The 144,179-nt window shown below is 34.6% G+C and overlaps 1 long non-coding RNA gene and 2 pseudogenes across 1 annotated transcript; all 3 read right to left on the bottom strand.

Moving 5' to 3' along the window:
* Positions 1-52,385: 52,385 nt before the first annotated feature.
* LOC143680574 (exportin-T pseudogene) lies at positions 52,386-53,561 on the bottom strand (annotated as a pseudogene).
* A 14-nt stretch (positions 53,562-53,575) lies between these two features.
* Positions 53,576-54,703, bottom strand: LOC143680573 (exportin-T pseudogene; annotated as a pseudogene).
* Positions 54,704-73,142: 18,439 nt separating this feature from the next.
* LOC143679533 (uncharacterized) lies at positions 73,143-135,532 on the bottom strand. Its single transcript, XR_013173816.1, has 3 exons — positions 135,384-135,532; positions 75,588-75,723; positions 73,143-73,282 (listed from the first exon to the last, which is right to left on the bottom strand). It is a non-coding gene; the product is annotated as an uncharacterized LOC143679533 (long non-coding RNA).
* Positions 135,533-144,179: the final 8,647 nt, after the last annotated feature.

Raw genomic sequence — 144,179 nt, 5'->3', positions numbered from 1 at the left:
GTATTTCAGTGTCTTAAAATTTTTCTACACTATCCCCTAAAGCTATAGTAAAGAAAGGCCTATTATCCAAGTCCAAAGATACAACAGGCATCATTTTATCTATCATTTATTAGACAGGATTTACTATTTACCTTTCTCAGCTTTCATGTCTTGCCAGTTTTAACTTCAGACAGGATTATTCTATACGCACAGAAAATTCCTATAGGGAATAAAATCACCCCAAAGAAACTTAAATGGTTCAACTTTAACCATTTCTGGACTAATCAGCTTTCTTGGAAACAGGGGTCACTTCAGTACCCTGATACTCATGCCCAAAGTGGGCAAGGTGGAGCTGTGGAGAGAACACCAGTCCTCAGAATTATGCAGTGTGAGAAACAATAATTCTCCAAGGGGAGGGAATGGAACATCAAAATTAGATACCCAATTCAGAAGCTTAACTTCAACTCAAGAAATATTAAATATTTCATAATTGAAGATGTTATAAATAATAAGCATTCATTAAAAGCATACAATTTACCTGCTATTGTTGTTTTGATATAATATTTAATGTTCATAATAAAAATAAATATTGATGAATGCATTAAAAATTTATTTCAAAGTTAATGTTCTTAAAACTCTTTGTTTAGAAGCTTTTTTATGGCAAACATAGTCAGGAAAACAGCCCCAGAAAGAAAAACTAAGACTATCCCTTTGCAAAATGTCTTATTTCACTTTTCTATTCACCTCAAAAGCTGAAATTATACTAATTAAAGTTGTTAGTATATATTAATTCAGTATTCAATTACCAGTAGAATCTTGTATAAATGACAATCATATTACCTGAAGGTAAAAAGAGTTACATTTTCTCATATTTTAACTGATCATATGATTCTACTTTTTATTATAGGAACCCACACAAATTTAAAGATCAGGTCTGAAGAGTACTTTAGGCACTGACCTAGAAACTTAAGCCTGGAATATAGCTAGGGCCAAGAGAATTAAAGAAATGGAGCAGTGGGCTGCCATGTGCTGAGTGTTTGGGATATGCACCACGTGTTACTGAAATGAAAAATTTTCTTCTTTTTTCAGCATAGTCATTGGCCGACTCTGGTAAGAACTGTGCAATGCCCCATGAGCATACTGACCAGTGAAGCTCAACAAGCATTTTGCTCTGATTTTAGAGAATGCTTTAGTGAATAGAGATTAGTGAGCCTAATAACAGATTTCCCTGGCAAATAGAAGCTATTTTTTAAATGTTTGGAAATAAAAAATCTTCAATTATATACCAAGACCATTCACTCTTCTAATGTTTAAACCCACATGTATTAGAAGATGAAATTAATGCATCATTTCTGATTCATTTAATCTTATCTCATCATAATATTATAATAATGGTGGTATTTTAGAGTCTAAATTGCTGTTGAGCTTTTAAATGAAGCATTTAGAAAACGCAAAAATAACATTTTAACCAGGTGTAATAACAACTTGAAACTTAAATGGTCTAAACTAGCTGAAAACATGAATTCCATCAAATTCACATTGGAATCATACCACACACTCCTCCATAGCAAGAGGATATAATCTCGCCAATCAACACCAGGAATCATTCTCAGAGTCTCACATTTATGACTTATATAATGTCTATGTACATTAAAACCTCATTCTTACCAAATTTGGCTGTCTTAAATTGCAAATATTTACCCAAATTTCCCCCTCCGATAAATTGCTGTCTGGGCTGCTAGGCTCTTTGGGACATCCATAAAATATTTCAGTGATTTAGAGTACATTTAGCAAAATAATCCACTCCAAGATACACAATTACTCTGGAAAATAACAAGTGTTGCTAACTGACAATCAGTACCATGTATACTAGCAGGCATAGACAGCTATTCTAACTTTCAACAAAAGTCCACAGTTAAATTGCAAAAATTTCCGATTCCTCTCTAACCTCTCAATGAGAAGCAAGGAAACTAGGGCAGTTATGAATGCCAATAAAGTATATATTAATGTGGGGCAAAAAAAAGTAAATTTGTAGTGGTCTCATATGATGCTATTATCAATGTATATAGATTAAAAGATCTTGCTGGGATTTACATAGGTGCAAGGAAAGACCTCTGTAAGTAGTGAGAATTGTTCCAAATGTATTCATTCATTATCCATGCATCATTCATACAACATTGAGCAGTCTACAAACAGGTAGTGATCACCTTACAAGGTATTTGTTAATGAAATTCCAAAATTCACTGCATATATATGTGTATATTTCCATATACAAATATGGAAATATTAGTGTGCAAGTGACATAAATAGAGCAAAATAGTATTATTGATTTTACATTTGTTAAAATTATTTTCATATTATGCTTTGATTTCTGTCATGAAAGCAAGTACACGAAAAAAATCTAGTGTTGAACAATGTATTGACCAAATAGTGAAACACAAGGTATATGGTATGATTCAAAATAATTGCTGCTTTTTTTTTTTAATATTTTAATACCCAAAAGAGATCCTGGTATAGGGTAGGTAATGAAGAAATGTATTTTAGTGAATGAATGCCTGCATGACTGAAATAATTCTGAAATTCTTAGAAAATCTAAATACATATTCTGATACATGTATTTCTAAAGTATGAATTAGTAGCAAAATATTATTTGTTTTCCCCAAAATTTAAGCATAACTTCACCTTCCATTTCACCCATGTCAGATTGGTTGCTGGTCTAATTTGATAGGGTCTATCTAGCAATGATATATGCATATATAGACAGAGTTTAGATAGTGATGGATGGATAGCTAGAGAAAAGTAATACATATAGAAAAAAATACAAATAGAAAAAAGAAATACAGATAGAGCTCTATATATTTGAGACCTGATACATGTATACACCCATGCATACTCACACACGTGGTTTGAGTAGCCAGTTTCTTTCTTTTTCTTTTAATTTGTTAGATGCTCTAAAATTTTATCTCCCTTGACTATCATTTTCTGATATTTTCTAAGCTCTTCCACGTCCCTACCCAATTCCAGGCTGACCTAGATTTAGTTCTCACAGTTGCTTTGAATTGGTGCATTATTTCTTTAGATATGTTAATATATTTAATCCTTTAAAGTTAAATCCTGCTGACCCAGCAGGCATTCAGTCTCTTCAAATTGAATTGTTTTTTACCAATGATTTTACTTTTTTTAAAAAAAATTCCCTCTTGTATTGGTGCTTGAGGTCCTCCTCTTTGTCCAACTCTTGTACCAATTAAAGTATAGTAGCCAAAAAAGAAATAAAGCATTGCATGTTTGAGCGATAGTGAGTGGCCTCCTGAAATTTGAAACCAGGAGCACTGAGGGCACAGGGGTGGGAGTGGAGCTGGAGGAGATGGGACTGGAACCCAGAACTGTTAGTCAAGTACTTTTGTTCAACAGCTAAGTGTCATGAAAACTTGACATTAGCACATATTGGACGTGGATGGAACACAGTTCTCTGTGGTGAACCACATAAGGGCAGTTTGCTTTTATTAATGCTTAATTCTAACACATCCAGAGTTGCCCCACACTTGCATATAGAAACAGCCATAAAGATGTGCAACATTTGTTATTCTTATGGAGATGAAGTTCAAGGTTGCTGCTTTTATTATATGGTATAAGTTTTTTTAGAGATACAGCATTTTAAATGTGTTCTCTTCATACTCCCTCTTTGGTTTTTAAGCATTAGCAGAATTCACAATTATACAAGGACAGGGACTTCAAGATAATACTTAATGGGATAGAAAGAACTTGCTAATCAGATAAATAAGAATTGGCTTCATGTTGATTTCAAACTGTAGCTCAAGTTCTGGCTCAATATTTACTGAAAAAAATTCAAAACAAGTAAGTTGCTAAAGGGAGTTCAAAAGATGTGATGAGAGGGTGCACAGGTGGTTCAGTGGTAGAATGCTCACCTTTCGTGCCGGAGTCCTGGGTTCAATTCCCGGACCATGCACCCCAACACCACCACACACACAAAATGTGATGGGGAGAGCTTCCTAGAAAGCACTGAGGATCTAAACTTTCCTCAAAATAGGCTTTGATATTTTATGGCATCCAATAACATGAATATTAGTTTTTTGGTTCTTTTTTTCAGTTTTTTTTTTTGGTAAGTGTTGTCTATAGAATAGACATTGGAAGGATAAAAGGGCAGGTATTAAAAGTTGTTCTGAACTTTACAAACTAAGTATTTACATGTAAATAAAGAGATTGCTTAGGGTATTAGAATTGACTCAATAAATCCATTGACACTTACAATGGATGGAATTAAAAATACAGTTCAGCACATTTTACTGAAATGTTCAACCTGCCTTCCAAAGAACTGTGAAAAATCTACAAATAGCTGACATAGTTTTACCGAATTTTACTTTAAAAAGTATTTGATGGATGGATGCAGACCACATAAATCTACTATCTTGAAAAATGAAGTGCTCAGAGTTGCAACAATATGTGCCGTTGATATTCTAGAGTCATGCCAATGAAAGAACTAAAGAAAACGTCCTGAGATACATAAAGAATATCGGTATGAAGGGGAAAAAGTTATTTCTCCAAGCTCAAATAGAGTCAGGAAATACTTCAGTGATAATGTGTGTAGGGATCTGTATTTATTCTTTCTCAAGGATTTTTAAAGTAATGTATTACATATATATAAGAAAAGATTATTTCAATAACTGCCAGTACTAAACACTCAGTCTGAGACCTTAAAGCATCAAGCTGTTCTTTCTGCTTTTCACATGGGGACTAATGATAACGCTTCTTAAGAATTACTTCATTGACAATTTAGTTCATGATGTGCAGGGAAGGATGGAATTCAATTCATTCTTCCATAACTATATTGACTCTTTAGTTCTAGCTGCAGCAAAAACAACTTGTTCTTGTGTAGAGCAAACAGATTTATGACACAAAATAACACCAATAACAGATATGTTGAGAGCAAAAGTGTCAATTTTGTATAGTTTTCTTTTCTTCATAAAACTGCACTTATAATCCATCTGATACATTTTATTTCTCAGTGACATGAAGTAAAAATGTAAGATTCAATAGAGTATGATTGAGCCCTAGCAGGATGAAGATAAAAATAAAACCTCCATAAAAATTATATGGTTTGAAACTAATTTTCTGTATGTTTAAGTTGCTTCCTAGATTTAAGTCTGGCAACTCAAAAAGAACAAAAAGAAAAGAAGGAAAAAGCAATTTGGGGTGTGGGACAGCAGGGATAGAGACAGCTTTTTCTTTTTTGATAATATCATGGAGTTTTATTTTACAATGTATTTAAAGATTTAGAGCAAAATTAAGATCTGTTTTGTTTTATAAATATGCATAGATTATAAAAATCGTAACACTGTAATAATGAGGATGGAGTTACACTCTCTCCCTAGAAGAACATTTTGCTATAGTTTTTCTGCAAAAATAATTGCCTTGTATTTTCCAAAAGCCTTAAAATATTCATGTATTATGACCAGATTGTTTATTTCTAGAGAGCTATCCTAATTGAAATAGAAATGCACACCAGTAATTGTTGGATATGTCTCATCAGAGTATTACATGTAAAGGGAAAAATGTGTAATGTAAGTTTTCAGCTTGTAGGGGACTCAGAAATTCAGCTATCATTCATCCAGATAGTTCCTGGATTTTTTTTTTTCAATTTCCCATTCATTTTCTTACTTAGTTAACCATCCTTGTATTATTATTATTAGATGAGAATACAATCACAGTTTCTCTATTGGTACATTACATAGATGTCATCCAGTACTGCCTTTCATTGTCATCCCTAGAAGTCTCACCACCTACCTTGGGTTGAAGGCCCTGTTCCCTGTTCCACAGTATTTTTCCTCCCTTGTTTACCTCTTTATTTTTCAGAAGAACAATTACTGGTAGCTTCCTAAGAAAGAAATACATCCAAAATGTTGTGCTGGTTTGAAAGGATTATGTACCCTAGAAAATTCATGGTTTAATCCTGATCCATCTTGTAAAAGCAGCTGTTTCTTTTAATCCCTATTCAGTTCTTTAGGTTGGAAACTTGATTAGTTTATCTCCACAGAGATATTAACCTTTTTGTGGTTATTAACCTTTGATTAGAGGAATTTGAGTCCACCCATTCCAGGTGGGTCTTGATTAGTTTACTGGAATCTGTTAAAAGAGGAAGCATTTTGGATAGAGTGACAGAGCAGCGAGAGACCCACGAGAACCATGAGAGCCCAGGAAGCCAGAGACCTTTGGAGATGAAGCAGGAAAACACCCCTGGGGTAGCTTCATGGAACATGAAACCTGGAGAGAAAGCTAGCAGATGTCGCCATGTTCACCATGTACCTTTCCAGTTGAGAGGAAAACCCTGAACTTCATTGGCCTTCTGGAACCAAGGTATTTTTCCCTGAACATCTCAGATGGGACATTTCTATAGCTTTGCTTTAACTGGGACATTTTCAAGGCTTTAGAACTGTAAACTTGCAACTTATTAAATTTCGCTTTTTAAAAAGCTGTTTTTTTTTCCCCCCCTGGTATATCACATTCCAGCAGCTAGCAAACTAGAACAGAGTTATATATCTGAAAACATCTTTCTTCCACTTCTCATACTTGTATGGTAATTTGACTTGGCATAAAACTCTAAGTTTAAAACTCTTTTTACTCAGAATTTTTAAAGCATTGATCCAATATTTTCTGGTTTCCAGTATTGCAGTTTAGGAGGCTGATTCCGGTTTTGCTTTTTTGTTCTGTTTTTATTTTTTGTCTGAAATTGTCAGTAGTTTTTAATATGTTTTCTATATCTGGGATGTTCTGCTATTTCACAATTAAATTTTTAAGGACACAGTTATCCCTCTGGGCAAAAGACTTGTGTGTGCCCTTGGGCTGTAAAAATTCTTCTTCTACTATTACAGGAAAACATTTCTTTCCTACCTTTTCTTTTTTTCACTTTCTAAAATGAATCTTTCAAAACTGCAGATATCTATATCATATATATAGAATATTCTTATATATATTTATATATATATATATAATATTCTTCTATAATCTAATCTTTTTGCATTACTTTCAGGGAAAGTGCCTCAATTTTATCCTTCACTACTTCTATTGTTTTTTTTATCAATCATATTTTCACTTAAAATAACTTTTACTTGTTATTTGATTATTTTGAATAGAATTAATTTATTGATTATGAAGGTAAAATCATTCCACATTTCTAAGGATATTAATTGGAGTTTCAGCCTACCTTTTCAAGTTTCTGTTTCCTTTAGATTCCTAATTTAATTTCTTTGGAATTTTAACTTAACTTTCTTCAAAAATATGATGGTTGCTTGTTCATATTTTAAAAATAAAAATATGCAGATTTTAATTTGATTTTTGTCACTCCTACTCTTCTCCATACATGTCAGCCTAGTACACTACAGTGAACCTTTCTTTCAGTCCAGGGTCTCTTGTTTTTTCTCTCAGAGTATAAGCTTTAGTATCCCAAATATAAGGAAAGTGCCAAAGAATGTTGTCTTTTGACAGTCTTTGGTTTAGTTTAGTTTTTTTGTTTGTTTGTTTTATTTATTTATTTATTTATTTTAATGCTGTCTGGTGGGGTCCCCCACATTTCTTTCTTTTTTCCATGTAAATATTCCATTATTACAGCACAATTTTGTTGAATTTTTGTTCGATTGGTTGTTGCTTGTTTGTTTATTTTGTTTGTTTGTTTGTTTTTTGGGGAAGTGCATGGGCCGGGAATCGAACCCGGGTCTCCTGCATGGCAGGCGAGAATTCTACCACTGAACTACCCTTGCATCCCCTGGGTTAAGTTTTAACCAGAAGTATTTGGACTTTCTATTTTATCCTGCCATTTCACTGCATTACTTCCTCACTGAGTCCTGTGCCACATACTTCATCAGCCCTGGAGTTGTTTTCTATCATCCAGTTCATTTCTAGTCAGTATCATATTATATAGGCATTTCAGTTGTAGCATCTTTGGCTCTGTCTACCACTTCTCCATTCTGCCATATTTGATCAGAAGCCTTATCAATTTAATACCAAAATATAAAGCCTGTGAGAAAGGAGGGGCATTCTACATTGATGACATACTATTTTCCTTAGACTCTCATTCCCTAAATTTCAACAGATGATTTTACCCCAAATTTCATGAAGAAAAGTTCATTGGGATTGAATCACATATTCCATTTACTCAGCTATAGATTCAGACTTTCTTCTTATGGTTAACATATGAAATGTTTCCCTCCTTTTTTCCCAGTCTAATGTATCCACCTGTAGATATTTATTACCCACCTACTTCCTCTGGTACTGTTTCATCATCTACTTTCTCCCTTTTGTCAGTCAATCTCTCCCTCTTATTCAGTTAGCTTCTCAACAGCTACCCTGAAATAAAATAAAATGGCAAGTCTGCAAGAGGCTTGTAGGTATGTGATTCTTAACCTTCTATCTAGTCTTTTTAACATACTCACAAGTAGAATGATCTCTTCCCATTTAGCTTTTGGCTTTGTTTCTGGCGATTTTTTCATAGAGGTATTTAAGTGTTTATATAATCAATATTTCCCCTTGGAGTTTCTGCCTTTGATGTGATATTTATAAGTTTTGTCCTTCAAAGAATATAAAAATATACCTCCTTTTGTATTCTATTATTTTAAATTTCACATGTACATCTATTTCATGTAAAATTTATTTTGATGTAAGGTATGCCTTGGGATTCTAAATATGCTATTTTCAAATGATTAATAGTTGAGTCCATCATCTTTTATTTAATAATATTTCTCTTCTGATCTACTGATCTCACCTAAATCATATTTTACATTCTTAATTATAATTTAGACAGCTTCTGGCCCCTTTTTTCTGTACCAGTGACTAACTTTAGTGATGTTCAATCTTACCAGACCCAAATTGCTTTTTTGTAATGACCCCTTTACAGTCCTGAAAGGAAACTCATATTTAATATAACCTATTTCAAACATTATTTTAAAAAATCAATACAATTATATAAATGTAATGTAGATGAAAAAAGGAAAGTAATTTATATTAAAATAATATACGTTTCTATATTCTAATGCTTAGACATGACAACCCTAATGGCCATAACAAAGTAGTCAGATTTTTACTCCTCAAAATGAATGTGCTGGATGAAAGAAGTAAGGGAAGTAAAACAATGTTCAAACAATATTGCCAACATTTTCTTTAAATATATACACATACACGCACATACAGATATTATAGCATGCATACACTCATATGTAAATTCCCCATGTAAATGGCATCTAAAATACAAATGGAGGCAAATACATTCTCTTGGTGACTTGATGACCATGAGTGGCATTGCCATAGGTAATGTGACTTTCAATAATGGTGAATAAGTCTTGGTTAAGTTCCAAACAAAATAATGTGTGATTTTCCTCTGATTGGCGTGTAGTTGCATTTTTTGAAATTTCAGTTTGCTTTTAGCATGCAAAAACATTTTTTCTTTACTTCTGTGCTAGTTATCTATTGTAACCATAATGCTGCAGAGAAGCCATCACAAAATTCAGAGACTTCGACAATAAGCATTTAGTTAGCTCATGATTCCATGAATCAACAATTTAGGCTGGGTTGGTTAGGCTGGTATTCTGGTCTTGATAGGGCTCACTCATTTGACTTTGGGTCATCTGATATAGGATGAACTAAAATAACAGAGGCAACTTGACTTCTTCTAGTTATATCCTTCAGCGAGTTTGCTCAGGCATGTTCTCATGAGGAAAGTGCAGGGACAAGTTTGAACAAGCTCAATTATAAAACACTTTTGAAGCCTTGGCTTATTTCACATTTATACCCACTGGACAAAGTATGTCACAGTGAAATGGTATTACAGTGTGACTTGGTGAGGGTCATGAATACAGAATTTTGAGGGGGGGCCCATCTAATTAAAGGAAAATAAATTAATATTATTTCTGACTTAGGGTTTTTGGGAGTCTGGATCACCATGCTAGCATCCTACTACGAATGACCACAGAAACACTGGTGAGTGCTTCTGATTTGTCAAATGATAGGTTTTCTGCAGAATTTTGAACTTTGGAAATTTTGAAGTACTTTGTGTTCTAGTAAGTACATGACTGCACGTATGCAGGGAATATTAAGTAGCAACACACCCCACGTAAGCCAATGGGTAAATGTTGAAGTTGGCATTTAAACACAGACTAATCATAAGTCCAGTCTCTTAACAACAACACTGTACTGCTTCCCAAAATGCATCAGGCATCTTCTGATGATTGATATCTTGGAGGCTTTTATTAAGTTTTGCTCCTATTGTTAATTCTTTTTCAATCACCTTGCAATGAACATCTATATACATATACACATCATTATATTTGAGATCATTTGATTAATTTTCAGAAATAAAATCAGGGGTCAAAAGAAGTAAACAATTTTAAGATGTTTCAAAAGTTAATCTAGGTGATTTCTAGACATCAACATGTTAATTGCTATTTCCATCAGCAGTATATGGGATCTCAGGGTTGAGAACTACAAATGTTTTCTGGTTTTGCTAATTTAATAAGTACACAATAGTGAATCAATTGTTTTCATGGTTTACATTTTCTCACCATAATTTTGTATGTTTTGCACAAATCTATTTACTTATTTTATTTCCACTTTGGTGAAATGTCTGTATATGTATATCATATATAGGAAACATTTTTCAGTAAATATCCTAATACGTGATCTCTGTAAATTAGAACAATTCTTTTGTCATTTTGTTTATCCATGCAAATATCACTAAAAGGAGAATTTATAAGATCAATTTCTGCAGAAAGAAAGCACTTATGATGTTTAAGTTTGTTTTAACAATGAGTTAAGGGAAAATAGAGCAAAGTTTAGTCAACAGACTTAGGAGCAAAAAAAACAGGTGAAAGTTTTGAAGAAATTATTTTAGGTAAAGATACAATAAAAATAAGAAGTTGTAGAGGAGAAAGATTATAGACAAATAAGACTGATGAAGTTAAATTTTGCTTTAACTCTTTTGAATTATAGAGAATTATTCTCTGGCAACAAACAAATGAGTATTCAAATAGATGAATAAATTATTTTCTATATGGAAAATTGTTAAATTATCAATACATAGTTTAGTCTTCAGAAATGTGTCACACATCATGGATCATTCAAAATAAAAATTATATTCAGATACTGTTCAGAAAATTAATAGACAATACCATTTAATATTGATGCATTTGGATAATTTAATACAATATATGGTAGATTGATACTTTTTTTTGTAGTGGAAGGATTAATATATTTAAAGCCATTAGATGACAGGCATTTAAAGTTTACATGGTTTGCAGAGGATTCAAAAGAGGATTTTGTTGATAGTTAATGAGTCTATGAAAATCCAGCAGTATTGAAACTGGCAAGGTTTGCTGTAACATATGATAAGATCTTTACAGGCAGGTGGAAACATTTCATTATAGTCCTTTCCCTATTTCAAGCCACAGAGTACAAAGCCCGTCAGGTATGCTCATTGAGCCAACCAAATGAAATCAATCAAAAGATACATATGGCATCAACAAACATCAGAGATACAAATAAAGTGCAAGTAAATGCGTCTCAAGGGTTCTGTTTGTATAGTTCTGCCCTCTTCAAGATCTAACTATGTTCAGTGCAGCAGCTGAAGAGGCTTTGCTTAATGCACTGCCTAATAGCTTGGCTTTTCAAAGGTGACATGCTCCATTATGGCTCAGTCATTTTGTTGCCTGTGTACAGACTACAAGACAGAATTGAAGCCACAGTTATATTTCAAACCCAAACGAACTTAAAAAGGAATGCAAGGAAGCACAGAACTGTATTCTCAACCTCCGTAAGCTATTAACTGTGCAAAATTAAAGGAATATCAAAGGCACAGTGAAGAAGTATTATGGGAAGTAAAAAGGAAAAGGGATAAACCCTTTCGGAGTTGAGTACTTTAATGGAAGGAACAATTTCCATCCAAAAGTGCATTCACAGCAAGTTATAGGAACCACAGGTGTTTTAACGTATGCCCTCAGTCACTCATTCAATCCCTTCAAGTTGATCTTTACAAATTGGAAGGCAATTCTCTAGTCAAAGTAAAGTATAAACAGGGGCGCACAACACAACCCCTGATTTCAACGTACTTGGAAGCTTGAAGGGAAGCAAGACATATGTTCAATATTAATAATACAAGGCAAAGATCTAAAATATCTAAGGATATTTTAGAACAGAAGAAATGGGCTGTTTGAATTTAGAGATTAAAAAAAAGAAAAAAACCCTGAATAACAAACCTCAAATTATTTTTCTACTGATGTGATAATACCCTATTACAGTATTTGTAATTTAGCGGAACTCCCTGTGTTAGTTTTCAAGCTGTCAGTATGCAATATACCAGAAATGGAGTGGCTTTTACAAAGGGAATTTATTAAGTTGCAAGTTTACAATTCTAAGGCCATGAAAATGTTCAAATTAAGGAATCCAGAAAAAAATACTGTATCTCCAAAGAAAGTGCCGATGAAGTTCAAAGTTTCTCTCTCAGCAGGCACAGCCCATGGAACTGTCTGCTAGCCTTCCCTCTTCATTTCATAAGAATTCCCTGGGGGTCATTTTCCCTCTGCTCCAAAGGTCTCTGGCTGTGTGGGCTCTTTTGGTTCTATTGACACTAAAGCTTTTCCAAAATACTTCCCTCTTAAAGGGCTCCAGTAAGCAACACCACCTTGAATCAGTGGAGACACATCTCCATGGAAATCATCTAATCAAGGGTTACCACCCACAACTGGGAGGGTCACATCTTCATGGACACAATAAAAAAGATCCCTCCCAGCAATATTGAATGAGGATTAAAGGACATGGCTTTTCTGGGGTACATAATAGCTCTAAACTGGAACACCTCCCAACACAGAGGAATTATTCATACACCATATATTATAGAGTAAATCATAAATGTAGTTGAGACCTGGAAATGTAAATATTTCAAACAATTATTATGCTCGTCCCTTATAAAACACACATTTAAGCCAGCATTTCTATTATATGGTAGTGAAATAAAGCACTAACAATTACATAGAAATGCTTGTCATGCTTCTACCATTGTCTCCTTTTTAAATGAAGGAATGACCATAAAGATGAAAAATGGAGGGTATAAGACAATATTGTGCTGCCAAGGGAGAAGATTACATGGCTTTCAAATGTAATCAATTGATTCCTTTCCATTGTTCACAAATGAGTAAATATCCAATCATGTGATGTTGTTCAATTCATGTGAATTAGGCAAATTCCTAGTGTTAGCAAGAATCAAGTTGAAATATTTTGCTGGTTACTCCTTGAGCAAGTTCTAAAGGTAAAATATATGATTAACAAGAGTCTCAAAATAAGCATTTTTAATGGCCCAGTTTCAGTATGGACCCAGGATATTTGGATACATCAAAACTGTAGTCTCAAATCTGCTTACCTTTTTGTCCTTAAAATAATCAGATAGATATTGTTGCAGAATAAGATGCAGAAAATGTGTGTTAAAGGAAATTTAGGATATGTTATTCCCCTAATGTGTGTTTAAGTTTAAATGCATGAATTTCTTAATATTAAGTTCACTTTCCTCTTCAACAATAGAAGCCTTCATAAGCAAAGTCGGTGGAAATCTTAATATGGTGCTTAAACATTGTGATGCTTATTATTACTTACAAGAATATATATTTGAATTAATTTGACATTCTTGCTTCACAATTTATATTTCTGTGGTTATTTTAACTTGAGAGGAAGGAGGGAGTTGTAAAAATACTCATTAAATTCAGCTATTGTAGGTTGGCTAAAGATCAGGAAACAGGTAACTCTCAGGACAAAAGGCAGATTTCCCACATTATCATATGTAATTAGCCTAAGATTAACAGAATCTTTTGTTTCTATCCCATAAATAATGTGTGATGTCTTAATGATGGATGCTTAAACTGTAGGACAATATAAACATGCAGGGAAACAAACTCGTTGAAACAATTTCAGTGGAATAGATTTTCAGTGGCATTAAGCAAGAGACATAATTATTTAGGACTGTAAAGTCCTGTAGACTTCCTTGCTACCTGGTCTTTTTGGATTAGGTCAGTTAAAATACTGTTTATTGTCTAATTATGGATTTCCAAACAGCATCATAAGTGTTTTAATGAATTATCTTTTAAGTCTATAACATAGGTATCATTAATCATATTTCACAAAATAAGAAACTGAGTATATTAGTTGGTTCTCTAGAGAAACAGAATCAATAGGGAACACTTGCAAATATAAAATTTATAAAAGTGTCTCATGTGACCGCAGGAATGCAGAGTCCAAAACCTGCAGGGCAGGCTGTGAAGCCCACGATTCCAATCTGGGGATCTGAACTAACTCCACAGGAGAGGCTCACCAGTGGAAACAGGAATAGAGCCTGTCTCTTCTGAATCCTCCTTAAAAGGCTTCCAGTGATTAGATTAAGCATCACTCATTGCAGAAGACAATTACAAATGGCTGATTACAAATGGAATCAGCTGTGGATGCAGCCAATGTGATCACAATTCAATTCTATGAAATGTCCTCATTGCAAGAGACAGGCCAGCACTTGCCCAACCAGACAAACAGGTACCACCACTTGGCCAAGTTGACACATGAGCCTGACCATGACATTGATGTTTATGGAAATTAACTAAAAGATTCATGCAAGAGAGATTTAGAGCTGAGGAATTTATGATTCCAAAGCCTGTCAGTCTCTTTACACAAACCAAACTGATGTTGTTATTAGGATAATAAAAGTGAATTGTGGAGAAGAGAAGGGCAGAGAACACATAACCGAGAGGATTATATAAAAAGTTGAAGAACCTACGAAAGAGAGGCCAGAATTTGGAAAAGGGTTAAAAAGGAAGTGTGGAATTTCTCAGAAATGCCCAGACAAGGAGACATAGGTACTGCTTAGAGAGAGATGTGTGTTTAAAATGGTGATGACCCTCTAAGCAAGGCCCATGACCAAGTCTGATATTGCGAATACAGAAAGCATTTATTATTTATTTATAAGGGAGATCTTTCTTAGCTAGAATAAACAGGAAAATGGAGTCAATCCTCTGATAACTTCCTTAATTAGGAATACATTCAGAAATGAGAAATATAATTAGTCTCATGACTTGGAACTGATGGTTTGGAGCATTAGTGGAAAGGTATTGTGAGGCACTGTAGACCTAAATAAGTTCCCATTTTACCTTCAAAATCTTTAATAACAGACTACAGAGCAAACAAATTGATGATGATGATGACGCAATTCCATTTATGCATTTGGAGTAGATTGAGTTATATACCCCAAGAAAGAACATGTTATTAATGTGCTCCTTTGGGTGTTAACCCACTTATAAGGACCTTTTGAAGATGCTACGTTTTTGTATGCTGTACGGTGGAGGTCAAATTTCATTCTTTTTTCCATGTGACTGTCCCATTATTGCCCACTATTTGTTGAAAAAAAATATATTTGGCCAGGAGGAAAGTGCACAGGCCGGTAAATAAATCTGAGTCTCCAGCATGGCAGGGGAGAATTCTACCCCTGCACCCCCAAAGATGCTATTGTTAGTGAAGGTGTCCCAGTTGAATGAGGGTCATTCTTAATCCTTTTTATGGGAGACCTTATAAACAGAAGAAAACAGAAGTCAAAAGTCAGAGAAGGCCATACAGGAAGAAGCTGAAGTCTGTGGAAACGGGAAGAGCTAATGAAAGGAGAGGACATTGTCATAAGACAGAAGGCAGAAATACAAGCCAAAGAACCCCAAGGAGCCTGGCAACCAGCAACAGAACACTACATTCTCCAGGAGAAAGGAAGCTTATGGATATCTTGATTTGGGACTTCTTCCAGCATCAAAATGTTGAGCCAATAAGTTCCTGTTGTTAAGCCCAAAATTGTTTGTGGTATTTGTGACAGCAGCTCTGGTAAACTAAGACAGCATTTGACACTTTGAATATAGAAAATGTTTGTGTTTTTTGAAGTTACTGCTCTTAAACTTTAGTGTACATGTGTATCACAATATCTGGTTAGAAGTTTAGATTTCTGAGTCACAATTCCTACTGATTCAGTAAGCCATGAACCAGTGGGGCTCATGATATGTCATTTTTACAAAGGGAGTAGGTGATTCTATTGCAGGCATCAATTAATAGAGTAAAATACAGAAGTATGTTATAGTACTTTCCCTTCTAAATACGATACTAAGAAAAATAAGCAGCCATTGGTTGACCCCTGCTGTCCTCCAGTTATTGCCACATATGTGTCTAGCTTGGTTTTTCCACTCTCCTGCATTCCATTTGCTGATCAATTAATTCTAATTTGATTTCTGACTTTAATATTCTTGAAACATTATAGTCAAGATCACCAGTGACCATTTATTAAATATCTTGAACTGATGTGACATCATCTTATGCAGTCTCTTTCAAGGTATTTCATAGATTTGAGCAGTTCCTTTTTCCAGAAACACTGTTCTTTGCTTGCTCTTGAGAAACCATGTTCTGTGGGCCCCTTTATCTCCCCATAAGGCTACTCCTCATCTTATTTTCCAGGTTCACTTCCTTTCCTTATCTACACATGCTCATGTTCTTTGGTTCCCTACAATTTTTGTAAATGAATCATCTTCCCCACTACAATGAAAAGGCAAAAACATATTCTTATATTTTATATCCATCATAGAACCCAGAAATGGATATGATAAATAGTTTCTTAATAAACATAGTAATGAAGAACATGCACGTATTTTAAATAGTTGCATAAATATCCCATGTGGTACTGAAGAGTTTCATATTTATTATAGTTCTTTCTTTAAAGGAGGACTAGTGTCCAGTAGAGATAATACCCAGATTTTCTGCCTTTTTTAAAGACTTCTTTAGTACAAATTGCTTGACGTATTTTGGCTCTCTGAAAGTTCTAGAAGTCAGAGCTCTGCATGAGATCCTTCAAAGAATAAATGTACTATTGTGGAACAAGTCGGGCTTTATAGTCAGAAAGACCTGAGTTTTAATCCTAACTCAAATTCCTTGATACAAAAATCTGTACAAGTTATTTAGCCTCATTTGATTCTCATTATCAGTGTCTGAGAGATGGAGAACACACAGTAACTACCAAGGGTACTGTGGAGAATGGAATAATGTATGCATGTGAAGTGTCTAGCACTTGAAGTATTCAAAGAACAATCTCTATTATTATAATCCAATCAAGGTGTGTAATAAGTAATAGACTAAGTGGGTGTAAGCTAAATCACGTAGTGGCAGGAATAAAAGGAGACGCTGACGTGAGTCCTTTCAGTGACCTTTTAAATATACCACAAGTCTGTGTCACTCCCAATCTGTTGTGAGGCATTAATATATCATTGGGCTTTGGTTATAAAGCAACACTTTAGTTTTGAGTGACTATTTAATCTCTGTGTCCCCACTAACTTGCTATGTGGCCTTAGTCAAGGTAATAAACATTTCTGCATCTCAGGTTTTCACATATACAAAATTATAGTTAACAGTAGTTTTATAATGATGACGAACTCATCAAATACATGTGAAGCAATTAAAAGTGTGTCTGGGAAATAATTTGTCATTAATAAGCATTAGAAGTCATTATAATCTTCATTCTTATTATAATTTTGTGTCAGGCCTGAAGTCATGTGTCTTACATTTGTTTTCATTTGTTCTCACAGATCTCCTGTGGGAATGGTATTTTCCCAATTTTCAGGATAAGAAAATTGAGGCATAAAGAAGTTAAAAGTTGACTCGAGGACTGAAAGCATATAATTGACAAAATTGGAAGCTGAATCCAAGTTTTATTTTCATGCCTGCCCTAATAAAGTATCTAGGTAACTTGTCACTGATATCAACTTCTCTATTCATAGCCATTGAAAACAATGTTGTTGGTTTGTTTTGTTTTTTAACTTTTGCAATCATGCGTCCTTTTTTGTATATAAAACTATACATGCCTTTTCTTGAGGTTTAAGTGATATGTCCTTAATTGCAGGCGCTAACTCATTTTCTCTTCACAGATACATGCATACAACCTCATGAGCTTGATATTGTGGTCCCATTTTACAGATGAGGAAATGAAGCTTCAACACATTAATGACTTTACTAAAGTCAAATAGTAGTAGTTGTTATGAAACTACTGATAAAGCCATTGTTTAGTTTCTTACTCTCAAGCTCTTCTCTGAGCACTGTATCTTATGATGTATTTCTAATAAACTTGCCAAAGGATTATTCACATGTGACAGGAGAAGAAACAATTGATAGAATACTCTATACCTTGCTCAAAATAACAAAAACTGCTATGTAGCAGAATCAAGAAAAATCCAGTTTTATCTAATTTCATTGCCTCTCCTTTTACAGTTTTGTCATATTGCTTCCTGTATAAATGCATGAGCAAATGAGTTCTATGGCCTGGGCCATAGCTGGGTTGATTCTTGGCAAAATTTTAGGGACAGGATTTAACCTTCAGCTTCTTGATTCATAAAGTAACTTCTGTGTGGTCCTGGTGGAAAGGCTGATTTAGAACACTTCTCCCTGTTAATGGACCTTCCAATAGAAGTCAATTGTCTATAGCCTGCCAAGCGCTTAAATGAATTAACTTTTGGGTAAAGTTATTTTCTAATGTCAGGGTGCCCTGAAGGAGGAAATGAGGTAGAAAAAGAATGCTTAACCCTTGCGTAAAAGCTATCATGGTGACATTAGACTCTAAGTTAGAGCAATGTTTTAAAGATGTGTGTTCAGAGATTGAATAAAATAGTACCACTTACTGTTCTTTCCATGGAAAACAAAGGTGACAGATAAATTTTATGGTTGAGGGGGAGAAATAGCAAAAGGAAGAAAAAAGTAATTTCGCTACAATGTTTAAGTATACCAGGCTGGACCTGGGCAGAAAGACTGGTTACAATCTTGAGACTCTTAGTAATACCATTTATTTATATTTCGTATTTCCTAATTACCTACTCATTCCATCAATCTGATTAGGAACCATAAATTAACAAAAATACTCATGGAGTTTTATGACCAAAAATGCTTGGGCTATGATGGCTATTTTGTAAGTGTTTTCTTTCTGCTTGCACTAAAGTGAAGTGGTTGTTCAGATAAACCTGAAAATGGTAATTTGCAGTCTTTCTCATAGAAACCTTTCCCCTAACTTCTCTGTGTACCCTGCCTCTATTTCCATTAAATCAAGCCCACTTTCTCTAAAGGCAGAGCTTGCTAAAAGCACTCAGGAGAGGATCAACTTTTAAAATGAATGGAACTATTCATTACTTGCAAGTGAAAGTAAGAATAGCATTGGGAAAATGCACTAAATTAGGAGTGAATAGAGTCAACATGCAAGCAGCTAACAGCTCATCTTCACATGAATAAAAGGACCTTTACATTATTTTTTTATTGGTTCCCCTCCCCTTACCCCAACCGGTGAAGTGAAACATGTGCACCCAACTTGACATTAAAATATGTCCAAGCAAGGCAATCTTGAAAAAGCAGTATAAGATATTTTATAAGATCATTTAAATCCTATGTTGAGGTAAGTAAACAAATCAAATGGTAAAAATGTTAAAAAAAAAAAAAACTAAAATGGAAATCAAAACTCATAGAAGTACCTCTTACGAAGCGCATTCACTATACACTTCAAATATATTATATGGAAATTTTCTGTAAAGGGTAATGCTGACCAATTTCTCAGAAAACTGGGGAGGCAAGGTACTTTGTGTGTTATGAGCCCACCGAAGATCCTCCAGTCCTCAAATCCTTAGAGAAAGGAAAGAGAAAATATTCCCTTGTTCTGCCCATTTCCAGTGTTTGTCCTATTTCATATATCCCTGGGCTGTGCAATATACCAAATGGCATGAACCATAGTTGTGATCTTGGCCGTTTACCAGGTTGCAGTCATGACGGATGATGTCATATTCACAACACACCCCAATTGCTCTAGGCTCTCCTACATGCATGATTCTTACACACAAGATATAATGCAACGCTAGTCTTTCCCTTTCAGAAAAATATATCAGAATGAAAATGAATTCATATACATGTAGAGATAATCCTATATTTACAGCAATTACTTAAAAAATTAAAAACATAGTGGTTTATTAGTAGAAACAAATTATATCTGACACACCAAGAGTTAAATATGACTCACTAATGTTGTGGGCCACCAAAGTCGTGAATCAGAGAGCTGATCTAAGGCATTGCCAGGATTAAAGTTATCAATGTCTCCCAAATCCCTTCCATGCCCTGTGGATGAGAAATTTCAGTTTTACACTAATCAGATTTAGTCTGCATGATAAGGAAACCTGGCTTTGAGATTTCTACAGAGAGCAGCATAAATTTCTGTTACAGTTCAGAGAAAGGATGCAAGTTCTCTATAAAATTGGCACAAAGAGCAATGTGTTAATAATAACTTGTGTTCATTTTCATAAAGAAAAACCACTATTCAGAGGGAATAGTAGAGAATTTGAATTTTTAAATATGCATATGTGTTTTCTTAAGCATATTCCTATAGAGGTCAAAATCCCTTGGAGGAAAATATTCTCTTCCCCTAGGATATAATAGCACATTTTTGGTTTTCCTGCTCTAATAAAACCATCTTCCAGGAAGAGTTGCTTCCTCACACCACTCCTTATCATAAAAATATGCTGTGCCATAGTTATCACAGCCAATTCATTAGGAAGATAATGGCATTGAAGATACTGAAAAGTAGAGAACACTTCAAGCAGCAGAAACAACATATTTTTATTCAATTCTGGTGGAAGTTTTAAATTTTAAGATGATTTGTTAAAAAGATAATATGAGTGCTGTTGGGGATAAAATCAGTCCCACCACAAAAAAAGCAGGGTCACATTGTAACTCTAGGTCTTGTAAGTGTGGACCCATTTGTTAATAGGATCTTTGACTGTGTATCTGCCAAGGCAAAACCAAATTGAATGAAGATGGCCCTTAATCCATTATGATCATCATCCTTATAAAGAGACAACTAGGGAGGAAGAAAAGAAACTAGAGGATGAGACAGAGACACATCACCATGGGATGGTGGCAGAAACTGAGCCTCTACCAGAATGCTAGAGACCTTGGAGAAAATCTTCCTGATGATACTTGGATATTGGACTCCTGGCATTTAAAACTCTGAGAAAACAAATTCTTGTTGTTGAAGCCAGTCCATTTTGTTGTATTTGTCATAGCAGCCCTGGCAAACTAAGGTCACGATTCAAGGTCTTAAGTAGAGAAAAGCAATTATTGAATTTCCCAGTGTAATGTTTTAGTATCCCAGATTATTTTTTAAAAAGTTATAGCTTTCTGACATTCAAAATTGATAAAATTTTCATTCACTATTAAATACTTGTTCTAGTTTGCTAGCTGCCAGAATGGAATATACTGGAAATGGAATGACTTTTAAAAAGGGAAATTTAATGAGTTGCTAGTTTACAGTTCTAAGGCTGAGAAAATGTCCATAAAAGTTGATAGAAACATCCAATCAAAGGCATCTGGGGAAAGATACCTTGGTTCAAGAAAGCCAGTGAAGTTCAGGATTTCTCTCTCAAGTGGAAGAGCACATGGTGAACACAGTCAGGTCTTCTCTCTCATCTAGAAAGGTACACGGCGAACATGGCATCATCTGCTAGCTTCTTCTCCTGGCTTCCCTGGAGGCATTTTCCTTCTTCATCTCCAAAGGTTGCTGGTTGGTGGACTCTGCTTCTTGTGGCTATGTCGTTCTGCACTGCTCTCTCTGAATCACCCATTCTCCAAAATGTTTCCTCTTTCATAGGACTTCAAAACCTAATCAAGACCCACCCAAATGGGTGGAGACATGTCGTTACCTAATCCAGCTTAACAGCTACTCTCGATTAAATCACATCTCCAGGGAGATGATCTGATTATATATTATCTGAATAGGGATTAGAAGAAATAGCTGCCTTTACAAAATGGGATTTTGATTAAAGCATGACTTTTCTAGGGCACATACATAATTTCAAACCAGCACAATACTTTTAAAAGTAATTATTCACATAACATAAATGAGGAAGAAAGCATATCACAAATGTAAACAATGTAATCTTTTAAAATGAGAAAAATATAATCATTAGTATGAAAAACACAGGCTTTCAAGTAGTTTGATGCATTTTTAAAAATCATATATTTTATATGACATGATATTTAATCATATGGGTTTTTCAGAAGCATATATTTTTGTGCTCTATTGATGGACAGGAACAAAATTATAGTTAACTATCCACCTGTTTGTTACTTATTCTTGGCTATTTTTCATAACCTTTAATGATTCCAAGTTTAAAGGCTTTTCTCTGATAGTCCACATTATTATAGTAAAGAATTGAAAATTCCTTCTTTTGGTCCACAATTTCCTTCTATCTTGTACCCTTTGGCTATGAATTTTTCAAGTATAGAAAAGATTTATTTCTTTATGAGATAGTGTACCGTTTATGATCTTCCCTTCACTGTTTGAATGTTAAAACACTGATTTTTAACAGATCCAGTTACAGTCTAGTTTTGACAAGGCTGATGTATTAGCTAGGGTTCTCTAGAGAAACAGAATCAGCAGGAAATATATGTAAATGTAAAGTTTATAAAAGTGTCTCACTAACCGTGGGGATGTAGAATCCAAGGACTGAATGGCAGGCTGCAAGCTGGCAGCTCCAATGAAGGGTCTCAAAGAACTCACAGGAGAGGCTTGCTGGCTGAAGCAGGAAGAGTGATTGTCTCTTCTGAATCCCCCTAAAAACCTTCTGGTGGTTAGATTGCAAATTCAATCAGCTGTGGATACAGCCAACATGATCATGATTTAAGTCCATGAAATGTCCTCATAGACACAGACAGGCCAGTGCTTGCCTGACCAGACAATTGGGCACCACCTCCTGGCCAAGGTGACACATGAACCTGATCATGACAGTGGATAAGTATGTTCAGAAAAGAATTTCTGTAAAAATTGAAACAAGCCTATCATTGTGCATCATGTTTTTTTGTGTGTTTGTTTTGTTTTAAATGGGAAGCTTTGAAAGAAAATGTAATCTTTAAGGAAGATGTACAATGATGGTTCAAGATATGTAGATTATTCCTATTGCAAAATTTTAAAATTATCTTCCCACGTGGTTTAGGTTTGTTCAAAAAACTATTACTCTTTTCTGATTTTTTTTTTTTTTTTTGGTGTGTGTGGGTATGTGTGTGTGTATTGGTGAGTTTAAGAACTGATTTATAAGTAAATGTGATACCTGCCTTTCAGTAGTTGATTTCTTTACCAGAAGAAACAACATGCAAGAGACTGAGACTGAGACTAAACATTTCTATTAAGTTATAAATTACATGCAATCACTGCTAAAATTAATGTTTCTAAATTCTTACTATTTTGCATAAGCTCACCTTGCCTGTTCTTACAATTATCACTTAACTTACTAATCTTTAGTTAGACTAAGAAAGATAAGATGTAAATACATAAAATCAGAATTTTATTTATCAATTAACTTACTAATCTTTAGTTAGACTAAGAAAGAAAAGAAATAGAAGATGTAAATACATAAAATCAGAATTTTAAAATGGGGACATTTTGACCAACATTACAGAAATAAACAAAAACATAAAATAAGGCTGTGAAGAATTTCACACTAAGAAATTAGATAATTTAGAAATGGACAAATTATTAGAAACAGACAAAGTATCAAAGTGATTGAAGAAGGAATCACATTTTAACAAATTAATAACAAGTTTAACAAGTTAAAAGATTGAATCAGTAACCAAACTCTCCAGACAAAGAGAAGTCCAGGACTAGATATCCTTATTGGTGAAGTCTAGCAAACGTATAAAGAATAATTAGAACAACCCTCCTCAAACTCTTCCACATGATATAAGATGAGGGAGAGCCTCCTAAATCATACTATGAGGATAGCATTTCCCTGAAACCAAAGCCACAAAAACGTAGCACAATAAAAGAGAATCACAGTCTAACAGCCCTTTTGAATGTAGATAAGAAACTTCTTAACAAAATATCCAGCAAAACAAATTCAATGGCATATTAAAATGATTATAAACATTACCAATTGTTATTTATTCCAGTCATATAAGGATGGCTCAACATAAGAAAATCAATCAATATAATACTTTGTATTGATAGACCAAATGAAGTAACAAACCAAACAATCATGGTTATCTCAATTGATGCAGAAAAAGCATTTGACAAAATGCAACATACTTTCATGACAAAAATAGAAGATAGGAATAGGAGGAATCTCCCTCAATATGATAAAGGGTATTTATAAAACACATCAAAGCTAACATTATACTCAATGGTAAAAGGCAGAGGGCATTCCCTCTAAAATCAGGAGTGAAACAAGGATGCTTGCTTTCATTACTGAATTCCAATATTATACTGGCAGTTCTAGCCAGAGCAATTAAGCAAGAAGAGGAAATAAATAAAAGGGATCCAAAAGGGAGAGGAAGACTGGAGCCTGCCCATGCCAAAAAAAAAGGAGAGGAGGAAAAAAAAGTTATCTGTATTCCCAGATGAAATAATTTTATATATAAAAAATCTCAATAATCCAGGCACAAAAAAGGTGCTAGACCTAATAAATGAATTTAATAAAGTTGTAGGGTCCAAAGTCAACATGCAAAACTCACTTGTGTTTCTATATGGCAGCAATGAATCATCCAAGAAGAAATTAAGGAAATAATTCCATTTAAAATAGCATACCAACTATAAAATAAATTAACCCATGAGTTCAAAGACTGATACAGTGAGAGTTATAAATCATAGCTGAAAGAAATTAAAGAAGAAATAAATGAATGGAGAGATATAAATAAATGGAAAGCCCTCCTGTTTCCTGAATTGGAAGGCTCAATATTGTACTCACAAAGTGATCTATAAATTTAGTGCTAAATCCCTATCAAAATACCAATGACCTTTTTTCCAGAAATGGAAAAGCCTATCATCATACTCGTGTGACTTACAGGAACCCCAAAATAATCAAAATAATCTTGAAAAAAAAAAGAAGAAAGATAAATCATGTTTCCTAATTTGAAAACTTACTACAATGTTACACTAATCAAATCCCATATACCTATGACCCATTGATTTTTTTTTGGGGGGGCGGTGTATGGTCTGGTAGTCAAACCCAGTTCTCCGCATGGAAGGCAGGCATTCTAACCACTGAACTACCTATGCACCCCACACTGAACTTTGGCATGGGTACCAAGACCATCTGATGGGCAAACAATAGTATCTTCAACAAATGATGCTGGGAAAAGTGAATATCCATAGATGATATGCAAAAAAAATGAAGTTTGACCCTTTCCACACATCACGTAAAAAAAATTAACTCAGTGTGGATCAATGACAAATATAAGAGCTAAAGCTATAAAACTCTTAGAAGAAAAAATAAGAGTAATTCTTCATAACCATGGATTCTTAGATATGACACCAAAGACATGAACAATAAAAGAAAAAATAAGTAAATTTCATCAAATATAAAATAAATGCATATTCATTGATTTTATTAAGGAATAAAACAGACAACCTACAGTCCATGAGAAAATATTTACAAATCACATATCTGACGAGGGTTTAATGTCTGAAATGTATTAAGAACTCTCAAAACTTGACAATAAAGAACACTGAGAGATAACCCAGTTAAAAAATGGGTAAACTACTTGAATAGACATTTTTCCAAAGAAGATATCCAAATGGTTGGCAAATGCATGGAAAGATATTCAACATCATTAGGCATTAGGGAAATGCAAATCAAAACCACAAGATACCATATCATAATTAATAATATAGCTAGTATTTAAAATTTAGGGAATTACAAGTATTGGTGAAGTTGTAGAGAAATTGCACATTGCTGGAAGGAATGCAAAATGGTTTAGCCATTAAGAAAAACAGCATTTCTTCAAAAAATTAGACATGAAATTATCAATGATCCCTCAATTCCACCCCTAGCTGTAAGCACAAAGGATTGAAAACAGGTACTCAACCAATTACATGTACATGCATGTCCACAGAAGCACTATTCAAAATATCAAAAAGATGGAAACAACATAAACATCCATCAACAGGTGAATGGTTAAACAAATTATGGTATATGTATACAATGGAATATTATTCATCCATTAAAAGGATTGAGGTACTGATACAGGCTACAGTGTGGATGAACATTTGAAAAGTTCTGCTACTTTAAAGAAACAAGCCACAAAATGTCATATAATGTATGAGTCCATGTACATGAAATATCTAGAATAGACAAATCCACAAAAAGAAAATGCAAATTAATATTTGCCAGTGTCTGGATAGGCAAATGGGCAGAAACTGCAATAATGGAAAAGGGATTTTACTTTGTAGTGATGGAAATGTTTTGGAACTAGATAAAAATGGTGTTATATAACATCGAAAATATGTTAAATGGTATTAAATTGTGCGCTTTAAGTCATTAATTTTATCTTATGTGAAATTTAGCTCAATAAATTATTTTTTTAAATATTAATGAGTACTGATTTTCATACAGAATTTGGGCATCTTTTCAGTATTTTTATCTTCTTTAATGATTATGATAATATCTACTATTATTTTAATTCAGTTTGCTAGGTGCAAATTTTATTTTGTATGGAAAATATTATCTGTATTATCAGCTACAAAATACTGAGTTTATTTCCTTTTACTCTCTCAGTTCAGATGTGTAAATGAGAGTTACTTTCACTTAAATTATTGAGTAGTTAGTGTCAATTATTAGAGAAAGGAAGTTTTATGTTTTTGTTTTTGTTTTTATATGGGCAGGTACCAAGAATCGAACCCGGGTCTCTGGCATGGCAGGCGAGAAAGAAAGGAAGTTTTGGGTTAATAATTTAACTTTCTAGCCTGCCACTTCATATTAAACTTAAGTCCTCAACAATGATTTGTATAAACCAAATGGTATTTTTAAATCTTGAGTATTAATTATAACCAAGACCGTGCAATCATTAGCTTTTGTACCAGTTTATACTCTGGGGTTAAATATTTCAAATTCAATTACATTTTACATTGTTAAAAATCAGGTTCATTTACAATTGGTGATCCAAAGTTCTCTGATTTTTCGATGCTGATTTAAAAAATAAAATTCGTAGGTGAGAACAGCTTGGGTTAAATATCTTTTATAAAATCTGACAGTTGTTTAGTTAAAACAAGTTCTTTCCCTGGCTAAAAGTTAAACTCAGTTTAGATTGTTTAAATAACTAAAATGAAGATATAAATGTATATGATCCCAAACAAACTATTGTATCTTTAAATATATGGGGAAGAAATCCTAGGATTCAATTATTTGCAAAACCCTCTAATAGCAAATATCCTGTTTTGCAGCTGATTCTTTATTTTTTGCAAGAGAAAGAATATTTTACATCAGCATACCTTTATTATTTACAATGACAAATGTGCATTTTTTATTATTTTTTTATTAGAGAAGTTGTAGGTTTACAGAAAAAATCATGCAGAGCGTACAGAGTTCACACATGTCACTCCTCTATTATTAACAATTTGCATTAGTATGGTACGTTTGTTATAACTGATGAAAGAATAAAATAACTGTACTATTAATGCAGTCCAAAGTTTACACTAATGTATATGTTTTTTCTCAAATTCCACCCTATTATTAACACCTTTAATTAATGTGGCACATTTGTTATAATTCATGAAAGAACATTTTCATAATTGTACAATTGACTATAGTTCATCATTTGCAATGTGGTTCACTATATTGTACTATCCGATATTTAGAATTTTAATTTCTGTTACATGAGTCATCTATTACATAATGACCTCTCCATCTGTTTGCCCAAGAATTAAAAAAAAAAAAAACAGCTTTATTCATTCTCTAAGCCCCACAATGTTAAAAGTCATGGCAATTCATATCAGTGAAACTTTAAGGAAAAACAGCACTTCTAAATCCACATGGTTTAATTCTTGTTTTGTGAAACAGCCAAAAATAACAACATTTTACAATATAAGAGAAGGGGAAAGGTACTTTATATTTGAAAACTAATAACAGAATAGTAGGAAGCTCTGTTTTTTCTCACTGTCACTTTGTTAACCTGATGAGGTCTAAGAATTTGTCAAATTTCCTTTGAGAACCCAACCCAAAATATTCTCTCCTCCTTTTAAAGAGTTTTAATGAATGCTGATTTTTTAATTTTGAAAATTTGTAGACAGTATGCCATGTTTATAAATACAAACTTATCTATGAGCTATGACCCTGAGAACTGACTCTAACACTGCCTGTGTATATGAAATTTAATATAACATATACCTCCTTAGCATTTTATAGACTAATATGATTTTGAGAAGGAAACAGTACCCAATGAATTGCCTAATATTTATAGATAAGAAAACTGAAGTCCCAAGATGTTGAGTAACTTGTGTAAGGACTCATGAGTAGCCAGTGGAAGAGTTGGGATAATACAGAGCAGGCCTTTATGAAATAACTATTGAATGAATAAATGAATGAATGAAAGAAATTTAATGTTCCTCATTTACAGACTACCATTCTTGCATATTGGTTTTGCTTTATTTTCAGTATTTCTTGTTGTCTCCCATAGAAACCATCTCAATTTCAACATTCATTCTTCAGCAAAGTTTGATTAAAATAAATATTGACTTAAAATCTACACATTGGTTATAGGCATAAATTAGAGTTCTAATGTCTTATTTATAACTATAACCTGTTATATATTTTCAATATTTATAGCTTCTTGTTAATATGTGTCAGAAAGAATAAATGTCTGTAGTGATTATATTGTTGTTGTTTTTAATCCATATAACCATTTGTGCTGGTTTGAAAGGAAGTATGCCCCCTAGAAAAGCCATGTTTTAATCAAAATCCCATTTCATAAAGATGGAGTAGTCCTTATTCAATACTGTATGTTTGAAACTGCGACTGGATCATCTCCCTAGATGATGTGATTTAGTCAAGAGTGGTTGTTAAACTGGATTATTTGGGTGGGTCTTGATTGGTTTATTGGAGCCCTATAAAAGAGGAAACATTGGAGAATAAGAGATTTGGAGAGAGTGGAGAATGCTGCAGCACCACGAACCACAGTCCACCAACCAGTGGCCTTTGGAGATGAAGAAGGAAAATGCCCCCTGGGGAGCTTCATGAAACAGGAAGCCAGAAGAAGCTAGCAGATGATGCCGTGTCTGCCATGTACCCTTCCAGCTGAGAGAGAAATGTTGAATGTTATCGGCCTTCTTGAACCAAGGTATCTTTCCCCAGATGCCTTAAATTGCACTTTCTATAGACTTATTTTAATTGGGACATTTTCTCGGCCTTAGAACTGTAAACTAGCAACTCATTAAATTCCTCCTTTAAAAGCCATTCCATTTCTCATATATTGCATTCTGGCAGCTAGCAAACTAGAACACCATTCAATTTTTTTTGGGGGGATGGGGTGGGTTGGGTTGCATGATCTGGGACAATGAACCATTCATTTTTAAAACCTTTTTGAAAAAAGTACCTTATTTTTAACCCCTTTTTCCACTATGATATTATACAGTGGGGAAATTTTTAAAAGGTTGCACATTTCTGAAATTGTGTATCATTTATATACATGTTAAATTTGATTTTTGTATTTTGATTTTAAAAGGAAGAAGAGTTGTTATATTTCAGAAGAGGGCAGTGAATAAAGCAAACCTCTCTGAGGAGCTTTCTATCATTGATTCCTTATATCACATTATTATCAATTATTATTTTAAAGGTCTTTGCCTATTAAAATTCAGATAACATTTAGGCAAGTGTAATACTTCCAATGGTATACTGTGAATACTATTATGACTGTTACGACTATTCCTTGTAGTGCTGCAATCATTTACTGAGATCTTATTGTCAGTAGGCACTGTTCAAAGCCCTTTGCATGTGATTGTATGTTTAATCATCACAGAGACACTATGAAGCAAGCCCTATTTTTATCTCCATTCTCCAGATGAAGAAACCTGAGATCCAGAGAGGTTAAATAATTTTTCGGAGTGTCACACGGCTACCACTGAGCAGTCGAGCATTGACATATAAACTCTGGCAGGCTGGAGCAGCTTTCTTATCCACGTGTTGTTTAGAGTCTAAGCAGCAAGTGGAACTATTGTGAGTGACCTAGAATAAAGAATATATCATAATGAATTGACCTGATGTGATTGTGGCAGCTGGCTAAGCTACATAAGGTTGTTACTTTTGCATCTGGTATTAGATCTGAAGCTGGTGGGACCAAAACTCAGGAATAGAGAATGGATGAGAAGTGGAGTGCAAGGGCAAACTGAAACCTGAAAGGACAAGGTAATAGCCACAAGGACAAACTGTACCCATGTCTTTCTCTTATTGTCTTCAGAAGAAGAATGTGGATGCTCTGCAAAAGAAGTAGGTGCCTAAAACATGAACCTGAATACACATGCTGGCCTCAGGAGCCGTGTATTTTAAATAATTTGTCCATTTTAACTCTGATTCCAACCTATTGGCAAAATGTTTTTCATAATATGCTCTTATCTTTTTTAAAGGCTATAGAACCTGTAGTGGCATCTTCTGATTCCTTCCTGATATATGAGATTTGTTCTCTCTCCTTTTTCTTGATTCATATTTCCAAAGATTTATCAAATATATTAATATAAAATGGAACTATCTTGCTAGGGAAGTCACAGGCATGCTTAGTGGCCATCTCCCAATCCTCACCTAACCCCGTCCTTTTCCTTGTGTGCAGGTCTTTCAGCAAGTTTCTATTTCCCACCTCGGGAGAGATGTTAGGTCTAATGGAATGGCCTGACTGAATCTTACACAGGAAACCTGGGAACAACTAGTGATAGCTGCTTATCAGGGTGGGAACTCTGCACAAAGGGTGGTTGGTACATGCTTTTAATTGAGGGCCAGGACCCCCTGTCCCTGAGGTATATAAATACCCCACCTTGCACAGTACTCTAGAAGTCTCTCCTCTCTGACACAAACGGGGGCATGTGGAGCTGCGAAGCAATGACCTAACCAGAAAATGATTTCTCTACCCCTGCTCTTTTGGACACTTTATGCTGTGTATGTAATAAAGCAATCATTTGTTGAAAGTTTCTGTTATACCTGTGCTTTTGCTTCCATGACATATCATATAGCAACTCGCTCCACACAACGCAAGGCCTTAATAATTTTCTTTGTTTTCCTTATTTCTTTGCTATATTTTTATTGTCCTATTATCATCTTAATTATGCCTTTCCACCTGCATTACAATAATATTCCAGTCCAATCTTCTATTCTCAGTCCTCCACGGATCACTGATGCTCCATTCTAGAAACTATAATGATGCATTTAAAATGCAACCTTTCTAAACCATGGGCTTGCTTTTTTTCATACAGACTTACTATGTAAGTCTTACTATGACCTTGAAGGCCTTACATAATATCAATTTAGCCTGTTCTATCTCTCTAACCTCACCTCTTACCACAGATTCCCCTGGCATTCTCCTTCCAGACCACCCTGGCCAATTTAGTACTTCTTGAGTATTCCAAGCAATTCCTGCCTCAAATCCTTTGCTGTAGTGTTCTCTTTGCCAGGAACCTATTTGCAATGGATGTATACAGGAATGTTTCTTGTTTTCATCTGGTTTCCTAACTTACTTTTCCTTTTAGTACTTTTCAGCAACTAGCAGTATTTACCAGCACATTTTTGTAAAAGCTCATCACCCTTTATGTTTAATTGTCTTTCCTCATGAAGAGTAGGTTTTTGTTTTGTTCAATACTGTATTCCTAGTGCCCAGGGCTATTCTTGGAAAATACCACTCACTCCTATAAATATTTGTTTAGTGAATAAATGAATGGAAAAATAAATAAATAAAAATTATGAGTTTCTAAGATTTTCAAATTTACTTTTTCATTTTTTCACATGGGCAGGCACCGGGAATCAAACCCGGCTCTCTGGCATGGCAGGCGAGAATTCTGCCCCTGAGCCACAGTTGCATTGCCCCAAATTATTCTTTAATTGGCTTTCTCAACAATGTAGACAACCGTTTTCTTCAGTTGCATTATAACATGATGCTAGGGAAGATGAGAACATGTAGGTGACTTCATCGCATCAATTTCGCTAAGTTTACACAATGACCTTAAGGGAAGGCAATAGTAAAATTACAGGATGTTACTTAATTATTAAATTGAAGTCTCCCATCTGCTTTGAACAATTTATAAATGATAGATGTTTATGCCTTTTAAATACCCTGTAAATGATAATTAGGATATGGCACAGTCTCTCTTTCTTTCTCTCTCTCTCTCTCTCTCTCTCTCTCTCTCTTTCTTTCTCTCTCCCTCTCTCAACTCAAATTTTGACATAATTCTTGTTCTATTAATGAGCTGACTGCATCTGGATACTTCAGTCGAACCTCCCATTTGCTTGACTGGAATTCAAGGATATTGATTTTGACCTATGTAATAAGTTTCTACTTCCCTTGGAGAGCATTTCTTGCTTTTGGGGGATCCACTCTTGGAGAAAAGAGATCAACAGGTACTCCTGCCAGGGATCCTCAGAGTTGGACTTCTACCATTTTCCTGAAAGGACTTATATATCTAGAACTCATTTCCTCTCCAGTTTTATCAAAGTCTAAGGTTCTTAGCCTTCAGATAATCACTCAATTCCTTTAACTAAGCTTTTCCCTAACTGAAGTAAAAAAGAGTATTTGAATTGGCAACAAATTCTAATAAATATTCATGTTGCTATACTACTGAACATATTCATAGATTTCCATCACAGAGTTCCATTTTATTAAATTTAACAATGATGATGATTTATGATTTCCTTAAAATCTTCTCCAAATGTATTTCCCTTTTCTAAAATTCTATTAAAAAAATCCTGTATAAATTTAATGAAGTAGAATTATGTTATTAAGCATTCAATATTACAAGAACTTGAAAAGGATGTAAATTTTATTCACTTCTTAGTGTAAGAGCCTGATAGGATAATATGTTCTATAAAATAGTAGAATGCTGCCTCCACAACATAGTGTTATTATAATATTTCATTATGTTTAAATATATAGCAGAAACCAAAATTATATTTTTTTCAGCATAAAGAAATATTTTACCATGCATTAGATTTTATTTTAAAAAATTCTCTATCTGATATATAGGGCAAATGGTTTAATTATTAAATGAATGGAATTGGAAGAAAATGGATTATTTGAATTTATGGATTTTATAAATGTAAATGTATTTGAGGTTGTTTTGAATATACAAGTTTATAATTATGGGGAAAATTCTACTTGATTGTGTTTGTACTTAAAAAATTGTTTTGTAAATATTCAAAATAAATCATCATATGATTTACATACTAAGAATGAATGCTGTTGATGAAGTTTTAATTCAATTTATATGATGTAAAAGTATTTTGTTGTTAATGCATTCCCCACATACTTCCTGCTTATAACACAAATGTCAAAAGTGTTATGCTTCTTTTCTGGCTAAGTTCAAAAAAAAAAATCCTGGAATAGTTACTCAGTTAAATGATTCCGTCTATAATACCAATGTACTTTACTGATGCAATGGAATATCATTCAGACTATTGCATTCTCATTTACTAATTATTTTTTCCCTTGATTTTATAATTAGCACAGAAAAAATAGGTGTACTTTTTTATTTAGGGTGAAAATCAAATGAATGATCTTACAAGAAAGTCTTACTAAATCCAGCTTAACTAAAAACTAATAATTTCTTCAGATGTAAAAATAAATGAATAAGCAGGCCTTGAAATACATGTGTTAAGTAAAATAAAATAGCTGCCTGAGGGCAGGCCATGGTGGCTCCGCAGGCAGAGTTCTCGCCTGTCATGTCGGAGACCCGGGTTCAATTCTCGGTGCCTGCCCATGCCAAACAAACAAACAAAAAAACAGCTGCCTCCCTTTGGGTATTATCTGGAGGGTCCCCTTTCTGAAAAAGAACTTTCCAAAAGACAAAAACAATTGACTTGATGGGGCTTTCTGAGAAAATGTTACAGTGAAAGGGACCCAACAGAATTGCAGATAAGCAATCTGGTGAGATAGCTTATTAGAATGGAAAACGCACCACATTAATCAATGTACATCTACTACCTACTTTGAATGACTTTCCCCTATGTAAAATGGAAACTTAACATCAGCCAATCAGATAATTTTCTCAAATACTTTCCCATTTGCCCTGCATAAGCTTCCCTTTTCCATCTCCGCAGTGGAGCTCTTTTCCACATATGGTTTGGATGCTGCCCGATTCATGAATCATAAACTGCTCAAACTCCCATTAAATAATATCTTGTCTAATATATTTTTAACACATGCAATGGCTGCATCTTATTGTCTTTTGCCAGCTCTTGGCAGATAATTTGTGCCCATAATTTGAAAATATCATTTGGGGTATACTCATACCTAATAAATAATGGCAGTGAACAGGGTCCTAGTGGTGTAGATGACTAAATTATATTTACTTAATCAGAAAACTTTTTCCTAAGCTGAATAACTCTTATAACATAATGGCCACCATCAAATTCTCACACTAAGACTCAGTCTGCCGTTTAGATGCCATCTGCAAGGCAGCTGGAAAGTGGCTGAGCCTTCCTTTGTTATTCCTATATGATTTTATGCCTTAGTTAATAACTGAGAATTACGATTAAAAAGAAGGACGAATTCCTCTGATGTCATTCTCTGTATTGTGTCTGAAGATCTGTGCCCCACCACCCTCTAGGCTTTCCCCGACTGACCCGTGTTTACCTTCTGTCAGTGCCACTTCCCACTGAGTTATTGATGTGCTTCTCTACCCAGGAAGCCAACACTTTCAATGCACTTTGTTAAGCCGAGGCTATGGGCACATACAGGCTTTTGTTGTACTGTACATGAAGAAGAATGTTTGCGGAGGGGGACACTGAATATCTCAGTTAAATTCTCTTTAGAGAAGCTGAGAAGAGAGACAAACATCTTATTATACATTCTCCTTATTCAGATGATACCTGAAAGCTTATTTGGTTCCCAGGAAGGCAAAGGTCAGTTCTTCCCTATGATGAAGAAACCCTTTTTGCATAATATGAGGCTGGGTACATAAGATGTCTTCAGAAATCAATAAAACTGCATTTATTAAACAAGTTGTAAATGCATACTTATATTGTTAATCATTGCAAGTTCTGTCATATAATCAGTAGTATTACTCTTAATTTTGTTTAGATTTAATTGGGTAAAATTCAATTTGTCTTAAGTCACTCATGATCGTTTTGTGTTTCTCGTAGAAAAATTCAAACTTAATGGAGATTATCTATTTTAAAAGTTTATACAGGATTACTGACAAGTTGGAAATTGCATGCGTCCAATTTCGAATATGCATTTTTGTCATTTTCACTATTTTATGCTCCATGAAAACATGGATTTAAAGTTTATAACATAAGCATTTCTTCAAAATAAGGCTCCCCCAGATTTTTAAATATTTTATGTAAAAGTCTTAACCAGATTTTTTAAAATTTTATGCAAAAGTCTTTATCTAGTCAAAATATTTGACAAGATATATTACTATTATGCATTGCAAAGCCAATACTAACCAAAAGCAGAAAAAATCCCAATGGGATTTGGAGTTATGTGTAATATAGGAAATTAACACTTCTGTTTATTAAAATCTGATTATGAAACTTGTTTTCTATTCAAATATTGATGTGCTCTTTATCTCCTCAATGTTCAATGTCCTTATTTGTAAAATAATTGGATTTAATTTTATCAATTCTAATGCCCCGTTTAGCTCCAAAATATGCAACAAAGTGCATAAAGAAAGCATCTTATTGGTATGATTTGTATATTGATAGTATATTGGACTATCTTTTTTTTTTTTTTGGACCTTTTAACCATAGGTTTGTTTTTTTTTTATTAATTAAAAAAATTAACTAACACAACATTTAGAAATCATTCCATTCTACATATGCAATCAGTAATTCTTAATATCATCACATTAACCATAGTTTTTTTTTTTTTTTTTTTTTTAAAGGAAAGACAGAGAGAGAAGGAAGGAAGGATAGAAGGAAGGAAGGAAGGAAGAAAGGGAAACATCTTTAAACATTTTCTTGTTTTATTGTATTTTGTTTTTCCGTTTTTTGTTACATGGGCTGGGGCCGGGAATCGAACCGAGGTCCTCCGGCATAGCAGGCAAGCACTTTGCCCGCTGAGCCACCGCGGCCCGCCTAACCATAGTTTTTTAACCATAGTTTTATCGGAAGTTATTCCTTCCCAGTTGAAATTAATGAGGAAAGTAATTTTAATATTGATGTATTTATAAAGAAGATGCTCACAGAAAATTACAGTTAAACTTAAAGTTATTATAAAAAAAGTAGGCAAAGTTGTTCTTTTATCTTGTTATTGATGCTCCAGTTTTTAGAAGTTTTATTCTTTATAAACTATGTTTTTGGGGATCTTCAAGTAAAGTGTTTCAAAAATGCACAGGTAATTTGGCCTGTGTGCATTGCTTTTGTGCTTCATGAAAATACTTTTTAGAATGCTAAAAAAATGCTTAATAGTGTACCTACTGGTATTAATTGTGACACTTGAAGTTTTTATATCAATAATTAATTCAGAGACTGCTTCTACAGATAAAAATTGGAATACTGAAGTTTTCCTCTCTATATGATATTGAATAGTTGTATTAGGCAGAACTCAGACGTGAGACTCTGATTTGGTGACTGTCTTGTTCCCTTATTTCAATTTGGAATTGTATAAGACTTGTTAAATTTGATATTCTTGAAGACTCGGGAGTCTTTGATATGTAACTTCTGTCTAAAACTCTTTTTAAGTATTTGGGTGTTCATAAAGAGGGCCTGATGCTTCTCCATTCAATCCTTTATAGTTAACAATGAAGATGTTTCTAAGCAAGGGGTCAGGAAGGAGGGTTAAAATATTTTATTACAGTTTCCTGTGTAAACAAAGCATTAAGCATGTACCACCACCTATCAGAACCTGCCATGATCCAAGGTCTGGGCACTGCATATATAAATATATTCTGGAAATATTCCCTATTTCTTAGAAAGATACTATCCAGTAAAAAAAAAGGAATTTGGGAGTAAAATAATTTTGTTAAAAGTAATATCTTAATGTGAGCATCTTCTTTATAAATGCATCAATATTAAAATTACTTTTCTCATTAATTTCAACTGGGAAGGAATAACTTCCGATAAAACTATGGTTAAAAAACTATGGTTAAAAGGTCCAAAAATAAAAAAAAAAAGATAGTCCAATATACTTTAGTAAATATGTATAATATATTTTCTAAGGACATAGAATCATTCATAAAATATGAAACTAAATTCCCTATTAAGGGACCAATATTATGGGTGATAGAAAGCAGTAAATTTAAATCATCTTTCAAAAATATGCTTTTATGATATGCTACCATTATTAGATGAAATTTGCAATTTTTCTCTTTTATTTTTATATTATTTGTTATTATGAACCCAACATCTGTTTCTTTAAATGAATATATAACCATACATTTCCACATTATTATAGTTAATCTTTATACATTTTTTTCATAACTTTCATAAAAATTATCTTTACAACTCAGCATTTTCACATCCTAGGGATTAACCTTTCAGTTGGAGTTCATATGTTTTTAAGAAGTTTCACCACCTTGTTAATAATTTGCTGAATTTTAAATCAGAATTTTCTCAGAAAATTGAAGCTTGTAAATGAGGAGAGAAAAAGACATTATCAAGTGATATCCAAGATCTTTTCAAACCAAAGCTATGAGGACAAAATAAAGTGCTTTCACTTTATCATAATTGTTTAATTGAAATAAGTTTTTCTTTGATTTATTTCAGACAGTTCTCTTGCTTCTCCAATTTCTTTCCATGTGCAGAAATAGCCTTCTTCTTAGATGAAAATGCAAGTAATTTTATCATCTTGGTGAATGTTCACGTGTTAGTACTGGTACCACTGTGCAACTGCTTAATCTTACTTTACCATTGATAACATATAACTGCTCTTGAAAATAATTTTTAAGGAAAAATATGCTGTTATCAGTATAGTCAGAACTGTTTATCAGTGTAGTAATCTGTACTTAATTGCGATTGATAACTAGACCTTAGCAATAACTCACTTTTTGTTTATTCAATAAATTACGTCATTTAAACAGATTAGATTAGTTTGAACAAAAAAACTCCCCCAAATAGAGCTTTTCCTCTTTTATCAAGTATGTTTTTCTAGTCAAAGAAAGCAAACTAAACTTACAGTAAAATTAGTAAAAGCTTATAAATGACATGCCCTCAAGAATTTATTATACTAAAACATATTCTTTCAACTAAATATACTTCTTCATTAATAAACAATGGAAATGTGTGCACATATAGACCAAAACCTCATGATTAACCCATCTATCACCATATATATATACACACACACATGAAATTTTATTTAAAGAAATATTCGAGGAAACTAAGCTGTGTAATAGAATTGATAAATACATTTTCTGAAATATAGAAAGTGTCTTTCTAGAAAAGAATTAACTTAAATTTGGGGGGAATAATAAACAGAGTGATTTCCAGATGAAAGTTTGTAAAAAATAAAAGTCCATCTTATTTTCCAGAAGCATAAGATTCATCTGCAAATGAGGTGACATACAGTATCATCTCAGTAAGTTTTAAATACATGTAGTTGTTCATTTTATTATATTTCAACACAAATGACAATCCCAACTATTTAGAACCAAAATGAGAGACTCAAATATACCACAATTTATTAAAACTGAAATATTTAAAATGTGAGCATTATGGAAGATATGACTAATCCAGAAAATTTCCATTTGAAAGAGAAATGACAAATAACCAATTGGCCTGAATCCAAAGTCACAGTGGGGTTCAAAAAGCTGGTAAGTGCCTTCATAAAAATAGAAGCTGTATCAACCAATTTAATTTAATTATATATGAAGGTGATGATGGAGCTAAACTGCCTGTAATTGGAGTCCAATTACTCAGCTGGTCTTCCATAAAATTAATTCATCTGAAAGTTTGCCATTGTCCTATGCTCCAGGCCTGCTGCTGGTTTAATTAGTTAACACTGAGGAATCTTGAAACAATAAATTATTTTGTCTTTATTGCCAATTATTGGTTAAGGAGAATTGTATATAAAATATTAACATCTGCTTCCAGCACAATTAGAACAGGGCAGAATGCAAATATCTTTTTTGTTTTCAACCTAAAAAGGCACCAAAGCAGAAGAAAGTAAATATTCCTGTATATCAGGTTTACTTAACAGAAGTTTGAACTTGCTAGCTAGTGAATATGCTGCCACTGCATATACTGTTCTGTAGTCAGTGCTTTAACAAATATGACACTTGGACTCTCATGATTTACAGATAGGAAAATTCAGTTTAACTCCAAAGAAAATTATAATTTTCATAGGTTAAGAACAGAGTAATATCTTGAAAAAAAATTCCTCTTTAGGGCTCTAACTTATTTTGGATAATCTTTGATAATGCTTTGCCATTGTTTTAACATGATATTGGCTGACTCCTGAGGCTTGATGAAGTAATCTATATAAGGTTTTTCACAGTTATTTGAATTGCATATTAGAGGGCAATCACTGAGCAGTTTAAACCTATCGAAAAAATCAATGTAATGGCCTAAATGCCCATCCCTAATTATTGCTTTTTTCTTTTATATAACACAATGAAATATATTGCTGATTGAATCAAAATTATTGATATTCAAAAGCTGTCTTCTGTTGATATTATATAGCTGTGGTTCATGTATATTTAATTTATGTCATCATATTTTGCTTTAATTTAGAAAGGCTCATTATTCACAAAATCATATTCTTTAATTCCATGTCCAGTATCTAGTTCAAAATGAATAATTGAAGGAATTTTCAATAATATAAACATTCATTTGCAACTTTTTGATTTATCAGTGAGAGACGAATTTGTACAGGCAGACCAAAATTAAAATCATCTCTTTAAAAATCCATACTGAAATAAACATTACAGTCTTCTCCAAATATCCCTATTACTTATATAGGAAAATGAACAATTAGTATGCACAAAGCTTTAAAACATAGGAATATAGACGTCTTTAATGCAAGATATGATTGTGATTAATTATAATACTATCAATTTTAAGATACTTTAAAGTGTTCAACCAGATTTGACCAGCTTTTGTGCAGTCTTATTCAGTAGATGGGTTCTCTTCAGATTTGTAACATTTACAATAAATAATTTCACTTAACTACATCATGCAATAAATGTAAGAATTGTCGTTTCATTTTTCCGTAGTTCTTCCAAAAATAACACTGCAAGAACCAATTACTTTACAAAATCCTTGTATGCAATCCAAAATGTCAAGATAAAGCTACACTTTTACAGAAAAACTGAGATCAAAACTTTTAAAAAGAAATGCATATTGGTTCAAGAGAAGCATGATGATGCAAAATGATCCTGAAAAAAAAAATATTTCCCTTTGCAAGATTTCACTAAAGATTTAAATAGAAAAATGCTTTATTTAATGTGTAGGTAATTTTAAGCCAAGTTAAATTGTTTTATACTCACTCGATAAAATTTTGGCAATATCTTTATTTAGTTAAACTTTTTTCATTTTATTCTACATTACTTCAACCTATAGCTGTATATTTTGATGGAATCCAGATTTGCTAAATACTATTAATATAGTTAAGTACATTCAACAAAATCTATAGCTATTTGCATTTATTTTGGAACAATGCAGCAGAAAGTGCCCTTTTTAAGACAATTTAACAAACAGGCTTCCCAAACTAAGAATAGCAGAAATCATTCCACTTCAGAGATTTTTGCCAAAATATTTGTTTATTTTTAATAAATCTATAGATAAGAAAAAGTTGGAAAGAGTCTTAAATTTTTTCTTTATGCTTAATGATTTTAGGAAGCTCTGCACAATATGTGGTTACTTAGTATTATTAAAATAAAGAAAACAAAATTGAAAGTCCTCCGCATTGAGTGGCAGTGGCAGAATATCGACTCTAAAATGCCACTGCACACTACTGGGAGGAAATGCAACTGCTAATGCAGACTCTTTTGTTAAGGTATTGAGTGCTCTCTATTAAAAGAAGTAAACAGGGCGGGCCGCGGTGGCTCAGCGGGCAAAGTGCTTGCCTGCTATGCCGGAGGACCTCGGTTCGATTCCCGGCCCCAGCCCATGTAACAAAAAACGGAAAAACAAAATACAATAAAACAAGAAAATGTTTAAAGATGTTTCCCTTTCTTCCTTCCTTCCTTCCTTCTCTCTGTCTTTCCTTTAAAAAAAAAAAAAGAAGTAAACACACTCAAAAAGAGTAGATTTTCTCAATTTACACAAATAACACATTTAAGGGGAAATAAGCCATAATGAAAAAAAAAATGTGTCAGTGGTCTTAAATTCTCAGCAGCTTTTCTCAAGGCAGTAGCTTATTCCTATTAAAAAATATATTTAGCTAAAACAAATTGATAAGCTTTCAATTTTTTTCTAACAGAATAATTATGAAAAAAAGTTTTCCCCTATACTTTAAATATTTAAATATAGGTCTTTAAAATATTATCCAAATAATTACACCTCATTTTGAATAGTCAAACTCTAAATAGGTGATTCATTTTCATCTCACTATTTCTCATAGATGTGTTATACTTACCACTAGCTGCACGAGCATGCATGCACGCATGCACACACAGTCTCCTCACCAAGAAAGTAAGTTTGTCTTAGAGAAGAGCATTTTTCCTCAGATAAGGACTAACATCCTCATAGTTTCCCTAATTTCAATTCCTCAAACACCCTATATTCATTAGAAGGATGGACTTCTAAATTGAGACCCAAAGATAAAAGGTTCCTAAGTGGATTAGCTGGAAATCTTGCTGAACAGAGTTGGGCGTTCAATAAACTGCTAATGATTAATGGCATAGAAAAGTCTATTCAGGACCACTTGTGGAATCTGAAATTACTGGGAACAAACTGCATAAGGAGCCCAGTCTTTAACCCCATCAATACCTATCCAGGAATACATCAGAGTGCCCTTGTCACCTTGGATAAAGTCTGCATTCACTTCTTGGAAATACTGGTACCTCCATCATAACACTCTCTCCATAGTTTTGTCTGCTTAAGCTCTCTACATGCCCTCTTTGAGACCTTGAATGGTATAGGTTTGAAGTTATTGGTTGGTCAACTTCAGAATGCACAAATTCCACTTCTCCATAATACTGGTTTTCACATGATAATGGCGTGGGCCAATATGCTCCAGAAGATTATGGCATAAATGAACTGGGAAATGTGCCATCATAATAAAGCTATGAGTGTTCACTATTTATACATATTAGATGAAAGAATTTTCAGTGGGTTGGCAGAGGGCATTAGAAATTATAATCTTGATGAAGAAAACTAAGTAGTAGCAGTGGGGAATCAGCTTAATTTTATTGGAGATCCAAAACTCACTCAAGAATTTTGAGGTCTTTAATTTTTTTCCTCCATGAAAGAAAATAGCTCCCCATTCCAATCCTAATTTCTATTATACACAATATGAAGGAAAAAAATGTTGGTTCTGTTCTGACAGGCCTTTGCTACTGAACAGTGGGATTCTTTTACACATCAAATCCACAGTGGCATAAGAATTGTATACCCTAAGGTAGCAAATCTGCAGAATCTTGACTTGAGAAGTAAGAACTGAAAACAGAGCTGCTGGAGTGGCAATGACTCATTGCTCAGCTCCGGAATTCACTTTTCTGTGTCCTGCAGGAAGAAATCTGCAAAGTAATTTTCTGTATTGGCACAAGGTACAGTACAGTTACCTCATTTGCTGTTTTGCTTTTGAAATTTACAGACCTTTTATTTTTTAATGAAAAAGATAAATTGAGCTAAATAGGGCAAAATTTCATAATGAAGGTTTATAAACTGAAAAAATAGGGAGATTTTAGTGAATCAATCTGCTTTTTTGTGTTATGATTCTAATATCTGTGGACACTTTTCATTGTATTCAGTTGGAAATGTGTATCTATTTACATGATAGTAAAGACAGTTTATTATTTCTAGTGAACTTGAGCTTGTAATTGGAGTAACTAACAAGAGCTAGTGTTGGGTAGCTAGGCTAAATAACTAGGCAGTGGAATTGCATCATCAAAAGGGAATGAGATGTTTCCAAAAATCTACATCATCCATTCATTCATTCATTCATTTTGGCATGCAACAAAAGTTTGTTGAGCGTCCATGAACACCAGCCAAACATTATATTAGACATGCAGCCCTTTAATTATACAGCACTATGAATTCATTATATATCAGTTGACAACATTTAAATTCATACCTTCATCCTAGAAATATTGATTGATGATTTACTGAAGAGGTGCAGTTCGGGAATCTTAGGATATATCAAACAATAGCACAAGACAGGGCGGGCCGCAGTGGCTCACTGGCAGAGTTCTCGACTGCCATGCCAGAGACCTGGGTTCAATTCCCAGTGCCTGCTGATGCCAGCAACAACAACAAAAAAACACATACACACACACACACAAAACACACATCAGAAACAACCTCTACCCTTCTAGTGTTTACATTCTAGTATTGTTTAGAGGAAGATAAACAAACACATAAGATAAACAGCAACCATGATAACTATATTATATAGTATTTTACAAGGTGATGATTGCTAAGAAAAATTAAAAGTAGAGCAGTATATGAGAGAAATGTGGTGCCAGATTTAATTAGGTCCTCCAGTGAAAGACATGTTCTTCATCTTAGTTCACATTCTTGTGAACCCATGTGAAAATAGGATTTTTTGAAAATGTTGTTCTTAGTAAACTTGTGGCCAAATTGAATCAGGGTTGGTCTTACTCCATATGACTGGCGGCCTTATAGAAAGAGGAAATTCTGATGCAGGCAGTCAACAGAAACCAGAAATTGGGAGAAGCCAGAGGTCAAAAAAAAGCCACAGGAAGAGATCAAGAACATCAGTGATGGAAAACTACCAGCATCACAGTGCTGCCAACTCTACAAGAAGGCACCTTGGTTTGGGTACTAACTTCCAAACTGAGCCAACACATTCTTATTTAGGCCGACACACTGTCAACAGCACCCCTGGCAAACTAAGCTATGTGGAGAGCTGCAAACTCTAACCAAAGAATGATCAGAGTAGATCTCATAATACCTTGAAAAGAAAATGTAAATTTCTGTGTTTTTCGGCCAGAAGCACAGACTCTGACTCCCTTCCCTCACCTCCCCACCGGCTCTCTCCTCATAAATATGCAGAAAATGGTAGAAACTCACAAAAAAAACTATGAGTGTGGTCTAGATTCCCAAAAGAAATGCCACTGATTACAAAGCCTAGTAGAATTGGATTGAACATTCATAGTGTTCCATGCCAGTGTCATGCAGGAAACAGAGCAAATTTGTGGGGCTGGTAGAGAGCATGGAAACTGTTCATGTTTTTATAAGTTAGTAACAAAAACTGAAAACAAACTGCAATAACCCTCTCCCCAAAAAAGGTTGAAAATAGGAGAACCAGAGATGGCCAGAATGGCTCAGTGTACCAGGAATTGTAGCCCCTGTAGGCAAAATGCTGAATGGAGGGTTTGAGACAAGACAGCCAGGTAAAAACTCTCCCTGACAACTACAGCCTTGTTAAACTCAAATTTTAAAGTGCAATCTCATTTGTAATCTAAAAAGGTCAAATTATTACAATATATATCACTGTTCACTTCTCTAATTGAGGTTTAATTTTTAAAATGATACCCAATGCTAGTGGAGTTGCATTGAAAAGGTAAATCTAGTGTTTTGAGGGGATATTTAAATTGGCAATATTTCTAGGAAGTAACAGGAGCATTGAAACCCGACTTTAAGCAGCTCTTCACATATACTCATTTTAAGAATATGCTAAGAATCAAACACATTTTTATGCAAGGATTCTCACAAGAGCTACATTTGGAAAAGGTAAAAATTGGAAATAACTTTAAATGTGCAGTAGTGGGAGAATGCATAAATAAATAATGGTACATTCAAGCAATGGACTATTAAATAACCATACAAAATAAGACAATTGTATGTAAAAATTTACAATATCATAACTGAAAAGAGGATACAATATTATTTCCAGTGACTACAGAATATATAGAGATTCATAAGACTAAAGAACCCTAAAATCAATCAATAAAAGGTTCCTTTTATTGGAATAAAGATTTTATGGCTAACTCATTTGTTTTTGTTTTTATTTATTTCTCTTTACTTCGTCAATATTCACTAGTAAATATCATTTTTATGGGCTAAAAAGTTATTGTGTGAAAAATATCACTTAGAGTAAGAATTAATTTTAAAAAGTTACTTCTTCATGATAAATTTATAATTAAAGTATAGTATCCCAAGATAAGTAGATTACAACTGACAGATCATCTATAGTTTTTGTTTAATTTTACATTTTCACATAGCTGAAAATTTTAAAAATAAATAACAAAATCTAAAAAAAAAACCAAACATGATCAAATTAAATTTGGGAGCTTTATGCTTAGGAATGGCAAGTAGAGCAGGGATAGAGAGCAGCTTTTCCATAAACATGCCTTCGACTGACAGCATTTCCCTTCCTGCTGCTTGTAGATTCACCTTCTCCTCTGAATGTTCTTTCACAACCTGAAAACCCACTGTAGCCCTGCCTATCCAAGCAAATCTCCTTCTTATTTTTCTGGGTGTATACTTCACAATCGGTACTATCCATAAATGGGTTTACATGTGTAAATATTTGCTGACATTTATTGAAATATCTGCACTAAAGGATCTCCTCCCTGTCTGTTGCTGATAATTCTTCTTCATTTCATATTTTTTTAAATGGGTTCTTTAGAAGGAAAACAAACAAACACTCAAACTGAGTGAATCATCTTGAATTGAGTGCCAGCTTTTTTTTTTTTTAACATTTGAACTTAACAATTTCAGACTGAAGAATTGTGGTATCTTAACATCTAAATGTTTGGAGTTTGTTGAACTAAAACTATAAAAAGAGAGAATATTATTTTGTTCTATTCTTCCCAAATATCCCATGTGGCAAACAGACCCTAGGGTGATCTACAACTATTCCTGTCCTCTGGTGTCCATACCTTTGTGTAATGCCATGTTGTGGCTTGTGACTTAATTCTAATTAAAAGAACATGGTACCTTCTCCTTCTTTGGAGAACACCTGTGCTTATCCCTTTTAAGCATATACTTAAGCTACACATTAAAGTTTTGGGCTGTACACTGATTAGTCCTTGGAATCCTTGGCTGAACACAGCTGACTACTCCTTGAGTTCTATCCTGTGGTTGAGTCAAGAACCTTCATGACATAAGTCCCTGGTCGAGGTCTTGACTTTTCTAAGAACTCTTGAGCTCTCTGTCATCAGCTTGGCAACCGCAAAGGGACCCGCTACCACCACCTACAGTATGGAGTACTGCTATCCATCTTTGTCTGCCTTCTCTGGCCACAGAAAATTATCTACTTGCTTGACTGCTGCTTCCTTCCCCCTGGAGGGTGGTGGAGGAGTAGCTCCTCACATCATGCAGATTCAAGAGTTAAATGAATAATGTGTAATAGTTGACATCATTCTTAGGGGGCTTGACTAGAGGAGCTCCCCAAGTGTGCAGGAGTTCACTGGCCTATGTGCTATGCTTGATCCTCTTTCTCTTTACCACCTTTGCACTCTATGGTAAATTAGTAGTCCTGGAATTTCCCTAGGGCTGCTAGAGGGCTTCCTTGGTAAAAATGCAAAGACCTTTCCTACCTTTCCTGATAGTCTGGACACAGCTTTAAGTGAAATAGATCTAATAATTGGAAACAATTTTTAAAAGGGCATAGGAACTCTCAAGTCCCATCACCTCATTTAAAACTGTTTAAATCAAAGTTCAACAAACTAGGCCCCATTCATTCTTTTTTCACCTATCCCTACCTTCAGAGACTCTTGCCCAAATATGAATGAACCAGCTAAAGTGGTAAGGTTTGGGTACAGAAAGATTGGGGAGGTTTGGCCTTGGTTTAGAAATTCAGGTCAAAGTAGAAGGGGAATTCTTCTGCCACTTTGCAGGACCCATTGTCCTGCATTGGGGAGGGGCTCTGATGATTGTGATAATCTCAGGACAGAATATTTTTACTCCAAGCATGAATATCACATTTACAAAGCTTAGATGACCTTCTCATAATAGTTGGATGGTTCCTTTAGGCACCTCCTACTTTGCCATCAGGATCCCTAGTCTGGTCAGGGATGCAATTTAAAATTCACGTTCATATGGCATCAGACTTCCACCCCTAACAAGGCACAGTCCCTCCACAGACTTCTGTACTGTCTAGAGAACTACCTAAAAACCTTTAGTCTCCCTTCTGGGACAATTTCCATATAGGTGGCCTGAAGACTAAAAAACATTATACTTCTGCAATATGGCCTGGTCCCAATATAAATTAGTCTATATGACCAATTTAGCACAAAGCAAACAAAAGCTAGAGTGTTTTTCAGAAAATGTGGTCAAATTTGCAAATGAATTTCAGTCACTTTCACTCTCTTGACCTAACATGGGAGGACATCCATTTCATTTTGTCCAACTTATGCACCCTGGAGGAAAATCTCTAAATACTTGCAAAACCCCAAGCCCATGCCAATAATTTAGCAGCAGCTCAGCCAAATCAGTACCCTTGAGAATCTATTGCAATCCCTAATAATGACCCCAACTGCCAACGAAGGCAGGCAGATTTAAGACACTGAGACCGTATGATTGTCTGTCTTGGAGCAGGAATAAAAAAAAAAAAAAGGAAAAAAAGCACCATTAAACCAGTAAAGTATGATAAAATTAGAAGGGTGACCCAGGAGAAAGATGAGAACCCTTCTCTATTCCAGAGATGCTTAACAGAAGTCTTGAAGAATTATACCAAAAAGGACCCAAACTCCCAGGAAGGGCAGATTTTATTAGCCAATCACATCTTAACATTCAGAAGAAACTGCAGAAAATGGTTATGGGACCACAGAACACCCATTAATCAAATGCCAGACACTGCCTTCAGCATCTTCAATAACCAAGATAAAGCTGAAGAGATGGAAAGAGCCTAGAGGGGTTGGCCACAGAACAAAAGGCAGGCGCACTTAATAACAGTCACTATAAATAGCACCCTAAATCTTCAGGTTCACCCTAAAGGTTAGATGGAGCTATTTTAAATGTGGAAAATCAGGACAATAGAGTAGAAAATATCCTGGCCCAGAGTGACTACCAGGACCTTGCTTTTGGTGCAAATGAAGGTCACTGGAAGTTTCTGTCCCCAGCTCTGAAGAGAGAAGGGGAGAGATCTTGCACCAGTGATGACCCTGAACAAAGGATGAGAAAGTCTGAGGTCGTTCATGTGGCTCCAAACTCAGCTGACCATCACTATGGAAGAGCCTCAGCCAACCCTCAATGTGGCAGGTACAACTATTAACTTGTTAATTAACATGGGCACCACTTACTCTCTCCTTAGCCCCTCTTTGGAGTGCTAGCCTAAAAAACTTGCTCTGTGTAGTGGCTGATAGAAATCTGAAAACCCATTCCTTCATGCCACCTTTGAGTTGTGGACTAAGGAATGTTCTTATAAGTCATGAGTTCTTAGCAGTTGTTGGGTGCAAAACCACTCTACCAAGCAAGGATCTCCTACATGCTTTAAGCTTTATATACATCCTCTACCTTCCTTTCACTCATGCAGTCTTCCTTACTTTAGGGTGGTTCAGTGTGCAGTTAATCTCTAATTTTCCTCTTGGTAGATTATGTGTTCCTCATTATGGGCAGCGTGAGGCATGGCCACTGCTTCAAAACTAGACCTCTGCCCATGTATTTAAACTGCAACATTTTAAATCACTAAGGATTCTACCCTTTTCACCAACATGGGCTGGCCACACCATCATCCACCAGAAAGAAGGCACTATCATTTATGACAAGGGGCACATACTGATAGTCACTAAGTTCCCCAAGAAAATTACACTTGAAAAAAAGAAAATGCCAAGCCCAGAGGAGCTACCAAGTTCTCTGAGGGTTAGCTAGGGCACAATGCAAATTCCTTATATTATCTTCAGATTTTGTGTCCAACGTTTGCATCAAATTACATGACCATCTGACAAGAACTCCAGGAATAGTCTGGAATAAAAATATGACATCCTGCTCAACTCTAATGAAATCTCCCTAGGCTCTGTTTTTCAGCGTGGAGTGGAGCATAGATCATCCACAAATGAATTGAACTCCAGGTAGCTGCATCAACAGCCAGTGATGCATCATCCAGACCAGAATGCAACATAATATCCACTGACTCTCTAGACTGCAATCTGGGAGTATTCTGCCTTTCTGGGCATTAAACGTGTCTTACCCCGTCCTGTGGTGGTCATGGCCATGTACCTTAGTATATGTGGCCCCGGTACTCAAGCTAAAAAGTAGATATAAGCCCTTTTCTGCTCCCAACTTCCCAACCTGTCATCTCAACCCAAATAAAAGAACGGTCCCGTTCTTAATCCCATTCCTAGTACCACCAGAATTGGGGAAGCTGCAGAGTGGACCCAACATAATCTCTCTCTTGAACTATCCACTAGCATCATATGAACAGCCTCCACCATAACCTTCTCCAGTCCCAAGAATATTCATTAATGGGTGTCATCCTCCAAAACTAATGAGCCCTAGATGCCTTTACTTTAGTTCATGGAGGAACATGTGCATTCCTGAGAGAGGATTGTTGCTGTTGTTATTTTGTTAATCAGAGCTCAAAGATAATACAAGATATTAACTTTCTTAGGAACCTGGCCATTTGATTTTCTACTCAGTCCCATGATTTCCCATTTGATTTATTTGAGTTTTTGCTACCCAAGATAGGTGCCATTCTTTGCTCCATCCTTTTTTGTTTAATGGGGCTAGCCACCTTATTTCTCCTCAGTTTTGTGGGTTTTCATTTCTCTCTCTCTTTCTCTCTCCCCACCTCCACCCCCATCCCCAAATGCTGCACCTCTACAGTAACATCATGAGTCATGATGCAGATCAGATGCTCTTATAAGATGTCAACAGAAAACCAAGGGGCCCCACCTGAACAAGAAAGATGCAAAAATCCGCATACCCTGAGCAGTGCAACATTGGCTCAGTGGCAGAATTCTCGCCTGCCATGGTGGAGACCCAGATTCAATTTCCAATGCTTGCCCATGCAAAAAAAAAAAAAAATTCCATACCCTCCCAGAAAAATCATTAGATAGGATAGCCAGAGAATGTCACTCACATCGGCAAGGATGATGTCCTCTCTGTCAGCAGGAAGCAATTACAAAAAACTGACCCTCCCTTCAACACTCTTTAAGATTAAGAGGTGGAATTCACTGAGAGGAGAATGAGGTAGCAGGGAAGGAGGGAAGAACCAATAGAGAGTGGAGCTCGTTAGGTCTTGTTTAGTATACTTGGAGGGGAAAGAGCCCCTTCAAGATCTTATAAGGCAGGAATCTCAACCTCAAAAAGGGCTTCTCCTGCTTTGGAGAATGCTTGCATTCACCCATTTTGAGCATGTACTTTCACTCCACATTAAAGTTTTGAGCTGTACACAGTGACTAGTCCTTGAGTTCTTGCCTGCAGCTGAAGCAAGAACCATCATAGTATCAGCCCGTGGGTGAGATTTCAACATCTTTGAGAATTTCCTGGGCTCTCCAGTATTGAGCTTATTAAGCTACTTGGCTGTACACATGTAAAAAAAATTAGAGGATATGGCAAAGGGGTTGGTTTGGCACTCCCTTGATTAGGTTACATTATATGACAAAGATGCCAAGATGCCACTTCCACGATTATATGACATTACGTGAGATTTTGTCTTAGCAGATAGAATGACAGACTTTCTGCTGGCACAAAGAAGCAAGCTGCCATACTGTATGGTATGCCTACAGAAAGGGCCATGTGACAGGAAAATACAGTGGTCTTAAGAACTGAGGATTTCTGCCCACTACCACCTGAGTTTGGAAGAGGATCCCAATGTCCAATGAGAATGTAGCCTGGCTGACACTGACTGCAATTTTCTGAGACCCTGAGCAGAGGACTCAACTGGACAATGCCCAGACTTCTGGCCCACAGAAACCATAAGATAATAAAATATACATTAATTTTTGTTGTTGTTATTGTTATACTGTATGGTGGGGGCCATATTTCCTTCTTTTTCCACGTGAGTATCTCCTTACTGCAGCAGCATTTGTTGAATTTTTGTTTATTTATTTTTTTGTTTATTTGTTTGGGAAGTGCATGGACTGGGAATAGAACCCAGGTCTCCTGCATGGCAGGCGAGAATTCTACCACTGAACTACCTTTGCACCCCCTAAAATATACATGGTTTTAAGCTGCTAAGTTTGTGCTAAATATTTTCATGGTGATAGAAAAGTAATACACCTGATCATTACTGTCTTAATGATTTATTTCACAAAACTTAATTACTTCAGTTTTCATGAGGTCTGAAGTATCTGGATTCTTGTCACCAATGTACTCTTGCCTCTTCTCCCCATTCAGAAGTTCCTTTGCACTTCATGTCCTTTTTTCTACTGGAGATCTGGCAGTTATTGTATCTATTTTCCAACTAACATCTCAAATTTACAGATACGTTAAAAGAGTTTAACCCTATTATAAACCACCAAAACATATTTTAAACCTACAAGGAACTTTATTCCTAATTATGCAGAATAGATTCCCCATACTGATGTGAGCGCTTTTCTTCATAACATCAGTCATCTTCAAATGGTGAAGTTTCCTTATGAATTGTCTGTATCACTCATTGTACTTTAAGGTCCATCAGGACAGGATTTTGTCTGATAGGTTCACACAATTTCCCAGCACTCAACAGGTGCTCCTTGCATAATTTTTGAAATGTTTAATAATAATTTCTGATTAGAAGCCAGTTAAAGTCTCTAAAGTCACAAGAAGAAATCAGGTTAGAAAGTAAATTATCCACTCGACAATTTTACAACTATTTTCACTACATAAAATTTATTAATTTTAATGAAAAACATGTAACACTGACACCTATTTTAAATAGATTAATTTATGAAACGATTCTCTTTTGTAGAATACACATAGGCATTGGAAGAGTTTAAAGAAAATTAATGGCTATCTACACAAAAATTAGTTTTAATTATTGTATTCCCTCCATACTTAATGTGTCTACACACATCAATGAAAGTGAAATTCCTCATACATTTTATGCTTAGCAATTTTATAGTTTTCCACTGCTGTAGTCTTTACAAGGGAGTTGACTTAATGTTTCAAATTAAAAAGAAAAAATTAAGGATCAAGGATAACTTTGCTGCATCTTTGAATAGCAGTTTTATATAGAACAATGAATTGGCATGCACGTAACTTCTTGTCTTGTCACACACCTGTAATTAAAAAAAATTATACCCATTTTACAGAAAAATCTTAGCACACGTACTGAGGCTATATTAAAAAGTTCAGTGTGAATTACATGCAAAAATCACATTTTCATAAATTATTAACTGGAATTCCTGATCATGATGTAGGCATGGGGAGATGTAGGCCTCAAGACTTCGCTCTCTGAAAGAACTCCTTTAAGTAATTTTTAAAAACTGTAGCATTAGGCTGCTGAAGTGCTTGACAAAACTCCTTGAGTTTATTTCTGGAACTACTTGCAAGGAGGCCAGATATTCTTCTTGAAGATACAGAACACATTGTGGGTCCCATTTGAGAGTAACTGTTTTCAATGTCACTGTATATTCAGATGAAGTCAATACTGCTTGTGTATCTACCAAGTCAAAGATTTGCTTTAAAGGTGCTAGGAAATATGTGGGTACAATGTGCTTATAAACAAAATCAGGACATCCCACTGGTCCATCTTTACCTCCTCAGAATTCTATCAGCTTTGAGAGGATGATATAACATGTTTTTTTGTGCAATTGGATCTGGGAACCCAACCGCTTCTTAGATGACAGTAACCAATATCCATTCTATGTTCTCTGCATCTTGATTCACTATCACTTCACTTATTCCACTCTCTGTGATAGTTTGCGGTAAAGCAAAGTAACTCTTCTGTAACACTTGTTCTTCAAAAATAGCAGAGTGGTAATTTTCTTCTGCTGGAAGGAGCAACACTGCAAAATTGAATAAAGGAGGGGTATGATCATTTGTAGTAAAAATGGGGATACCTGCATCTTAAACTTAGCTGTAATCTGGTTGTTAAGAGGAATGAACTGTTTTGCTCCACACTCTATGAGCATATATTCTGAGGCAGATGGGATGTATGGAAGAACTTCTTACTCTAGGCATACAATCATGTGATGAAGGAAAGCATGAATCCACTTCTGAGAATATCCTTTTATAAGGGAAGACTGAGTGCTGGCAAAAAATATCTGTAAACAGTCCAGATAAACTTTAGAACAGCTACATTGTTTTACAGTTTGTTGTTGAAAGCTTTGCTGGTTCCACTGGCAAATCTAGCAGCATGGTTGAGGCAGTCTGCTAGGGATGCCTGCCTTTCTTCATCTTGTGTCAGCATCAATTTTTCCAATAGAATTTTAAATCTCCCTATTAGTAGAGTCAACAGACTCTTCATTAATGCTCACTTCCTTTCCACTGATATTCTCTATTAACAATCAGAACTCCAACTGTCTCATAAATAAATAGCTGTTCATCGCTGCTCAAGAAGGACTAATAACCGTTCTTAGATGGGAAAAGCTCTAGTAAGTCTTCTTCTACAAATAAGACAAAAAGTCTTATTCTACAAACATGGTTTCATCTTCACCCTCATTTTCAAAGTTATATTCTTCATCATAAATCAATTTTTGCCACCACAGTAACTTTTTGCTGATCCAAGAGCACTGTGAGGTGTTTCACAATATGAAGATACTCAGAACAAAACCCAATAATGTCAGAGGAGATGTCATCTTCCTCAACAATTACTAGCTTCAACAGCAGTCCCACCTTTGTTTCAAGAGCTTTTAGTGCCTCTTAAGCATCCTTGATATCTCTGTTCTTAATTAATTTTGTCCAGCTAGCTATCAATAACTGCCCCATTCCATTTTCCAGCTTAGAAATCTTGCCAGAAAGTCAACATTTTCTCCCTGATCAATGCTGAAAAACCCAGGAGACTGTAAAACTTGACACAAAAATTCTACTAGTTCAATTTTAGCAATAGGATCCATTCCTTTATTTATAATTTCAAATAAATAGTAACATTTATTGACATATTACCTTTCAGCATATTTATAAACTTATCATTGGCTATAAGGGATAAACTTATCTAAGAGATATAAGCCTCAGCTTCTTCAACACACTGATAAAACTGATAATTTTGTAAGATTTGGTGCCTTGGCACAAGATTTGGAATGCACTGCTCCCTCATGTTATCTTTTATTAGAGTATTCCTATGAGTCTCTTCTGATGTATGTACCACATCACTGTCCATCAACTCTGAATCAATAGCCATGAGGATTCAGAGGTACAGATCCACATACTTTGGATATGAGAGAATGTAAAAAACAAACATAAAAGCAAAACTTAGGCCATTTAGTGAGATATTCTGTAACAAAACAAAGACTTGGACTGCTTTACTTAGTAAAAATGTCTTCTCTAGTTGGGATTCAGCATCTGAGCTTGAAGCCAAGATATGAGTGTCTCCTTAATTAGCCTGTTGCTAAGTAGTAGTTAGTTGTGAGTATTTGTATTGAACTTGATGTTCTAGTACTTAAAGTAAAAAAAAAATTATGTCTTTTGGCTAGAGCATCTGCACACAACCTGCCAGGCATCTGAGGAAAATTTAACTGCTCAAAATAGGTCAGGGCCTTTTGTCTAATGTCTGAATAAACATTTGGATTTATCCCTAAAAGAACCTGTTCATCCATTCCTGGTGTTATACCTGAAGTTCTTTGGTTACAATAGGCTTGCACTCTGATCCCACAGAAGAATCCACAAAAATAGCAATGGAGATGAGAGTGGCAGGGTGGCCTTAGTGTGGCCCCAGCCCAGGAAGTGAGGCCAGATAGCAGAGGCATCCACATTGTGGTGGACTGGACTCCAGTGGGCGCCATCTTGGAGAGCTTCCAGTGCCACCAACAGTTTTACAATTACTTTATTTTATTCTATTTTTTGCATGGGCATGCACAAGGAAAAGAACAATTTTACAATTTTGATACTAATACATGTAATTTTTACCACTTCGCAGACATGGGGTGATGAAAAGAGTGAGGTAAGTTGGACAAAATGAAAAAGAATTTAAAGTATTTCTGAGTCACCTTAGCTTTGAAGAGCAGACTTTCAATTCAGACCCTAGAGATAATCAGGAGCTTCCCTACTGTGCACCTACTGGAGCAACTCTCCTGCCCACATGGCCTTGGTCCTAGGCCAATACTGAAGAAGCCCTGGCAGCAACACCAGCAAAGAGAGTGAAATTTTTACCAGTGTTACTGGCACAGACACCATGAGAAGCAATAAGAAAGAGAATATTTCTCAATTTCCAGGGTGTAAGATTGGATGCTGTCTCTACAATAAATCCACCATCCATGCTTTTTTAAGGAGAACAACTCAGGCATCTTTTTTTTCCTTATGTTCAAAAGTCTTTTCACATTCGACTTATTGCAAACTTCTAGCTTTGTATTCTCATTCATATTTCTGTGTAAGTGGAAGCCAGGAAATTTCTAGGAATTCGGATGTTAACGTAAAATAGGGGAGATAATCTAATGGAAAAATGATCACATCCTTTGCGTTTTTGGTGCTTTGTTTCCTTGCTCAGTTGAATCTACGGTGTGTGGGCATGAAACTTCTGAAGTCAACGGAGGACTGACATAACCCTTGTGAAGTAATGGGGAAGCTGCCTTTCTCTTCTTTCTGACCCTCAGAAGATGAGAGAGGATATCTGTCCATGATTTTATGTGTGTAAATTGAGGCTACATGTGAATCTTTCTGGAGACGAGATGACCATAATTTTTCTCACATTGTAAATGATTGCATATCATTTGTTTTCTTTAAAATTACATATAATGTAAAACCTTTTAGCTATACAGTCCTCTGTTGGGTGCTCAGGAGAAAAATGCAGCAAGACACATAAATGCAGAGATAATCAAATAGTGAGAATCTGTTTCTTGTCCTCTCATTCAGCAAAGGCATAGTGTTTAGCGCTGTGTGAAACTACCAATTTTCAGTTTCCATGCATTCACTTGAAAACTTGGGTTTTGTAATCATTTGAAAATTTAATTCAAGACATAATATTTCGATCAGCAAAGAGATTAAACTGTGAATATGATTCTGTGCTTTTGTGAGCTCTCACTAATGTTGCTAACACTACACACAGAATAAGCTCCTTAGTATTTGTGTCAAATATTTATTTGAAATGGAATATTTCAAATGCATTGGGATAGACTAACTAAAATACTTCTAGTATTAATTTTAAAGTGAATAAGCTATCCTTCATTTATAAATATTTTCATTAGTCAGGGTTCTCTAGAGAAACAGAACTAACAGAAAATATCTGTAAATATGAAATTTTTATAAAAGTGTCTCATACAACTGTGGGGATGCATGAGTCCAAATTCCATAAGACAGGTAGCCATCTGGCAACTCTGATAAAAGGTCATCCATGAACTTTCCAAGAGAAGCTGGCTGGCTGAAGAATAAATGAAAGTTCTCTTTTCTCCCTTAAAATCCATCAATTGATTGGATTAAATGCAACTGATTAGGTTCTCTTATTGAGGAAGACACTCCTTTAATCGAGCATTGATGTAATCAGCCACAGATGCAATAAATTGACTGATGATTTAATAATGAATTAAATTCCGGTTTACCAGCCATGAAATGTCCTTGCAGTAATAGGCCAGTGCTTGCTTAACCAGACAACTGAGCACCTTCACCTGGCCAAGTTGATAGATGAACCTAACCATCACAGTCTAGCCCTTGTCAACTTGCCAGCTACACACTAACCTTAAATCATGCTTAATCTCTAAATAGAATGCAATGACAGACATATGTTTCTCTTTACAATACCCAACCGCCCTGCATACAACCAGAAACATACTACATCATTTCAGAATAGTAGAATAGGATGCAAGTCCTTAGGTGACATTCACTCAAACTCGATATCCTGTAACTTAAATACAGTAACATGAACAATACAACTTACGTCATATGATAAGAAAACAAAGATGTTTGCTTTATGTACAAATACAAACATAGCCATAGTAAACCAAGGAGGAAATATTCATACCACCACAGTTCTCATTAACTGGTCATATGGTCATAGTGCATATTTATCACTACCTTTTTCTACTACTCATTCCATGTTCCCTTTATCCTTGGCAAGCACATCAACTGGCCATGGTTCCTTTTCCTTAGAGGGTGACCTAAACCTTCATTCCTGATATTTCTGGGTCATTGGTAGTCCTGCCTGGTTTGGGTTATTGCAGTTTTCCATTGATTTTAATCACCGGGCATGGTAGTTTTAAGAGAAGCCCTAAGGGAATTCCTGCATTTCAGGAAATCTCTTCTTTACTTCTATTGTGTAGTTTCAGTCCTATTTCCTATTTCTCCTTGATAGGCAGTGTGCTCATGATGCTGGAATGTAATATACCAGGAACAGATTGACTTTTAGAAAGGGGGTTATTTGGTTACAAATTTACAGTTTTAAAGCGATGAAAATGTTCAAATTAAGGCATCTAGAGAAATATACCTTGACTTTGAAGAAAGGCTACTGACATGTAGAACACCTCTGCCAGCTGGGAAGGCACATGGCTGGTGTCTGCTGGTCCTATCTCCTTCTCCAGGTTCATTGCTTCAGCTTCAATCCCAGGGGCTTTCTCTTTAAGCTTCTGAGGATCCTCATGTAGCTTCTCCAGGGCAAACTGTCATTTCCAAATGTCTGTGTCCTGATTTCATATTTCTGTTCTCTGTGCCAGCTCTGAGCTTTCTCTCTCTCCATTAGCTCTTTCAAAAACACCAGTAAATAATGTATAGGCAGGGTCATATCTCCATGGAAACTATCTAATCAAAAGTTCCCACCCACAGACTTACAAGTTTGGATTAAAGAACATGGTTTTTCTGGGATAGGTAACAGTTTCAAACCAGCACAGGTTTGCATATGTATCTTTTTATATCTATCCATATGTATATCTAGCTATTTGTCTATATATTTATATGTATATCTATAGCTATACATTCCAATATAAGTCCTCTATCTCTCAATCTAATCTCCTTTTCTCCTCTGACTCCCTGTATGCTGGCAAAAAAGGAAAGAGATGCTTTTTTTTGTTAGCCATGTTTACTAATACAATTGCATTTAGATTCATAAGCCTATTATGGTTATGATAATTATTAAGAAATCTCTAAACAGAATCCAGAGAGAATGTCAAGAAACTATATCCTACACAGTTCCCTATGGGTCCTCCTTCACAATAATTTGGTTCCTTATACCCCCTTACCTGTTTTGAATGACATCTTCATTTTAATGAATCACAGTATTGCATAGGGGTGGGGAAGGGAGAGAGCATAGAGAGGACAAAATGTAAAGTGACTTAAGCAATGAGTTATTCAACACAAAAATCTGGAAGAAGGTTCTGTGTCATCCTTATTTATCTGCCACATCTAATAATCTAATATTTAAAGTCAAATTCCAAAATTTATCTTGAACCATCAACTCTTGATCTCTTCTGCTTACACCTTATTGGTCACCATAATATTTTATTTACTTCACTGAACTTCCTAACTGCTCTCCTGATTTCTAATTTGTCCCCTTACAACTCAGCATTTTTTTTGCAATAAGTAGTTATCCTAAAATCTAAATCAATCCATGGAATTATTCCCTCATTAGCCCTGTGGTAGAAATAAGATGGGGCATTCTGAGACAATGCTTGGTAATATGTAATACAAATTTATTTGTTTTCTTTAATCTCAGGGAAAAAAAAATAATGCTTCCTTTCACTGATGCTTCAGGCAAGACTCCCATAGCACATTTAGAATGGGTTTACATTTACTGAAGTCTTCAATATTATCCAAATCATTTTCATCATCCATAATAAAAACAAGAGAAAGTATTTATTTTTCTTGAAAAACTTTCAAAGAACAGCAGTTCAACTGTATGGAGAATATAATATGGTTTTGCAGATTCTCTGTGTGTGTTCAAATATTTGTGATAGTATTAATGCCCTATTAAAGTAAAAGTAAATCAATAGTACCAAAAATAATTACTTTTCTTTTTAAGAAAGACTGATAAACTGTCTCATAAGAATTCTATGATAATTGGGTTTTTGAAGTATGAAAATTGTCTTAGAAAATGATCTCCAGCTGTCGTACTTTAATTTTTCAAAGGATACAGTGCATGTTTATGTTTGTCAGTTGACTTCTCAGTATATGTCTGTGAAAAGGTTCTGATAATATGCTAAACAAGGCACCAATATGTCTCAAAATTTTTGTATTTCTTATACAGCATAAAACATTGCTATAAACAAAGTAGGTCCTCAAATTTCGTGTTGATTGGATGATGAGATTCTCAAATAACTGTCCTGAAACAGTTATTTGGAATTGATGCTATTGTGTATTGTTTGTGAGTGTGCACTGTTTTTATTATGGGCCTGTGATATACATAGTTGGATTCATGCAATCTGCCAGATACCTTTTGTGGCTAGTGCTTATTTATTTATTTTTTCCTATGTAAGGAATCATTGTTTCCATTGCATTTCAAAGATATTCTCTGAGGTTTTCTATTAGAAATTGTATGCTTTGGGGTTTCACGTTGAGATTTAAGATCACAAATTTATTTTTCTGCAGGGTGTGAGGAAGAGGTCAAGTTCATTTTGTTTCCATATTACTATCAGCAGCTATTGCACTATTTATTGCAAAGAAATTTCTTTCGTTCGAAGTTGGTTTGGTTTTTCTATGTCCACTGCATTTTCATGTAAATTTTATAAACAACTTGTGGTTCCAAAAAATAATTTTTATTATTTCAAAAATTGTCCAATATCACAAAACCCTGGCTGAAGACTGTCCTTGTTGCTGTAGTTGTTTACACTGGATCTGTTTGGTGTGGTCTCACTATAGGATACCTCATTACAATCTAATTTTTCACACTTTGAAATTGAGTAGTGGTAAAGTAATAGAGAATCAGATACCAAGTTTTATTGCATATTTCATACGTTTACTAGCATCTTGTGAAGTATGTAATGTTAACAATATTTAAGATGTTTCCATAAAGGTTTCTACTTAAGATTAAGTCCTAGTAAAAATGTTATCAGGAAGAACATAAGTTAATTTACTACCTGGCTATTAGAATAATTAATCGTTTAAATCCAATCTATAAAACTTTGAAAAAGAAATGTTATCTTTATATTGGTACAATAATGCTATAACTTGATGCTTTTATAAACCACACTGTTAGAGACATAGACATGTTAGAAAGAGTTTTTTGGTTGTTTTCTTTTTTTTTAAATCTCATCTCTGTATACAACTGATGTGGTATCAACTTGTAGAAGTGAATATGCCCTATTAGCTAATGAAGTGTTTTTTCCACTCATAATACTAAATACTCCAGGTCTTATTCTGAACTTTTCAACTCACATATACATCTTGATTAAGACTATGTATATATTAGGGACTCCAGAGATATTTGCTATGCTCATAAAATCTGTGGCAGAGAGAGATTCTCAAAGGGAATTGCTTTTCATTTATCGAAACTATAAGTATTTTTACAATGTGATTTATTGAGGAATATCTTAATAAACTTGCATTTATCCTCATCATTTGAACATGTTATTATTATGCAAAATGGTCTCTTAAAATAACTATAATAACAGCATTTATTTCTTTTTCATTTTTGAGAACTTGTAGGACAAATTTTGATTTGAGAAAATACCCAAGGCAGGCAGATTGTTTAAAAAAAAGACCTAAACATATTAACAAAGATGCTTTCATGCACAATGTAAATAATGATTTAGTTAAATAAATATGTGCTCTGGTGTTTGCCATTTGACAAATTTCATATTGCTCTTGACATTGAAAATTTTATGATTAACATGGTCACTATTAAACAAACATTACTGAATGGAGAAAAACTTTTTATATATGATTACTGGCTATGGAATTTACCTGATAGTTTTTTTTTTTCCTAAAACCCAGAGTGTGTTCTAGCCACATTAATTTGTCAGGGTTCAGTATGGAGTAGTGGAAATTTTATTTGACCAGGATTGTTAATACTAAGAGAGTTTAACAAAATGAAAGCAAAGCAAATGTTCATGTAAATGAGTTTCTATTATGACTACTGAATTAAAACTGGATAGAAGAGGGAAATTAGTACATGAGGAAGTGAGGAACATTGATAAAAATGGTGGGTTCCATTAGGTTGAAAATATGTGAGAAGTCTTTATACACTATAAGAAGTCTTTATACAATATTATACATTCTGAACTGCTCCAGAATGGAGGACTTAAAACAGGTTATGGAGGATTTACAACTATTAACAATGACAATATCTAGGATATGACAATTTAAGAGTATTTTTTGTAAGTAATTATAAAATCTTGTGTCCTACTTTTATTGTATAGAAATAAAATTGTTTGTTCTAAGAAACCTAAAGGCTTTGTTTACACCTATTCACTGATCAATTATACCATCCTTTCTTTCCAGACTTTAGGTAGCTTTTCTTCTCCAAGCTCCATGGCCTGGGATTCGAACCTGGGTCTACCGCATAGAAGGCAAGCATTTTATCACTGAACTACCCGTGCACCCCCATATGTTTTTCATATTCTCTATGAGCAATTTTCTTGGTGACACTGGCCATGTGTGACCTCATTTCTCAAGAATTATGTTGCTTCATGTTAATATAAAATTGTGGAAGTTTCAAAGAGATTTTCCATAAATTAATATATGTATTGTTTATCTATAAAATCTTTTTGGTGATATGGATATCAAGTACTTATCATCAAAAGTATATTAATCATTTTATGAAAACAATAAATAAAAAAATGAATAAATGAATGAATACATAAATCAATAGGTCATTTTTTTTCCTCTAAATTTCTCTAGGCACCAGTAAGAGACACAAAACACTGAATTGACGGGATGATTAATCAGATAAATTATGGCATTTATAATAGTATTACTTTTTGGATAATTACTTGATTTAATGTGATAGGCTAAAATAGGACATAGATCTGAGTTAGATACTAAATTCTGTTTAATTTTCAGTAGACACCAAGATGGCCATATAACTCATATGGATACTAAACTTTTCAGTTTTTAAAAAGTGCTTTATTAATCGATGCAATGGCAAAATGAGTACATAATTTAAAACATTCATATATTGGCACTAGCAGCTACTGACTGAGATCTAGAGCAATCTTTCTGAATTTCTCTTTTCTCACGCATTCATATTAGTTATAATAATCAAATAACTATTGAGAAGTGAAATGACATATGTGAAGATTATCTTTAAATTGTAGTATTCTAAATAAATAATATTCTTACAATCTCATTGTATTAATTTTGGATGAATTTGTTCTCTAGTGCTTATTTAAATATTAATGTTTACATTGTTCAAACCCAAAATTCATATATCAAATTAAACCAGATTGAACAAATACTGGGATTTAATACACAACATTTCTAACATGATGCAAACTATAAACATTATGATCCTATGTGCTTCTTAATATCTTGTTTGTTTATATTTGCCAGTTTTAACTTCTTTTTTGTGGTTGTTGTATGAGAAGAAACATTCTTTTATGTCATAGCTTTGCTGGCATTCATTGTATACTCTTCTTTTTTATATCAGTAATGGTTTATTTCATCCCAGTGACAAAAAAGTATATTTATTATTTAATTATAGTCTCCTTTATATCAAATTAAATTGCTATTTTTTACAGGAAAAGCTTTATGAATAAATACTCTGTATGAATAATCTCACCATATCTATATCTCAAATTGGTTATTTGCAGGAAAAAGAACCTATATAATCTGCTCTCAGCGTTGATGGCCTAGAGCCAAAGAATTGAAAATACAGTCCCTGCATTAAAATTAACTAAAAGATCATTGGAAATGCAGCATCTACAGCCCCAAATGGAATTCAGCATTAAAAACAATCTTTTTTTTTAATTAAAGAAGTTGTAGACTTATAGAAAATCACACAGAAGATACAGAGTTTCCATTTTCCCCCTTATTATTTATTTATTTATGCTTTTGCATGGGAAGACACCAGGAAGTGAACCTGGGTCTCTGGCATGGCACGCGAGAACTCTGCCACTGATCCACCATGGCCCACCCTATTGATCCCTTTAGTAACACTTTGCATTAATGTGGCACATTTGCTACAGTTGATGAAACAAAATTATCACAGCTACACCGGGTTTACATTAGTGTTTGCTATTTGTCTTGTGCAGCTCTTCTTTTTTTTTTTTAATTTTTATTCTAGTAACATATATGCAACCTGAAGTTTCTCCTTTTAACCATATTCAAACGTATTATTCAGTACTGTTAATTACATTCACAACGTTGAGCTACCATCAACAACTTCCATTACCAAAACATCAACCCAAATAGAAACTCTGTACAATTAAAGATGAACTCCCCTTTGTCTACTCACATCCCTTCCTACAGTCTATAACGTATATTGTGTGACTATATTCTAGTTTCTGACATTATGAATTTGCTTATTCTAATTATTTCATCAGTGCTTATTAAACTTAAACAAGCATGTTCCAGATATAAAACAGAGTCCTAGTAAATAAATTAACTGGATAAGATGTTCTAAGTCTAATTAGCAGAATATATGTGAAAAAAATTCAATAAAATATTAACTTCATAATACACACATTTTAAAAATGTCTTGAAAACGTGAGCATAAAGGTAATCCTGGAGGAGTTCAGAATAATTGAACATTTGAAAGTAAAATTAACATTTCATTTAGGTCTTGCAGAAAAAGAAGGGTTAAGAGGCCTTCTGCACAATAGCAACAGCACGCACAAATTCAGGAAGCAAGAGTTCTTGGGCTTAGCGAGAGCCTAAGAGATAGGTACTGAGAAAGACTCTTACATAACTGAAATTATCTCAATACTATTGCCATAGGAAGGAAAGTAAGAAAATTATTGGAGTTTGCAACAATATGATCTTGGTATTTGAAGACAGCAATAATAACCTATAAATAAGAACAGATACTAAAAGCTTTAAGTATCACTATATTGTAATAAAATAATCTGATTTCTTTTGCCTGTTTGTTTTACTTTATTGCATTTGGAAATTTATATTTTTTCTCTAAGTAGATGTTCATTCTTTGGAAATGTATATTGTTCTAGCTCAGCACAACCCTGAGATCATAGAACACGCCAGAAAAAATATTACTTACAAGTTTAATTAAGGGCTTACTTAAGAGGAGAAAAGGTTTCCCTGATGGCGACTAGTTAGGAAATGAGTCAGCAATCTGCCCCACAACTGAAAGAGAGAGGGAGGTGGAGAGGCATAAGGCTTATGAAGTTCAAGAGTCCTGTGAGATTTGGTTCAGCAGAGTCTCGGGAGAATTCGAGTGAGCGGGGACTTTGACCTTTCACATCTGTCCCCACCAAGTAGGCTATTGCGTGACTTGCTGTCAAACTGGAGGAGAGGGTGGGGCCTGGGCCCTGTGTCTCCACATATTTTATTTCTGCCTCTTTTAAAAAGCTGTATCAAATGATAACTATATGCTGTGCTAAGAACAGCAGAAGGCATGAAGCATGAAGTAGGGAGACTTGGAACAAGACCTTTATGCGCAATTAATAATAATTTTGAATTGGTAAAATTCTCTAGGCCAAAGGTTTTCCATCAATAAAACAAAGTATGACAAAATGAAGACATCTATCTCTCACCTGCATACAGAGATGTTTTAAGGCAAAATGAGGCAATCAGGAAATCATACAGTATGGTCCTGGTAGGAACATCAAAAGGTTGTGTCAGTTTTACACGCTTCAAGGAAATTTGTCTAGGAAAGTGCTCCTTTTATTTGAGCAAATAAGATGAAGAAATAACTTTGCTGGATAGAAAAATAGCATACTCCCTTTGAAGTCTGCTCTAAAATTAAACTATTATCTTTAAAAATACAGCTTTATATAAGATTCTCATTGATCGTGTATGTTTCATGTCTTATTTTTTCAAAGCACCTTGAGTTCCTTATGTAAGTGCATGTACATACTCTCATATGACAGAAGCTAAAAGAATTTGAAGATAATCACAAAAAAGAATTTACAAAATATAGCAAATTAGATCTACATACATAAAAAGGGAAATGAAACATTACCGATTTGGGCTTATCCCAGGAATACATTGTAGATTTAACGTTTGAAACTCAATGAATCATTAGTAGATTTAAAAAATATTTATTATCATTTTGATAAATGCAGAGAAAATCATTTAAGAAAGTTTAGCATACATTGATGATAAAAGCTCGAAACAAATAAGCTATAGCAGGAAACTCAATATGATAAATAGCATCTACAGCTCACACACTATCTAACAATGGAATTATTGAACACATTTTCCTCCCAAATGATAATAGAGCAAATATTTCCACTGCTACCAATTCTAATCAATATGGTACCATAGGTCTTACCCATTGTAATCTGGCTAGAAATAAATGAACGGATGATTAGATAAATAAATATAGAAGTAAGTAAATTTGGGGAATGACAAACTAAAACTATCTCTAGTCATAAATGTTATGATTTCTTATGTAAAAATCCTAAAGATTCTACAAAAAAAATCTAAAATAATTAAGTTAATTTAACAGGGTTGCCCAATCCTATGTCTATAGAGAAAAACTAATGGTATTTCTAAATACTAAAAGCAAACAATTGGCCATTAAAATTTTTTTAATTGTACAAAAGCATAAAAAAGCAAAATTCCTAGGGAAAAATTATAATAGCCACATTAAGACTTTTATGCTATAAAGTTCAAAATAATGCTGAGAATAGACTTACATACCTATGGTCAGTTAATTTTTTACAAAGTGCCAAAGTAATTCAATGGGGAAAGAATTGTCTTTTCAACAATCCTTTTTGCTGGGACAATTGGACATCCCCATGCAACAAAAATAATAATAACAAGAAAAACAACTTCCACACTCAACAATGATCTGTCTGAACTGAACCATAAATGTAAAAATAGAATTATAAAATTTCAAAGTAAATATTTTTGTGATCTTGAGGTAGGCAAAAATTTTTGAACAGTTCACAAAAATAACTAAACTTACAAAAGATCATAAATTTCGATTCAACAAAGCTAAAATTTTCAATTCATCATAAAACAGCATTAACTGGGTGACAACATTTCCAAAACATATTCTATAATTAGAATATATATCAAGGAAATTTATCAAAGAAAAACAATTGAAATGGACAAAGAACTTGAAAAGATACTTCAAAAAAAGATGTACAAAGGGCCAATAAGATAAATATCTTTATCTTCTGAGAAATGTAAATGAAAACCACAATAAAATATCATTTTTAATCACATGACTAAAATGTAAAACATTGCAAATATTAAAAATGCTGGTGAAGACATGGAACAATTAGAAGTTACTTTGATGTGTTTGTAAAAAACATAGCCACTTTGGAAAAGCATTTGCAGTTACAAACATATAAGGCTAAAAATCCATGTACTCTGTAATCCTGTGATTTCACTGCTGGGAATTTATAAGAGAAAAATGAAAACATATATCTTTAAAAAAAGGATCTTGTGTAAGAACATTCATAGAAGCCTTGTTCACATTAACTCCAAACTGGAAATAATCCAAACCCATTGATACATAAATGGATAATCAAATTGCGTTATACTCATTTAATGAAATAACTCTCAGCAATGAAAAATAATTAGCTACCAAGAAAAGCAAAAATACGCCAGATACAGAAAATATACATGTGGTGTGATTCTATTTTTATGATGCCCAAGAACAAGCAAAACCAATCTTGGGTGACAGAAACCAGAATAGACTGTGGAGGTTAGGAAATTGATTAAAAAGCCCCATGGCAACTTTTCTGTAGGGTGGAAATGAAATGTTCTTTACCTTGATCAGTAGTCCTTATTCAGGAGTATTCAACTGCCAAAACTCAAGGCACTGAACACAGTACATTTTTATATATGAATTATGTGTCAATAAATAAAACAACATTGAAAATATTTTAACGTGTTAAATTGGGCACCACAAATTTACATATAGTCAATGAATATATATCTGAATTTTTCATGTTGCTCATTATAGTGCCTAAGTTTTTATAGGGTGAATATAATTATTTTATATGGATCTTTCTTTTTTTGCCTTAAGCACCATTATGTTTCATACTCAGGACATTATTATTTTAAATGTGTTATTGGAAACAAAGCGGTATGCAATATATCAAAAAGAAGAAAATTGAAAGAAAAATTTACCATTTATAGATTTTTACTGCTCGCAATTCATAGGGTAGAATTTAATAAATTAAAGCATTTCAAAACTTAAACAAGATTTTATTCTTACAATGCAAATGTTATATACTCATTATAATTTTTGTTTATCTTAAGAGTACTTTTATTGTACCTTATCCCACTGAAATATTTTTACTTGGATTAGAGGATGACACAGTAATAAAAAAAAATTATCACATTTGTTAACATGAATGTAGCCAGTATATTTTAAAAGAAGACACACTGGATAGTTTAAAACACTTGTCACTATGTATATTGTATGTATGCATATGTGTACCTAAAGTTTTCTCCCCTACCTGCACACCTGCTTGTTTCAATCTCTACTAAAAGTGAGTTATTGCACTTTAATTTCTAAATTCTGGGAAGCTGAGCTATTTGTGTACAACGTGGTCATTCCCTGGGACTTTGTGTATTTATGTGACACCTGAGACTCAGAGTTAGAGCTCTGAAGCCATGAAAGTCAGCATTACCACATACAGCAACTGTTTAAAAAGTTAAAAAGTGATTAGACTTTGTACCAGTTTTAAACAATTATGTGTCCTAGAAAAGCTATGTTTTAATCCTGATCCAGTCTTGTATAGCCAGACCTATTATTTAGGATGGGAAACATTGATTGGATTGTTTCCATGAAGCTGTGGCATACCCAGCTGTGGTGTGATCTTTTGGTTAGACTACCTCCATGGAAATGTGACGGGGCCTTTTAAATAATGAAGATGATACGCCACCCATTCAAGGTGAGTATCATTGAAGGTGAGCATTTTGAAGAAAGCTCAGAGCCAACACAGTTGCTTGAGAGCTGACAGAGCTAATGCAGATAGAGATGTTTGGAGAACAATTTCTTCAGAGCTGACAGAAAAACAGATATTTTGAGATACTTGTAGTGCCAACAGAGAGAGCAGATGCCTTGACACAGGCAGACCCCAGCAGACATCATCATCCTTCTTCCCATAAGATGCGAAGCAAGCCAGAATCCAGAGTTGTGCCCTGGAGGGGCTAAGTGAAGCCCGCACACACTTAGAGAGGAAACCACTGGCATCAGAATCTTTAAGCAACGGAACCAGGAATAAGGACCAGCAGATGCCAGCCACATGTGACAGACATTGACCTTTCTTGAGTCAAGGTATCTTTTTCTGGATGCCTTAGTTTGGACATTTTCATGGTCTTGGGACAGTAAATTTGTTCTAAGATGTCCTTTTTTAAAAAGACGTTTCATTTCAATGTCCCTTTTAAAAGACATTTCATTTCTGGTATATTGCATTCCGGCCACTTTAGCAAACTAATACAGACTTCCAGAGTTATCAATGAAGCTGATAAAGTTAGGACGAAGGCAAATCAGAAAACAAGTGCTTTAGTTTGCTAAAGCTGCCAGGATGCAACAAAACAGAGATGGATTGGCTCTTAATAAGAGAATTTATTTAGTTACCAACTTATAGTTCTTCAGAGGAAAGGCAGCTTGCTTTCATCTGAGTTTTTCTGTCAATGGGAAGGCACACAGCAACAACTGCTGGCCTTCTCTCTTGGCTTCTGGGATCCAAAGGCTTTCCCTGGGACAATTCCTTTCTGCATCTCCAAACTTCTGGGCTGAGCTGCAAGAGCTGAGATGAAGTGTGCTGAGCTGCTGAGCTCTCTCCTGATCTCTCTCTTTTAAGACTCCAGCTAATTAAATTAAATGGCACACACTGTGAAAGGCACTCTCCTTAAGACTGCAGATGTAATCAGCTATAGATGAATTTTACATGCTGATTATTTAAGTCCACAGCAGCAGAACAACAGAGCATCAGCACCTGGGAAAGTTGACACTTGAACCTGACTATCACAACAAGGTAAAGGATGATATGGTCTATAATTTAAAACTTTAACTTCTGCATGATACTAAAGGGAGAGATGTTTATTTGGTGCACAACTTATATTTTTGGTAGCACACTATCTAATTTAACTTGCATGTCAGTTTATTCAAACACCATAATTATATGGAATCTTGAATAGGGAGTGAGATCTTGTTGGTCCGTACAGGTTAGTGTAATGCCCCGGCACATCCGAGAGTAATTTGGGCAGAGGATAAAAAAGTGTTTGCAAAATTCCCTTGGGCAACTGGGGTGAAAGGAGGAAATATTGAACTTCCCCACCTGGGGAATTCCTAACATTCTCACAAGCATGGGTGACAACCAATTTAATAGGATGAGCCCTCGATCTTGGGGCTCAGCCCTAGGAAACTTATTTCCGGGAAAGAGAAGCCAAGCCTACTTATAATTATGCCTAAAATCACCTCCAGAGAACCTGTTTTGTTGCTCAGATGTGGCCTCTCTGTCTATAAGCCAATTGAGCAGGTAAACTCACTGCCCCCCCCCTATAATGAGCCATGACTTCCAGGGGTATAAATCTCTCTGTCAACATGGGACATGACTCCTGGGGATGCTGGGACCCAGCATCATGGGATTGAGAAAGCCTTCTTGATAAAAGAATTGAAGAGACAAATGAGACAAAAATAAAGTTTCAGTGGTTGAGAGATTTAAAATAGAACCTAGAAGTTATTCTGAAGGTTATTCTGGTGCATTATTTAGACATCCCTTTTTAATTTTAAGTGTATTACAACAGTTAGAAGGAAATACCTGAAGCTGTTGGCCTCTATTCCAGTAGCCTTGCTTCTTGAAGATGATTGTATAAACTATACAACTTCTACAATGTGACCGTGTGATTGTGAAAACTTTGAACCTGACACTCCCTTTATCCAGGGTATGTATAGATGAGTAAAAATACAAGGAAAAAATAAATAAATAATAGGAGAGGTCCAAGGTAAAAGAAAGTTGAGCAGATTGCAATACTAGGGGTCAATAAGAGGAAGGGATAAGGTGTATGGAATTCATGTTTTTTTTTTTCCTTTTTTAATTTCTTTAGCTGGAATAAATGCAAATGTTCTAAAAAATGATTGTCATGGTGAATCACAACTATGTGATGATATTGTGAACCACTGTATACTTTGCATGGACTGTATGGTGTGTCAAGATATCTCAGTAATATTTCAAAAGTGAGTTAACTGCAACCTTACTGAACTTTTCCTCCCGTCTTTGAAAATCTTGGATATTCTCTCTGGATATAACTCTGTCATTAGATAGTATATTAACCTACTTTCCTAAGATAATTTCATGCATCAAATCCTTCAAGAAACCTAGTCAGCACCATTGTGACATATTTGTGCTACAGAGGGTAGTGTACCTAATGTAGTGCTATCCCCCAAAGAACAAACTAACTGCAAAGAGTACATAGAAAAATAATAACAATATTTCCAAAGAGCAAATTAGACCAAAAAGAACAAGAATATATGTCTGCTTAAATTCAGGAGAATAATTTTCCAATTTCATATTATCATTGACTACCCCTCAGTGACTTTTTAAACAAAAATAAACATAAATCTTTTATGATTTTATTTTGTAATTGCTTCATCCAAATCGTACAGCTTAAACGTTTTTGATAGGGACTCAGGAGCAGCTGGGAGGAAGTTCAAATGCAGGTCAGCATGTAGCCTAACGGAGCTAAGATTTCTGCATCTTTAAAAGGACTAACCTAGAAGGGCGTTAAAAGCAACGTGTTGTAATGTGAAATGGCAGCTCTGAGTCTTGTACACAAACAATGTGCAGAAACATGGACAGGGTGTTGCCTTACAGATATGATGTATTCTGAAAGCCCTGACAACAATTTGCAAACAGAAGACATGAAAAGTTCAAATCTCTCATCCCCCACCCTCAAATCCTCAGATGAGTTAAATGGGTAGTAAAATGCACTTGTATTGCACTCAGTTGATGCTATAAAATTTATATGGTTTATAAAAAGCTACTTAATATGATAGCTTCTCAGATAATGACTAGGGTAGAGAGGATGATACAGAGCACAAGAAAGAGAGATATAGAATAAAGGAATAATTAGGGATTGTGAAATGTCAAGAAACTGGAAGAAGAAATTACTCATTCTAGTGCATCCTGCCATGTCACTTCATTTGTACATATTTTTTTCAATTGTTAATTTATATCATATTGCATTAAAGTCATTATTAAGGAACAAAATCACTCCTTCTGTCCCCAGTTGTATATTTCTTCTGCTCTGTGTGTTTGAATGTTGCATATAGGTCTATTGTCATCTCACTCTATTTCCATAAACACCTCAGCTAACAAAAAGGACATAAACAGAAATAATAATTTATTTTTTATATATTTGTATAATAGATAGTTTTCAAAATTAAAATGCTGGTTTAAAAATATATATGTAGGGCGGGCCATGGTGCCTCAGCAGGCAGTGCTCTTGTCTGTCATGCCAGAGACCTGGGTTCAATTCCTGATGCCTTCCCTCCCCTCACATACACACATAAAATAATAATAATAATAATAATTATATATATATATATATATATATATATAGTGTTAAAGGAACAGGGTTACCATTTACGTATGCAATTATTGTTCAATGAAATTTCAAGTCTATCTTGGTGAATCCTGCTATGCAATGGAAAAAGTAAAAGGAGAGGTATTAGATTGTATGGAGTTACCATTACATAATACAATACCAAAAAAGAAAATTGCAAAGAAAGGCCATATTTACCTGAGACTTTATTTTTAAAGACTTTTGCCCCTATTAGTCTTTACAAAGACATTGATAACTACAATGGAAATGTCTCCCAAAGTAGTTTAAAGAAAGAAAAGCATAGGTATTGCTTATGGAGTCCTTTCTTGTGTCAACCTTCATAGTATTCAAAAGCTTACTGATTTAATAAAGATCCAAGCACTAATGTGATTGGGTTGGATGGCTTTTGGTTTTCTAAATTGTTGTATATAAGGAGAGAATTTAGACTACATAGAGTGCAGTCTAAGCATAGAGTGTCCATCAAAATTTCTCTACTGATCATTCCTTCTCTCAATGTAAACAGTTCTAGGTGAATCCAAGTGTTGGAGACATAAAGAGATCCTTGTTCTTTAAATAGAAGATGTGCAAGCATCGAGTTCAGACATGGACTATTAGGTCTCTAGTCTCTCTTATACTTCCCTTTCACTGTTTTAAATCACCCAGTGATTATTTGGTTGAAATAATAATAAAGTGATTATTATAGACTGCAAGTATTTCATAGAAATCTATTTCTAAAAGACTGGGACAAAATAAGCACTTTCTATTCAGAGGCTTCAGGCAATTTCAAGAAAGATAAGCTTACCTTTGGCAGTACTAAATTTCACATTAAAAATAATCTTAAAATTTGACCACTCTAGAGTGAGTGAGATATATATGGAGTTTTGTTTACATAAATTTACATAATAATGTACATACTCTAATATTGTTGTCAATAGTTTTGTTATACCAAAATAGCTGTAATTAAAAAAAATAAACATATAAATTGAATGTAATGACAACTCTATAGATAGTAAAACTGAAGCTATGGGTAATTTCTGTACTAGGAGATTTTTCCCTTTTCTTTTTCTTTCATAAATATAAACATTCAAGATATTTGCACATATATAGGCACATGCAAAGAGAAAACACACTTGCATATCTGTGTTGCAATTTTGTTTAGATATATTGACTGTAATTACTTTAGGTGTAAAAAAAACAATAAATAGTAGTTCATTTGTAGATAAAGATTCCAGGAAAAAAAAGCATTGCTCTCTTTTGAAAGAATAAATTTGGGATTTTAGATCAAATTTATAAATTCCTTTTATTAAACATAAAGCAAGTCAGTCATCGATAAAAAAATGGCATATCAGGAGTATGAATCCAAATTCATGTAATTGTAAACTTTAAAAATTCAGCGTGAAATGAGGTATAAAGTATTTTAGTCCCCAATTGCCAAATAGACTATCATGACCAAAAAACACAAAAGATTTTTATTTAAAAACTGGGAATTTTAAACCTTTTAGTCTTAAGAGGCCTTAGTCAACGTCTTCAGTCAGTTTAGATACAGCCTTTTTTCTTCTAGCATTGAGGTTCCACTTTTTGTAGGATACTAAGAGTACCAAACTGCATACATCATTTTTGATTGATCACTGGGAGAGAGAAGGGAAGAAATCTTGTTTCTAACACTCAGAAATGTACCGTGCGCAAAGTGACTTCTATGAAGAAAAATAAATCACCTCTATTCAGAATCAGTGTAGACTAAGTCATCAACAGATTGGACTGTTTCTTATTAAACTTTTATTGGGATAATACTTACTGCTGATTCTATGTAGCCAGTAACAATACTCGAACATTTTTGAAAGAAGCTGATGTAGAATATTGAATAGGCTGTTTGAACTTGCATGTGTTATAGCATTTAAGAAATTAGTATTAACGATAATTTAATAAATCACAACTAAGTATGTTTCGAGTGATTTCAGGAAGCATTGTCTTAGACAGTATGGTTCACTAATCCAAATGATTCAAAACTTTTTACCTTCATTATATTAAATGTGTTTTTTATCCTTTTATAATTGAAGTTTTCATCCCAAAGACTGCTGGTAAATGTAAAGTAAGTTAGTCATTATATGACAATTTTATCCCATTCTTATGAGCAGAGAACAACTATGTCTAAACAGAATTCCTATTAATCATCCTTACTGAAATAAATCAGAATTTACTAATGTTTGGCTTGTTTTTTCCTCCTACATATTAGATTTGTAATAGAATCTCTTAGTTGTTAAATAGGCCTGCATTTGACTCCACCTAAAAGTTTCTTTAAACTTACTCGAGCTTGAATTATAAATATATTTTGTATGTGAGAACTTTCCTTAATCCTTTCATTTTGAGCGATTTGGTTGAATATCAGTTTTTGCTTCCCAAAAGTCAGATTGCTTTTGAGATGCATTATATGTGAAGCTAAAAGAATGTTTCCTTTCCCAAACTTCATCACCATTTCTAGAAGGGAGCCAATATTGACCAAAAATAATACAATAATTTAATTACATATTTACAAGTAATAATTTTATATTTTGTTGTTTTTTTAAAAAATAGCTCATGAGACTAATCACTGAGGGATCTATATCTCAGCAACAGGACCCTTCTAATTTTGGAGGTTCCAAGCATGTACAATTTAAAAGGGTAGAAAGGAAATCAATGAAAGGAACTAGTGTGAAGTGTTAATTACAGCAGTGTTTGAAACTGTGATGACACTGGAAAAACATTTCTGTTTTTCCAGATGGTTAAGACAATACTAATGCTGAGATGTCATATTTACCTTTGGGAGGCATGTATATGCATATACAAGTATGCATATTTCATATTTAACAGTTGTGCAAAAGGCAAAATAATAAAAAGTTGAGCCTGAATTAAACACACCGATAAGGACTTCTGAGGGACTTTACACTGGCAGTCCACACCCACTCTGGTCTCCCTTGGGTAAATGAAGGGCCAAAAATCCTCTTGTAAACTTCCCTAAAAGTTGGCATTCCGAAGGTTATCACAGACAGTCTTGCCAAAGCCCCCTGTAGCACTGTAGAGATGACATTCCTGCCATATTATCATGGAGGAGCTGAGAATATTCTGGGTTAAGACCCACCTAGCAGGTTTCCAAAAAGGCTGGTTGAGTGTAATATGATTGATTCTAAGAGAAAAAACAAAAACAGTGTTTTCTCAGAAAGCCGAGAATAAGAGGGCAGAGCAGTAAGATCAAGAACTGGAGATTTCCATGAAAGGATACCATTGGAAAGGGGTCTCTCCATAGACATCTTCTCCCTGCAGTATGGGAAAATTCTTCTTAGCATACAAATAAAATCTTTCTTTTCTTCTTCTTCATAAATACTCCTACTTTCTAAAGTAAAATCTGATGTACTCATATAGTTTTGTGGGATGGCACTGCAGAGAATAAAGGAGGAAGAGGAGACAGAAGGACCCCCTGCCCCCTCCTAGAGCCCATGATTAGGAAGCAACAAACCTCTCTAAAGCCTGTGTCTGGCACCCCTGGGTGGTAGTGTGCAGGATAAGAAGAGATGGTCATGGGGAAGCAGGGAGAAGTATCAGACATAGACAAGAAACTACTAGTTGGGCAGCTTGTAAGCTATGAAACAAGTCCTTTATTTTTCAACATATTGTGGGAAGTGCTCCTTAAGAAAAACAGAAACATCAATTTTTGGTGTGTAGGTGTGAATGATGGAGCCCCTGATAACGGTGCTATATTAAAATGTAAATAGTTCTTGCTTGCTGTCAAACACATTTTTTTTTATTGTGGTAGCATTTTGAGGCTAAAGGTTTAAGCTTCCACCACAGCACCAACTACATATTTGAAATTTAAATTTCATGAAATGAGATATGCTTTCATCATGCCTTTCATTAAACAGAAATTCACAAACTTCCTCAGAGATGAATGAACTGGCTTACCCTCATGCTGGTACGTGTGGGCCCCCTGTGGGTTGAGGGGAGCTGGGCCATAGCTACCAGGCTCTGAAAGCCCTAATACCTGCTGGAACCTGGATCTTCTGAAGGTGGGCTACGGAGATGGCTTTTGACTTCCTGGCTTCCCAGTGGAAACAAAGAAAATAATTTGCTCTATTAAATAATGGCTTGTCTTGGAAATAATCCAGCCTGGGGAATGCTTTAACTTTTTTTTTTTTTTCAAGTACATGGTCCAGGAATTGAACCTGGGTCTCCCACATGGAAGACGAGCATTCCACCACTGAACCACCTTTACACTCTGCTTTAACCTTTGCAAGCATTCTACAGACATCAGCAGTGAAAGAGGGTCCTGTGTGCATGGGCAATTCAGGAATTAAAAGAACTACTCTTAACACACACCTATTTAGCTGTGAAGCATGTGAATTATTCCAAAAGGAAATATCTTAGAGATATAACCATACCTCTCAAACTAAAATGTTGCTATATGATCATCTATATAAAGAATTAAACAGCTACCTAGCTGTAACTACATTGTTTTAGGATATATTTATGTCAGAAAAGGAAAAATTTATACCTGATTTTCACGATCCTTTTATTCATATTGATTTTTATAATTTAGAAACAGAGCAAAACATTCTTAGTCACAAAAGCAGAATAAACCTCGCTGTCTTATTGTATCAGAGAGCTTCTAAGTAGCAGAGAATTTTGATTTAGATTCAGGCATTAAAATTAAATCACACATCTCAAGGAAAAATGATAAGTAATAATGAAAGTCACACACATGGGATATGAAAGTGCTATTGAATAATGAAGAAAACTACAGTTGCAATGTGTGGGGCCACTATGATTTAATGAAGAACGCTTTTGAAAACAAATTTCTCCTTCACTGCTGCTATCGATTGCTGGCATATTAGCAAACAAATTACTGGAAGAGATGAATATCATAAATTAGAAAGGGATTATTTCTCCTCAATTCAAGTAGCTTCACTCTATGGATATGTTGTGGAGGCTGTAGGGCCATGCCTTGAGGTAAGATTGCAGGGCAGAGCGGGTTCATTTTGCATGAAGAGGTCACAAATGCTCCTACTCTGTAACAGTTACACAGTGACATTACCCACCTCGTAGTGAGAAAGTGTGTGATTCTGGCATTTCACTCATTACCTGTGCTTCTTGGCTCACTTCCTTTAACACAACCCAAGGCATTGACTGAAGTCAAAACTCTTTTGTATCAAATCTAAGCTACTTTGGAAGCTCTGAAATTTGGTCTTCCTCTTTTCTTTCAAATCAACATTTTTATCTTGTTCAGTCCATTTTAAGATTTTCTGATTAAAGCATTTATTAATGACAGTTTAACCAGGTTACAGAGCTTTATAGAATTTTTTAAAAGATACATTTTCTCTTATTTGTGATAAAGATCACTATAGTAAATATTTTGCATTAATAAATTTAAGAGATGAGGAATGGAATCCAATGAACTTACGGAAAGGGCTTTATCTATCCATCCAAGTTTTTGTGAATGATTTTTATGACACTTATGTTTTGGGAAAATACTTAGCATGTTTCCATAGCTTTGATTTGAGGTACAAAAGAATGCCTTTTTCACTTAACTCTCATAAACCACAGGCGTTCGTACTTCATAGTGGGAAGAAAAGTGGCAATCCAGCTATTATCAAATCCCTTTCTGACTTATGCTATATAATTCTGCATTGATTTCACTTTAATATTCGACTTCTAAGGATTTTAAAGTATTTAGCACATAACTTGAATGTTTAACAAATAATCGTTGTGAGATTTGTTGAAAGGGAATTAACTATTTCCCTTCACACTTGTAAGAAGAAAGGAAGGAAGGAAAGAGGGAAACAGAATGGATAAGAAAGGAAAGAACAAAAAAGAATCACAGTAATCTCTAAATATTGTGACTCCGTCTTCTACACAAGCTTTGGGTTTGCCAGAAATACTGATCTCAGCTTTCAAAGTGAGTTTTAAAAGAATGAAGTACAGAATCCCAGGACCTTACTGGCCTGTGTTTCTGCTTGTGAAAGCAGCAGAGTTCCTGTTGTGTACCTTCTATCACAAGTTCTTATCTCTTTTAAGAAAAATTTCTACTAATGCAAAGGTTTTCTTAATTTTTTTTCCTAACCAGCAGCATAAATTGAGGTCTCCAGACCATCAAATCTCAGACCCTGGACTCTGTGGACCTGATTCTTCTTTCTGAACCCTTTACCTGTCACCTCTTTTTTTTCTAAATACAGTAAGTGACAGAAACATCACCCTAGCTTTCTGATTATATGAGTCACTCTGTAATATTTTGAAACAAAGAGAAAAAGATAGACATCTTAGTTACTGGACTTATACCTATGGGGAATGGGGGTATCTGTTCCCCTCCCTAATGCTTGAAGGGTCAGCTAGGAGCCAAACTTGAGAGCAGGGAAGGTTTTCTGAGTAAATGAAGAGGGTCATTTGCAATTGTGAGCATGAGTGGCAGTATAGTGGTGGCAGTGATGATTATCACAGGGACAGTACTGCTATCAATTTTAATCAGGCAGAGAGGAGATGAGGAGTGGAAAAAGTAGAGGCAGGAAGTGGGGAGAAGCCTGGACTTGATATGCAATCTCTCCAATTGAAGGACTTTTAAGCCCTTTCACTGTGACCAATAAAATATACATATTGTGTCATGAACTGAGAATATGCATACATACATAACACTTAAATGGTTCTAAAACAAAATATTTAAACTATGTGTAATGCAGTTACATATTTTCTATACTATTATTTTTCATTTCCTATAGTGGGCTGTGGCTTGAGGTATTGATTTTATAATCTATCAAGGGGTTTCAACTCAGTTTGAACACATTTTTTCACTATGTAATCTCCTATAGCTCAAGAAAATTCACAGAGTTGAGAAATGTTTTGTATGAATGCAATCCTAATGGAATGTGATATTTGTAGCTGGGGTAATTTGGAATCAGAGGAGGGAAACACAGACATGTACATACATACATACATACACACGCATACTCACACACACACATTTCAGCTGCAAAAACTTGGTCAAATGACCGTAAGACCTGGGGTAAGAGTTTGGACTTCATTAAGCAGGGAGTTAAGTGAGGTCTCTGTCAATTCCACTTAGCTATCTCGGGGATGATAGCTCCAACTTCCATCTGCATTATTCCAATATGTCGTTACCTAAAAAGCTGATCATTTTGTCCAAAGTCAGATCCTTTACTTCTCTTATCATTCACTCATTGAAACATTTGCTTTTTTAGACATGTATTTAATAATTGCCTACTATCTGCTAGACACGGATCCAGGTCATGTGGACTCAATGAAGAAACAAAGTAAACTACCTATTTCTATATAAGTCATATCTCTATTTGGAAGACAGAAAACAAGTATCAGTAAGTAATTTCAGAAGGTGAACAAAGGTACTGAGAAACAACAAAAAAAGGCACTGTGATACTTATTGGGAGATGGAGGGTGGTTTAGCAGGGATGGTCATGAAAAGCCTCTCTGAAAAAGAGACATTTGAGTTGACACCAGAATGATGAGAGGGAGGGGAGCCAGCCTTACAAAGCACTTGGATGGGTACTGCTGCTGCTGCTGCTGGAAGTGGGAATAGCAAAACCCTCAACACAGGAAGGACCTTGGCATATTTTAGGAAAATGAAGTCAGAGCAGATAAGGTATTGGGGGGCCATGATGCAAAATAGTATTCTGGATGCAAGTAGAAGAAACAGCTGCAGAGTCCTTGAAGACTGTGGCAAGAAGTTTGGAATTCATAAGTGCAAAGGGAAGCCACTGGAGGGCCTTGAGGTAGGGCCATCTTAAATTTGTTTTTAAAAAAGATCAATTTTATTGCAGTGAATAGAATGAATTGTAGGGAGGCAAAGCTAAAAGCAGGAAGATCAATTCAGAGAATGTTGCTGTAGCCTGCAATATCAAATATTGTGACAGCTTGTACAAGATATTAACAATGGAGATGGACTGAGAGAGTGGATGTACGGGTAGAGACATTAGTACATGCTGAGTGATTAGATGTATAGAATAAAGGAAAGAAAAGTATCCTACATTTGGTGGTGCCATTTCCTGAGAAGATAAAGACCGGGGGTGGGGGGGGGGTGGGGAGTTTTGCTCTGTTATCAACAATTCTGTTAAAAGAAAATTTTGCCTTGCCTTTAGTCACAAGTGCCTTGGTGGATGAGAACCACAATATCACTCTAGTTGCATAATTCCTTCCTAAGCAAAAGTAGGCTGAAAACAAAGTAAATTTCTCTCTATCATATCTATTTAGTGCTTTTCTGTACTCCTCCATATCTCTGTTAATAGAAAAAGTATTATTGTACAGAAGTCATACTTAAGACTACTGTTTCAAAATGGAGATAGATTTTATTTTCTACTTCATATGAAATAGCTATTCATACTAATTATTTTATTTCAAGTTTGGCATTTTTACTGTGCTGCATTTTTTTTTGTAAGTGTTGGCAGTCTGACTCCCAGACCTTTTTCAAGGAAAAATGATATTTTTGAACCAAGCACATATTTTCTTCATTCTTTTTTCTTTCTTCTCCTGAGACTAAATAATTTCAATTGTGTTCACTTCCCAGTCACTGATTCTTTCTTAAGCCAGCTTCAATTTGCTCTTGGATTCCTCAAAGGATTATTATTTTTTTAATTTCTGTTACTTTGATTGTCAGTTCTGTCTGGTTCCCTTTAGGAATTTCTTTATCTTTATTAATATTTTTTTTTGTTGTTCATCAATCATTTTCCTAATATCCCTTGGGACTTTATCCATATTTTCAGTTATTCTTTGAGCATATTTAGAAACTTTTTGTTGTTGTTGCTAAGTTTCTGTCTGGTATGTCCAAGTTCTGTTTTTCTTTGTTAATGGTTTTTAATTATTTACCCTGCTCCTTTTCGTGAGCCATCATTTCCTGTTTCTTTGTACATTGTATGATCTTTTGTTGCAACCTGGACATTTTGATATTTTAAGGTGTCCTCTCTGAAAATTCAACATTGAGGCATCTGTCCTTAGTTTTGCATCCAGGTAGTATTGTGACAGAGATTTCTTTGAATGCTAGGGGCTAAGAACAACAAAAACAAAAGTTATAATAATAATAAAATAAAGCAAAGAAAAAGAAACTAGCTTTGTCAGTCTTTACAGACTGGCCTGTTTGAGTGTTCTTTTGCGCTTAGCCATTTAATACAGCTAGAGAATAGTCTGAGGCAGAAGTGCAGGTCCTCCACTGTCTCCTCTGTATGCATCTTGTCCTGGTCACTCCATATGGCCTTAGAAAATCCCCCTTACACAGATCTTAATGCCCCCTGTTCCTAGGAAACACTGTTTCCTCATGGTCGAAGCCCTGAACTGTATGCCCCAAAGCAAGCACACTTTTGCCCCAGGCAGCTGTGATCTAACTGATCTTCCATAGCCTTCCTGTGAGAGGTCTGTGAGCTGCCGTCTACATGCAAGCTGCCTTCTGCAATGGTGAGTCCATTACAAGTGTCCTGCTTCAGACTTTCAGGAAAAGAGACTGGGCCAGACACACAGGCTCCATGTACAGGCACAAGGATTGCTCCCCCTCAGGAGCTGGGACCAGGGACTCACTCTGGAAGCATGAGTGTCTCCAGGATGAGCCAGGGAGGGCATGGGAGATGGGCAATCCAGGGCACAACAGATCTACCACGTTAGAATTGATTTTTTCTTAATTTTGTGCTTCCTCTGTTATTGCAACCCTTTAACTTTTTTTCTGGAACTTTAAAAAATAATTCTACCACCTAATGTTTGTTGCCTAAAGATTTTGTGTGAGGATGGAGCACTGGAATGGCTCACGCTGCCATCCTGTTGACCTTACTTTTGAAACTTAAAAATCTTTACTTTACCCTTTTAATTCCCAGTTTTTGTACCCTGCCTTAAATATTGTCAATGAATAACTTATGTTAGTAAATTGAATATTTTAAACTCCTATTAAATAAGTTACAAAATGCTTGAGATTTTTTTGGGTGATTTAAGAGCAACTGGGAAGATTTGACAGACTCCAAAGATTCTACTTTGGACTTGGTATTTAAACCACATCTGTAATATAAATGCTCATAGTACTAATAATATATAAGAATTCCACTGTGTGCGTGTAAAATGAAGAATTGAGTAAAAGAGTCTCAATTCTTCACCTCAACTAGTTGTATAATTTAGTGAGCCTGAGTTACAAGTGAATTCCCAGTTGTCACAAGAATAAAATTCAGAGAAGAAAAACCTCTACCTTACAGGTTTGGAATGGAAATTAAATAAGAACATGTGTGAAAAGGCTTTGAAACTATGAAACACTCTATAAATTTAAGTGTTTTGGGGATTGAAGAGCAGTGATATTCAATGGTGACTGAACTTATCAGAAAGATTTTCATAGATCAATGTAGCCTTGTAAATTTGAATAAACATGAAAGGATCCTCCAATATTTAAATTTCGGCTTCTTCCTCAAAGTGTAGAATGAAAGACCAATGAGAAAATATCACAAAATATTATTTGTGGTTCACACTTGCTATTCTTAAATGGTATCAATGGACAAGTTTAAAACATGCCTAGTGATTTTACACAGAATAAATTAGAGAAAGTCAAGAACGACTACTCAATCAGCATGTGATTCTTTCATACTTGCTCCCATAAATGTCTATTTTCTTTTTTATTTATTGATGCTTTTACATATAAACCCAAATAAAAATAATACAACACTATTTTTTTTAACTTTTTTATTGTATAATGTAACATATATACAAAGCAAAGAAAGAAAAAAGCAGTAGCTTTCAAAGCACCCTTCAACAAGTAGTTATAGGACAGATCCCAGGGTTTGTCATGGGCCACTATACCATCGCCTCAGATTTTTCCCTCTAGCTGCTCCAGAACATTGGAGGCTAGAAAGAATATATATATATACTACTTATCATCACCTTTTTTCTTTTTCTTGAAAAATGTCATATATACTAAAAAACAATAAGTTTCAAAGCACAGCAAAACAATTAGTTGTAGAACAGATTTCAGTTTGGATGGGTTACAATTCCACGATTTTGGGTTTTTAACTCTTAGGTGCTCTAAGATACTAGAGACTAAAGGATACAATGATTCAGCAATCATACTTGTTTGTTAAGGCTTAACTTCTCTATATAATTCCATCATCATCTTTGTTGTTTCTATCCCACTCTGTAGGGGCATTTGGGCTATTGCCATTTAACTTTTTCATGTTGAAAGGGCTGTCCCTAATATGCAGTAGGGAAGTGGAACTAGCTGATGTTCTGGAAAGGCTGGCCCTTCTAGGTTTCAGGACTTATCTGGTCCAGGGACCCATCTGGAGGTTGAAGGTTTCTGCAGAGTTTCCATATTGCATGCAACACTGTATTCTAAATAAACTGTTTCTATACCAGTTTTTATAATACTTCTAAAAAAACAAGACAAATAATTCTAAGGGAAAAAATCCACAAAATCTGACATTTTTAAAAAGCCGGGAGACTACTGGTATAAAGCAGCTTATTTCAAACGTATTTATTTTTACCAATAAAGATGCCATAGTTTTTTAATTCAAATGTTTCTGCTTTAATATTATAATCAAATGTGAAATTTCTTTTGGTAAAATTGAAACCCATTCTTTAAATGTAAGCTTTGGGGAAACCTGGTACTAAAAAAGAAAAATGTGTGTGTGTGTGTGTGTGTGTGCGTGATTGAGCATTTTGTTTCAAATTGAAGGGGATGTCCTGGAACCTGTCTGCAGGTCATTTCTCCCCACCTAGTGATCTAACTGGGGTACTCTACAAGCACAATGTCAAGACTACGGATGTATTGGGTGGGCCATGCTGGCTCAGCGGCAGAGTTCTCACCTGTCATGCTGGAGACCCGGGCTCGATTCCCAGTGCCTGCCCATGCGAAAAAAAAAAAAGCAAAAAACTGCTACAGATATAGCTTTGCAAAACTAATTTGAAACTTCTGGTCCTTGGTTTTAAGTCAGGAAATAAAATGTCTTATGTCATTATGTGAAATTTTTATCTTTAAAAGTACTTGTCAAAAATTAACCATTCTTTCTATACTTATTAGAAGTATTATCTATTTGTTAGAAGTAATACAATTTGATAGCATTCTGTGTAATTTATCTCAGGCAAAGTTTATGAATTTGAAAATAGTAGTATCCTGATTAAATAACCCAGCCTGAATCAACTTCCCCTATATTAAAAAAAAGTCAAGATATTGTCATTAGTAAAACATATTAAAATTCATTTTCTCAGTAAATGGCACCAATTCTATATACCTGTTTTGGGTATTTCTTGCTTTTTTATGATCAAGTAAACATGCCTAAGAGTTCACAAAGCATTTCCATTAAAAATGAGCCTTACAAAATACATAAACCATGAAACTATTGTAACAGTGCCACAATTTGCTAAAACATAAAGTCCAATAAAAATACTCTTGGCTTAGATAAAGCCTGTGAACATGCTATAATGTGAAGATAACAAGCTGAATTGAAATTTATTAATCATAGTAAAATAACCCATTAAAATTAAATTGCATTTGTGTTCAGAAGAAGCACTCAGAATGTCATAAGACAAATCACAGTACTATTTTTAGCTCTGTCTTGAGTTGTAACCTGAGCTATGACATTACATTTAGTTCTCTGTTAGCCTTCATTTCTTTTTCTGTAATTGGCCTATGTGTGTACAGAAGCTTCGCAATGTCCTCTCAGTGGACCCTTTTCATGTCCCCAAATGGTTTACCACTGTCAATGTTAACAATGAATAATTGATACCCAAGGAATCTGCTGACAAAAATTTTATCCTGTCCAGTTGGGAGAGAAATAAAGCCAGTGACAGGAGTACTGTGAACTACTTTCACACTTCCTTGAGATCTAGACAGAAGGGAATAAGGAGGCTTTTTTAAAGCAATAGCAGTGGTGGCCAAAAGTGGGCAGGTGGGTGCCATTTACTGAATGGCTTAAAATGATAGGACTCAGCGGCGCTCACGCCCCGCCAGCCAGCCCGCCCTCCTCTCCCTCTTTGTCCCCCGGCCGGGCGCGGCGCTCACACCCCGCCAGCCAGCCCGCCCTCCTCTCCCTCTTCCCCCTTCTGCTCCGGTGGCGCTCCATCCCCATCTTATCCTTCCGTTTCTCCTCCTGCTCCGGCGGCTCTCCAACCACCACCGTGCCCTCTTCCGCCATCACCAGCTCCTCCACCACTGGCCTCGACAGCCTTGCCACCCTCACCTTTCCTCCTCCAGAACAGCTACAGGGGGAGTGGAGACGATACAGAGCAGCTCCCAGAGCCACGACGGAGATCAAAGGGACAGCATACCCCATCCTGGAACAACTGACTGTCTGGGAGAACCAGCTCCAGTGAGATCGCCGAGGGGCGCCGGCTTTCCCAGGTGGAACGGCAAGCGGCCGGAGTCCCTCCCTTCCTCCTTCCCAGGCCAGCTGGCAGAATAGGGCAGGCGGTCCCCTCGGGCCACGGCGGCTGGCGCCCCCACCACGCGAGGTCCCCCAGACCAACTGAGAGAGTTGGGTCGGAAATCCCCAGACCGCGGAGAATGGTGACTGGGGGGTCCCTTCCAAACACGTGACTCCCTAGTCCAGCTGGGAACAGTGCACTCTCCCGGGCTGCGGCAGCTGGCACCCTCCCACCACGCTTGGCGCCCCGGGCCGACTAGGAAATTCGGTCGGGCGCTCTCCCGGGCTGTGGCAGCCGGTGACCCTCCCTGTGTTCGGACCCCCGGGCTGGCTGGCACTCTTCCAAGCCGCTTCGGCTGCCAAACCTCCCCCACGGGGAGAGTTTTCCAAAGTTAAAGACCCACAGCAACTTTTACTGGTGAAACCCGTAGACAAACATGTGCCACGAGCGCCACCTACTGGGCAGGATAAGAAAAACAGAACACAGAGATTTCACAGAAAAATCTTTCAACCCGTGGGGTCCAACACCCAGGGAAATCTGGCCAAATGCCCAGACGCCAACAGAAGATAACGGATCACGCTCAGAAAACTGAAAATATGGCCCAGTCAAAGGAACAAACCAATAGTTCAAATGAGATACAGGAGCTGAAACAACTAATGCTGAATATACGAACAGAAATGGAAAACCTCTTCAAAAACGAAATCGATAAATTGAGGGAGGACATGAAGAAGACATGGGCTGAACAAAAAGAAGAAATAGAAAAACTGAAAAAACAAATCACAGAGCTTATGGAAGTGAAGGATAAAGTAGAAAAGATGGAAAAACAATGGATAGCTACAATGCTATATTTAAAGAGACAGAAGATAGAATTAGTGATTTGGAGGATGGAACATCTGAATTTCAAAAAGAAACAGAAACTATCCAGAAAAGAATGGAAAAATTTGAACAGGGTATCAGGGAACTCAAGGGCAATATGAACCGCACAAATATACGTGTTGTGGGTATCCCAGAAGGAGAAGAGAAGGGAAAAGGAGGAGAAAAACTAATGGAAGAAATTTTCACTGAAAATTTCCCAACTCTTATGAAAGACCTAAAATTACAGATCCAAGAGGTGCAGCACACCCCAAAAAGATTAGACCCAAATAGGCGTTCTCCAAGACACTTACTAGTTAGAATGTCAGAGGTCAAAGAGAAAGAGAGGATCTTGAAAGCAGCAAGAGAGAAGCAATCTATCACATACAAGGGAAACCCAATAAGACTATGTGTAGATTTCTCAGCAGAAACCATGGAAGCTAGAAGACAGTGGGATGATATATTTAAGTTACTAAAAGAGAAAAATTGCCAACCAAGACTCCTATATCCAGCAAAATTGTCCTTCAAAAATGAGGGAGAAATTAAAACATTCTCAGACAAAAAGTCACTGAGAGAATTTGTGACCAAGAGACCAGCTCTGCAAGAAATACTAAAGGGAGTACTGGAGTCAGAAATGAAAAGACAGAAGAGAGAGGTATGGAGAAGAGTGTAGAAAGAAGGAAAGTCAGATATGATATATATAATACAAAAGGCAAAATGTTAGAGGAAAATATTATCCAAACAGTAATAACTCTAAATGTTAATGGACTGAATTCCCCAATCAAAAGACATAGACTGGCAGAATGGATTAAAAAACAGGATCCTTCTATATCCTGTCTACAGGAAACACATCTTAGACCCAAAGATAAACATAGGTTGAAAGTGAAAGGCTGGGAAAAGATATTTCATGCAAATAACAACCAGAAAAGAGCAGGAGTGGCTATACTAATATCCAACAAGTTAGACTTCAAATGTAAAACAGTTAAAAGAGACAAAGAAGGACACTATCTACTAATAAAAGGAACAATTAAACAAGAAGACATAACAATCATAAATATTTACACACCGAACCAGAATGCCCCAAAATATGTGAGGAATTCACTGCAAACACTGAAAAGGGAAATAGACTCATATACCATAATAGTTGGAGACTTCAATTCACCACTCTCATCAATGGACAGAACATCTAGACAGAGGATCAATAAAGAAATAGAGAATCTGAATATTACTATAAATGAGCTAGACTTAACAGACATTTATAGGACATTACATCCCACAACAGCAGGATACACCTTTTTTTCAAGTGCTCATGGATCATTCTCAAAGATAGAACATATGCTGGGATACAAAGCAAGTCTTAAAAAGTTTTAAAAGATTGAAATCATACACAACACTTTCTCGGATCATAAAGGAATGAAGTTGGAAATCAATAATAGGCGGAGTGCCAGAAAATTCACAAATATGTGGAGGCTCAACAACACACTCTTAAACAAGTGGGTCAAAGAAGAAATTGTAAGAGAAATTAGAAAATACCTAGAGGTGAATGAAAATGAAAACACAACATATCAAAACTTATGGGACGCAGCAAAGGCAGTGCTAAGAGGGAAATTTATTGCCCTAAATGCCTTTATCAAAAAAGAAGAAAAGGCAAAAATGCAGGAATTAACTGTCCACTTGGAAGAACTGGAGAAAGAACAGCAAACGAATCCCAAAGCAAGCAAAAGGAAAGAAATAACAAAGATTAGAGCAGAAATAAATGAAACTGAAAACATGAAAACAATAGAGAAAATCAATAAGACCAGAAGTTGGTTCTATGAGAAAATCAATAAGATTGATAGGCTCTTAGCAAGACTGACAAAAAGAAGAAGAGAGAGGATGCAAATAAATAAGATCAGAAATGGAAGAGGAGACATAACTACTGACCTCACAGAAATAAAGGAGGTAATAACAGGATACTATAAACAACTTTACGCTAATAAAACAACAATTTAGAGGAAATGGACGCATTCCTGGAAAGACATGAACAGCCAACTTTGACTCAAGAAGAAATAGATGACCTCAACAAACCAATCACAAGTAAAGAAATTGAATTAGTCATTCAAAAGCTTCCTAAAAAGAAAAGTCCAGGACCAGACGGCTTCACATGTGAATTCTACCAAACATTCCAGAAAGAATTAGTACCAACTCTCCTCAAACTCTTCAAAAAAATCGAAGTGGAGGGAAAACTACCTAATTCATTTTATGAAGCCAACATCACCCTCATACCAAAACCAGGCAAAGATATCACAAAAAAAGAAAACTACAGGCCAATCTCTTTAATGAATATAGATGCAAAAATCCTCAATAAAATTCTAGCAAATCGTATCCAACAACACATTAAAAGAATTATACATCAAGACCAAGTAGGATTCATCCCAGGTATGCAAGGATGGTTCAACATAAGAAAATCAATTAATGTAATACACCATATCAACAAATCAAAGCAGAAAAATCACATGATCTTCTCAATTGATGCAGAGAAGGCATTTGACAAGATTCAACATCCTTTCCTGTTGAAAACACTTCAAAAGATAGGAATAGAAGGGAACTTCCTTAAAATGATAGAGGGAATATATGAAAAACCCACAGCTAATATCATCCTCAATGAGGAAAAATTGAAAACTTTCCCCCTAAGATCAGGAATGAGACAAGGATGTCCACTATCACCACCATTATTTAACATTGTGTTGGAGGTACTAGCCAGAGCAATTAGACAAGAAAAAGAAATACAAGGCATCAAAATTGGAAAGGAAGAAATAAAACTATCACTGTTTGCAGACGATATGATACTATACGTCGAAAACCCGGAAAAATCCACAACAAAACTACTAGATCTAATAAATGAGTACAACAAAGTAGCAGGTTACAAGATCAACATTCAAAAATCGGTAGCATTTCTATACACTAGTAATGAACAAGCTGAGGGGGAAATCAAGAAACGAATCCCATTTACAATCGCAACTAAAAGAATAAAATACCTAGGAATAAATTTAACTAAAGAGACAAAAGACCTATACAAAGAAAACTACAAAAAACTGTTAAAAGAAATCACAGAAGACTTAAATAGATGGAAGGGCATACCGTGTTCATGGATTGGAAGACTAAATATAGTTAAGATGTCAATCCTACCTAAATTGATCTAGAAATTCAATGCAATACCAATCAAAATCCCAACAACTTATTTTTCAGAATTAGAAAAACCAATAAGCAAATTTATCTGGAAGGGCAGGGTGCCCCGAATTGCAAAAACATCTTGAGGAAAAAAACAAAGCTGGAGGTCTCGCGCTGCCAGACTTTAAGGCATATTATGAAGCCACAGTGGTCAAAACAGCATGGTATTGGCATAAAGATAGATATATCGACCAATGGAATCAAATAGAGTGCTAAGATATAGACCCTCTCATCTATGGACATTTGATCTTTGATAAGGCAGTCAAGCCAACTCACCTGGGACAGAACAGTCTCTTCAATAAATGGTGCCTAGAGAACTGGATATCCATATGCAAAAGAATGAAAGAAGACCCATATCTCACACCCTATACAAAAGTTAATTCAAAATGGATCAAAGATCTAAACATTAGGTCTAAGACCATAAAACAGTTAGAGGAAAATGTAGGGAGATATCTTACAAAACTTACAATTGGAGGCAGTTTTATGAACCTTAAACCTAAAGCAAGAACACTGAAGAAGGAAATAAATAAATGGGAGCTCCTCAAAATTAAACACTTTTGTGCATCAAAGAACTTCATCAAGAAAGTAGAAAGACAGCCTACACAATGGGAGATAATATTTGGAAATGACCTATCAGATAAAGGTCTAATATCCAGAATTTATAATGAGTTCGTTCAACTCAACAACAAAAAGACAGCCAACCCAATTACAAAATGGGAAAAAGACTTGAATAGACACCTCTCAGAGGAGGAAATACAAATGGCCAAAAGGCACATGAAGAGATGCTCAATGTCCCTGGCCATTAGAAAAATGCAAATCAAAACCACAATGAGATATCATCTCACACCCACCAGAATGGCCATTATCAACAAAACAGAAAATGACAAGTGCTGGAGAGGATGCGGAGAAAGAGGCACACTTATCCACTGTTGGTGGGAATGTCAAATGGTGCAACCACTGTGGAAGGCAGTTTGGCGGTTCCTCAAAAAGCTGAATATAGAATTGCCATACGACCCAGCAATACCATTCCTGGGTATCTACTCAAAGGACTTAAGGGCAAAGACGCAAACGGACATTTGCACACCAATGTTTATAGCAGCGTTATTTACAATTGCAAAGAGATGGAAACAGCCAAAATGTCCATCAACAGAAGAATGGCTAAACAAACTGTGCTATATACATACGATGGAATATTATGCAGCTTTAAGACAGGATAAACTTATGAAGCATGTAATAACATGGATGGACCTAGAGAACATTATGCTGAGTGAGTCTAGCCAAAAACAAAACGACAAATACTGTATGGTCCCACTGATGTGAATGGATATTTGAGAATAAACTTGGAATATGTCATTGGTAACAGAGTCCAGCAGGAGGTAGAAACAGGGTAAGATAATGGGTAATTGGAGCTGAAGGGATACAGACTGTGCAACAGGACTAGATACAAAAACTCAAAAATGGACAGCACAATAATACCTAATTGTAAAGTAATCATGTTAAAACACTGAAGGAAGCTGCATCTGAGCTATAGGTTTTGTTTGTTTGTTTTTGTTTGTTTGTTTGTTTTTGGTTTTTTGTTTTTGTTTTGTTTTGTTTTTTTTACTATTATTATTACTTTTATTTCTTTTCTCTATATTAACATTCTATATCTTTGTCTGGTGTGTCGCTAGTTCTTCTAAACCGATGCAATTGTACTAAGAAACGATGATCATGCATCTATGTGATGATGTTAAGAATTACTGATTGCATATGTAGAATGGTATGATTTCTAAATGTTGGGTTAATTTCTTTTTTTTCCCGTTAATTAATAAAAAAAAATTTTTTAAATAAAAAATAAAAAAATAAATCATGCGCTTACTGAGCCTTAAGTGTTTTGTGCCTAGAGCCCAGCATTAGGGAACTGCTGATATATAGGAAAAGCTATAGGACATAAACCCCTCTCATGATTTAAGATATGTCAGAAGATGTAGTTACCTTCAAAAGAAATAAAGCCTGGTATCACCAATATTTGCTGAAAAAAAAAAAAGTGATAGGACTCAGAGTCAAGGTGGTTTGAACCCAGCTTTGATGTTGAGGCATGGCCTTCACAAAACAGTTTCTACATTCCCAACACCAGAGGCCTGGGAGAGGGGCAAAAGGAGTGGATGTGCTTTGTTTTTGCTTTGTTTTGTTTCTCCTTGCTCTCAAGGGTCTGTGAGACTGAAGTTCAATGATCTCCACACAATCCTACAATAGTGTTCCTACCTCTCACAGCTTACTCATTTGTTTGTATACTCATAACACAATCAAGTCCAAACATCCCATTTGGTTTGCTAATCTATTGATACAGCCTCCAGATTAAAATATATCTAATACTGTCTGCGTAACATCCTGATGTTGTCTATGCTCTATTTTCCAAATTTTGCATATATTTTGACCTCCATTTCTGAGGACTGACCATCTCAGTTTTCCTAAGACTGGGAAATATTCAGTGATGTGGGACCTCTAATGCTAAAATCGGGAAAGTCACAGGCAAAATGATATAAGTTGGTCACCATAAATTTTTTTCTCTCAATATTTTCTTTAAGTGTAGATGGCTAAAAATGTCCTTCTTTCTTAATTTTATGACTTCAGTGACAATAAAAGGAGACTATTTTTGAAGAAGAAACTCAGGTGAATTTAGTTGTAAATTATGAGATATGAAGAACAAGTGGATTTACTACAAATTTGAGTCTCATTCTTGGAGGGACACTCAAGGGGAAAATTGGCATTTATCTGTAATTGTCAATTTATGGATTAATTATCATTTTCACAATGGTGAAAATTCTTGCCACATTAAAATGTAAATTAAACATACTTAAAGAACTCACTCAGTATCCGTTAGGGAACACTCACTAATACAACTCAGACCTTTAAAACAAAACTGGAACCATATAATTTGAAAAGCTTATTGGCAAAACTAAATATATTCACATCAATAACCCAAATTTTTATTTGTGCATTGATTAGTGGTTAAACAAGGCCATTTAACAGCTCATTCAGAAGTTGGGTATGCGGACTGTCAGCTCTTTCAGAAAACCATTTATTTTCCCCCATATTTCTTTCAGAAAACCATTTATGATCCTCCAACTTTTGGAACAAAGTTCCAAAAATGTCAACATTTTTCCTGGCCAAAGATGTCAACAAATTTTCTGGCCAGAAATGTCAAGAAAATTAAAATTTGAATCACTTTCAAAGTTACGATTTAATTAAAATAATTTTCATAAAGTTCTCTTGAATGTGCTCATTTACTTTCTTTTTTGAAATAATGGTTCACTGCTCTCTCGATTGGTGTGTGTTTTATGACAAAAAAAGGATTTTCTTTAAAATCATATTTTTCTTCTTGCTTTTCCTGTTGCTCACATGCATTCTATCTATAATTTTTTTTCCAAAGTAGTTATTGCAGTTGGCAGCTTCACTTCTTCCCACTGCTAGCCACCCGGTCCTTGATACCACCACCCTTTATTAATTGTAACAATCTCCTAACTATCCTGCCCATATCTACTTTTATGCCAGAGACTCCATTCTCCATACAGATTCTCCAAACATCTTTGTAAATGAGAAGTCAGATTATCATTGCTTAATTTAGCGCCCTTGAATAGTTTCCCATAGCCTAGGATAAAGCCCAAACTTTATCCAAGGCTTTTTGTGACCTGGCTGGCCCCTTACCTCCTCTGCTCATCTGCTACCATTTCCCACGTCCACTCCCTGGCATGTCCATCTCTCAGCGGCACAGGCTTTCTCTCCCAGCCCTTCTGGAACAGACCTGTTCACTCTTTGTGGCTCATGCACTTGTTCTTTCTCTGACTTTCTGAGTAACAGTTTCTGCCTCTCCCTTCTAATCTTAATTCAAATACCTCTGCATAGAAGAGTTCTCCGTTAACACCAGGAAGAAGCTCCACCAAATCCATACCTGATTACTTACCACTCTGTGTTGTTTACAGTCATTTTCAGAATGACTGTAAAAAAACCTTTTTTTTAAAATTTTTTCCCTCTCTTTCTTTACTAAATAGCTTTAAAAGCAGGTATCTTATTGCCATTTTATTATTATAGCCCTCATATCTAAATGAAGGAAAAAGTGGGTGCTTAATATATATTTATTGAAAAAAAAAGCACTATTGATTTTAACTACTTGGCATTTCAAGCTTAAAATGTCATTTCTTCATTTGGAGTTTAGATGTTTAATATTTTAAGAAAAGTAAAAATGTATTTTTTTTCTTGCTCTAAACTTCCTTTTCAATTAATTTAAAGTCTAGGCTTAAAAGTTAAATGTATTTCTTCACACCTTAATCAAGCTATATGGTTTACAAAATGCCTGAAAAAAAAATTAAATGAATAAAATGACCAACAAGGCAACTTTTACTGTTCTTAGTGTTCAAAGAGTTTAGAAATATATAGCAGCTGTCCTACTTACAAGATCTAAACTTCCTTACATGAGTATATTATATATAGAACCTCATATGTAAAATATAAAATGTACTTGAAGCAAATCATTGCCTGGAATAGATATCTATAAAGCTGTATGCTTATTATTATTTTTTTCTTTTTTTCATGGGCAGGCTCTGGGATTGAACCCAGTCGCTGGCATGGCAGGTGAGAATTCTGCCACTGAGCCACCATTGCACCACCATGTATGCTTAATTTTTAATATATGGTAAGTCTGTGGTAAGTTTTTGCTTGCTCATTTTCATAAATTGTTTGCTTAATTGTTTTAATTTGTTTAAAAGTAAAGGGGATTTTCTTGTCATTTGCATGTCTGATATCAGGAGGGAAAAAATGATGGCAAATTGAAATAGGATTCTTGGCTTAAAGAAGTAAAACAAAGATTAAAATTCTGTGACAGAATGAAATGTGACCCCCACCAAACAGCATACCAAAAAGAAAAAAATTCCTTTGATAATGTAGGACTAGCAATTATAGTGTCAGGATATAGGTTCATGGTGAATCATTTCCCAAATGAAAACAGCTGATGTTAAAAGAAATAAAAGCAATATTGTTTCCATTTCTTTTAAGTTACACTTCAATTAGAAGCACGCAGAGGAAAGAATGAGGTGTGAAGAAGAGAGGTATTTGTTGGGACCCTGTGGTGTTACTTGAAATACACCGGCCTGTTCATTGCTTCCACTGCATTTTCATTCCCTGCTTACATTTTCTGCTTGAGGATATATTCGGAGTGATTAAGAGACATACCCAAGCTTACATGGCTGATAATGAAAGAGGACGGTGTGAATTCAGATCTCTGTCTGTAGGATGTATTGCCTTAGGAATCAAATTCTGTGCCTGCTCTACCCCATCATAAGTACTGTCTAGTCCCTCCTACCCTGTGGTGTAAATTCAGGGATTCACTCCCTGGAGCTGTCATAAACCACGGCAACAATGAAAACCTAGAAGATCAGAAATAAGCTTAGATCTGGTAGAGTCTTTAAGAAGGAAGATATAAAATTACAATGCAAAGCAGAAACACTGTTTGACTTGAAAAATAATTTTTAAATTATTTAGCTAAAATATTTAGCTAGATGTTACCTATACAGCTACAGTAAGGCTCACCTCTTCCATGTTCCCCTCGTTCCTTCTCTACTTCCTTCCTCCCCCCGTTCTTTCCTATAATTAGGTATGTTTTAAACTGTAAACTGTAAAACTCACCATTAAAATGCAATACAACTCAAAATAGGAAAAAAAGGGAAAATTCCAGAGACAACACTTTCAACTACTTTTCAGTCCCTTTCTATTTCTCCACAGGCGTGTGTGTTAATTTGCAAGCTGCCGAAATGTGATATACCAGAACTGGAACAGCCTTTAAGAAGGAAATTTAATGAGTTACAAGTTTACAGTTTTAAGGAAGTGAAAGTGTCCAAACTAAGACACCAACAAGAGGTTATCTTCACTCAAGAAAGGCTGATGGGTCAGGAACACTTCTCTTAGCTGGGAAGTCACATGGCTGGCATCTGCTGGTCCCTTGATCCTGGGCTCTGTAGCTTTCAGTCTCTGTTCCTGTGGGGGATCCTCACTTGGCTTCTCCAGGACTAGTTTTCATGTCTTGGCTTCCCTTGGCTCTCTCCCGGTTCTGGCTTGCCTAACTCTCATGGCAATGACTACTGGGCTCCAAACATCACCAAACGTTCTTGTCTCTGTTCTCCATGAGTTCATATGTGTCAGCTCTGCTGTGGAGTTCCTGTCTGCTCTGAGGCTTCTCTCATTTCTGACTCTTTCCAAAATATTTCCCCTTTTAAAGGATTCCAGTAAACTAATCAATACCCACCTGTAACGGGTGGAATCACATCTCCATCTAATCAAAGGTCACACCCACAATTGGGCATGACACATCTCCGTGAAGATAATATAATCACGATTTCACACTACAGTACTCAATCTGGATTAAAGGAAATGGTTGCTGCCACAAGATTGGATCAGGATTAAAACATGGCTTTTTTTTAGAGTACATAATACTTTCAAACTGGCATGACAGGTAAATGCAACCACATTGATTCATACACACATACACAAAATGTATAGTGTGTGCACAGCCATAGAATCATATTATACATACTACTTGGAAACTTATTTTATCCAGTCAAAAATACATGGTAGAATTCCATGTCAATACAAATAAATACATATTGTATTTCTAAATAGATGTAATAGGCTCCTTGCATGAGTATATAATAATTTAGTCAACTATTAATTAAAAAAGGAATTTTTAGTTTTTTAAAAAATGTTTTAGTATATTTAAAACTAATATAATTAATAATTTTATATATACATTTTTATGTATCTTGTTCAATTGTTATGTTACAGTAATAAGTATAAGACTTCTGGGTCAAAGTGTAAATTCATTTAAATTTGAAGCACGTTACCAAATTCCTCTGTTGGAAACTTATAAAAAAATAAGCTTCCATATTCCCACAACATGGATAATACTTTATTTTAACACACACCTATATTCTATTTGATGAAACAAAGTTCATATACTAAAACAATAGTTCATACAAGCCATCATATTATATTGCTTACATTTCTTTCATTATTATTCTGGTTTTCCAAAAAGAATGCAAGTGTTCATTCATCCTCTACATTTAATCATATTTTATTAGTACAGAAATATATGATGACTGAAGTTTTGAAATAATGCTCCTTTAGTTCTAGCTGTAATAATGACTGTTTTGCAAAGTCAATCTCAAAGAAATTTTCTCTTTATCCCTATCATTGTATTCATTTCCTATTTTTTTAAGACAATTATGTTGCCATTTCCCTTTATATTAATTTATTTTCCATTTATCAAGGGTCATTCATGAAACAAAAACATTTTGAATGCTGACAATGTACATGGTGCAGTTCTAGGCCTTCAGTGAATAAAAGTCCTTGACCTCATAAAATTTATATTCTAGCAACAAGAGAGAAAAAATAAAAAACAAACCACATAAATACATTTTAGAGCATGTTTGAAATTAATACAGGCATATGAGAAAAATTTAAAGTAAAGCAGTTTAAAGAGGATCTGGAGTGTGCAGAAGTGAGAAGTAGGTATCAGTACTCAATACCGTATTAGGATTTGTCTCATTGAAAAAAATAGGATTAGAAGAAAGAAAAGGTAGTTAGGGAATTAAGATGCTAGCTGGGGCAAGAGACTTTCCAACAGAAGGCATAGTTGGAGCAAAATGCTGTGATAGGAGTATTTCCATGTGTCAGGTTTTGTGAGGATTTTGCACCATTAAGCATAGTGTTGTACAAATTATTATCATACATGTATTTTTGATTCACCTAGATCATTTGTCTCTGTGTTCTAATCCTGGGTCCACCAATTACTGTGTCTTTTACTGTATCTTTCTTTCATTCCATAAGAGTATTCTCCTCTCTATGTTTCAGTTATCTTAACTAGAAAGTGAAGATGCTAAGAATACTGGCCTTAGAATGTTGAAGAGAGGAATGAATGCATAAATACTTGTAAAGAACCTAAAACAATGTCTAGCAAGTTGTCAGAACAGAAAACATGCCATTTATCATCATCATCATCACTACCATCACCATCGCTGCCACCATAGTCACTATCTATTTCTCACCCAAAATTGATTAGTTCTTCTAAATACCAAATGGTTGCTTTGTCTTTTGTTTTTTGACAGGTGGTTACATTAAAATTTTGTATAGGTTGCCGGCGTCAAAGTTATTCTTCTTTTCAGTCATTCAGATGTCTGTGTTGTGAAAAGGGCTCTAGAACCTGAGGAATCTACACTGCATGTTCCACAAAGGACACTATGGACCCTCTTGTCTTGGGGGCAGTTCTGTCAGTTGACAAATCTGTCCTGATCCCTGATGACGGCACTTCCGGTTTGAGTTTGTGATACCAACTTACGGTGGCATACTAACATTTCTCAGTCTTAGTGGTTGCTTTAATAAAAGCTTTTCTTTATTTGTACTTTGTCTGCTCTTAGCCCTATCTTGCCCCTCCCCACAGCTGCACACTTCTTCATTCTGCCTCTGGTCCTCTCCAAATGCATACGCCTCCGGGATCATTCCCCCTTCTGCTCCTGCTACCGCAATGCCGCCTGGATAGTGAGTGAAGTTCCAACTGGTGCTGTTTCTCACTTGGAATTCTCAGTGATTTTCTTCTAGGGTGGAACAGATAGGCTGAAAGTGGTAAAGGGAATAAAAAACAAGAAGGTTTTTTTTTTTTTTAATGAGGTCCCACCCCCCTTTTTTTTTCTGCTCTTTTCTTCTTGCTATGAATGTATGCATTTAGAAGGGAATCCATGTGTGGATTTCTGAAATCTTCTTTCAATATGCTCAAAATATTTGATATTCTATCTTGGAGATTATGATATGAGCTCCTAAATTCAGTATTTATCACATATTCTGAACAATCACTCTTTTGTTCATTTATTTTGGTAAGAGAATTTGAGTACTGAAAGCCAACTTCAGCATTAGAGTGCCTGAATATTAAATTTTTGCTGAACTTAACTTTTATTTCCTTAAAACTATTGTCTTATGCATTATATTTTATATTATATATATCTCAGAAATTAAAGTTTATAATATTTAAACTCAGTCTTATGTTGTTTACAGTAGTTAATTTAGTTCTAGGTAAATAAAAGGTGATGCATCCTAAGAACAATATTATTCCTGAATCATTGATTAATCTCCTGAGATTCTTGTGGGATAGACTATGCATTCTATGTTCTGCTAACTACTATCTGGGTGGCTTTTTGGCTTTCCAGATTGTAAGATACATGTATGCACAAAGCTGCAATTTTGATCCAAATTTTGCTTCAGCATTAGCACATGGCTACAGAATGAGAAGCAGATATTTTAGGGAAAAATATACAGGTGTACTGTTTTCTTTAGTGAGGAATTAGATCTTCTCATGATATGTACTGGGCAGGTGTTCAACCTAATATCAGTATATGAATAGTTTTCCTTGCTTGTCTAGTGGTCCAAGTGACCATCTGTCATCTCTCAGGGACAGGGCTGGTCAGGGCATTCAGGATCCTTGGGTCCAATTCTAGTTTGTTTTAGTTGATTTACCTAATGAGAAGCATTTAATTTATTTGATCTTTAAATTTTTTGGCTATGAAATAAGAAAAAATAACTAAGGCTGTCCTCAGCCCTTTTCTATAGAGGCACCCTGATCTTTTTACTCAAAAATTTAGTAAAGCTTAATTTTTCAGTAATCAGATTTGAATCAAACAATATATCCATTCAGGGACATTTAACTACATGTTTAGCTTCATCTAGTGGCAGGCCAAAATAGCAGCCAAGCTGGTAAGATCTGCAATATACACAAAGACCTGTTTTGCCATCATATACCTCCGTCTGCAATTATAAACTTCCCCAGTGGATCCCCACTGGATCCACTTTTTAAATAGGTTTCTAATGATTTATAGACTTTAACCTTTACTCAGAGTCTAGCATGATGCTTAGCATCAAGCACATTGCATGGCATATAGGAGGGAGGTACTAGATAAATACTGAATGAATGAAAATAAAAAAATTTAAATACTAGAGTAATTCTAGTGTAATGTCTAGTCCAATTCTACATTAGACTCAAGTAATTGAAATTTTTAAATTTGATAGAGCAAATTAGTTTGCCAAGAGAAACAGAAGTCATCATTTGATCAGTTATGGGAAATTAAACTTAAAACATGGACTGTTTTTATTTTTTACTCCCAGTTTTGTTTTTAAGAAAATTTAATTTGCAGATCTGTGGCTGAAATTGTAAAAGGAGCTGTTTAGATTTTCAACCTCATTATATAATTAATAATAAGATTGTTTTTTGTTTCCTAGCTGCTAAAACAAACACCGCAAAAGGGGTTGGCTTAGGAATTTATTGGCTCATGGTTTCAGAAGTTAGAAGGCTTGCCTTTTCCTGGGGTTAGCATCTTCTCACTGCCAGGCAATCTTTGGGATTCTTTGTCTTTTTTTTCACATGGCAATGCATATGGCAGCATCTTTCCCTTTTACTTCTGGGTTCCTTTGAATTCCAGCACTGGCTAATTCCTCGAATTGCCTTTCTGTGTCCAATTTCCTTTGCCTATTAGGACTTTAATCATTTTAGATTAAGCCCACACTTATTCAGTTTGGACAAAACTTAACTAATAACATCTTCAAAGTTCCTATTTACAAATTGGTTCATACCCACAGAACCAGGGGTTGGGGCCTGAACATTTTGGGGGGGTACATAATTCAATCACCGACAAAGATGAAAGCAAATTTTACAAAAATGACTGAATCCTTTCTAGGTAAAATCTACCATTTTGTCACTATTTTCTTTGAATCATTTTGCATGTTTCTTTTGACATTTAAAATATTTCTTCAAATTGGGAAATGAGATGGCTTTTACAATTCTCATGATTTAAGGGTAGTATTATGGTTCCTTTTAAAGTTAAGTTTTCTAAATATCCATGTCTACCTCCAAACTCTGTAACTAAATTACTTTTGAACAAATTAGGAAAAATAAAACTATTTTCCTGAGCAGTTGGAGTGAAATATTATCAATTATTGTTTGACATATTTTTCATTATTTATTTATTTTTTTTAAATAACCCTATACTTTCAAAAGGGAGTATGATTAGTCAACTTATAAAGCAATGGACTTTTTGAGAGATTCAGTCCTGACCTCTGATAAACCTCTGATCATGCTGTAATCAGAATTTTTATTCAGGATCAGTTAATCAGTTAGCTATTACTCTTGCCTATAAATAGCAGAGATTTGGCTTCAGTGCTTTAACCTGTAAGTGTTTATTCCACAAATAAGAGTTCTAGAGGTGGCAATACAGGGTTAGAATGGGTGCTTTACTAGGCCATCAGGGGTGCTTGCTCCTTCTATCAATTCTTCAACTTTGTCACTATCTTCCATGCTCAAGGTACTTCAAAATGTAGGTAGTCCTAAAACCATCGTGTCTATGTTATGAACATGAAAGACCATCTAGTTCGAGAGAAAGACTTTCATTGATGACAAGCAAATTTTTGTAATTCCTATTTCTAATAAACTTCAATTCATGTCTCCTAGATTATGCAGAGTGCTCAGTACCACACTCCTACAGCCGATGGGCCATAGGCCCAAGGCACATTCTCCCATAGTAATCAAAGCCCCAGCCCCAAGTCTGAAGACATGTATCTTCTTTTTATGTTGTTTTTTCCCATTAACTTCTTGATTTAAGGATCCACTGAGTGTTCTTATTATGAACTGACCTTTGTTTCATCCATCTGGGGAGTTCACTTTTATGTATACACACTTTGTTCTGCATTGAAGTTTCGTTTGATTTGATAGATTTGCATGTTAGTTTATTCTATGCTACATAATAAGGTTCTCAATTGTCAATCATTTTGATATACAGGTGGGATTTATCACAATGAATTTTAATAGTGTGTGTCTAGAACCTGCTCTAGTTCATACTCAATTTTATTTTAAGACTTTTTTCCATTAAAAAGCTTTCTCACAAAATAAAATTGTGAGGTAGGAAACATTAGCTCCCTTCTGTGTGGTAGATTAAATTATGCACCACAACAAACATGTCCTTAATCTTAACTCACATTCCTGCTGGTGTGAGCCCATTCTAAATAGAATCTCTTAAAGATGTTATTTTTAGTAAAGGTATGGACAACTGATTCTTGAAGGCCTAATAAGGAGAACCAGGAGCTGGAAAGTGGAAGACATTGTCATAACACAAGAAAGCCAAGGAAACCCAAAGAGTACCAGCACCAAGCATCAGAATGCTATGGACCCTGAGAAGAAGCAATCCTTCTAGTTTCAAAACTGTGAGTCAAAATTTCCTATTTTTTAAGCCAACCCATTGGGTATTGTTTGTCATAGCAACTCTATAATAGTGAGACACTCTGCTTCCATTCTCACTATGAGGACCACAATATTTATTTTCCCAAATGTTTTTTTTGTGTGTGTATGAAGATGCAAAGATGCCCAAAAAGGCAGCTCATGGTTTGGCCTAAGTCTCCTGACTCATCCTACAATGTGACATCTTTCATATCACATAGTTCCAATTTTCCTGAGAAAAAGCTCCAGAGATGAAAGTTTCATGAAATTTCTCAACTAGTTTTTAAACATAAGTTTTGCAAGTATTTCTTTATGATTGCATTACTAGCTTCTCTTCACTCTCATTTTCTAATTCTAACCACAGTTCACAACAAAAACCATGAGGCAAGTGTTTCCAGAGTTAAATGTGCCCTACAAACCCTTTCCTTAATTAAAAATCTAAGCAAATATAATCATCTGCAGCATCACTGTTTTCACTAGCGACTATAGCATCTGAATTATGATGGGAAAACAATATATTTTTAGTACTTAAGAGTAAAGGACTGCTCTATATTATTCAGTACATCTCCTTACAGAAACCACGTCCGTGTGATCTTTCCTCAGCACTTTGGTAGCACTGCATTCTACTCTAAGGACAGAGACAGTGAGAGACAGAAAGACAGAGCGATGGAGAGAGAAATTGATGATACAGCATACGGAAGAGCAGGACTATATTCAGTCAGAAAGCCCTCTACAGCAGGCCAGGCATTTGTGCAAGGCTTCTGCATTGCCTAATCTGTACTTGTGCCATAACCATCTGGTAAATATTTTAAATAACAGCAGTAGAAGAATGAGGCAAAAAAACAAAAAGCACTATCCTTGAGAAGCCAGATAGGAAGGATTCTAGAGTGTATGTATGAGGATGGAATTTTAACAAAGAGAGAAATTCCCATTTTAACTTGAGTGGTCTTAGAAAATGGGCAAAAACAGAAGATCTGGCATTTTAAGGGTGGGATGTTGAGGGAATTCCTGCAAGATTGCATCTGATTCCCAGTGAATTCATAAGTAAGGTTATTTGTTGCAAGTGAAAGATGGGAAAATGATTTTCTGAGATTTGGGAAGAGACAGAATGATATATTTATCTGGGAAAGTGGAAAAATAATTTTTTTAGTGTCGTATAATAAGATTGCTAATGAGGGAATTTTGCACCTTTCAGGTGAGCTGGAGGAGAAATAAAGTTTGCATAACATTGACACAAGATATGAATATTACTATTTTTGTTCTTGTTCTGTGAACGGTGGTGTGGATGTGCTCAATAGTTCTCACCAGTTTTCAAAGTCCCTTCAGTCCTATTTGCTCCACCTGTGTTTTTGCTACCCACACACTGGGATTTAATCACAGTATATTAGCTCTGCCAAAGACCGTAAGGATCATTGTTTCCAACTGCGCCATTTTATACAGGAGAAAAGTGAGGCTCCTGGGAATTTAATGATTTATAAAATTGTATGACTGAGCTGTGGCAGTCAAAAAGCCTGGCTCAGATGATTTTTAGTTTTATATATAAGAATTTAGAGTTATTCTGCTAGATGCTTTTCCATACATTAGACTCCCATAATTGTGAACTATAGATACTAAAGTATTTTCTCTTCGTATGGATGCATGAGCATGAGAAATGAACTAGGCAAGGAGAGACATATTAAAAATTAAATTATTGTCCTAATGTTTCCCTTGTGAAGATAAAATCAAACATGGAATTATGTACCACAATTTTGAAAAATTGCTTGTCATAACAATATTAGAACTTATCAAGTTAAATGGTTTATTATAATATGAAAAGGAAATGTATTTTCCATTATGTCCTTATAAGACAGATTTTTCTATCACCCTTTTCACATAGACAATTCTAAATATCTCATCTTTAAAAGGCTTAAAAGATGTGCATAAATATGGATAAAATGTATCTACACATTTAGGATATCTAAATTAATATTATTTCTATTGACTTCTGTTTTTATATACTAGCATTGTCTATAAATGCAATTTTAAAGTTCCCAAGTGCAATAAGCAGAAAGAGATATGAATTTTAAAAAGTCTCATTAGTGAAAATTGCATTTGAAGTTGCAAATAAAAAAGCATCCTATTTTCGCATAGTCTTTCTCACAGAGGCTCTCAGAATATATTTAATTGTGATATGATTTATATGAAGCCAGAAGGCTGCCAAGAAAAGTCTTTGTTTTTTTTTCTTTGACCGAAATCATGATACAGGAATAAATGGCTAGTGAATATCGGGTTCACAAAGTGCTAGTAAGATAAAAAATATATATATTTTTTTAAGTCCAAGAATTCTGCACTCTAATTTTAATGCTTCCTCCCCTCCTTCTCACTTATGATTTATTCCATAACTCATTAGACTCCTCATGAACCTATGCATGGGACAGAATGACTGCCTGTCCTCTTATCACATTGAATGATAATCAAGGACATATGCCTAGTTTTTGCTGCCAATCAAGTTTTCTTATGAAATGGGAAAGCAATGAAGACACCCAGACTATAGATACAGTCTTCACCGCAAAACTCATGCCATTTTTTCTCATTGATATAATTTCTTATACATATTTCCTTTTCCCCTTTCCTTTATAGCACAGACAATATTTTAAAGACCTAAGATTTTCATTTTAAAATAACAATATAATAATAAATTAAGAAAATTTAAATGTATGTGGAAAAACATAGACACATTGTGGTCAATAATCAAAAGAGAACATTTCTAATCGAGAGGTGGGATTTCCAGTTAAGAACCACACAAAAATAAAGCACATTTACTGTTTGTGTTGATGGTATTCAGTTGATTTTATTTAGAAAAAAAAATTTAGGAAGGACATAAAACTATATGCATATCATATATCATTGAGTGCAGATATCTCTATATTATATAGACATATAAAATAATAATAAATTGTATGAATGGGATTTGTTACACAAGTGTGGGTGGGATTTTTAAAAGAGCCATTCTGCAAGGAAAACCTCAAAATAGTTCCATACTAATAATTCTAAACTAGCTCAGCAAAACTTTCATGTTGGGAATTGGGTTGGGGATAATGAAAGGTGTGGGGGGGTTAATATCTAAACTAATTTGTAAAGGGGAAGAATGATAGAAAATGTCTTGGAGACATTTTTGTTTGCTTAAAATTGTATAAAATAGGACAAGCCACGGTGGCTCAGCAGGAAAGAATGCTCGCCTGCCATGCCAGAGGACTCGGGTTCGATTCCCAGTGCCTGCCCATGTAGAAAAAATAAATTACATAAAATAGATGTAATTTAGATATACATGTATAAAGCTATCACAATGTCTCGGGCAGAGATGGACAGGGAGCAAGAGTGCACACAAAATTAACCTAAAAGTTAAAAAAAAAACTATTTTAAAATACAGAAGTCCATATCTGTCTTGCAAACAAGTAGGTGATCAAGGATTAGCAGACCAGAGAAGTGAATAGTTAATCCTTCAATTTTGAAACTTTTTATCATGAAAACTTTAAAAAACAAAGAAAGTATAAATGATAGTATATCTGTCCCTCAAAGTCATCCGTCATCTCTTTGAACAACTGTCAATATTCTTTCATTTCAGTTTCATTATCCTGTCACTCACAATTCACACTCCCTTTTTTTCACAAATGCATAACAATATAGACATTTTCCATTTTCCTAGAACGTGTTTTTCTATGCAAATATGTCATACAGATATCTTCTTAGATTGTTTTTTTTAATTAAAAAAATCTTTTTTAGGTTTCTTTATATATCCAGGAATAAAAGAATTTTAGCACATATTTTATTTGCAAACATTTCTCCCTGTTAATGCATTATCTTTTCAATACTGTTACTAGTGTCTTATGAAGAATATGAAGTTCTTAATTTTAATGAAGTCCAATTTATCACTATATTCTTTTATGGATCATGCTGTTGGTATAGAATCTAAAACCGTTTGTCTGAAAATTGTTTTTCTCTTGAAATTTTACACCTATCGTACATACTTTTAGATTTGTGAATCTAAATTTCCTCATGTGTATATGGTTCATAATATTCATGAAGTTTATTTTCTTACAAACTGATATCCAGTTTTTCAAGTATCATTCGTGAAAAACTTAGCCATTGAATTGCCTTTGCATACATACCAAAAGTAAAATGAATGTAGAAGTTTTATAAGTTTGATTCTAGATTCTCTATTGTCTTCTCATGACACCAATACCTTACTCTAGTAATTAATGTAATTTATAATAAGTCTTGAAGTTAGGCCATGAAAGTTTTCTAACTCTACTTTTCATTTTCAAAGTTGTTTTGCCTATTCTAGATCCACTGCATTTCAACATGTATTTTAGAAGAAGCTTGTCAAAATATGTTTGAAAAAAAACAAAACTTTTGAGGATTTTGATTGGGATTATACTGAACCTATAGATAAATTTGGGGAGAATTGACATTTTAACAAGATTGAGTCTCCTGATCCATGGACAAATATATTTCTATATTTGTTTACATTTTCTTTAAGTTTTCTTAACAATTTTTATAGATTTCAGGACCTGTCTTTCCCATCTTTTGTCATATTTATCCCTAGTATTTTATATTTTGGATACTATTGTAAATTCTATTTCTAAATTACATATTCAGTTACTTGTTGTTAGTATTTAGAAAGACAATTCAATTTTGTATGTTGGTTTTGTATCCTCCAATGTTATTAAACTCACTTAGTTCTGGAATTTTTTTTTTTTTTTTTGGTAGATTTTGTAGGACTTTCTACAAGAGCATCATATCTATGAACAGTTTTACTTCTTTATTTAAATAATATGGATTTATTTTATTTTGGCTTACTTTACTGGCTAGAACTCCAGTACAATGTTAAAAGACGTGGGGAAAGAAGACATCCTTAGCTTTTTTCTTTTTGATCTTACAGGGAAAGCATATACACTTAAATTATTATGTATGATTTTCAATGTAAGTATTTTATAGATGTCATTTATCAGATTGAGGAGGTCTTTTTATTCCTAGTTTGCTCAGAGTTGTTATCAGTTATGGATGTGAAATTTTGCAAAATGCTCATCTGATCATATGGTATTTCTGATAGTGTATTCATGTGGTAGATTGTATCAAGTGATTATTGAAAATTAAATCAATACTACACTGCTCAGATAAATCTTTCCATGAGGAGTATTGGTCTAAGTTTTTCTTTCTTTGTAATATCTACATTTGATTTTGGTATCAGAGCAAAGTGTGCTTATTAAATAGGAGGGGAAGATGTTTTACTTTTAAATATTCTTTAAATAATTTATTTTGATATTATTTCTTCCTTAAATGTGTGTTAGAGTTCCCCAACAAAAATCTGGAACTGCGATTTTTATTAAGCCATACCTATAGATGAAATTATGTAAGGCAAGAATATGAGTAATGAATATGAGTACTCAGAATAGAATACAATATTTGAAAGTTGAGCTGAGAGGGGATAGTCATCAGGGGGAAATGAGAAGGAGTATCCAGTGAGGCAGGTGAAAAACCATTATTCTGATAGCACAGATGTCAAAATTAATTTGTAAGAAGAGAGGTCCAACTGTTTCACATCAGTTAGAAGATGAGTGGAAATGGAAAGAGGTAGCTCATTGGTGTCTTGACAGAAGCACTATTGGTGCAGTTGTATGAACAAAGCCAGGTATAATGAGAAGTGATGAAAGGAAGGCAGTGACTGTAGGCATTCTTTTTAAAAAGTTTGCATATAAAGGATAGTGTAGACATTGAAAAAGGATTTCCAGCCTAAGGAAATTTTTGTTAAATGTACATTTTAAAGCATGTGTTTGACAACATTCTAGAAGAATGTAGAAAATGGTGATGCTAGAGTATTGAAGGAAAAGGTATCCAAAAACAAATGGAGGATTTTGACTTTTAATGGAGAATGAGAAAGTGAACAGTGATTTATTTCCAAAAGACATTCTGCAATGTGGGAAAGAAAATTTATGAGCATAACTTCAGGATAGCATTGAGTACCCATTTGAGTTTTGGGATGGGAAAGTCAGCGCAATTGGGGGCTTACTTTCAGCTGCTCAGGGACAGTCCCAGCACATATGACTATCTGGATTTAGCAAGGTTTTGGAGCATTTTTGGGTATGATGGATATAGGATGTCTGAGATATATTATCTCAGTAGTAATATAATTACTGACGCAGTAATTATACTGAAAATATATTGAACAGACAACAAATATGAAATGATCATTCTCAGGAAAATTTAAACTTAGATAGATCCTTTCATTCACCAGGTTAATTAAAATACTAAAAGAGTGATTACATACAATATCGCTGGGGATAAGGTTAAAAAAAAAGGAAACTTATACACTGCTGTGAATTTTGGCAACCTCTGAGAAAACCTATTAAAATTTAAAACTCACATCTCTGATTTAGCATTCAAAATTCTGTATCTGTAATTGCATTAGTTTCTTATGGTTGGGTTGTAACAAATTACCACAACTGGTGGTGTACAACCACACATTCATTCTCTTAAAGTTCTGAAGATCAGAAGTCTAAACGAGTCTAACAGGGCTAAACGTAAGGTTTCAGCAGGGCTAGTCCCTTCTGAAGGCTCCAGAGAGAATCCATTTTTAGCCTCAGCTTCATGAGGTTGTGAACATTCACTCCCTTGTGGTTGAATCACTGCAATCCTTACTTCCATCACTGCAGTGCTTACTTCCATTACTACAGTCCTTACTTCCATCACTGCAGTCCTTACTTCCATCACTGCAGTGCTTACTTCCCACATCACATTGACTTCTTCTCCAACTCTCCTGCATCTATTGTATAATGGACTCTCATGATTACAGTTGGATAATTCAGGATCATCTCCACATCTGAAGATCCTTAATATCTGTAACATGCTCATGATCTTAATACATTCATACTTAATATCTGCAAAGTGCCTTTTACCATGTAAAGGAACATATCCACAGGATCTGGGAATTAGGATGTGGACATCCTGGGAGGGGATTATTATTCAGCTGTCCATGTCACTTAACTAGATGCACAGTGCATAAATACATATTTTAAAATATATTATTTTATATAGTTTTATTACAATATAATTGATTGTGCAAAAAGAAGAAAATGAAGAAGGAGATGAAGAAGGAGTTTGAGACAGAGACAGACATAGAGCCAAGTAAAAGGCATTTATTCTCTGAGGAATGATTTTAAAAAAATGATGGCATAACTTCAAAGACTTTTTATATTTTTTTGTATGAGGATGTGTCTCCCCTTTAAACTATTATGAGTTCTCTTTGTCATATTCGTCTTTGTCTCCTTTGTCGTGACTAATATAGTACATAATACATATGAACTTTATATATATGTTTTATTTTTCAGTATGAATGACATATTTAGAGGCCTCTTCCTTTCAATAAAGAAAAATCCCTATAAGCCAAATCTGGTTCAAAATAATTTTCTTTACTTTTCAAAAATTTGAGAGATATAACCTACTTAAAATTTAATTATAAAATAAAAGATTTAAGCATAAAGGACTAATATAAACTAATAATCAAACCTTATTAAATGACTATGAAGTTATGGTAATAAAGCAAAATCAAGCAGGTTATTTTTCATTAAGATTTCAAAATATCTCTGCCACCATTATTAAAGTAAATAGCTGTAGTGGTAACTAATTTTAAAATGATTTTATTTTCATGGGCAGGCTCCAGGAATTGAACTCGGGTCTCCCGCATGGCAGGAGAGACTCTGCCACTGAGCCACCATTGCCAACTCTAAAATGACTTAAAAAGACTCATTCTTACGTTCTTAATAAGCATAAAAATAAAATCTATTTAGTCAATAAATGAGTTTATTATTAAAATAGAAAAATCTAAATTACTAAAGAATTTTCCCTTTCTTTAAAATTTTAAAGGAATGTTTAATGAAAGATAAAGTGCTATTCTTTATTTGTATCATTAGTTCACATATATTTTTATGATTTTGTACTGACCATAATTTTGAAAATATTTTCACTTTGTCAAATAAGTCATTTTGTCAAAAACCTTCTGTATGCTGAAGTTCTATGCCTGCAGAAAAGTAATTTCTCAAACTAGAAAAATATAGTTTATGACACCAAATAATAATAGTTTGAACCACATGAAATCACAGATCTTCAATCATTTTGACTTTCAAAAATGGAAATTTCAGATGATTTAAACAATATTACTATACCTGGAGGAATACATGGTCACTGGATATTCTTGAGCATCCCCAAAGGCTCCCAGAATCCTATCAGGACATGTACTCATTTTTCAAGGAAACAAAACATGTTTCATTAAATATGCCCTTGCTGAAAGAACACATATTATAGCACTCCAGGAAAAGCACAGGAGCTAATGTAAAATTTTCTCAGATCTTCACCACATGAAGAAAGTACTAATTAATGACAGTGCATAATTTGAACAATTGCTACTGACAAAGTTCTTCGTAGTCCTACATTTTAGGGTTCTGACAAGTTCGTTTGATTTAAATTAAATCAATTCCATCCAAAGGCACTCAAAGTAATGAAAATTCATGTTAATTAATATAGACATAAGTAGTCTGGTCAGACACCGATTACATCTCATTACCACCTCGTCCCTCTTTAGGGTCAAGTATGCCATTCATAATCCAGTCATAATATATTTCTGCACAAACTAGATTTTCATTATTTTAATAATGGTTTTAGAAACATACATTAAACCAATAGGGTTACAAAGTGCAGTGTCTAAAATAGCATCCTTTTCCTTTCATTTTCTCTATCTATCTTGTGTAGATTCAATAACCACTTCCATAGACATCAAGTCATAATAATTCATTTAAGCTTCGGGTTTCAAGCTTAACATATAATGCAAAACCATGAATGCAATATGCTTCCAATAAATGTCTTTGGAAAAGGGAGGATTAAAAGGTAAGAGATTAAGGAAAGCACAAGAAAAAAATGAAGGAAAAGATGTTCAAATTTTTCTATATATCCCTATATAAAGAAACAACAGTCCTATACAAATGGAGAGTTCAGAAAGTCGGCAAGACTTATGCTTTCCCATTAATTATTTTCCAAAATTTTACATCATGTTTCGTCTTAGGTGTGAACTCTTTAAAACAAGTATGGAGACCTACCAATTCATTCAGAAATCTCCTTCCCCATAATGGCCTCTAAACATCCTTGTCTCAGGAAAAAGGTAAAAATTACAGAAATTGTATGTCACAGTGCTATGTGCTCCATATATGAGAATTATGAAAAGTACCACAATATTATCTCCTAAGAATCAATGTTCTAAAATAAATAACACTGATAAATAATTTTTAAAAATTGGCTTGGTTCCTTTGGAAAATATGACAAAAATAAAATGGAAAAACATATAAAGGTATGCTTTGGTTTAAGCTTATGTTTTTTTTCAAAAATATGTAAAGATTTTAAGTGTTGTTGACATTGTCAATAAATTCTAATGTGAACACAAGTGCAGATCACAAGCCCGAGTCATGACAAAAAATTGAATGGAGAAAGAAATTTAATGTACCTTATATAACCCAACACAAATGCCAGATTGAAAAAATAGAGTTGAATGTTTTTAATTATAAAGAAAATACTCTGTAGCTAAGGAAACTTTGACCCTATATAAGGCCTATTCTATGGAAATGTTTCTCCCATGTCCCTACCATTGTCAATAGAGATATTTTCAAATAGGATTATTAATTTTATAACAAAGCAAAAGGTTTTCAATGAACTTTTTAAAAAATGTGGCTTCCTTCTTTGGTTTGATTTCTGTATTATAGCCTTATTCTTTCGGTGTTTTAAGAAAGATACTAAAATGTCAAGTATTCATTAACCTTTTCATATTCCAACCAACATATTTTACCAGGGAGGGAAAAAGTCCATGATGTTATTTTTAACCTGACTTTGGGAGAACCCTCATGTCTCCTCTCACAAAGCACACATATTTGTGCCAGGTTTTACTAACTAGGCCTGCAGTTGCTTTATGAACATAGGTTAAAAAAAACAAAAACTGAAATCTGTGGCAGTATCAAAATCTATATCTATGTAACAGGAGTATGAAATCTTTATTATTTTGAAAAAGTTATCCAAACAGAGAGAAGACAAAATCAAAGGTCAAAATACTATAATTAAATGAAATAAAATAACTTTGAGTAGTACCTCATCGTAATTATCAGTATTTTCAAACGAGGTGTTTTGATGAGAAAAGTCAACAGGAATTCCGTAAGTGGAGTCAGGGTATAGGCAAACCAAAAAAAGGACAGATTGTCTTTTACATCCTTCTGCTTTATTCTATTTCTGATTATTTTTCCTAAAAGCAGAGTATTCTGATTTAGTTGTTCTCATAAGAATTCCTTTCCAAATAGATGGTCGAAGAAATGGAAGTTAACACATGCTCTTAGTTATTAGTTACTGCCTGATTTGAAAGTGTTGTGTACCCCAAAGAAAGTCATGTCCTTTAATCCTGATCCAATATTGTAGGGTGGAAACCTTTGATTAGATTGTTTCCATGGAGACTGACCTACCCAATTGTGGGTGTGATTTTTGATCAGATTATTTTCATGGAGAAGTGACACACCCTATTGTGGGTATGGCCTTTTGATTACATGGGGATGTGGTTCCACCCGGTCAAGGTGGGTCTTGATTAGTTTACTCAAGTCCTTTAAAAGAGGAGATATTTTGGAGAAAGTACAGTTGCTTTTCAGAGATACAGCTATTTGGAGATACTTGGAGCGCTGACAGAGCACATGCCTAGACATGGACGTTTGAATATGCAGAGCCATATGCCTTCCTTTGCCATAATAAGCAAGCTAGAATCGAGTTGTGTCCTGGAGGAGCGAAGTGAAGGCTCACGGGTGCTTAGAGAGGAAACCACTGGAATCAGAAGCTGGAAGCAATGGAACCATGAACAAGGAGAAGTAGATGCCAGCCACATACCTTCCCATGTGACAGGCATCAGCCTTTCTTGAGTCAAGGTATTTTTCTCTGGATGGCTTAGTTTGGACAGTTTCATGGTCTTAGAACTGTAAACTTGTAACTTAATAAATTCCCCCTTTTTAAAAGCCAATACATTTCTGGCATATTGCATTCTGGCAGCACTTAGCAAACCAAAAAATTTACCTCCTTAAATTTGAATGTTTCTTGCCTTGTACCACACTCAGAGAATCTTTATCATTAAGGCCTGTATTAGTTAGGGTTCTCTAGAGAAACAGAACCAACAGGGAACACTTGTAAATTAGAATTTATAAAAGTGTCTCACATGACTGTGGGAATGCAGAGTCCAAAATCCGCAGGGCAGGCTGTGAAGCTGACAATTCCAATGGAGGGTCTGGAAGAACTTCACAGGAAAGGCTTGCCAGCCGAAGCAGGAAGAGAGCCTGTCTCTTCTGAATCCTCCTTAAAGGCTTCCAGTGATTAGATGAAACATCACTCATTGCAGAAGACACTCCCTTTGGCTGATTACAAATGGAATCAGCTGTGGATGCAGCTGACGTGATCATGATTTAATTCTATGAAATATCCTCATTACATCAGACAGGCCAGCACTTGCCCAACCAGACAAACAGGTACCACCACTTGGCCAAGTTGACACATGAACCTGACCATGATATAACCTTAAATGATAAACCAAGATTTTTCCTTTTAAAATGCTGTGATGCACATACATATTTTGTAATATTAACATTTTAATTAAATAATATATCTTACTAACAAAAATATATTTGAAAAGGTAGAAGAAAATTGCAAACATTTCCCACCACCTAGAAAAACTAGTCATCTTATTCCTCTGCTGATTATACTTTGCAATTAATGATAGCATAGTATTTATATGGATGGTTCCTTATTGTTTAATATTCAATTTTTTCCACTATCTTATTTTTATAAATTAATATTGGGTCACATTTTTTCATAAATCAATATTTATTACAAAATGTACAGCTTAATCTATTGGCAGACATGACAAATTATTAAAAAGTGCTTTGATTGTATAATGAGATACACATGCTTTGAAATATTTTAATAAAAGGGAAACACTGAATGATATTGTAGAGGGCATTAGTTGAATAATTCCCCAATTAATGATGCCTAGATATCTGTTCTTTTTATGGTTTTAGAGAATATAAATTAGTAGAAGGCAATATAGTGGAGAGATTAACTGCACAGACCCTAGAGACAGTTTTTCTATGTTCAAATCTCAGCTGTGCCACTTAAGTCTGTTAGATGTTTAGCTGTGAGCAATTTCCTTACCTTCTATTCCACCCATCCACATTTATATAATGTGATGATAGTAATAGCACATCTACCTCACAAAGTAGCTGTGAGGATTAATGAGTTAATATCTATAAGCTATTAGAGCAGTGCCTAGTGCATAGGAAATCACATTGAAGTGCTAAATATCATGGTAGGAAAGCGAATATGAAGTTACTGAAATGTTTCTAATCCTTCGAGTTTTAAAAATTTTCTTTATGCATACAAATATCTACTCACAGCTGGCATGATAAACTTGGCTCTGTTTCATCTGTGATCTCCAAAGCAAGAGTAGGAGCTCTTTCAACAGACTTACAATTAGCAAATTTACCAGAACAACACTTTCATTTCCTCTCTAATCTATGCTGTAGGAAATCTACGGAATCTGAGATGGGGGGCAGGGTACCCTGTCTTGGGCACTGTATTAGTCAGAGTTCCTTAGAGAAACAGAACCAACAGGAGATATCTGTAAATATGGATTTATGAAAGTGTCTCATGTGACTGTGGGGACATAAGAGTCTTAAATTGGTAGGGCAGGCCATAAGCTGTCACATTGAATGGGTGGAGACACATTTCCATGGAAACAAATCATCTAGTTAAAAGTTACCACCCACAATTGGGTAGGTCACATCCCATGAAAACAATAAAAAGATCCAAGCAAGCAATACTGAATGAGTACTAAAGAGCATGACTTTTCTGGGGTACACAGCAGATTCAAACTGGCACAGACACCCACTCCCACTACTCGAATTTTCCATTCATCAGGAACCAGCTCTTAGTGCTCTCCAAATGTTGAAGGCTGTAATTTTTGTCCTTGTCGCTGTAATTACATTATATTTATATAATTAAATTACATTAATTAAATTAATATAATTTAAATAATTATATTTCAATTTAATAAAATATTGAAAAATCTGATAAAATTTACATGTGAAAGGAAAATAAATCAATGTTTCTAAAACCAGTTTGAAATATTGGTAAGATTTGAACAAGTTGCATCTCTTAAAAATCACAACAAAAGCTGCGTTTGAATTAGGTATATGTGAGGTGACTATAAGCGATGTGGAAAAATCATAAAATTCAGTGGGATTTCATAGACACAAGGCTTTCCAGAAGAAGTCATTAACTTCTTATTCTAAAGAATTGGAACTCTGAATTGCAGAGTATATATTCTGGGTATGATATATACCAGAAAAACTCCCAAGAAGGTAATCAGAAAAACAAAACAAAACAAAGAATATGACACGGCTATATTTTTCCCACAAAATATAGTAATGCTTATTTATTTTTAATATTTTGACTTTTTTATTTTAAGAAATCTATAGATTCATGTGAAGTTGTAAGAAATAATGTAGAAGGTGGGCCACGGTGGCTCAGCAGGCAGGAATGCTTGCCTGCAATGCCAGAGGACCTGGGTTCTATTCCCAGTGCCTGCCTGTGTAAAAAAAAAAAAAAGAAAAAAGAAATAACATAGAGATATTTTATGTCCCCAACATTTGGTTTCCCCTGTAGTAATATCTTATATAACTATATTCAATATCACCATCAGCATATTAATATAGATAGGGTGCACTGCTTATTCAAATTCCATCATGTTCACACATACTCATTTGCATGTGTGCACTTAGTTCTAGGCACTTTTACTAAATGTTTAGATTTGTGTAGATACTATAAGAGCCAAGAAACAGAACATTTCCATCACAATAATCCCTCCTCCTATGTTTTTATAGCCATAAGGGGCTGTGGCCATATTTATTTTTAACAAACATAATATGAGCTAGGCAGTGTTCTAGGAGCTTTAAGAAAGTTAATTCATTTAACCCTGTACGAGGGTAGCATTATAGCAAAATAATGAAAACTATGAGCTGTGGTCTCTTAATTCAAGCTTTGAAAGAATTAAAACACTATAGTTTTCTAGATGGGGAAGTTGTTTTACTTTTTTTGCATGACACTCTCTTCATATACAAATGGTAATAGTACTAATAATAGTACCTTTCATCATTAAGAAGTGATAAAGAATAATTCTTAATTCTCTTATCTTCCTTATCATATTGCAAAGGCTCAGTAATTTTATTATACGTCATCACTCGGGATCTTGGATTTTGATTTTATCCCACTTATAGGAGAATAAATCAGCCTGTTATTGCTTTATGAATGCTGGCATGAGCCCCTTGGGTCAGAGAAAAAAAGATTTCATTAAGCATGGTGAGGCAGACACCATGGTTTCCATCAGTTATTCTTCCCGCCATCCAAGCTCCAAGGAGGCAACATCGAGAGGACCAGAGGCTACGCAGGCAGTGAATTTGTGTCACGGCTGAGAAACCTGAGGCGTGCTGAGCTTTGGCAATCCCCCTCTTCTAAAGAAGGTTTGTAGATCAAGCTTGCTGTTTTTCCTGCAGGGTGTCAGCCCTCAGGGTTGTTCACTGCAGTCACAATCCTGAGAAAAATGACTGGGGTGAAAGGTATTCAGCCCTTGTATTCTTGGCATATCAAGAAAGATGTATAAGAGCATGACACCCGTGGGGGAATATGGCAAGCATGATTTTTGCAATGCAGTACTGGATAATTAATAACAGTAGAGTGTATTCTGGTATGAGCATTTATTTATTCAATTTGCAAATAACTTATCAAGTGCCTACTCCGTATCAGGCATTGTGCTAAATGAACAAAACAGGTATGATTCTATTAAGCTCAGTGAATGAGACAAAAATTAAGGACATAACTAAACAGATAAATATGTAATTTCTAATTTTCACAAGGGCTATTGTCCTGATTTGCCATGGCTGCTATAACAGAGTACCACAGACTAGGTGGCTGAAATAACAGAAAATTATCATCTCATGATTTTGAAGGGTAGAAGTCCAAAATCAAGATGTCAGCAGGACCCTGTTTCCTCTGATTCCATATGATTTGGATAGTGTCTTGGCTTGTAGCATAGCTGGATCTCTGCCCCAATTACATGACCATCTCTCTCTCCATCTCTGTCTCTTACTAAGTGAAACTGTCATATTGGGTTAGGCCACTCTAATCCAACTTGGCCTCACCTTAACCAAAAACATCTTCAAAGATCCTATTAACTAATTCTTTCACATTTATAGGACAAGAGCCTAGGACTTGAACATGTCTTTAGAGTGATGCAATTCAAGTCATAACAGCTATGAAGAAAAACTAATGAACACTTAGAGCAAGAAATAAGGAGACAGCTCAGTTAGACTGACAATTACGGAAGGCCTCTTTGAGAACATGATGTGTAAGTAGGACTTAGCGGTATGAACAAGGGGGAATAAACATTCCCTCCCGTGTCTCAAATTCCTTATTTGTTCCGTTTTAATCTACATGTTCAAATATAAAGAAGATCTTCATCTTCATTCAAAATTAGTCAAACTCATTCATTTCATGGTGTGTTTTACAAAAAAGAGGAGGGTCTGAATATCCCTTCTGGGTTTAAGGGCACAATTGAAAATTCTAAAACTAGAATTGGCTCTTTTTTAAGACCTATACTGTATTCCATAGTTATGGCTGCCTTTATTGAGTCCTGTTTTCATAGGAAGTTCTATAAATTTTAAGGAAGAAATCAAAAGGTAATCACACATTTAGAAGAACATACACATTTTCACTACATGACAGATTGATGCAATATGTCTTCCTTTGTTCAGAGGAACATACCTCTAAAGAATTAATTCTATAATAGATACAGAAGGATAATTGGTTCAGCATCTTTGAATTTCATTCTCATTTAAAATGATGCAATTTCCTCTGATTTTTTAAAATCACTTGTCATTACATCTCCCTAATTTGTTATTTGATAGATTCAAACAGCTCCAAAGAAACACCTCTGAAACAAATGAATGAATTCTTTAATTGCAGATTCTCTTCTGTTTTTCATCTTATAGTAACAGTGTGCCCCAGCTGAGCACAAAAGAAGAGTCAGTCTGAATGTTTGTGAAACTGATAGGTTGTTAATTTCTTGGCATATATTTTCATGAATTTCTCTAGGGCTTTCAGAAGTGTTTGCAGGATTTATAGTGCAGGCAGGGAAGAGAGATATGTGCAAAAGCAAGAGATGAAGAGAGAACTGAAAGCGAAGAGACAAAACAATGGAGTGACGTCATGACCTTTCAGTGCCCAATTTGGTAAAATACTTTTGAAAGAGCTTTATATACAGAGTGATATTAGGATCAGAAACTGAAGAAGTTGCTTTAATAATATCAATTAAACTACAAAAGTTTTAGATACTATTACTATCATGATTATTGGGCAAGATGAGATGCAAATTTGGATTGAGTTCAGTTTCTTCCTCCCTCCATCCCAGCCTTCATGCGTGTCTTTCATGAATTTAGGTATCTGAGGGATCATGTGAAGTCCAAGCAGAGGCAAAGCAATATAGTTTGATAAAGAAGTTGAGCAAGCAGGTGAAACATTGTGGAATATTTATGGAAGGTATAAGAAATATCTCTGGAACCACTCAGAACATGATGTGAAACAACCAAGGGTCATTACTGCTGAGTTATGCAAGACGGGCTCTGAAAATCCTGCTGAGACTGCAGTGCTTAGGTAAACACAGTTCTACCCACTGCCTGTGGTAGAATTCTAAATACCAAACACATTTCCAAGAGCTTGGTTTGGATCACTACGAATCCAGACTATATCATTATCCCAGTAGTATGTTCAGAACAAGGAGGAATTTTAAATAAAATGACCAACAACAAATACCAGTTAGTTGATTCACTAAAATGTTCACATTTCAAGTACTCTGCTTGACTTTTGACAGAAGCAATTGCAGTTAAAAATGAAATATGCCCAACTGAGTAAAACTTTTTAATGCCTGCATCCTTGAGTTTTTCTATTTTATGAAATTATCAAGATGGTTCTAATAATGTACTTATAACTTAATTGTGTAAAATGTTTCACTCACATCTTGTTACTGCGGCAAGTTTGCAAATCACCAATTTCTTAGTTTACACTTTTAGATCACCTGTACTTCTGTCCGCCTAAATTAATTAGTAAACATATTATCACTTTTCTATTCAAAAGGCTAATTTAGACTTTGCCATGTGTCCTCACTACCTAGTGAAATAATGTAAAAATGGCAAAAGTAGATTGTTAAAATATTGCATTTTTCAAAAATGTCCACAACATCGTCTACTGTCATTCATTCACTTCCAGAGTTTTTCATCCTCCTTTCAAATGGTGGAATCTAAGTCCACCCTTCATGAATCTAGGCGGGTTTATATGACTGTTGAAATTAATAGAGTAAAGAAGAGTGATGCCATAGTTAGGCTATGAAATGACATAGAACTTCTCTCCGGCTTTTTCTTGGGATTCTAATTCTTTCTCCAAACCTCACAGAAAGGCCCAGGTGGGGAAGAAATGAGGTCTCAGCCCTCATCTTTGGCTGATCTCTCTGATGACAGCTGGCAGAAACTTGCCAGCCGTGTCAATGAACCATTTTGGAAATGGACACTCCAGCTTTCAAGGGAGCATCCCAATTGAAATTCTACGGAGCAGAAACAAACTCTCCCCACAGAGCCCTGCCAAAATTGCGAATTCACAAGCTAAATACATGGCAATTGTTTATTAAGACTCTACATTTTCTTTTTCTTTTTTTTTTCCCTGGGGTACATGGTCCAGGACTCGAACCCTGGTCTCCCACATGTAAGGCGAGCATTCTACCACTGAATCACCCATGTACCAATTAACACTCTGTATTTTGTCATGTAATTTTGAAACAATAAGAAAACACAATGCTAAAAAAAATTAGATTTTCCAAAACTCAAAAGTAAAGCAAATGATGATTTTGCTTTTTACTGCTACAGTATTTCATTGCATAACAGGCCTTCAAAATGATTATTTAATTTAATAACTGATGAGTCTTTGACTTGTTATGCACTCTTGACTATGACTTAGGCTTTGTACAGTTATATTTGCCACTGGAGATGCAAATATTCTTATCCTGTAAAAAGGACAACCAGAAAGGTCACAGTCTTATTACCCTCTCAGGTATTATCCAGTTTTGTATTCATTAGCAAAGTTATTTCTGCATTCCTTTAACTGTTTGACCATAAATACTTAGTTCCCTAAAATCTTGTGGAACCCAGTTTACCTTCCTTTTTATTCCCTCATTATTGAGCTAAATAAATCTTTGGCATATGTTTATTCTATATTAGTTTATTCTATATTTTAAACTTTTTTTGAAAATGATGTTATGGCATGGATAAACCAAATATAGTTTAAATTGAGTGGAACCAGTGATGTCTTTCAAAATAGCAGATCAAAGAGCTCTAAATATTCTCTCCAACATAATAACAAGAAAACTGGTAAAAAATTGTCAGAATCAATTTTTTTTATAACTCTGGAAATAAACCAAAGGTATGCAGAAACCAGAAGAATATTTATTCAAGTAAAACAGCTGAATCTCAGGAAGAACAGTGAGTTTTGTGGCATTTTTACTTGTCCTATTTCATCCTCCTCTCCATCTCTGCCTTGAAAATCAAAAACCAGCAGACAAGCAGTTATTAGAAGAGTATGAATACAGCTGAAGCTTCTTCAAAGCATGACTCCCACTAAATTTTCATTATTTGACCAGTCTGGAGGTTCCCTGGGAGACCCCACTTGCAAACACATTTTTATTTGACCTGACGTAGAGCTTACCCAGTGCAAAAAGTCTTTTGGTTGGGGCATTTGTCAAAAATATTTTGACACAATGGTTTTACTTCAAAGTTGCCTGAGGTTGTAAATCAGAGTTGGGAAATGACAGAGAAACAAGGAAGCACTGAAGGAAAAGTCAAGAAATGAAATGTCCATAAGGACTTTCAAAAGTCCTGAGCCATTTCTGAGAATCCAAAGGTCACAAGCATGTGTAGTGCTATGCAGATTTAAGAAAAAGTCCTCAGAATGTGCCAAGATCTCTTCTCTATCCAAAAACGGGCTGCTGTACAAACAAGAAGTGGAGGCTAAGGCAAAGGGGTCAATTATTTGGTTAAGTATAAAGTTATACCCAATATGCACACAGAGCACTTTGGCAACAATAGGGAGAATTAATGGACAGAAATCTCTGTCCAATAATTTAGCTGGCCATTAAGTTAATGGAGCAGAGACTTTAGTTGGTCATACACAACAAAGGCAACAGACATTAGAGAATTAGTTCAGAAAAGTCACTAAACGATATAAGAAAATTAACAGCTGCCAGCAATAACAACAAACCTAAGGAGGGGAGAGAATCTCATTTCCAGAGTTGCCATGTTACATTATTTAAAATTTCCAGCTTTCAATGACAACAAAATTATGTGACATGGAGAGAAACAAGAAATTATGGCCCAAACACTGAAAAAAAAAATTAGCAGACATTCTCTCTGAGAAAGCTCAAATGCTGGAATTACTATACAAAGACTTAAAGTCAGTTGTTTAAAATACGTGAAAAGAAATAATGGAAGTAATGTCTAAAGAGAGAAAGGAAACTGTCTCCAAAGAACTAAAGAGATCTCAGATCCAAAACCCATCTTAATAAACTAGAAACAAACAAAACAAACTAAACAAACAGAAGGAAAGAAATAACAAAGATTAGAGTAGAAATAAATGAAATAAAAGTAGAGAATGTCAAAAAAATTGGTTCTTTAGAAAGATGAATAAATCGACAAACCATTGGCTAGACTGACAATGAAAAATTTGGAGAGCACTTAAATTACTAAAATCAGGAATGAAAAATGGAACATCACTACAGACCTTACAGAAATGAAAAGATAATAAAAGAATACTATGGACAGCTATATTGTAACAGATGAGACAACCTAGATGAAAAAAGATGAATCCCTAGAAAGACACACACTGTCAAAACTGACTCAATAAGAAATAGAAAATCTGAGTAGACCTATAATAAGAGATTGTTTAGTAACTAGAAGTCTTGACAAGGAGAAAATACCAGGAACAGATGGCTTCACTGATAAATTTTATCAAATATGTAAAGAAGAATTAATGCAGTTTTTCAAAAACTTCTGAAAAAAATTAGAAAAGGAGGTAGTACTTCTCAACTTATTTTATGAGGACAATATTTCTCTGATCCTGAAACCAAAGACACGATAAGAAAAGATAACTATAGACCAGTATGTCTTATGACTATAGATGCAAAAATCCTCTACAAATTGCTAACAAGCTGAATTCAGCACCATATAGAAAAGATTATACATGATCACCATGAAAATTGGATCAACAAAGGAAAATAAATCAATGAAGTAAGCTATATCAATAGAATAAAGGATAAAAGAAACTACATGATTTTCTCTTCTGATTCAGAAAAAGCACCTGACAAAATTAAATATCAGGAAAATTCCTTTCTTCCACAATTTCTCTTTCTGTCAGCTCCAGCTACTCTCTGATGTATACAATTGGAACATTTAAACACAATTACTTGTTTAAATTTCAGATAATCCTGAGAGGAGAACACAAATTGGTTATCATGATCATTCCAATGATAACTCTGCAAAATTGGCTGAATTTCATATTTGAAAGAATGTAAAGTCTAGAGTCACAGTAGTGACTGAGAGGTCTTGCAAATTGCTGATCATACCTTGTATATCCAAAAGAAGAAACTAGGAGGAGGATGAAGAAAGCCTGGGAGGCAAAATTGACCATACTTTTTGTTGTCCCAAAGGATGCTCTTAACCTTTTATCATATTCATATATGTTTGAATAAATATGTTAATTAATTTGGAATCTTGAATTTCAAACAATATAATAGAGAAGTAATCTATGCAGGGTAAATAAATACTAAAATTTGCAATGCTTTAAAAATTTTATACATTACATATATTTATTTCCACAAAGAGATTTTTTTATTGTCTTCTTTAATATTTGTTAACAATGTACCAAATTTCTGATGACATTTCTTAATATTATTATGAGGACAGGAAATATTTATTCTGTATTAACCTGTGAAATTTGATTAAGCCCTTATATCATGGGTATAATATACACTCACATAATATATGCATTCTAATGAAATAACGTACATCTCTATGTTGGTGTTGTGTGTGTGCGTGTTTTTTATTTCTTATATATACAAGTTTCTTATATATACAAGTATTTCTTATATACACAAGTTTTTGTTTTGATTCATTTTATTATACTCAGGGAGAATAGTAATTACATGGGCATAATCTTGCAGTTGGTTCTCAAAACTGGGGATTATTAAGAACTTCTCCCAAATAAATAAAAAAAATCTAAATTACAGAAACTTTATATATGATTGAGGATTCAGATTATTTTAATAAAATTTTGAATTTTTATTGGTTACCTACACATTATGGAAGTTGTAACTCCTTAAGTAGCTCCATACCAATGTTAATAACATGGAACAAAGCTTACTATGTAGATAAAGCAGATGAATATTTTGCTAGGTCAAATTAGTGCTATGGTCTTCACCTCTTTTTTTTGCTTTATCACTTTTATCAAAAACTCCTGGCTATCAACTATGGAATAGAAGAAGAATTTTGACCAAAAGGGGGGGAAATGTAATAAAATCAGGTATCAGTCAGTGGCTAAGAGAGTTCAGATAGAGTCAAAATGTTATCCTTGAGGCTACTCTTATGCAAGCTTCAGCTCGATATTGCTGCTTGCCATCATTTGCCAAACCCCAACAAACATAATTCCTGTTAACCCTAAAGAAAACCTAGGGCTCTATATGACATCTTACAAAAATTACATGGGCCGAGCTTACTTTTCAGAAACATAAAACCTTCAGATAGTTCCTAGGCCAGGTAAGTCCTAAAACCCAGAGGCTCCATTATCTCCAAGAAAAATCAACCAGTTCCCTCCCCCATCCCATATTGTTAATATCCCTTCTCAGCATGAAAAAAGTTAGATTGGATAAAACCCAAATATCCATAAAGATTGCAAGAAGGTTCAGAGAAGAAGAAAGAGTTATAACAGAGAGTTTAGGATTTAACAAATGATTATGACTACTGAATCATTATATCGATATTTCTTTTTAGTCTCCAGTGTCTTGCAGCAGCGAGAAGGCAAACCTGAAATTGAGGAAGTGTAACCCATACCAAATTTTGAAATAAGTTCCATAACACTTGTTAAAATGTACTTTGAAATTTATGGCTCTTTTTGTACATGTATTTCACAATTAATAAAAACTACACACACAAAAAACCAAATTTGATTTTGTAAAAAAAAAAAAGAAAACAAGGGGAGGACAAAAAGAAGAAAAATAAAATTACATTCATGAAATAGAGAACAAACATAAGGAGAAATTATCATTTACTCCAGAAGCAGGAAGCCAATTTGGTAGGCTTTAATCGTTAAGGTAGTAATATAAAATCTTTGTTATGGGACATTTTTGAAACTAAAGCTTCAATCTACATTTTTGATGACTAAGTATAGACTCCAGCAGAGACTTCAATGGGGGGACAATGAAAGTTATTAGCACAATTTTTTAAGAGGCATCAAATATGAGTGTGCTTCATATTTATTAAAGTAAATTCATACTTATTACAAACTAACTGATTTAGTACATTATCAAAATTTAGCTTAAAGACCTAGCATATGGCTTGAAAAGGTTGGTTTACAGTCTTTCAATATCATCTTATCTTCCTACCCAGGTAGCCTCATAATTGCACAGAAAATAGTACCTGATGTACAATTTCAATAGCAATAGCCATTCCTAACATCATTCAAATATAGTCTTAATATATAATACTAAAACATACATAAAAAGTAGAATTCTTTTAGGTTCTTCCTGTAAGCCAACGATCATTCTTCTGGACAATGCGATGCTACTATTTCACTTTATGTCCTCAAAGGAAATGTACTCTTCATTCACAAACTCTTTATTGTTTGTGGCTTCTTATCAAGGCTGTGTTACAGCACATATGCAGTTCTGATAATGTAAAATATAGATGCATGCAAATTATTCTCACAAAGGATAGCATATTTCCATTTTCCCAATTTTTCATATTTGCTCTTTGTAAAATTGCTTTAGAAATTGAGGCAACTTCTGGGGCACAGATAATAGATAATGTTTCATATTTATTTCAGTAGCATTGACTTTAAAATACCATAATTTTAAACTCAACTAAAAGCCTCAAAGAACTACGTGAGCTGAAAAAGAAAATAGAAAAATGAATTTGTCGTCTAATCTTTTTTAAATGCTCAGTAGAAACTTCATGAGGACCCTTTAGATGCAATCATGGCATGATCAAACATGGGACAAAGGGAGTTTAGTATTTTCAAACAAGAAATGTGATTTTAAAAATAACCTATGATAGGTGGTTTATTATTTATCTGAGTTTCAATCTTCAGTTTCTCTTCTGAAGCTCTAAATTGTTAATCATCTAAATTAGCAATCATTAAATTTTAGGTAATTGGTATGGAGAGTGTTTCGCATAATTTAAACATTTTCTATAAAGATGCAAATTATTAAAATAAAAGAGGAACTTCATTAGATTTTATTAACAGTAATATATGTATTCTAAAATTAAGTATTGCGTGAAGACAATCTTGCCCAAAATGTTCAAGCAACTCGAAGTTATTAATAGTTAAGTAATTTCAAACAAACTGGAGAGATCACCAAGAATTCTATTCATAGACGTCTGACACATATTTAGAATGTCAGATACCATTGAAGACTATGCTCTAACAAGTGATTGCCTACCTCTATATTGTTAATGAAACTATTTTTTTCACAATTTTTCTAAAGGTATAAGCCAAAATGCAATTCCACTTAACAATTGAAGGAAAATTTCATGACTTATTTCTACTTTTTTACAATCAACCCATGTTTGCTCTAAAAAGGAAATTAAAAATACAGATAAGCAGAAAGAAGACTTACAAATGTCCACAATTAAACTACAAGTGTTAACTTGGGAATCTTTTCTATATATTCCTCAATTCCATATCTATCACCTTTTTATTTATATATGCATCTATTAGTCCATCCATCCATACCTCTTATTATATTCTATATAAGAATAAAAACAAAATTATAGCACAGATAATTCAGCAATCTAGATTTTGTCATTTAACTATAACATGCATTTATTTCTATTTCACAAAAATTTTCCATCATTGTTTATGAGTAAAAAGTAGTATAATAATGAGAGTGATTGGTACACCATTATCGGAGGAGACAATGGGCTGCCTTCCTAATTATTATGCCCCTTTGTTCTCTTGCAAAAGGTTCCTAATTCTGTTCACCACCTATATAATTTAGGGAAAGATCATCCTATTCCATTCTCTAGAGAGAAGCTGTATTTAACTAAAAGAAATTAGTGGTCCCACTCTCTCTTTCACAGTGAGAGTTTTTGAGAAACTGGCAAATGTGATATAAAATATGATTTGATTTAAATATGCTGCAATTAATATGTATCCTAATCATAAACACTAGTGTTCATTTAAGAAATAGTTCTAGCAGGACCTAAAAATTATATGAATCCAGAGAAAATTTTCACTTACGCTTTTGTGGTACGATTAAAGTGTAATATAATCATACATCGTCGACTTTTAAAAATTCAGTTATATTTTGTGTTGTTATATACCTTATTGTCTTTGGGAAGTTCAAACATAGTTCATTAACGTAAAAAATATTTGTATTTATGCAAATGTCTCTGAGATAATGACATTCTGCCCTAGGTTTATTTGTAATTCAGATGAATATAAACAATAGTATGCTACATATACTAATTATATATGCATATATACATATGTGTACATGGTATACATATAATACATGTCACAAACACACACACACATATAAAGAGGGGGGAATACTGTGGATTAACCAGTCAAAAAGAAGATTTTAGGCAAAACTTCAATAGTCTATTTTTCATGTATTGTTCTCTATTAACAATATGTCACTCTAAAGTACTAGGTATTAAATTTCCTGAATCTGCAGGAAAATTAAAGATTTTGGACTAGCCCTGGGTTAAGATAATAAACATGGATTGTACTGTTTGGGTTAACCATTTGGATTCATTTACTGAAATGATTTTATAGCAAAATATCTCATGACATATAAAATTGATAAAGGAATAAATATTGTAAAGCAAATTTGAGCTTGCCATCCAGAGAAAGGAAAAGATTAAAGTTTGGAAGATCAAGATGGGATTTATCAGAATAAAAATAATAATTAAATATGTAAAAATCCCCTGATTTCTTTTATACTAGAAATTAAATAGCAGGAGGCAAAACTTGCTGATTAAGCCAGAAATCATACTTATGAACCTTGTATTTATAACTACCATTATCTGAATTATATTATGATGGACTTAATCCATCATCAGAATTTCGTATAGCTACTTGAGGTTTCTTCCCTCATCTCAAGCTGCAACAGATCCTTTTCTCTCTTGGTAGCTGACAATCCTATCTAGAAGGAAATAGTAGTTTAGCACTCAGGACTGTCACATGTCAAAATGCCAATCTCTTCAAATTTAAAAAAAAAAGCATTGTGGGGAATGCTGTATTGGCATGTTAGAATATAACACATAATTACATTTATTTTGTGAAGAATCAAGACTCAATAAAAGAGCAAAGGAAATTCAATGCAGAAAAAAAGAACTTAAATGGGGCTACTGTCATGTTCAAACTGGGCCATGCCTCAGAATTTAAAAAGATAAATATCTTTCCCAATTCTTTCCTCTTAAGTGCTCAGGAGTGATGCCATTCACAAAATGTATCCTTGCACCAAGATTAAAGTCTTAATACTACTTTTCACTAAAAGGAACAAGTGTTTCTTGGAGTAATGACTGATCTCACATCTGGGGAAGGAAGGTGTAAACTAAAATAGAAACATCGTGATTTGCCATAAAACATGGAAAATTTCAGAATTCATGGTGTATATTCAAATAACAAAAGGGCCAAAAATAATCTAGAGGACCTTTCCATGGGGTTAATTTGAGACAAGTTGTGCCTAAAAGGAGAATTTAGGCTGAGGTCTAACTTCATGAGCTGTAATCTAAGCAAAGTCAAACAAAGGTAAGTAAGACATTCAAAATTTAGTCAAACAAATCTACAGCTTAATGTGATACAATGTGTGTATTAACAAGAGTTCCATACTTTAAAGAATATGGAAGGTTTCAAGATTCCATTAGGTACAGAATTTATACTTAGAAGCCCATAGAATTCAAAGATGTAGTGTGAGGAAAAAAAGATACATATAGTAAGGAATGAACTAATTTGGATGGGAATTGAAAACTTATATCAACAAATAAAATAATTAGGGAATATATATGTGGTAATTAGGTTCAGGTGTCAACTTGGCCAGGTGATGGTGCCTAGTTCTGTTGCTGTGGATTTGAATCATTAGCCTGTGAAACTCATCTATGGCTGATTATATCTGCAATCGCTAAGGGGAGGGCCTTCCACAATGAGTGATGTTTAGTTCAATTCATGGGAAGCTTAAAAGAGAGAGCTCAATGCAGCAAAGCTCAAGCAGCTCAGCATGCCTCCTCTCAGCACTTGCAGCTCAGCCCAGACCTTTGGAGATGCGGAAAGGAATCACCCTGGGGAAAGCTGTTGGAACCCAGAAGCCTGGAGAGAAGACCAGCAGAGATTACCCTGTGCCTTCCCATGTAAAAGAGCACCTGAGATGACATTTGGGTGCCTTTCCTCTGAAGAACTATACATTTTTTACTAAATAAATCCCCTTTTATTAGAAGCCAGCCCATCTCTGGTGTGTTGCATTCTGGTAGCTAGTATTATAATGGGATATATGTCACTTAAAGGTTAAAATTTAAGCTACTGTGTACATCATGTGGGTCCAATTTGTTTAGATCTAGCTTTGTCTATCAAGATCACCATAGAATTGGGATAGGTTCATTCTGGTCTGACTCAAGGCCCTACATTAATAAACATAAGGGGCTGTCTTTAGTGAGCATAAGACTTTAAAATTGAAAAACAGGATAAAAGAGCATAAGAGAGGGCTAGTCTCAAGGTTTTCACAATAACAAGATAAAAGTTATATTGTTATATAATCATGTCAGAGATCAAGGCAGATGGATTACAGTTCAGAGATTTCAGGTATTTCCCTCCAGTTATTCTAATGCACTGGAAAGTAAAACGGAGTATCTATATAATGATTACGTAACCGTAATCATCCCCTCAATTCTTACTTCTTGGGGACGTAATCAGACCCCCTCTTGAGATTTTGGTTTCATTGATTAGGTTCATAACAAGGTTCATAGTAAGGAACCAGACAGGCTGGACAGTGCCAATTTCAACAAAACCAGTCAAAATTTTCCCAGGCCATTTGAGTTTCCAATGGTGAACTTGCGAGTTGCATGTTTGACTGTGTACTCTGGCTCGTCCCTCCAATAAGAGAGGGCGTATTGCTTTCATGGCAAGGACTTTGTAATAGCCTATACTCTTTTTGCCCCTAAATTTTCACAGGGAAAAGGAGTTATGATATTGAATGAGGAAGAAGCAAAATGTTGATGTGACCTTTTTGTACCATCAGAATTGTAACTTTTTTGTTTTGTTTTTGTAATTTTTAAAGAATATTGATGTTTAGTCCTCACATGCCATGTGAAACCAATTTTGCCTCCTGTTGTGGAGGAAAATAAAACATGCAGACTTGGAATTTTTAAAAATATGGCCTTTGCTTTGACTAACTTATTTATTCAACAAATAGATTTTTTTAAGTTGTTTTTCTTCTGTTCACACACTGTTTGCTTAAGGATAAGATAGGTTCAAAGCTTGATTAATTAAATATAGCAATTAGTTTTATATATGTACAAAATTTAAGACAGGTGATAATTGACTGCAATACAGACCTGTACATTTTAAGTTTCATTTCTCAGAAATAAAGGTGCTTTTTCAGAAACACTGTGATTTTTTGTTGTTGTTGTTGTTCTGACACATACTAGACACATTAGGGAAGGAGAGAGTAGGGAAAAGGAAGTTTGAAAGAGAAAGGAGGGAGGAAACAATGAGAAGTTCCGTAGATTCAGCAGGAAAATTCAAGATGTTAGATTATCAGTTGCATGCTCATTTTGCACAATGTCGCTTACTAATTCTTATACAGCGCTTAATTGGCAGGGGTACAATTTCTGAATATGCGTTCTTTTCTTTCCCATGTACTACCTTGTTCTTAAAAGATCATATTTAGGAGCTACTGAACTTTACAGATACAAACATTTTTAAATGTCATCATTTCAAGTGAATTCAGTGACAAAAAATATGTTTTTTTGTAGCGTATTCGGTCCGTTTATAATGAATTCATGCAGGGTCAGTTCTAGTCACCAAGTATAAGCTTTTAATTTGATTTTGGTGTATGACAGGGATTAATTTTCTCTCCAGAAATGTGATGATAAATATTGACCATTTAAAACCTAATATGATGTTGAATGTAAAAGATTAATAAATCAAGTACATTAACATTGCAAATGCCTTGGAATTTTGCAGGTTGCCATCATATGCTGATTTTATTTGACTCCATGGTACCATTATATTAGCTGCTGCTCTAAATTTAGCTCATTGAGTGTCTGATGAAATGTCATGTACTGCAAGTCCATTATAAGCACATCAACTCTTGCATCTGCAGTTTGCAAGTTTAGACAGTTATTCTTTAAAAGAACTCTTATTAAGCTTTAGCATTTGATAAATTTTGACCTATTTCACCTAGGATGAAGCTCTATTAGTAAAAATAGGTGCATTTCCTCATCCAATTTAAAGATTACAGTAAATTCAAGTAAAGCAGTATCAGCAATAATAAATTCTCATTTATATATTTGTAGGGATTTAAGGTAAGAAAAAGAGAAAGCACATCTTACAGTCCACTTAGTCAAATAAAACTAAAGCCAGCCTTATTTCTAAAAAATAAATGCTGTAATAGAATACTAGTATTATGTTTTCTTTATGAAACATGTATGTTACACTGGACACTAGCATGCATAATTATATTTAATTCCTATAGTGACTCTTGTTACAGATATTATTTTCTATTTTTACATTTAAAGAGACTGAATTTCAGGGAAGTTAATTGTTTTTGTTAGAGTCACAACGTTAGTAATAGCAGAGTCCAGCTTGGAGCCCAGCAGTATCTAGTTCCAAAACCATTCTGCTACTTAAGAGTAATGTATAGCTAGTTACTCTATTTCGCCCTCATAATTTCAGTTGTTATCAGCTATGGAAGGTAATTTAGATTGTAATTAGAAAATTAGAATTTGTTTGAGGTAAGACCCACCCAGCTTTGGAGCAATTGGCTAGAAGTTTTGAATATCTACATATATATGTTTATCTTTAGTGACCTCTTATAGTAAGGCAATATCATCCCAAGGAAAATGTTTTCTCATGATAAATGAGAACGGAAGGATACAAAAGGAGACCCTGAGATTTTGACCTACTGCCTAGATAGATCTCCATTATCCCTGGTGGATGAAGTTCCCCAGGGTAGAAATTAGCTCTTCGTTTATCCTCTAAGTATTCAAAATAATGAACATTATTAATTAGGTTCAACGACCTATTAATTTAACATAGCTTCATAATCAATGCAAGTTCCATTTTGCAATGGGATAGCTCAAAATATCATAAAACTAATTGCAATTAAATTGAAGTTTCAGTTGGTTGGTTCCAAATCCTTTGCATTTTTATAACAAAGCAGTTAGGATTTAAGGGATGATTATCATAACTGAATTACTATATACAAATTATTTTTTACTTTCTGGTATATTAGTGTAGACATAGGGAAATATCTGAAATCTTTGAATCGTGATCCATCTGTTACTGGATAAAGGTGGTGGATTCTTTTGCCCAGTGCACTCAGTCACCAATTACTGAGACACTGGGGTTTCAAAGAGAGAAAAAATTTATTACTAGGTGCATAACAGGAAAGCAGATGACCTTTCAGCCCAACATCTGCCTGCCCAAACTGTAGTCATTCTGATGGTTTTATTAGAGAAAAAATGGGTAGGGTTTAGGATAATGAGCACAGTGGCCCCAGATGATGTACTTAGAGGTGATCTGATTATTAAGCACATGCAGATTGATTATGTGTTTAGTCACAGAACCTATGTAAGAAAGTTGTGCATAGGTGATGTGTAGATTAAAGTCTAAACTACTGTGCATGCCCAATGGGCCCATTTTGGTTAGATTCAGTCTAACCAAAGGAAATGACTTGATAATCAAGATAACTATGGTTATCAAGAAAATTTTGGAGTTGGGATGGGTTAGTTCTGAACTGATTCAAGCTCCTCTGTTAATAAACATTAGGAGCTGTCTTTAGTGATGGTAAAACTGTGAAGTTAATGGGTGCAAATGAAGATTATTCACAAGGTTTTTACAATCACAGGGCACAAGACAAAAGCTATACAATCATTATCAGAGATCAAGGCAGCTGGATTACAATTTAGAGATTTCAGGTATTTCCTTCTGCTTATTCCAGTATGCCAGAAAGCAAAAATATAATGACTCAGTAATCAAAGTCATCCTGTAAATCCTATTTCTGTTTATATTGTTGCCTTAATCTCTGATAAAGGCTATATAGCCTTTATCAGATGTCCTGTGATTGTTAAAACCTTGTGACTAAACTTCATTAGACACATTTATACAGTTTTTCGACTTCAGAGTCTTGTGATCACTAATGAAAGACCCTGATGTTTTTTAATGAAGGGTCCTGGGCCAGCCCAGAACTAACCCACCCCAAGTCCAAAATTATCATGATAACCAAAACCGGATTTAACCAAAGCGAACCCACTTGACATGCATGGTAACTTAGATTTTAACCTATAAGTCACCTACATCTCACTATAATACTAAAAATCACTCCCGTCATCATATTAAGGCTGCCATTTTCTTACATATGTTCTGTACCTAAGCATGTAATCAATTTGCACATGCTCAATAATTAAATCACCTCTAATGATATCATCTGAGGACATTGTGCTCATTATCCTAAAACCCGCCCATCTTTTAATGCTGTAAAACTATCAGAATTACAGTAGTTAGGGGAGACAGAATTTCTGGGCCTTGTAATAAGCTATTTCTCTCTTTGAAACCCCAGTATCCCAGGAATTCATCATTTGAGTGAACAGGCAAAATAATCTATTGCCTTTGTCTGGTAACATTTTGAGACACGGCTTTTCTTAGTTATAAACTCTTGTAATACATACTCAAAGTTTGCCTTCTTCATTATTTCATTGAATATACTTGATTCATTTAACAATTGTCTGTGCTATCAGTTTGCAATTGTTCTTGTCCTTTACCCTGCCAATTAAATCTTTGGCTCCATAGGACAGAAAGGGAAGGTGGGTGTTTCTAGCATAGATTTAAGTAGAGGCTGCTGTTCCCCTACCCCCAACCAGTACAAAGGGTAGACTTTCTCAGGATTCTCCCCATCATCCCTGTAAGTGCATGGCATGCTTCCTGGAGAAACAATCTTGAAGAGTATACAAGCCTCTCTGGATCATTTTCCTCCAGGGGTTTCATCCTCTCTCACTAGCTTATTCTTAGAAATGCATGATAAATTTCTAGCTGGATCTTCTTAGCAGGTTACATGGGGGTATCTATCCCATATAAACAAATGTTCTAGTGCTATCTTCCTGTAGGAACCTGTCTCTCTCCAGAATTAGGGAATAATTGTTGACCTGAGACCTCAAATTCTCTGATGTGTTTCAGGAAAGTCATTAACTTACAGTTTGTTCTGTGTTTTTCTTGTTTTAAGGGTGGGAGTAAACTTTCCAACTCAAGCCTTTAGTATTGTGGCAGATATTAACACATACTTATTATATGATGTTTCAATAGCAAAAATGGATGTATCCTGATGGTAGCATAGAGGAGGAGCACCTACCCTAGCCTCTTGCAGCAAGGGGAGACTCTCTGTAGGAAAATTTATTTTAAAAGGTGAAGAAATACTAACCGGGGTAAATTGGGATTCCAGGGGAAGGCATATTCCCAGGGAGAAGGGAGAGTATAGGGGAAGGTGGAAACAGAGTACTGTGATCACGGGAACCATAAGCAGGAATTGTTACTGCTTCAATTGTGAGGTAAAGTGTGTCAAGAAATAAAGCTAGAAAGGAATTCAGTTCGATATTGCATGCCATTGTAAGAAGTTTGGACTAGGTGCTCTTGATTATCAAGCATTGTGGAAAGCTTATACAGGTAAATAACATGGTGAACTTTGTATTTTAGATAAATCCTGATATATGTACAGAATGTAGGATGGAGACACTTCACATTGCAGGTTGACAGTTCAGTATCTTAGCAAAGTAGCACAGAAACAAGACAAGGGAGTGAGCTACAGCTATTATTAATGGGAATAGAGAGTAAGAGGTGGTTTTGATAAAAGTTAGGAAATAACACAAAACTTTAGAGCTTGACTGGATGTAGGGAGTAAGGAGATAAATGCCTCGAGGAGGATTTCCCAGGATTTGGACTGATAGATGAGACATAGGAAACAGGAGGAGGAGGTTTATTCAAAAAGAGGATGAATTTTGTTTTTTGACATGAAATTTGAGGTATTTATGGAATATCAAGATGACTATATTCACCAGTCAGTTGAGCAATATGATTTAGAAGCTCAAATGATCTAGTTCTTGGAATTAGAGATTTTTGTTAGTTTTCAGCATTAAGACCAACCATGTAAACGGATGAAATAGTCTGGAGATTGTGACAAGTGGGAAGAGTCACTTCCAGTCACTAGACTGGAAGACACAGTTGCAGAATTTAAATATCACCAGAGTGCTGTTATAGAAACCAGAGAAACAGTTTACAAAAAAAATGTGAGAGAGCGCTCTAGTAGGCACAGATTGAACATTATTTTAAAACTAAGAAACTGGAAAAGCTAATGGATCCAATAAGTAGGAGACTAAATTAGAAAAAACAATTTCAGCACATGCCAAGTCCAGAAGCCAAGTACCAAAGGGTAGAGAATTAACCAGAAAGTGAACAGTGAGAATAAACTGTTTATTAGAAATTTTGAATAAAAGGACAACCCTGGGAGATAAATTCTACTGCTTTGAAAGAATAACACGAACAATGATGTAATAAAGAAACCAAAAAGTTAGAGCTGTCAAAAATAAAATTCCATGCATATATGCACGTATCAACATTCCAAGCTAAATTAGGACCCTGAATTAATTTGAAAAAGCCAAACAATGTTTCTTCCCTCTAATTTGTCTTTTCTGATCAATTCTTTTTTTCTTTCTTCATTTAATTCATTTCTTCATTTAATTTTGTTCTCTCTCCCTTCTATTCTATGGTCCTCTTTCCTTCCTTCTCTATATAAATATGTATAAAATTGATACATACTTAAAATAAATTGTAAAATTATGAGGAAATCAAGGCAAGGCAAAGGACACATTAACATCTGAGGATTGGATAATGCAAAAGTGAAGTATAAAGGGAATAAGGGAAATAAAGTGTTTTTTGAGCCCAGCAGATATTGGCCATGCGCAATGTTTCCTTTTCTGAGGACAGAAGGATTTGATAAATCAGCACTATTTTTCTTCTGGAGCATGGTAGTACAAGACTCTAACATTCCACCCTAAGATAATGTATACTAGTGCAAGAAGGAAAGGAAACAGAAACAAGTAATACTTTGCAACATTCCTATGATATCTTGCTGTCTCCAGAAATCATGCATGCTTAATATCATAATGTTTCTATTAATAGGGAGAGGGAAAAAAAAGCACACACACACAACTTCCTCCAAATCCTTAAGTTGAGAAAATGTGTAATTGAACTTTTTAAACGGCCACCACTTCTGCCACGAGAGAGATGAAAAGCAGATCAGAGTCCTCATACTACCTTAAAGCAGTTTTGCTCATGGAACTTACCCAACAACATGCCTCTGTCTTTGTCCATTCACACGTCTTTGAATATAACCAGGACTCCAAGCAAAAAATCTGCCAATAGACTGGCCTTATATGGCAGGATTAGGTAGGCATTGAAGTTCCCAGTCCAAGTTTGAGATGCTCTCCATGTTACTATGTCCCAGACACAAACAAGTTCACCTATTGTTATTATGGAGAGCTGGGCTATTATTGCTTCACAATGGAAGCAGGCAGAGATTACATTTCTCTTACGGAGAATTTACTCTGTTATTTTGCTTTTTCTCTAAGTTCTGTCTTTGATCAGTATATGCATATTTCTTATTTCTTTTTAGAGCTACACTCACTCCTTTATACATTGATTTGTGCACAGAATAATGTGCCAGTAGACCACAGAACACCTTGAAGTACTGAAAAACGAGGAAGAAAGCATGCAAAAGAGAGGTAAAGTTATTTGGTTTGCAGTTGTTCTTAATGTTAATCTTTGATTGATGTCAATTTTCTACTTATGAAAAACTGATTAATGCTTTCCATTTATTTTTTTTCTATATTTAAGTGTTCTAAGTAATAAATGTAAATCATCAAGCAAAGTAATTAAAACCACCCAGATTAAAATAGGAAGATATCTAATACCTCTGAAATCTGAAAAAAGTAACCACTATCCATAACATTTGGCTTGGTATATGTCTTGTTTACTGGATCTGTGTATTTTTTTTCTTTCATAAATTCTAAAAATGCTCACCATTATTCCTTTAATTATTCCTCCCATTTATTTTCTCTGTTACCCTCTTCTAAAGATACTTCTAAAAAATAGAAATATTTTAAACATTGTTATTTCACAGTCCATGAATAAAATCATGTATAATTTGCCTGTACTTGTTCTTTAGTAATGCAATCCAGTTATACATTTTATATATATATAATATATATGCACACATGCATACATAGACATAGATATGTAAATAATACATATATAGACATATGTATATAAATACCCTTGATTTATTTATGTCTAATATGATGCATGATCAGTTCATTGTAGTTTTTTTACAGCTTTATTGTGGTATGGTTGACATGCAAAAAATGCCCATAGTTAGCGTATACAATTTGATATGTTTGACATACATATAAATAACCCATGAAACCATCACTACTGTCCAGATAGTGAACATATCCATCACACTCCTTGCACCCTCTTTTAATTCCTCCCTATCCTGATGGGTTCCCATATTTATTATTTTATTTGTTTTACTCTTATTGAGTATTGAGTGTTTTTTTTATATATTCTGGATGCAAATCTTTGATCAGATATAGATTACATTAGTTTTCTATTACTGCCATAATATATATGCCACTAATTTAATTGTTTAACATAACACAAATTCATCATCTCACATTTTTGTGGATCAAGTTCAAGTTGACTGGATTGCAAATGATGTCTAGCATTGGGATCTGCTTAAAGGTCTCACAAGGCTGAAATCATGGTGTTAGTGTAGCTATACTACTAATTGGAGAATTCACTTCTGGTTTTATTAAGGATGTTGGGAGGATTAATTTCCTTGTGGTTATAAGACTATTTGCCATTTCAATTTCCCCTTCATTACTAGTAGGAAGTAGTACAAATGATTTTGCCTTTTGACCTTATGTCCTGACACCTTGTTAAACATACTTATTAGTTCTTATATATTTTTTAGATTGTACCAAGTTTTTTACCCAGACAATCGTAATTATGCTAGTTGTGAATAAAGTTATTTTTATTTTGTTCCTTTCCAATTTGGAAGTCTTTCATTTCTTTCCCTTGCCTGATCGCACAAGATAGAGCCTCCTATATGATGTTAAATAGAATAGTTAAGAGCAGACATCCTGATTGGTTGCTGACCTTAAAGAAAAATAACTCAGTCTCTTAACTGTAAGGGTGATATTAGTACTAGGATTTTTGCACATGCCGTTTATTATGTTAAGGGAGTTATCTCATATATCTAGTCTGAGGAGCATATTTACAGGGAATGAATTGTGGATTGTGTCCATTTTTTTTTACAAACATTGAGATGACTTCATTTTTTTTTTCAGTTTACTAACATGATCAATTACATTAATTAAATTTCTAATGTTAAACTAACATTGCATTTCTGAGAAAATATCCACTTGGTCATGATGTAATTTTTTTATTTGTTGTTATATTTAGTTCCATTTAATTTGCTAAAATTTTGTTTAGAATTTTTGTGTCCATTTTCATGAGGAATACCAGTTTGCAGCATTCTTTAATTATAATGCTTTTTACTTTGGGTTTTTGTACCAGGATAATACTGATTTCATAGAATTATTTGGGAAGTATATCCTCATCTTCAATATTCTAGAAGAGTTTGTGTAGAAATGTTACTATTTTTTTCGTTATATGTTTGGTGATACTCACCAATAAAACCATGTGGAGATTAAATGTTTCTGTTCTTTTCTTTTACTTTCTTTCTTTTTTTTTTCCTACTGTAGATTTTTCTTATATGATATTGAGATGGTCACTGTTTCTCTTTACTTCTTGAATGAGTTTGCATTTTTGCTTATCTGGGATTTATTTATTTGTACAGTACTGTGAGATTAGTTTCATTCACAGAACTTACACTTGAAGAAAAAGCACATGAATTTTAGAATTATTTTACAACATTTTCTCTAAAACTCTCAAAATTCTTTTGGTATTTTAATTTTATCTGGCATTACTTTTCTTCCATAAGTAAATTAATGAAGAATTAGCTTTCAGAAAGCATTCATCATATTTTCTAATTTGTCTACTTCCACAGAAGAATAAGTGCTGTTCTTATATATCTAAAACATCACTATTAAAATATTAATACGTTTAATTTTTCTTTCAATATAACATGAATAGTTTTCATTTCAATATAACATGAATAGTTTGATTCTACTGAGCTAGAAGATTTAAATGTGTTCAATGGTCTCCACCTTGAGAGAAAAGCATTCATATAGATGTATGATTCAATACAGGTATCAGAGTATATAATCATATTCCCTTAAAGTGTAATTTTGTGGCACACCCATGAGTTCATAAAATTATTATCATCAGCTTCATGCACTGTATTAAGTTTGATACAGAAGCTAGATAGATATACACATTGTTATAAATATAGATATAATTCTATAGAATGCATGATGTTTTAAGATTGTAGTAGACAGACTTACAAGATGACTCCAAGTGACCAACACACTTGTTCCTATCCAACAGAGAGTGACAAAGGTAATGGGGTAGTCATTTTCTTGATTACATCATATGACAAATGTGATGGGATAATTCTCAGATCACATTATATTATGTAAGACTCCACCTTAGCAAACTTGAGCTAGATTGAGATTCTCCTGCTTACCTTGAAGAACTAAGCTGTCATGTTGTGAAAGGGCACATGGATGGGATCAGGTGGCAAGAACACAAAGGAAAATTCTCTGATGACAGCTAGCAAGAAAAAGGAAACATCACATACAATTACACAATATAACTTCTGCCAAGAACCTGAATAAGTGTGGCATGGGTTTAGAAACACATTCTTCCCCAGCAAGTCTGTAAATAAAAATTCAACCTGACCAAAGCCATTATTATAGCCATATGAACTCCTGAACAGAGGACCCTGCCATGCCATGCTTGACTTCTAACTCATGGAAACAGAAGCAAAAAAGTGTTACTGTCTTAAGCTGCTGTGTTTGTGGTCATTTATTATATGGCAATAGAATATTAATACTGATGGAAAATTATTAAGTAAACATATTCTCAAATATATACCATTCTTGTAAGCTATCTCAATATGCCTGATTATCTGTCAGGTTCAACCTCTTTAAAATAAAAATCATGCCTTATATACTTTTTTTAGATGTTTGTATATGTAATTGAATTGTGCCAAGATAAATACGAGAAAAAATTAAATCTGAAATGGTCAGTTTGTTAGGCATTTTTGGTCTGGAATGTATGATGTGCTCATCTAATTAGTGAGCATGACCAGAACTATCCATGTATCAAAAAATATAAAATGATGTAATTAAATCTGGCATTGGTTTTGAAGGGTAAGTATGTCTAGGCTGTTATCTATGGGTCAGCTTGTTCAGGCCAAGGCAGAAAAGGAAACATGTTCTGGTTTGGCATATTGTTCGGCCAACACATCTCAGTCTGTCATTGTGTCTAAACAAGTCAGTGTTTGTTTTTAGGTTGGTTTGTACCCACTTTGCTGTTGTTTTTTCTGTATTGGGGAGGATGACTAGCTAATTTTCCTAAGCATATATTATCCTTTTTTTTCCTTGTAGTAAAAATACATGATTAAGTTTTCAGGGATGGGATGGGATATGAAAGAAAATGTGCACTTCTTGTTTCTATCCTTTAAAAGGAAGCTGCCTTAGCTTCATGTTCTCTTTTTCCATTCCTATTGGCTGGGATGTACTTCAAACTGGAATTAACATATGGACCCTGAGATGGAAGCCATTATATTGAGGATGATGGATAAAGTCCATCCTCCTAAAAAGCTCAAAAACGGGCCTGAGAGAGTAATAAATTTTTCTCATATTCATCTCACTGAATTTTCTGGTCATTTTGTTAGAGGAAATAAAGCATTCTTAGCTGAACCCTAAGTAATATTGCCAGTCCAGAGGGATTCCCCAGACCAGCACTCCGTGTACTCCTCCTTGGGCGATTTCTGCCCCATACCTCCCTACAGTTTACCCAAGGCATTATTATAGTAGATCTATACAGATCTCAGGAGCCTGGGCTAGTGGTACCTCCACAATATAAAACTCATTTCTTCATGTATTTAAATAGAGGAGCTCAACTGGGGATAGCTCAGCTGGGAGACCATAAATATGAGCATTTATGGAGTTAGTCTTGTTCAAGTTCTGTATCTGACATTTATTGACAAGCTATGTGTAAATCAATGAGACTTTTTGAGCCTCAATTACTACATAGTATAGACAGGAAAATAACTATCTTTCAAGGTTTTTGGATGGACTTAGATAAGTATGAGTGTACTATACTACATATAGTAAACAGGTGACAGTTTATGTTTATCAATGCTTAACATTGAATATTCAGTTGAGATTGATAGCATATTAGGGAATGTTCTATCATTACTCTAATTTTTACTGATGATGATGATGATGAAGGCATAAAGATTAGATTATGGAATGGTAGAACATCATCACTTCCATTTGGATTATGTTGAATTTGATATGCTTGGGAAATAACTAGGTAGATTTTAGAGGTTACAGGTATATAAGTTGTATACATGAGTCATGAACTCTTTATCTGGGTTAGAAGGATAAATTTAGAATTATGGTAAATGATAATGGTTAAATGCGTAAGGTAAAATCACCTATAAGAAGAATGTAGAGTGAGAAGAGGAAAGAAAAAAAAATAAAAACTGAGAACAGAATCCTAGGGGACTGACACTTAAGGGATAGTCTAGGAAAAGTTCTAATAAAGGAGAGTAGAGATATATTTGCAAGACATGAAGAGAAACAGAGAGAATCATGTCATGGAAACCAAAGGAAGAGACAAACCAAAAGGAAAGTGAATGGATGGGAGGCAAGAGTTAAAAGCAGTTGACCTGCAACCTTTCATTTCTATTATCAGGCACTCAGTTAGGAGAATAAAAGGAGGCAGATGAGCATGTGGTCTGGTCTGGTGTAATCTATTTGTCAATGGTAACTCTGTGTAAGTAGACTAATGAAATTTGCTATTAGAAAGAGAACTTGTCTCTGAAATATCCTTAGTGGAATGTCCATAGTTAAGGATTACCTATATAAAAAAAATTAAATCTAGAATCTATGAAGAATAGCTCCTTAGAAAATACTGCATAAACCACATAACCATTAACTCCCTACATATTATATAGAGATGTTTATTATTGAAACATTTTATCTGTGTTAGGTAACCATGGATTTTATTAGAAACTTCATTATTATTCTGACTAGATATGTACATCTGACATGGAAAGACAGGAACTGAGACACTACTTGATGTTTTAGCTCTCTCTCTGCTTCATCTGAGCATTCAAATCAGTAAAACTTAATAATAAGTAAAATATCTGATTCTGTTAGTCTGATTAGACAATAAGATCCCATTGCTAGTATATAGTCCACATTGTTAAATATTTCATAGAATCCCAATAAATAGGGCTTGGAAATATTAGTTTGATATTTTATTTGGGTAATCAGTGGTCAATCATTGGTGACTTCCTTCCCCATACAGTTGTAGGTGATGGTGGAATAAAAAATATTAATGTTGACTGTGGTTGAAATAAACCGTACAGATGAAAAGACATCCATTCTAGCATCATCCAGTCATAAGGTAAATTTGGAACAAAAGGAAGTAAGTATCTGGAAAAAAATATCCAAAGAAGAGTGGCTCTTTTACTTTTCTGTTTCCTCTTTCCCTCCTTCTGTTCCATTATTTTTGAAATATAAATTGGTTGCAAATAAATAATTATCATTGGCACAGAGCTGTATCTATTACATATTTTACAATAAACATGACAGAAGTCTCAGTGAGCTAGAAAATTCTAAAATAGAGTAATACAGAGCTTAATGCAATTTACCCAGAATAAATTATATTTAATTTAAATTGTTTTGAGGGTATGCATGGTCCAAGAATCGAACCCGGGTCTCCTGCATGGAAGGTGAGCATTCTACCATTGAACCACCCATGCAGTCTAATTTAAATTTTAAATCTTTACAGTGGTTGATAATACGTTACTCGTTCAGGGAACAAATTCAGAAAAAGAAATTGACAAGAAAATAGCAATGAGCTAAAATTAGACAGTGATTTTCCATATTTAAAATCATCGTCTCTTCTATGTTAGCATAAATAAATTAGTAAAACAATTTGTTTCAGCTAGCAATTAAGAGATAATATATTATGTAATGATTCATATATATAAAGTGATAGAGAATATAATGAATATAAAAATAAATAAGAAGCAATATTTATCAACAGGATATTAGTTTCTATTCTTAGCCAATGAGACATGAAAAAAAGATTATGGAGTGGTAGAAACATCATCACTTCCACTTGGATTATATTGAATTTGAGTCTTTCCCGTCTCTTAGAACTGTATTCAATCAGGGTCTATAGCCGAGTATTTCTTTTGCAATGGGAGTTTTAAAATATTAGTATAAGGGTAAGCCTAATTTTAAGGTTTCTGAATGTTACTTCTGTACTGAGGTAGACTTAATTGATGAAATCCCTTGGATGGCATTGCAGCATATTTTTAAGTTACACATACTGTCAGCTCTGCCAGACATTTATTGGGCCTACTGGCTATTATTAATTTTATAGCCATAATGTGTTCTTAGAGCATACCACAAGCCCTTCTTGTGCTCTTCAGTGCTATTAAATCTCTGAAATGCTCTATGAATGTCCTAACAATGAGAGTCTACATTTCAATATATAGCAACTTAATCTAGCATACATTTTTATTCACCCATTTTAGACATTCTAGGGTCAATTAATTAGGCACAATTCTTACCCTCCAAGAGCATCTTTTAATTTTATGACTGTGGCATATAATTCTGTGAATTAGATGGGCCTTAGTTGCTGTGGCAGATGATAGTAGAAGTTATAAAGTGTCCAAGGGAAGTGGGCATGATGGAATGGATATATTATTGATGCCCAAAGACTCACCCAAGAATTTTGTTCCATAGGATTACCCAGAGAGCATACCACTCATCAAGGCTAAAAGAAATGCTCTAATGAGATGGATACTCAAGTTGAGAGGTTGCTGTCCTATACAGACAGGGCTGATCTTAGGGGAGGTAGTTACATAGTTTTATTTGTTAACATCCTTTGGGATGATGGAGACCCAAAGGAGTAGAGGCACATAACAGTACTTAACTGCCAGAATCCAGAAAGGTACAATCACCATAACAAACAGCAAGCCAAGAGGTTCAACTATGGGGATTTAATCTGCAAGAAGTTGTGGATATGGTTGATGGAGTATGGTATACTAAGGAATCTAATATATAGACAACAATAAGTTGTGCTCCATATTATTTTCAGCCAAAAAATGCATGACAGGAGGAGTAGGGGGCTGAATACAGTTAGCTCCAATAAAATTTCATACTCTCTTACTCAGATTTTAGACTGAAGACAATTTTAATATATGGAACCCACTGACAAAAGAGGTAACTGGGTTTATAGTAGGAAAGATCCTGAAATGCTGCAAGCATATGCTGTAATAAATACCTCTGTCTTTCTCCAAAGGAAGATATGGCCATTTACTTGCATAACTGTAAACTGGACAAAGGGGTGTACAGGGACATTTTGTAGACTATTTGGACACAGAGTTTGAGTTGACATTGATATGGAAAGGCAAAGTGTCATTACGGCCTCTGTGTTAGAATGGCAGCTGATGGCTAGATAATAATAAACGGAGCCCATGTAAAGTTCAGCTCACAATGAGCTCATGGTGCCCATTGCTCTACCCAATGTGCATTTCTCTAGTTTCAAATATTTAATTGGTATTAACAGCAGTTGGAAGAAACCTTATGTTGGGGTCCTTGGACCCTTGAATAAGAGATATGCTGGAGAAGGCCAAGTAGAAATACTTAAGCTACTCCTCTCCCCCAAGATAATAAACCAAAAGTGGTATTCCATCCCATGGGGGATGCTGAAGGTTAGTGCAACAGTTAAAGACTTAAAGAATGCAGAGTTTGTCAACCCTCCCATATCTCTAATTGGTAAGTTGGTTGCTGAACAACCAGATGAATCTTGGAGAAGAGCTTTAGATTCTTGCAAACTAAGCCAAATACTACCCATGACTG

The sequence above is a fragment of the Tamandua tetradactyla genome, chromosome 4, assembly GCF_023851605.1.
Source record: "Tamandua tetradactyla isolate mTamTet1 chromosome 4, mTamTet1.pri, whole genome shotgun sequence".
In the NCBI taxonomy this organism is placed as follows: Eukaryota; Metazoa; Chordata; class Mammalia; order Pilosa; family Myrmecophagidae; genus Tamandua; species Tamandua tetradactyla.
Note: the sequence above shows the minus strand (reverse complement) of the source record. Positions and strands in the feature narration are given on the sequence as shown.